General features: G+C 38.0%; 2 protein-coding genes and 1 long non-coding RNA gene across 4 annotated transcripts; 2 read left to right on the top strand and 1 right to left on the bottom strand.

Moving 5' to 3' along the window:
- Positions 1 to 15,955: 15,955 nt before the first annotated feature.
- LOC144350475 (uncharacterized) lies at positions 15,956 to 26,321 on the bottom strand. The gene is made up of 2 exons (XR_013420260.1): positions 26,237 to 26,321; positions 15,956 to 16,122 (listed from the first exon to the last, which is right to left on the bottom strand). It is a non-coding gene; the product is annotated as an uncharacterized LOC144350475 (long non-coding RNA).
- Positions 26,322 to 26,613: 292 nt separating this feature from the next.
- On the top strand, positions 26,614 to 74,815 carry LOC102802318 (transcription factor RFX4-like). Of its 2 annotated transcripts, none has more exons than XM_085501090.1 (19): positions 26,614 to 26,802; positions 44,317 to 44,418; positions 47,214 to 47,262; positions 50,392 to 50,515; positions 59,070 to 59,131; positions 62,233 to 62,310; positions 64,729 to 64,867; positions 65,121 to 65,198; positions 65,286 to 65,399; positions 65,755 to 65,905; positions 66,052 to 66,110; positions 67,403 to 67,547; positions 68,005 to 68,099; positions 68,494 to 68,611; positions 69,079 to 69,198; positions 69,726 to 69,839; positions 70,410 to 70,590; positions 71,266 to 71,377; positions 71,933 to 74,815. In XM_085501090.1, exons 1-19 carry the CDS (start codon positions 26,754 to 26,756, stop codon positions 72,401 to 72,403), a joined length of 2,361 nt encoding a protein of 786 aa, XP_085357216.1. In that variant the 5' UTR covers positions 26,614 to 26,753; the 3' UTR covers positions 72,404 to 74,815. The 2 variants fall into 2 exon arrangements, with proteins under 2 accessions (XP_085357216.1, XP_085357217.1); XM_085501091.1 differs by lacking the exon at positions 26,614 to 26,802 and adding an exon at positions 43,696 to 44,076.
- Positions 74,816 to 82,180: 7,365 nt separating this feature from the next.
- Positions 82,181 to 93,380, top strand: LOC146740244 (glutathione hydrolase 1 proenzyme-like). Its single transcript, XM_085501777.1, has 8 exons — positions 82,181 to 82,500; positions 85,009 to 85,169; positions 85,937 to 86,084; positions 91,569 to 91,641; positions 91,691 to 91,764; positions 91,926 to 92,166; positions 92,623 to 92,736; positions 93,059 to 93,380. Exons 1-8 carry the CDS (start codon positions 82,181 to 82,183, stop codon positions 93,203 to 93,205), a joined length of 1,278 nt encoding a protein of 425 aa, XP_085357903.1. The 3' UTR covers positions 93,206 to 93,380.
- Positions 93,381 to 124,157: the final 30,777 nt, after the last annotated feature.

The following is a 124,157-nucleotide window of genomic DNA, read 5'->3' as shown; positions in this document are numbered from 1 at the left end:
TGCACACGTGCACATGGTTTGTGACCAATCAGTCTTTGGTGTCAAATTGTGGTCATTTATTGTCAAAAATATAAAGATAAAAAGAAAAACGTGTGAGAACGAATTAATCAGTCTTGTACACACATTTTGATCCCTATCTAAAAAAGTCGTTTTTTTTTCGAAAAACTACAGATTCTTATAACAGAATAACAAAATATTGAACTATAGAATAGGACGACCACAGCTGTATTTGTACAATATAATTCCATAGACTAGCTATTTCTATAATGTAACTATGATGGCGCTTTCTCATTCATCGGCTTTATATCCCGGCATTGCTCCGAGTAGACTCCCACTTCACGAGTGGTATGCTTTAGTTAGGGTATCAAGTTTACGATCTCTATGTTGTTTTGTTGCTCTATTGTCAGTCAAGGCCGGCAGTCCCAACGACCACGTTTACAAGTTAACTGGAATTCCGGCCTCCCGGCCTTTTGACTAATCGCTCAGAAGTGACAAGTATTGATAATCCATCAATAATATTTTCTTTTTTTTACCAAACACACAAAGCCCCCAAATACTTGTACTATGATATCCAATATAGTGATTGATGTGCAAAGTAACTACAGTCTTGGGTGTTTTAAATCATACGGTAGTGACATGTTGGGGAGAGGAAATGATAACCAACCATACACTAGTATCGACTCTCAGATGCATACGCAGTTAGCCGTATGCGTCAAAATCCGTACGTGATGAAACCCTGAGCTGGCTCAGTTAAACCATTGACATGTTCTGTGGATAGGGTGTGTGGGTAAACACACTAACGGGGAGATGCCGCTTTTACGGGTACTAGTTTATGTTTACGACCACTGTTATCGCGATGTTCTAAGTTTAATGGTCCCCAGGTAATAGACTACAATCAATTTTGATGGTAACTGGTAGCAAAGTGTCCTATATTTTTTAACATTTCAAGTGCAATATTTGTTTTAAGATGAGTATCTACATACAAAATAAAAATAACGCTTCGTCCGATATAGGTAGTTCAGTAACACATCGGGAGCGAGCATGGCTCTCGCGTCTTTGTATTTCCTGAAATTTAAAATTTCAAGAGTGAATCGTAATACTCGCCCGATTCGTTACAAACATTGCATATTGCCGTGTGTGTAACCAGGTCGATAGCAAGATGTAACTGCTCTGAGTAAAAGTAGTAGTCGATTAATTAAATGGCGATGTTCTGAGCTCGAAGCAGAACGATAATGTCGTGTCGTTCACGATTACTGTAGCCGAGCACACCTCTACCACAATTCACCTAAACCTCATTTGGCCGCTGAAAGCAGCTCCAGTTTGAGACCTGACGAGTGGATTGCCAGTACAAGTATACGTACACAACAATAACGGGATCGGTAGTGTTATGATAACGGATATCATGAACCTGCACATCTAAAAATCCACTGAACTTGAAAGATATTTGGTACTCGTGGGTGGAGAAATCGTGATCAAAAGGCGCACCGTCTAATAAGCTGGGTGGTGTGAGTAGTTTGGCTGGTTCGTATAGTCCTACAAACAATGAATAAACTTGAAAAATAAATAAGTTTCTAAATATAATAGAGCCTCGCACTCTTGAATCAATCGTTCGGCGACATGAAAGAGTTGGAAAGAAAAAGTTGTGCGTGCTGGAAATAACACGAACAGGTTCTGATTTCATCCATGAGCAAGTACCAAGTCCAGCGCTGTCTTTTTTCCTTTCTTACTCCAATAACGGAGTACCGCACTTGCAGTGGGTCGTAAAAATTAAGATGTTGGTATATTGTCAAGTTGTCTTCAAGTTCAATGACTCGGTGATCATAAAGATGACATTTAATAATAGTCATAAGAGACACTTTTTTTTCATTTGCCGACTTGTTATATTGGGAAAGTATATCTTCTTGCTGAGTTAATCTAACTAGAAATGTTCCGTTCTATGGTATATGCGAATGCAATAACTTTCTATTCTATGCCTATGATTGGGATTTATCCGGGATTTGCTTGGCTCGACAGGCAATGTACTAAAATGACAACGAACTTAGATCTTGTTTTGTCACCAGTACGTTTAAGAGACTTTGTGACTCCGTGGACGTACAAAACGTGTTGCATGGAACTTGTTTCTAGCGCGTAATCGTACAAAGTATCCAACCGTTTTACGTTTCTATGCGGCACTACATGGGCAAATTTGCTATTGTTTAAAAATGGTTTAAATTTAGAACCGAGCATATTGATATTAGCCCTGACTTTTGTCATCAATATATATAGGGGAATCTTTTTAAGTTTGCATGTTGGTATATTCACAGTAGCGAGTAACATTGTAATCGTTCGATAAACTAATGCGATTTGAATTACTGGCATGCATTTGCGTACTTCGTTATTTTGTGTTTTACAGAAACAGTGTGTTTAATTCACGATGAATCATAATTCCGCGTATTTATATGAACACAAAACACATGGTGATAATTGTTTAATCAGATTCATTTTAATTTCATCTACGTTTGTATTTTTCATCGTATATGGGTAATACTTTTTATAATAAATTACACTAACGTGAAACAGCACAGAAATTGCCAAATTAGGAACGAGCGAACTTTGTGTGGCAGTTTGACACGTACTCACCGGGACTCCTGCTGTACAGTTGATTCGCTAAATAGAGCTGGGAGTGCGCAAACCCAATATCGTTCTATATCAGTTTAATTCCATCACTTTTTGTCCCACTTATCTATGGCAACATATAATTGTGTGAAATTTAGTATTTGTTATGGTGATTAGCCTTATTAAATTGGATGAAGTCAGCGAAGAGTGAGAAAGTCAATATATTCGTGTCTATTTTACATAAATTTAACAATTGTTAAGCCTTGGTGTATGTATTTTATGGTTCGAGCCACCGACAATGAAGGGATAGGCGCCTGGGGTGTTTGGATGTTTGCAATTTGTACACGGCGTCTTAAAACACTACTCCAAATTTCGGTGTTTTTAAATCACGTTATTGCTACCCCTGGCCTCTCATCGACGAACCCCAAACCGGTTGGGTACGGATTACAACAGTAGTAAACAAACAATTTACACTCCGTGGCGTGATTATGATAACTAAAACACGAAATGTGTTATCGTATTTTGTTTTATATGTCGGAATCGACATTTTTTACAAAATAAAACTAAAAATTTTGAACGAGATCGACACAATGCGGAGCGGTTGGTCTGGATGCTCACATATTAAATGCCCAATAACGATTACCATGGAATATTATTGATTAGATGGTTTCGCCCAGCACGAAGTCTCGCATTTGAGTGCACAGTAATTGTTTGCAATGAGTCGATATCCTACTTTGAAAACTCTTGACATTTTTCTGATTATTATGGTATCACGATGAATATCACTCTGTTTAACAGGATGTATTGACACAATAACAAATTTAATTAAAAAAACACACAGATATGTTGATTCTTTACAGAATGTATTTAGGAGTACAGTCGGGGACAACATGAGGGGGCAACCATCTATGGTTTCAGAGGAGCAGTTTCCATCCATATCTTTCGTGATAATACTATATCACTATGTATACGAATATGTCACAGTATCATTCTGTATGTAATTATACCACAGTATCAGCATGTATACGATTATATTACTGTATTATTCTATATACGAATATATATCACATTATCATTATGTATTCGAATATATCACAGTATCACTATGTATTCGAATATATCACATTATCACTATGTATTCGATTATATCACATTATCACTATGTATTCGAATATATCGCATTATCACTATGTATTCGAATATATCGCATTATCACTATGTATTCGAATATATCACAGTAACACTATGTATTCGAATATATCACAGTATCACTATGTATTCGAATATATCACAGTATCACTATGTATTCGAATATATCACAGTATCACTATGTATTCGACATATCACAGTATCACTATGTATTCGAATATATCACAGTATCACTATGTATTCGAATATATCACATTATCACTATGTATTCGATATATCACAGTATCACTATGTATTCGAATATATCACAGTATCACTATGTATTCGAATATATCACAGTATCACTATGTATTCGAATATATCACACTATCAGTATGTATTCCAATATATCACAGTATCACTATGTATTCGAATATATCACAGTATCATTATGTATACGAATGTATCACAGTATCATTATGTATTCGAATATATCACAGTATCATTATGTATTCGAATATATCACAGTATCACTATGTATTCGAATATATCACAGTATCACTATGTATTCGATATATCACAGTATCACTATGTATTCGACTATATCACAGTATCACTATGTATTCGAATATATCACAGTATCACTATGTATTCGAATATATCACAATATCACTATGTATTCGAATATATCACAGTATCACTATGTATTCGAATATATCACAGTATCACTATGTGTTCGAATATATCACAGTATCACTATGTATTCGATATATCACAGTATCACTATGTATTCGAATATATCACAGTATCACTATGTATTCGAATATATCACAGTATCACTATGTATTCGAATATATCACACTATCAGTATGTATTCCAATATATCACAGTATCACTATGTATTCGAATATATCACAGTATCACTATGTATTCGAATATATCACAGTATCATTATGTATACGAATATATCACAGTATCATTATGTATTCGAATATATCACATTATCATTATGTATTCGAATATATCACAGTATCACTATGTATTCGAATATATCACAGTATCACTATGTATTTGATATATCACAGTATCACTATGTATTCGAATATATCACACTATCAGTATGTATTCGAATATATCACAGTATCACTATGTATTCGAATATATCACAATATCACTATGTATTCGAATATATCACAGTATCACTATGTATTCGAATATATCACAGTATCACTATGTATTCGAATATATCACAGTATCACTATGTATTCGATATATCACAGTATCATTATGTATTCGAATATATCACAGTATCACTATGTATTCGAATATATCACAGTATCACTATGTATTCGAATATATCACACTATCAGTATGTATTCGAATATATCACAGTATCACTATGTATTCGAATATATCACAGTATCACTATGTATTCGAATATATTACAGTATCACTATGTATTCGAATATATTACAGTATCATTATGTATTCGAATATATTACAGTATCATTATGTATTCGAATATATCACAGTATAATTATGTATTCGAATATATCACACTATCACTATGTATTCGATATATCACAGTATCACTATGTATTCGAATATATCACAGTATCACTATGTATTCGAATACATTACAGTATCATTATGTATTCGAATATATCACAGTATCATTATGTATTCGAATATATCACAGTATGACTATGTATTCGAATATATCACAGTATGACTATGTATTCGAATATATCACAGTATCACTATGTATTCGAATATATCACAGTATCATTATGTATTCGAATATATCACAGTATGACTATGTATTCGAATATATCACAGTATGACTATGTATTCGAATATATCACAGTATCACTATGTATTCGAATATATCATAGTATCACTATGCATTCGAATATATCATAGTATCACTATGTATTCGAATATATCACAGTATCACTATGTATACGAATATATCACAGTATCAGTTGTATGCGACTATATCACAATATATCAATATATCATAGTATCACTATGTATTCGAATATATCACAGTATCACTATGTATACGAATATATCACAATATCAGTCTGTATGCGAATATATCACAGTATCATTCTGTATGCGAATATATCACAGTATCATTCTGTATTCGAATATATCACAGTATCACTATGTATTCGAATATATCACACTATCAGTATGTATTCCAATATATCACAGTATCACTATGTATTCGAATATATCACAGTATCACTATGTATTCGAATATATCACAGTATCATTATGTATACGAATATATCACAGTATCATTATGTATTCGAATATATCACATTATCATTATGTATTCGAATATATCACAGTATCACTATGTATTCGAATATATCACAGTATCACTGTGTATTTGATATATCACAGTATCACTATGTATTCGAATATTATCACACTATCAGTATGTATTCGAATATATCACAGTATCACTATGTATTCGAATATATCACAGTATCACTATGTATTCGAATATATCACAGTATCACTATGTATTCGATATATCACAGTATCACTATGTATTCGAATATATCACAGTATCACTATGTATTCGAATATATCACAGTATCACTATGTATTCGAATATATCACACTATCAGTATGTATTCGAATATATCACAGTATCACTATGTATTCGAATATATCACAGTATCACTATGTATTCGAATATATTACAGTATCATTATGTATTCGAATATATTACAGTATCATTATGTATTCGAATATATAACAGTATAATTATGTATTCGAATATATCACACTATCACTATGTATTCGATATATCACAGTATCACTATGTATTCGAATATATCACAGTATCACTATGTATTCGAATACATTACAGTATCATTATGTATTCGAATATATCACAGTATCATTATGTATTCGAATATATCACAGTATGACTATGTATTCGAATATATCACAGTATGACTATGTATTCGAATATATCACAGTATGACTATGTATTCGAATATATCACAGTATCACTATGTATTCGAATATATCATAGTATCACTATGCATTCGAATAAATCACAGTATCACTATGTATACGAATATATCACAGTATCACTATGTATACGAATGTATCACAGTATCATCCTGTATTCGAATACATCACAGTATCACTATGTATACGAATATATCACAGTATCACTATGTATTCGAATATATCATAGTATCACTATGTATTCGAATATATCACAGTATCACTATGTATACGAATATATCACAGTATCAGTTGTATGCGACTATATCACAATATCAGTCTGTATGCGAATATATCACAGTATCATTCTGTATGCGAATATATCACAGTATCATTCTGTATGCGAATATATCACAGTATCATTCTGTACGCGAATATATCACAGTGCCAGTTTGTATGTGAATATATAACAGTGCTAGTCTCTGTGTATTATAGTTGTTATCATTATTAGTGCTTCATTGTATTCGTGATGGAGATGTATTTATATTATCCGACTATACAGACTACTACACCCCGACCAACCGATCCGCTCACAGTAATAGTAAATGCGTTTGTCGGATTACCGAGTAAAAACAAAATAACGACCTTCGGCGTCTTCGGAGATTAATTTCTTCGAAAATCTTTGATTTTTGCAAACTGGTTTGTCATGACAACACTTCAAACTGATAATTTCCCAGCAAATAATGAACGCAATTAGCCCTTTATGATATTGTATCAATACGATGGTACGCACGACGAAGATATCATCGCCATGGAAACGCATCCAAGTCACCATCAATGCTACGACCAATAAAGCGACTTTGGAATTTCGAATACAAATGAACAATAATTATATCAATTTCATTTGTTTCCCTAAAGTCACTCGAGGGCCTTCTCAGTAAGGTAAAAAGTATTAAATAAAAACGAAAATAGACTTACTCACATCAAAAGGAAGGAATAGTGTATATTTAATAATTTGATTATTTTCGCATTTGTAATAGATAGTACTTAATTTGTTTTTGGTGACGTTGAAGCTATGAGGGTTGGTTAAGAATAGAAAGAAAAAAAAAAGTCCATCGGGGATGTCACACTCTCCTGGTAACAAGTTAATTAAAACACAGCAAATACACATATATTTGATACTAGTAGTTAGTCCACCAATCTAACTCTAGTAACCGGCCATAGTTAGGCTTAATTGCGACAGTAGCCCGAAGATCGTTTTCGAAAATAATCGAGTTCCCTGGCTCAATGCAAACATAGGGATATGACAGGTTTATATTTAGTAACACGCATACAAGTATTCGGCAAATGTTCCCCACAGTTAGAAGTTGATGCGAGTCGACTCGGTTTCCAATACCGGTAATTTAATTTATTGCTCCGTATAGTGCAGTGTTCGTTGTGTATGGTCATCATGAGTCGAAAGACCAGTCCGGACCTGTTCGATTTTTTTTTTAATTATCTCCCTCGCCATTCCTGGCATTGTCTTCGAATTTGGGAATATTTTCTGGTTGATGAAGCGAATGAAATAAATTTGAGACGTCAAGTTAGTGAGCGGTCACGATTTCCCTAGCATCGCCAAACACATCATGACACCGGGTTAATATAGAGAGATCGGTTCCCCTTGCCTAGATATGCTGCGCAATAAATTCCAAACAGAATGTTTAAAACCCTGGCAATATTTACCAACTCATTGGATATATTTCAAAGGTGCGCTTTCTCCTAAATGGCCATCCTGTTTTACTGCTAAATTAGCGTTAACATATCACTATGCCCGGGAGATCTGCTGACACGATGCCCTTTTAATATAAACGACGCGAAACTCATTGCCGGAGAAACAACCAGTTCGAAGAATGCGTGTCCTATCTCGTGTACAATATTGCAGTGGAAAACCAGATTGCGTTATGCGGTTTTTTTATGTTATTTGCAGATATTTCTATGTATGACTGGGGAATGGATGGCATATCAGTCCATGTTGATGAAGTAGGATATAATGTAAAGACAATACCAACATATGGCTCGATAATAGCCGCTATAAATCCGTATGTTTCTTTCTCATATCGGAGGAACTGATTTTGATGTTATCGACTTCATTTGAATAAATAGCTTCCAGCATTTTTTTCTCATTTTATGTTTGCAGCCTGTTACCGACACAAATTGAATTGTGTCAACTCAATCGGATTTTTGATTGATCGTTTTCATCTAAGGAAAGTCAATGTCGAAAAAAAGTTGTTTTTTTGTTTAATGTTATTGCTGTCTCACGTACACCGCCGTGTCTGGGTGTGTGCGTGTGAGTAGGGGTGCGTATGTCTGGTGTTCCGGGGCAGGAAAACTGCATCTGCCCCGAGGGCTTTAGAGTTTTGTTCTACTCTGTGCTCTCAATATTCCGGCCTTTCATTTAAAACGACACATATGCATATGTGAGCCATCACTCCGGTGTCTAGTAGATCTAACGCTGTAAATCTATCATCAATCATTGTTCGGTTCCAGTGATTTGTTCACAATAGTATACACAATAGGAATAGAATTTGTGATCTTAAAATACGGATAGGCAAGACAATTAGTAACTATCGATCGTCCTTGGTACAGATCTACCCACCACCACTGCCACACCGCAGTAAAACTACTTTGCTTTGATAAAACGACCCGCAAATCTTCGGTGTCCTCAAGTTCTATTACTACATTCAGGAACGAAATGTAGTAGTTATTTCCAAATGAATAGTTCATACCTTATTGACACTTTGATACACGTGACACCACGAACAGCCGATTTTAATTCCCTTTAAATTTGAAAAAAAAAAATTTCAGTTGATGTATCATATTTAAACAACTGTTTATCCCAATCTATTAAAATAAAACACAGTATTTATAGCGACACTTGGGATTTTTAATTTTGAAATTCTAGTGTATCCAATGACTAGTAGTAATATACTCAAGTTCCGATTTACGAATACAATTCTTTCGATTTTTTTTTCGCCGATTAGATCAACTGTCAATTGCCGGGTGTTTGACTTGGACAATGACGACGTGTCGATCAAGACAAGGCTCACCATCCCACGGCGTAGTATGTATTCATATCCAAGGCCTTTCTTTGTGGTCACGTGTCTACCTTGTGCATTTCTGGTATTCACTCAACAATAAATAAAAAAAAAACTATATCCAGTGACTCTCAAAATTGAACTTAAAATTTTGTAGTTTTTTAAATGTTTGTTACAAATCACCAATTAAATGTTGCATTCATAGTTAAGATATTGGGTGATTATTTCAGCCTCAGACGAATATTTATTAGTTGTCTGAGTTTCAATATATGACAGACTCGAATATTTCATCAATTCGCTTGGCGCGGAAATAACCTTGACAACACCACCACCAACAACAACAAAATAGCTTTTCCTGCTTTAATTTCTCATTAGTCCTTGTTTCGTCGTCATTAATTTTGTTTAAATATAATTGTTTCTTTTTACATTCTAGTAGTTAAAACACATATAACGATGTAATCGACATCGTGTTGTCCTGAGTGACTGTCTTTGTTGCTGGTAAAAACCATATGTATGCAGTCATTGAGCGTCGTTTTATTTCCCCTTATTTACGACCGCAACCGGAGCTGAAAAGCATTTCCACTTTTGTGAATATTTGGCAAATATAATATAGCACACAATGTAAATTGACATATATTACAAAACGAACACCTTGCTCCCAACAAACACGAAGTCCCGCAAAATGTTTTAATGGCGTGATTCTAAGAGCGTGTGTGGTCCATGGTTTGTTGCGTCATTTTTTAATGTTATCAGACTTAAGTTCATAATTTCATACCAGGTGACAACAATGATTGAAAGTCGCCGTTTTCCATTGTTGTATCAGTGTATACCCTCATCAACCCCCGACAATTTTACTTCCGCTACACCATCAAAGACCTAAAATGTGATTTACAAGTTGATTTCTTATCATCCAGTTATGAAGATATCAACCCCAAGCACGGGCGACTCAGGAGCCTTAGATAGTCGATAACTAGATCATTATTGCAACAGCAAATTAACATCACTTTAAAAAAATGTTAGTTATTTTGAAAAAGATAGAGGAATCAATCTGCGTACAGGCTGGTTATCTGATTAATTATGCGAAACAATACCAAATATCACAGAGGACACTATCTCCTAGACAATAAAGTTATATTGTATCGATTTGTTAGTGTATTCCAATTGAGATAAAGGCTTGATTCGTGTCACTTTAAAGAAGATAATCCACAAAATCTCATTCTGATCAATGCAAAAGTTTATATTAATTAAAAACTGCCCATAGCCATCTTGATTTGCATTATGTTTGTTTGTTTAAATCTAAAAATTAAAGTTGTGAGTAATTGATAGCACGGTGCTTCACAGTTGTTTAGTATAGCGTATGATACGGTGAGCTTTCACCCCACGACATGTGGCGAGAGAGTCCTAACATTGTGCATTTGAAAGACTCACTAAAAAAAAAAAAAAAAAGAACAAAAACAAAACAAAACAAGCACACCATGGTAAGGTGCAAAGTGCTTTGCAATTTTGAAAATTCTGAGCTAGTTCCACTCACCCTTGAAACAAAACAAAAAACTCGTTTTCTATTATAGCAACTTACAAATATGTCACGTTAGAACCAAAAACTATAGCGATACCAAAAAAAAAAAAAAAAAAAAAAAAAAATCAGAGATCAACACGATATCAACAATACATAGACATATCATCACTTGCCATTTTGTTACGACTTGGTCTATTTCCATTCGAAGACCGCTGAACACCAAAGAGCATTAACAGAAACATTGTTGTCCCAATTTAAAATCACTTCACGTGTTTTATAATTAAGCATGAATTTATTTCACTTAAAACCTAAAACTATGTTGTTTCAAAATAAAAGGATATATTTTTTAATAATATTTTTATATAATGTTGTATTCAAAAATACATCAGATTTAATGTGTGGTCGATTTGATTCTACGCAAGTAACACCATGTTTGTGGGAACAACGAAAAGTGGTTTGCGTTTGGCAAATTAATAGAATAAATATATGATTTGATTAAATGATCTGGATCCAACGTTTTATTTTCTCTGAATATACAAATATGAAGTAAAATATTTCAATTAGCTCGAAACTTCTCCCCAGTCGAAGGTGGTTCATTTTTACTAGTTTATCTTTTGTTAAAATACTTTTATTTAAAACTTAAAATTAATTACTTTGTCAAGTTTCTATGGTTACTTACTGACCATCGCCATGGCGAGTGATTAATATAGTATCGCGTTTTGCAAGAGTGTTTTACTTGTTGGTCTGTGTGTCAGTAAACCTTATTACAAATGCCCATCCAACCTTAGAATCCAGTTAGTTTTGTCTACTATAAACTATACATTGGCTACCCGTCATACTAATTTAAAATGTCATTTTTTGTTACAATGGAATTACTTTTTGAATATAGTGCAGCATCGTCGCAATGCGGAACAGTCTGAACACGAAAGAAATGCATGCAGCACTTTAAAAAATTATTGCATAAACTTAATTCCGATTCAAAGCTTTCCGTCAATTTTCCAACATACCAGACCAGATGTCAACGGGAGTACAGCTGTACTCCGTCTGAGTTCGGACGTGCCGCTTTGTAACTCGATTTTCAGTTTCAATTGCGCATTTGTCTGTTATTGTACTGATATTTCTGTAGTTTCCCGTCTTCTAAATATTGTATACGAATGTGATGTATCATTCATATTTCATAAATAAAAATCGGTATAATCTATCATAGAAAGAATGTACACATATATTCGTTAATTAACTAAATTCATCGCTCCAATGACTTCGTCGAAGCCTTTGGTATACTGTTTAAAGATTGTTTTGGGGCTTGATGTCCTGATGTATCGTAGATTTTTGTCAACAGCCGATGACTTGATATATATGATTTAAAAGTGAAATGAGAAATAGAATCATCATCATATTAACAAACTATATATATATATAGATTGTTAATATGATGATGATTCTATTTCTCATTTCACTTTTAAATATAAATAATTAAGACTGGGGATTCTGATTTGTTCACGGCTAGTTTAAAAACACGGCAAATATATGTTCAGTGAGAAGTTTATTGAACATAAATACTAACAAAGAACAAACTAGGCGACCATGTCAGACATCCAGTACACATTGGACAGCATGACCTACAAAGTGTTTTCGTTGTAGACACATACGCATACTAACTTTTCAATTCATCGCCACAGACAGTATTACCATGGTTACCGGTAGTTGTTTAATTGTGCAATCGAGCCTATGTATGTAAAAAATACAACTCAGTGATGTACAGCAGTCAATTGAATTCCCAACAATTTACATCACCGTGTTTTCATCCCCGCGGGTAGAGGTTCCCTAAATCACTGTCTTGTTCAATATCACGATGCATATTAGGCACCCTATTAAACAGAAGCTATCTTTGAGACGAAATCGGGTACATAATAATCTCGCCATTGTTCTTTAGATCAAATGCATTTCACAAAATAATTAATTACATTTCATATTGTAGATATTGGGTCGTCTTCGTAATGTAAATTATAGACGTTAATTTGGTATCAATGGGAGAAATCGTTGCGTTACAGGTACGTCAACGGAAACCGGAGATTATAGTATCCCTGACTGTGAATGGTGGGTGAGAACTAGGAGGTTGAGGCGGCATGTGTTTGTCCCTATCAACAAATACAATTGAGTTCTTAAGGATTTTACGTATAATTATAAGTGTATCTTGAAAACTATTGTTTGTTGTTAAAACGAGGGTATAGTTGAAATAATAGCAATATGATAAAAATGTTCAATAACCAAAGAGGCGATGTTAGTCCTGACATATCGGTAAATTGTAGCTTACACCAAACACATATATTTATATACTTGGTGCGTGATTGTTGCCTATATGTTCCAGTCTAATGGGTGTCTCAAAAATCCGTTTTTCATTTGTTATACTCAAGCGTCAAGTTATATTATTCAGTTGACAATCTTAAACAGTTCATTTCTGTATTCACTGTATGCCGAATTGTATGATAAGACCCAGAGAATAAATACACATAAATTTAGATAATAAAATACAATACAATACAACTTAAATATTGTGGTGCAGGTTTTCGCTGTCATTCTACACTTCTTAAACTGTCGAAAATCAAAAAGGGTAAATTTTTATTTTCGATCCATTATTTATTTACACATTAATGGGTAGAATTCAGCAATTCTCTGTCCGTCGAGTCTGATGAGCCTCGGGTCATCTCGTTTGCACATTGTTAGTAACAGGCTCCAGTCTTCAAACCAATATTCCATCGCTCGAATTGTTATTGTTTTCCAAATGTCATTTATGACACAATTATCGTAGCCGAAATTTCAAGAACTAGGTTCATTTCTTTCGATCTGATTACCAACATATTCAGAGAAGGCAATTAATAAGAAACTTGCACCCCGCTTAAGATAACCTCAAAATTTACCCGTGCTCTCAACAATTGGTTGAAATATTCATATTTATAGAGTCCTTCGGTAGAGACACTGACATCATTAAATAAAGTCACGTGTCTCTTTCATTAAGTGCAGTGATTTATCGATTTGGAGTTGACCTTTGACCTGGAACCGATAATTCACCGATGTCGGAGTAATCTCAGAATTGTATAGAGAGGAATGTACAATAATTACTGTTGGAGCTGAGAGTGACAGCGCGTGTAATTACTGCTTGGACACTCATCAATAGCCGACAGTAATCACTTTAATATTCCATACAATTATTGCTAGCGAAGGGGAAATACCATATCCAATGCACGGCGCTCGGTGTCTGAATTGTCTAACAACACAACTATAAATCTTCCGACTATCAATTATAGTGTCATTATCTGTCGTATCCGTGTAAGTGGAATTCGAATATATATTCCATAACCTGTCTTTTCAGAAGAAAAAAAAGTTTTATGTCGCATTTATATTAGTTTTTGACTCATAACTTCGTGTATACTCGTAGTTATATATATGTATCGCTATTAAAATCCAGGACGCACCGAACCAATACTAATGAAAAACAGGTTCGACAAAAAAGAAATAGCGTTTATGAGCTAGTGAATGTATTTTTTTTTATTAATTTATTACGATGAAAATTAATTTTAAATTATATGTAACCTGCAAAGTATATATTATCCTGTTTTATTTGTTATTGGTGATAATTGTTTAAATGTTTTAGTTTTAAGCAAAGAAAGAAGTGATAGCTTGCCCAAGAGACGGGTATACATTAATATCAGGATTGTAGTTTATATATATTATTAAAGGAACATATTTTGTGCCATGGTTGCTCCATAATTATATGACATGATGTATGATTGGTATGCTCAATGTTTTATTTTAAGCCACAAAAATATTTTGTCTGAGAGACTGGTATATATTTTTATGACGCTTGTTGCAGACATATTATGCTTTACGGTTTGACAACTTGTGCAAATATGTGAACATTATCGATATACACATCTAACCTGAGGAGTAAACTACTTATACGACCTATAATAAAAAGATATTCATGCACAAAATAATCACTTCAAGTGAAATGTCGAAAATCAAGATATTTATATTCAATTGTAAGCCGAGAGAACCATTATAGCTGCCCTGTCAAATATACCACGAAATATACTTTATGTCGCTATGCCAATGATCTATTAAATTAATCACTTATTTTTATACCAGTAAGACTTACTTGCTTGTAATATAAATAAAATAAATTTGTAAGTGGTTTACTATTGAGTTATATGAGTGGCACTGAGCATGATATCTGTTAATGTATGTACACGTTTTAGCAAACTACTGCGGATACCATTAGACACTCAAATAACAATTACGTAAATATCACCAGTATGTTATGTACTCTTTCATATGTTCGTATCTAATAATAACAGAATATGGCACATTTGTTTGTGCACATAAAAATGCCTTATAATTCCAGTTATTGGTGTACATATACATATTGTATCTGTCTAGAGATTGTAACACACGTCAGCTATTATTCGTGTATTAGTTATAAATATATATAAAATTTGAAATCAAGATCAGTAAAACTCAGTTCACTATCGTATATTTTAAGTCCAAAATTGTTCAAAATCTAGATAAATTACAAAAAAAAAAAAAAAAAACAAAAAAACAGCTACAAATCTCAATTCAGTCAGTGGTTAGTTGTTATGGTATAAGTGTGTGATTAATTTGACAAATATATTGAAGGAAAACATAATTTTATTCCAAATAAAAAAGTGCCCAAAGCAGAACATAAGAACTTACAATAATTGCCATTTGAAAACAGTGCAGTAGTATTAATCCTCAGTGTCTACGCCGAGTTCATTTGTAAATTATAACATCGTTGGGTGTTTCCTCTATTGCCACCTGAAAAGATAATGATATTCAATAGTCAGTAGTTTTAGAGGATTATCACATCGGTAAAGAATGAACATAGTCAAATGCATATTATACAACTCGCATTATCCAACTTCGACTCATGATACGTACACACAGACAGTCGAGAAATGGGGAGTACTCGGCGTCTTTATGGAGAACGGCACAGGTTTACCGTCAATTTTACCATGGAGACGCCACTATACCACATCGTCATTGCGATACAATTTTTAAACTCATAGTTGCTGTCGACATAGGAAGTAAAGTAAGCAAATAACACCGAATAAACGGCAAGGTAAAGACTATGTCTAATTATAGTAAATACGTACTGCGTGCGTGACTCGAACCGGCGCTCGCGTACGGCACCTAATCGCCTAGCTTCACGCCACTACACGTCTTCCCCTCGGCCACCGGGCATCCCCAAAAAAGGATGCTTAATAACCGAGCTTATTACGTGCAGAGAACGTGAAACCCGTCCACGCGATACGCGCCACACAGCATGGCCAGAATGCGGCAAAGGCCTTCAGATCTGGCTGTAGTAGGATGGTGAAAGTAATGGTACAGCATTTTAACAGTGAATAAGTACTGAGAAATAATTTTTAAACTCATAGTTGCTGTCGACATAGGAAGTAAAGTAAGCAAATAACACCGAATAAACGGCAAGGTAAAGACTATGTCTAATTATAGTAAATACGTACTGCGTGCGTGACTCGAACCGGCGCTCGCGTACGGCACCTAATCGCCTAGCTTCACGCCACTACACGTCTTCCCCTCGGCCACCGGGCATCCCCAAAAAAGGATGCTTAATAACCGAGCTTATTACGTGCAGAGAACGTGAAACCCGTCCACGCGATACGCGCCACACAGCATGGCCAGAATGCGGCAAAGGCCTTCAGATCTGGCTGTAGTAGGATGGTGAAAGTAATGGTACAGCATTTTAACAGTGAATAAGTACTGAGAAATAATTTTTAAACTCATAGTTGCTGTCGACATAGGAAGTAAAGTAAGCAAATAACACCGAATAAACGGCAAGGTAAAGACTATGTCTAATTATAGTAAATACGTACTGCGTGCGTGACTCGAACCGGCGCTCGCGTACGGCACCTAATCGCCTAGCTTCACGCCACTACACGTCTTCCCCTCGGCCACCGGGCATCCCCAAAAAAGGATGCTTAATAACCGAGCTTATTACGTGCAGAGAACGTGAAACCCGTCCACGCGATACGCGCCACACAGCATGGCCATGGCATGGCATGGCCATGGTAAAATGGTGGCATTTACGTGTATTTTCATTTCACCCATTTAGAGTACCGAACAGTGATTATAAGTATTTGTCCCCAAACACAAATCAGACAAATGCCCGGCGTAGTTACTCTCAAACATTCAAACCGATCAGAGTTATCGGTGTTCTTTTTGTGCATGTATGATTTAGAATTCAGAACGCATCGAAGCATTCGGTGATGATTTGATGTATAACAACGATGAATTCGATTCAGTCGCGAGTATGCATCTGTAAATCGTTGAATACTAAACACAACATAAAGCAGTTGTATATTGTACTTCAAATGTCCCCCCAACATCGACTTCCAGCACGAGTTTTGATAAACTTGTTACAAAAAGGCGTCCATCACCAATTATTTTCGGTTTTATTTTCTCACGATTACTACCTTGTCGGCGCCTTTGATTTACACCGGCTGCCCCGTTAGTTTATTGTATATATACAGTGTTCGCTTCAACGCAGTAATCTATGATTTGTCGTTTCACTGCAGCGGCGCAGCGAATCATACCCCTCGCTCACACCATGAACTTATTGACTGAACATTGCCATAATGTATGTATAATAGCTGAGAACGATACTCATGATTTGTAAGTTTAAACTGGGGGCAAAAACTATCTTTGTAACTAACACCTGAATAGAATATAACCTCACAAGTGGTTGGCATATTCGAAGATATACTCTGTGAGGGACAAAACAAATTATAAGACATAGTAAAATTCAAAGTGTTTAATACAAAATTCTATTTTGCTTGGATGTTTTTTGTTTTGCTTTGGTGCATTTGTTAACACTGAACACTCGGCGTTAAACAAATAGGAAAGTATTACTGTGGTCCAAATAAGTATTAGCAGGATAGTAAATAGTACTTCTTCGTTCGTATGATACGTGTATCCAGCGATGTATTGGTGATTTTCAAGTTAGAACGGTATTGCTAAGACAGAAAACAATTGCGCCTGAAAATCAATAATTCAGTCGTCCCGGGGTAGACTAATAGGATGCATTTCATGGCAGTACAACTATCCCACTTATAGTCACTGTTATTTCCTTTATTCGTTTATTTGTTATGAATGGCTATGTGTTGGCATTTGATATTGTATAACAGTCAAAGTGTTTTATTTTCGTTGGTGTTTCGATGGACTGATTGAGGGAGAGCACTAACCATTTCACATACACAATGTCTTTTATACTGTTTTAACTTAGAAACAATGAAACAATACTTACTTCATTTAACTATAACTTAATTAGTGTTTTACTTATTAATTGTAAGAGCAAATATAATTAGTTGGCGGATGGGAAGTATAAGAAAGTTTTATAAGTACGGTAGAACGTGTCACTTTGTATTGCGACAAAACATACACGTCCGCGTACTAGAGAAGTACGACAAGGGGACCGGTGTGAAAAGAGTTGAACGTAGCGATTTTTTTTCATGAAAATGAATTACTAAATATAACAAAAACAAGGAAACGAAATCAATATGAGGATATCGAGTGACAAATACTACCACCAATGAAGTGTCGAGACTGCCAAGCTAGCCAGTCGATAAGTCAATATATTTCATACATATATTTCATAGGACGGTGTCCATCTATTTACCGATTATCGTTTTTTTCTTAATTCGCAATATAAAAGTCGTTATTGTTGTGACATGCTATCTACATAATATATCGATTTGCCGATTATACCACTTAGTCTGAGGTAAATAACAATTAAATTAGTACAACTATACTACGTAATTGCGGCCTTCGTCGCCACGATACATATTATGTAAGATTCACAGGCGGTAATTATGTACCGAATACACGTCCTATGCTGCGACGTGCCGTGCACTGAGAGTGTGCACCGCATTACATGTACGTGCGAATATGAACATTTCGGTAACGAGCGATTTGATAAACCAGACTATAATCAAGTTATATTATTATACTATTATACGTTGTATCATCGGCCGATCCGTGTGAGATAGGAACAACCATTGCACACAATCGTGCACTGGATGATCTATCAATATCTGTCAGAGAATATGACAGCCCACTCAGAACGCAAAAAAAACCCACAGTATTCTTATATGAAGTCGGACAGAGGTTACTTTGTATTACGGCTAGACATGAGTGCGCACTCAAGTTCTGCTCTAAATATACAATATCATACCGTTGTGGCACTTGTTGAATCTTATAACAGTTTTGTTTGAATTTCTGCAACATATTAAGGAACTGTGGTATCCGGGGGAGGAAACATTGCTGTCTAGAAACCTTAAAATAACAAACCAATGATAAGGCCTGCAAAATTCATCTACGCTCGCTTTAGTCAATGGCAGCCTGAGTACAACAAATAGAGGTCCCCAACTGAACAACACATAGAGGCAGACTATATCTTGTTTTCATATGTTTTTTTTATTTGTCTGTGTTTTTCCAAAATATTACATTATCGAATTTCTTCAAAGACCCTACAAACTAATAAATTAGTATTATTATTGTTAATACATAAACAACTACTGCCTCAAACATCTTTCCACGTGTTTATAGGTACATGTACGCCTAGTCTTCGACAGTCCCCGACCCTGAGTTGAGGTGTATTACAAATAAAACTACTCGTAAAGTGCCCCTAGTTGTCGTGTCTGACATACTGGTATGTCACTACGCTTCAAAAGCTGTGGTGCCTTACATAGACTTCTTCTTTCCAAAAGGTGTCAATAGCGATATACCTCTAAGTTGCGGTGTCTTACATAAGCCGCTACTTCACCTCATATAACTCGTCACCGTCATGAACGAATAGTTGGAGGAGATTGCCGTCAATTTGAAATATTTTAGTTTTTCTAGCCACCACAAAACAATAAAAAAAAAAAATTGCAAATCGACGGATGGACGGGTTCGAAAGTATTCGTGCATTAGAAGCATGCAAATGTAATCCACGGAGATTCCCACAGTGGGATTATAACGCCAGTCACACGTGTTACACCCAAACAATTCAGTGGGTTCTTTTCTTTCTCGTTCAATCCTAACATCAACCTATTGGATTACGTACGATAGTTTGCAAGCATTCTCTAGAGAAGGAAACCACTAAAAGAGGGCGTAATTCTGACGCGCGGTCATTTTCTGACAAACCAGCACCACGGCTTAAAAAATGCCAGTACTGGTAGAGGCTTTTTTTCTCGCAAAACGTCGGGAAATCGGCCGGAATCATGATTCGCACATGTGTCTTGACTCTTCAAAACCCTCGTTATCTACACCTTTACAATCTATATAATAGAGCAGCAGTGTTTTTAAAGTAAAATACGTGTGTGAATAAACAAAACACAAAGAGCATATTAAGTGAGACATATGCTGCAGCTTAAAACGAGGCAATCGGCCTATAGGTATATCATGTAGTGTTATTTAAATGCGTTAGTCCGTTATGAACCCGAGCGACCGTTAAGCCTTGACACGTCTCTTAACTAAACAACATGCTTATTTTTATATTGCTATTAATATAATGCCTGTGAATAATGTTTTTACAAGCAATTACACTTTTCGTAGTTTCAGGTGAATTTTTGGTCATAACGTTACTCTAGAAGGAAGGGACAGTGACGTCATCAATTGGTACGCACGTTAGACATACCAAAATAAATAGATAAATTAATTTTGCGGATCAGAAAATTAATGTGTTGATAATCTTCGATAGCTTCGACATTGATGTCAGGTCAACAGGTCACAGAGCATGGAGGTAAAAATTTCTTTTTACCACCATGCACCAACAAAGTTAATACCAAAGTCATAACAAATAAACTATGTGTGTTATGGAAATGTACATTATGGCATGAAGTAAAATATTATTTTGAAATATTAACGACTCGGTAATTTCATTTCTACGAAGTTTATCACATGATTATTAAAATAGACTGGCTTCAAACACTGTTTTACTGAATAAAGTTTTTAGAATTATAGCACACTATTTGTTATATATATATATATCCTTATTACGTAAATATCATATCATTACATTACAATGGTATAACTATGACAACGTACAACTCGGATTCTCCATCGGCAATCATTACTCACACAAGGTTATGCCCATGAACGCAGAATTCAACTTCCTTCCATGAACACAGGGTTAAACCCCCTCCCACGAATACAGGGTTTAATCTCCTTTCATGAACACAGGGTTAAACCTCCCATGAACATAAGGTTAAGCCCCCTGTATGAGCACAGGGTTAAACCTCTTTCCATGAACGAAAAGATAAATCACTAGCCAAGAACACAGGGTTAAACCTCCTGCCTAGAACACAGGGTTAAACTTCCTCCCATGAACACAGGTTTAAACCTCCTCCCATGAACACAGGGTGTTGAACCTCCTGCCAAGAACACAGGGTTAAACTTCCTTCAAAGAACACAGGGTTAAACCTCTTTCCATGAACATAGGGTTGAACCCCTCCTAAGAACACAGGGTTAAACCTCCCATGAACACAGGTTTAAACCTCCTCCCATGAAAACAGGGTTAAACCTCCTTCCATGAACACAGGGTTAAACCTCCTCCCATGGACATAGGGTTGAACCTCCTGCCAAGAACACAGGATTAAACCTCCTGTCAAGAACACAGGATTAAACTTCCTGTCAAGAACACAGGATTAAACTTCCTTCAAAGAGCACAGGGTTAAACATCTTCCCATGAACACAGGGTTAAACCTCCTCCCATGAACAAAGGATGTTGAACCTCCTGCCAAGAACACAGGATTAAACCTCCTGCCAAGAACACAGGATTAAACTTCCTGCCAAGAACACAGGATTAAACTTCCTTCAAAGAGCACAGGGTTAAACATCTTCCCATGAACACAGGGTTAAACCTCCTCCCATGAACACAGGGTGTTGAACCTCCTGCCAAGAACACAGGGTGTTGAACCTCCTGCCAAGAACACAGGGTTAAACTTCCTTCAAAGAGCACAGGGTTAAACCTCCTCCCATGGACACAGGGTTGAACCTCCTTCTAAGAACACAGAGTTAAACATCCCATGAACACAGGGTTAAACTTCCTTCAAAGAGCACAGGGTTAAACATCCTCCCATGAACACAGGGTTAAACTTCCTCCCATGAACACAGGGTTAAATCTCCTCCCATGAACACAGGGTGTTGAACCTCCTTCCATGAACACTGGGTTAAACCTCCTCCCATGAACACAGGGTGTTGAACCTCCTTCCATGAACACAGGGTTAAACATCTTCCCAAGAACAAAGGGTTAAACCTTATTCCATGAACATAGGTTGAACCTTCTCCTAAAACACATAGTTAAACATCCCATGAACACAGTGTTAAACCTCCCCCACGAACAGAGGGTTATAAACCTCCTCCCATGAACACAAGATTACGCCTCCTCACCTGAACACAGGATTAAACCTCCCCTAGAAACACATCCGTAACATGTGCGTCATATATTTCTAGTAGCATCCCCACTTTGTAAGCATTATAGGGGCTATGGACTTTGTGCATGAGAAATCCTATCTACCAGAATCCTGAAATCAAAATTAGGAGTACTTCTGAAATTAAGTAAAGTAGCATTGATTTTTTACAAAAATAACAACCTTCAGTGCAGGTTGGTTTCAGGATTTGTTGCCAAACCAAATGATTTTATCATTTTATAGTGCTCACAATAATAAGTGACAGGTGTTCTGAAATATAATACAAAGTGGATATGCAAGTTCAATGTTTATATGTAAAACCGGATTTATTTGACACTGTTGATGACATTTCATTTTGTAGCGATTTGTACGTGCTAAGTTTTACGCTAATCTTATATTCAATAAAGCAGTGTCACACCTTCAATGCAATTAGGTGCTTTTTATTTACTTTACAGTGAAATATAGAAAAAAAGCTGATTAAATTTATACACCGTTCCTCTTTTCAATAAGTTTTGTATTTTGTCATTATGTGGTTTACTAAAGCCTAATCTCAAAGCAAATATTAAACGGTTTAAAATGCAATTCGAAAATAATATGTAAAACTATTATGATGTATGTGTAAATAACAAAAAGAATGTGTGTATTACGGTGCCACGGTGCAGTCCGAGGGATTAAACGACACCCCTTTACTATATTAATATATATCCAGTTCAAATGCTAATGTGGACGAATTTATTATTATATTAACTTGACTTAAATTTGTTTTTGTCGCTGATTGAGGCATTTCCAACTTGATATGAGCATTGAACCTAAATCTGAATCCGAGTGTAAATCTCATTATTTATGTTCAAAATCCACTAAACCTGAACACTAAAAAATGTAAATTGGCAGAAGTCCGATGTATGTGCATTAGTAATTCAAGCTTAAACAATGTTGCCGAGAAGGAATTTATTTATTTATTTATTTATTTATTTATTTATTTATTTATTTATTTATTTATTTATTTATTTATTTATTTATTTATTTATTTATTTATTTATTTATTTATTTATTTATTTATTTATTTATTTATTTATTTATTTATTTATTTATTTGTTGTTCTCTTTTGTCAAATTTGTGAAATCCTTTTGAAATTTGTTTTTTTACCTTCTTCATATACTCTTTTTCTCTGATCAGTGTAAAATCAGTCATGTGGTTATACTTACACGAAACATGACGGTTTTGACAGCAGGAGACGTTTCGGACAGATATAAACTTTAGGAAAAGAAATTTACTTTTCGAGACAAAGTACTAAGAAATGCATACACATTTACCAGATTACTACAGGATTCAGTTTTGTGATTATTACACCCCATTGTATGACCAGACTTTAATTTATACTAATATTTTGGTGGTGATGGTTTATGGTTTTTTATTGAAATGACATTTTGACCCAATACATTGCTGTTTGATTAGTGTTTTCCAATACCATGTTGTATGAATTGATTATTTTGGGTAGCTTAATGAGGCATTTATCTCACAATAGCTAAATAACTCGAAAGCCATCATAAGAACGTACGGAGATTGTTAATTTCAGTCTACTTGGTGATTGGAATTACGTAACCACAATGGCGCGATTGTGAAGATTTGGACCCATGTATCTTATAATAAATACGAATTGACTGCTCCTCGATTCCTCACTGATGCCAAACTAAAGATCACTGATTAAGAGTGTCAGTGTTTGTGGAGTCAACAAAAATCACACCCCTGTAACATTAATGCAAATATTAATTCAAGGTGCAAGATTGATTCGTTAAAATTCAGTGAACATTAAATAAAACATGATTACAATACCACACACCATTCAGTTTGTAAATACTGCCTTAAAAAACAAACAAATAAATGGTCATAAAAATGTTGAATCGGTAATCTTTGGATTATGATGGCCAGCTTAAGTAATCAATATAAGTGACAATCACAATAAATAAATAAATAAATAAATAAATATTGAAACCAAACTTGACAATTATCAAAAATATAAGTTATACCTCAATCATTATATGTTTTGTTTTTAAATAATCTGTAACAAAAAAAAAAACATGCTCTCGAACAACTGAATGTACCCTGTGTTTCCGAACAAAGGCAATCGTTTTAAACACGCCGTGCCCGTCTTGTACTGTATTTACGACATATCACTCATAATGCGCCTGATTTGCAATGTTGTTGTTTTTATCAACGACGGGTGAACGGCTACTACGAGTAAATGAACTCCACTTGTTGTGTGTCAGTCAAGTATGATCACAGGGTTGTCGTGCAGTTTGTAATCCCCCTTAACTGTTTATATGTTTAAACGATTAACTCCAGAAGATATGCAATGAAAGCAGGCCAGATGACGTTCAATGCTACGCTGTAAAACCAATATGGGGCGACTAAATAAAAGAGAAATACGGAAAGTAGAGAATCAAATCGGATTGCGTACAATGATAAATCAGATCAGGAGACGCCTATTGTACGTGTATTCTATCGATTTTTAACATAACTATAAATTAGTTCACTAACAATCTGGGTTAAAACTCGTTGCATGAAATCTACAGGGACTGTAATGAGCACCGCGTTGAGGGACGGTGTATTAAGGTAGCGAGAAGGGTATGGTGACGTTTTGGAATAAAGCATTCCCTGTATTCTTAATATTATTCTACCATTATTTTTATTTCGGCCATCCAACGACAATTGTCTTAGTTTTTAATGTAGATTCAAAAACAGAACATAATTATGACTATATGAAGCCAAATTAGCTAGGTGGTTTCTGAACTTGAGATGATTCAGAGGAGTAATGAGATAGTTAATTTTCGCAATTATCTACTGTTTGCAACCATTTATTAATGAAGAGTTTTTTGTTCAGACAGAAGATAATTAATTCCCCATTATGTCGGAAGAGGAAAGCATATTTGCAAGTGTTAAATGTACATGTATTGCATTATATTCAACGTATATATGCTGCCGGTAAACACCAGCGGACTTATACATTATTATTCAACAATTAGGTAGTTTTATTGTCGGAAGTTTTGCTTGTTGGTGTGGTTAAATGTTATTCAAAACAAAAATAAACACAAAGTTAATGAAACACATAAAAAAACTATGTACGATACGGTTTTTTCGCACAAGTGAAATATTAGGCACTGAAAAAAAAACAGCAAATAAAACAGACTGAACGATCTCTGTATCATTTAGGTTAAAACACAAAACTGCATAAGCACACAGCTTGCACGCCGAGTCGTATCAACCCCCGGCCTGAATCACGATACGTCTCTTGTCTCGCTTTAAAAATCACCAGGAAATTCACCCAACATTTTTGGAAACTTGAACGACATGAGATTTTTAAATTCAAATTATTGACTTATAAGTGCAAGCTAAGCAGTCCGCTATCATGTACCGTTTATGACAACCAATCTCCCGTACAAACGAAACGTGTAAGTACTAACCTGTTGCAGAATCTTCCCATTTACTTTCTCCCAATCTTCCACGGCAATAATTCATCACGTTTAACATCCAAATCATCCCGTTTGAACGCCATACTATATGCAAAATATCACCACCTTCACTGAGACTTAATGTAGTTTAATTCCTGGCGGACAGCAGGAAAAATATGAAAAATGAAAATTTTTACTGAAATGTTTGATTGTGCTAAACGATTTGTCTTGGTGAAGTCATTGTTTCCATATCTTATCCTTTTTGCCTTCAAGCCCACAAGTACACCTCATTGTACTCCTTAAATTAGCATGTTAATACCCGATGAGTTAGGGGGTCGCATCACTAATCTCCGCTTTGGGATACCAAGCCAGGGATACCGACTAAAAAGCAGCACGGAAACATTCTCTGACGCTAGTCTTCACCAAGCTACAAGGGAGAAAGTGGCACCTAACCTGGCAACCGGCACCTTCAGCACACCACTTGAAAGCGTAGCCCAGTTACCACGAGTGCTGTAACACTTGACGGCGAATGCTCATCGGCTCTCAGCTCAACACGATCGCAGCAATGGATCAGACAGGTATGCACACAGTGATTTTCATATTATTATACCATGAAAAATCAGGGTAATATTATTTGCCGCGTTTTTTTTCTCTATGGACAAACTTTAATGATTATTTGCGAGACGAATTATATTAAGACATCCGGGCAAGTTTTATCCGACAGATACGACTGAGCATAGTACCGCAACAGACTTTAGCAAATTTCCTACGTTTTCTCGTTCCTGTTATTGTTGGTAGTTATATAGTCGGTTGAGTATAAACAGTTGGTTTGAGAGACAGAAACGGTGTGTATATGCATGTGATTTGCGACACCATTGGGGCAGATGCATTGTTGTGACAGCGAAATGCAATAATACGGTAAGCGCAACCACCAACCCGTACACGGGATTTACCGCCGCGTACAAATAGAGACAACTCTTCACTCGTCATGTATTTTGTTAGCACAAATGTCAAATTTTGTGATAAGCACGTACCCGGTAGTTTCTATAATACACGGCGGTCAAACGCTCGTCTTGTATTGACTGGAGAAGTTTCGTTATGATCACATATGAAGGTCGGTGTTATTTTTACCTTGTGGATTTTCATTATTGTGAACATTCTGGTCATATTTCCACTCACTTAAATTAGCCTTTAGAATGGAAGCATACGAAAATAAAAACATTCTCCCTATATTAAGTGTGAGATATACAGTCGAATAGGGATCACCATGGAACGGTCGTAATATATAAAGAATTGATCATGAAAATGGCGTCTGGTGATGGAGTACATCCGTCGATCGAACTCGCGATTTTTATCGTAGAGTACCCGAACTCCCGCCCTTCACTGTGTTCAAAATAAACACTTTCATTTTTCTGGAATGAAGGGCAGCCACATAGTGGTAGTTGACAAGGGCGTATATTGCGAGTCAAATGAAGGATATATCAGTATTGTACTATACTTGGACAAAGTCGTGTCGATTCGCCTTAATTACCAGACTGGGCCATCTCTCCATGGAACGCTTGGAGAAATCCCTCGTGCCTTCAGCAAATTGTGAGTGGAGAGTTGTTTTGCTTCAATCAAAACCCGTTTTGTTTTCAAGTTGATTTTCATTTTAACACCTGGACTGATGTTGTTGTTGTTGTTGTTGTTCAGGACGTTAGTACTACCCCAAGTGATGTCGTGAGTCTGCTTTCACCACGCTGTTATTTTTCTGGCATTTTTTATTCACTCTATGGATCTTTTCTCCGTTTTTTCTTCAATTTTTGACATCTATTTTCGATTAATGATTGTCTCTACACCGCCCTATTTTTACTTCTGTTGTTTAAGAGTGACTTTTCTGTGCTGACTTGGCTTAACACATACTGGTTGGGTTTCTTTGCTGTAGCTGCTGCTGTAGCGCCGTGACAAATCGAGTCATCGAAGCCACTATAATAATAGTACATTTCAAATCGAACGTGCTCTCGTTACCCCACAGACTACTTGCAAATGTTGATACGTCCCACCACCCGTTCCAGTTCTATACTGCAATGATTTATTCAGTATATATGCTCTCTGATTTTATAGTTTAAATGTCCAGGATCGATGTTAAAATCCTATATGAAAACAAGAAAACAAACACCTGTTTGCACAGAATAAATCAAATTCGCCATATTAAAATGCAGTTGTCAGTAAATTACCAAAATTGTAAATGAAAAGAGTCTGTTCATTTCAATGGTTATACTGTTCCTTTACAGATATGGGTTATATTTGACTTGTTATTTTTTCATATATAAATATATATATAAGTTGTTGAGTTAATTTTATTTTTATATCTTCACAAACTTGAACGGGCAAGTAATACACATACGTTGTACCGACGGTGTTTGGCTGATTCGTAACGTATTTTCGAAACACACCCATTAACTCATTGTCATATTTAGGCTAATTAACTGTGTGGTTAATAACCGATGACACTAATTAGAAAGTATACGTCAATAATTAATGGCAGACTTTACTGGATCGGTCATGGTCATGACGGTTATATCTAGCTCGGGGCACGTTGAAGCCACCTCACTAACTACAGCAAATGAAAACGCATCCACCAAATGTGTGTAAGATTTGTTTTAAAGTTTTCGTTCTTTAAATATATATATATATATATAGAGCCATTTTTCGACCGTTCCAGTTAGATGAAAACAGATGTGTACCAGATATATCAACTGCAAATATCACTTTTAGTTTTCCAATGCCAACAAATGCATGTATGTTTATCGATATGTTTTTCAAATATCTCCTGTCGAATTTCTTTAATCTCCTTAAAAACATAGAAACTGGCAATGCGATGGGGAAGTTATGCAGAAAGAAGGGCATAACTGTATTTAGAACGAAATATATTTGTGTCTGTATGAACTACACCAAACTAACCATCCTTATTAGCTACCGTTGACAGCCATTCACAATATTTAACGTCACGGTGATTTGTCTTGTTGTGTGAAGTCTAATTGTTCTGCTTTGTTTCCTTGCGGCGTCGGCTGCTCTAGATAATTACTTCTGAATTAATCGGTCCTTTTTTTACTAGATCCCTTTCTTTCATTCTTTAGTTCTTTCCCACGTGAAATGCCCACTTGAATGTCACGTATGTCATTGTTTTACTTAATATCATCGATAGCCAAGCTATGAATACTAACAATCTTGCTTTCTGCTTTCAAACCGGATTTTCTTTTCGCCAAATTTCCGTTGCTATAGTTGATAAGTATTTTTTGTCACGATTAGAAGATTTATATTCCTGGTGTTTAGGATCGTGTCGCTATCAACACTATTAGTTGAAATTGGAATCAAATACGTTTCATTATTCCCAGTATTATTCACACGTTATAATGTCCATGTATATTGTATCTTAGAAACTGGGATTTACAAATAGTATAACACTAACAGACAGCTTAAAAATCGATACGTATTGTCCACAACGTTGTTACGTTCATCTAACCCGTAACCCGCTACGTCCAAAGGGTGACAAAACGGGACAGTTCAATAGTTGTCGAAGGTTGATATGTTTACCAAAGTAAACAAATAAACACACACGACTTGACCGATGTCTGGGCGTGGACAATAGCGGTGTTTGAATGGTGATTATATACTGTGTCTTGTCAATATGTTTAACACCGTTTGTAACATTACGGGAACTGTCATATAAAAATGAACAGTGAATGACTCAGAAAACGGTCTAAAGTATATTTCTGAGTTTTAAGAATTGCTGAGTATGGCGAGATTAATATAAATATGTTATTTGATAATGTGAAAGGTGTCCAATTAAGCAGTTTATGTGGAAGGTGATTATAAATGTTAATTATTGATTTTAAACACTCGAAAAAAAATTACATATACTCTCTGTTGTACAAAATAATACCTCAAATTTTAAAATAACCTTGCCAAATAGGTAGATTACGTAATCACCATCTTAAATTAAGAAGAAATATATTTCTATGAAAAAAACACCTCAAAGCACGAGTAAATTGGGAATCATGGTCAAAGGCGTGTCATATCGATCTTAAATGTTTGACTTATCCTAACATTGAACGTAAGTTTGAATATTTCACTAAATGGTTGTATAAATATAGCATTAAAAAGACATATTTCAGTCAGATTATTTGTTTGTTGAACTGAATCCATGCAGTGTATATCGACATGTGTTTGTCTAACATCTGTTACCTTTAACGTGCGTTACGCTATTCAGTGGCCTTAACCTGTTACCGGCATATCTATTATATACAGCCTCTAAATCAAACAGAGAAGAGTCAAATATACAAATAGCAGTATTTTATGAATCTCAACAATGGTAAACAGATTTACGCATAATACACTTTTGTGTGGGGGAATTATAGGCACGATGCTGTGTACCTAACAGCTTTAAACATGAGGTGTTGGTTCGTGATAATCTGCACATTCGCGCGCTCTCCTTTTCTTTCTCTCGCTGTCGTTTTTCCCCTCAATATTTTTCTATCTCTCCCGTAAAATTGAATGGAACAATAAAATATACGGCTAGAGAGTTGTCACCAGCGGGAACGGATAATTATGAGAGTTCGTATTCAGCAACAATGCTTACTCCTAACGGCAGCGAGAGAGGCTGGAGCATCGTTTTCCATCGACCGCTTTGTATACTTTGACCTGCTGTCAGGTCATACTGTTTGGTCTAATTCACGAAATATAAAAATGGAAACAAAACATAAAAAATCTTGCCATGGTGGTATGCATGTATTTCTGATTTAGTGACTTTACTTAGTTCCGAGTATCGCGTTCCCGAGTGAAGAGAAATGAACGATGACTTTTTGCCAGCCACACTTTTTTAACGGGAATTTCGCTGTTTCCACTGATTCGTGGGTACAGCCTCTATCGACGATTGCCTTCGTGGAAATATGTCGGCGTACTTGTTTGTGTTTATGGCGAAACACCTACCAGGTTACAAATCAGAAACAATGTATCATTTTCGATGGTGAAATGGCTAAAAGTGAATGGTCGATAATATATTTAGAGAGCGATTTGTAATATACATTTCTGTCAAGATCCGCTGTGGGTGCACCATGCCCATCGTGTTGTCTACGTATTCTACGGTACACTGCCGCTGGGTGGGACGACCCATCGCTGCAATTGAAGGAAACATGCGACCATATTTATTCATTAACCGGTTGGTCAAAATAGACACGATTTTCGTAATAACATTCGCATCATTTTTGTGGTTAAAATTTACCCTGCAATCAACACTTTAAGTGGACGGGTTTTGTCAACCATATGCTGGGCTCAGTATGAATGGTTCATATGTCTACCATTATAGCTTTCATTCCGTGCGGTTTCACAAAAACAAATTAAAACTATCTATCCAACATAAGCGTGGTTATTTCTTCCCTCGGAATATAACCAAAGTGACTAGCGTTGTGTCAATTTGAAATACCGTATTACAAGCTTCTGGTAACAGAAAACAGCATTGTAGTCAATTATTAACAAAACGTGTAACAATATTAGATTAGAATTGGTTATGACCGGGGACAGTCCTCTCAAATGAAAATATTACGAGGCTCAGGGATATTATCTTATGTTATATTTTATATTTTCAAGAAAAACAATCAAGATTTATCGACACTCTTTTTCGAGAAACGCATATAGACGTGAACCCGGCACAGGGCGTATAATCAAGGACACTAAACAAATTTATGCGATGACAAATTCGACTAGTTTAGAGTTCATTATTAATTTAAGCCGTATTGCCTCATTTTAGTCACGTACAATTCAGTCCAAAACGCCCCTCATATTATTTTAAAGAATTTACCTGATACCCAATTTGATGCATTTAAAGAAATCACATTGGGAGAAAAAAATAAACTGAAAAAAAAGTCTCTTGTATAGAGACTTGTGGAAGTTTATTGAATACCGCGTGGTATGATGAACAGTTGAACGGTTCATGGTTGTTCTGTTTACACATTTACGATGATGTATCCGTGTAATGATATGAGCACGAATGCGCCAAGGATACCATGTTTCAGTGGATTTCTAACTGTAACTAGGCCCAGACAGCTGCCACAATCTGCCATATTTGAGCTATATTGTACGATGTCCTGATTTCTCTGTGTTTTATCGCAGTATACGATATAACATAACATTAGTTGCGGTACCTGAATTCGTTGACGATACTGTTTTCTGTACTAAGATGTAGTTTATCAACGTGTTCATTATGGAGGATATTGTCTAGATTTACGGCGATGTCATAATAGTATATGGTATTACATAACATCAAAAACACTGGGACCAGACATCCAATATTTTCTAAGATAAGTCCGAGGTTGTTATTGGTAATGGGTTAATGAATTTCCGAATTTATACCGTTGTTTTCGTGAAACATGTTCGTTTTCATGTTTATTTTAGACTTTTAGATTTTCCCTTCACATTTTTGTTGTTTCCCGATTTTGAGTGAAGCGTCTTAAGGAGATATTGGTGTATATTTCTTAGTTATAGTAGTATCGGAACTGTTTTCCCGCCGTCTACGTTGCTTGTAGCACAGGAAAGAGTGGTCACCTTGGTCGCATTCGTACGTTGGTGAAACAGTTGGTAAAAGACGCAATGCGATATTGTTTATATTAAGTAATACACGTCATAACACTGGAAGTGCGGCCAATCTGTAAAAGACTCAAACTCAAACTTGATGTGACAAAAAAATATTTCCAGACGATGGCGTTTTTGTGAGTGCTCACGTTAATCGGCACACTTTTCGAAATCTCGTTGTCCGTATATTATATGGATACTCAGAAGTATACTGAATTTCGCAGTTGTCAACAGCTTCCATGATTTCTGTAACTTACCTAATATGCCTATGTTCATAAAATAAATAAGATGTTCAACTCATTCACACGTGGGCCACATCACTAGACTCAATTCAGTGTAATTTTTATAGCAACGCGTTAAAATGTAAACATTCTACGAATCACAGTCACCAAGTCGTCGTTTTAACTAAACTTATTACAAAAATAATTATTAAGACAATTTTACCACAATACACATACGCACTAAAAAGCACTAAAAACCTAATTATTTTTTGGCCTGGCCATCCTCTTAAACATGGGTGTTTGCAGAAACTTTTGTTCATTTCACTTTGGAGATTACAGTTTAGAAACAATTCCCACCATTGGCATATTATGCTACCAGCGAAAATAAAGCGCAATTCTTCTCAACAGAAACAGTTGGTTAGACTAGAAAGAACCCTGTCTGAGTAATGTAACCCGCATGATAATAGCTACATGACTGGAATTCTAAATGTAAAACATATCGTTTTGAAAAGAATTCTAATTCCTTATATGCATGCATGTATACCAATTAAAATTGACAAAACGCGCACGCCCGTTGTTTTCTCTCAACGTATTTTGTGTATTGCCGTGATCGAGTTCGAACACGGGAGTAAGGGAAAGTGAGAGAGAGCGAAGGCGATCTCCCTCCAGGGACCACTTTAATATTTGCCGCGGTCTCGCCCTTATCCAATCGACTCTCGAGTAGATTGCGGGAGTAAAGCCCCTAATCTTGCCCTTTTAATAACAATATGTCGCGTAGAATGGACAAAAGCATTCTGAGGATCGATATCCGGATAAGCCTATCCCGCAACATAAGCAAAGAAACTCTTTCTTTTTGATGGCTAAAGCGATGAAAAGAGTTATTTTCCCTATTAACAATAGTACTCACTGCTTGTATGGGTATAACGGCAAGAAGTCAAAATAGCGCACGTTAGTTGAGACGGCGACTTGGGTGTGACTTTTCAAAACAAAATGAAACTTTAAAAGATAATCTTTTCCCACAAAATAGTTTAAATGACGTCTTCATAAGCCAGAGATGCCTGACTGGGTCTAATGCGAGATTACTTCCAGCGGGCGAACCCCATAGAGTAGCACCTTTGTCGGCCCCCAGGACACACCACCAATTAGAAATCATGGACCGCATTTGATATTCCTATATTGCAAAGCGTTTCAATCAGTGTGCCGAAGCGGGAGAAATATCGCTCTGAAAAGACAACTGTTTGTGCAATAAAATAGCAGTAGATTGGAGGAGCAGTATTGCTTTCATTCGAATAGGTAATGCTTGATTAGGTAAATGCAGGTGATAGCGCGAGTTCTTTCCTCGGTTTATTAACAGCGGTCAAAGAGGCTGAGCATGGCCCACAAAGCGACATGGCCATTCCGACTACCTGTTAATGGCGGTGGTGTTAGGAAGGGTCGCTAATGGTAGGACGGAAGAGCGACGGCAACACACTGGAAAAAATAGCAGCGAGAGAAGGGAAGAATGCAGTCGGTAGTTTCATTGTTTGAATGAAACTAGAGCAAAGACTCCCTTAAATAGATCGAATCTGACATTTGAAAATATTATAATAATGATTTGATAATGATAATAATGACAATTGTTAAACTTGTAGAATTATTATAACACCAAAGAGACTTGAAATTACAAAATACTGTATCTTACAACGAATCCACTAGACCCTGACTTCTCCGGACACATCATGAAAGATAAATTAAAATTAGAAGCCTTGACCATTCCAAATGTAAAATATTGGATATATAATGAAGCGTGAATTATTTTAGAATTAAAAAATGAAACTCATCAATCCAACTGAATGTGCGAACAACGAATACTAAGCTCAGGAAAAAATAAAGGTAATTTACTCATCGCATTTATTTTATTACGAGTTTTTACAACTAAGCAATACGACTATAGCCACTCTCGGACAGACAGAAACACGGGACAACAAAATGGTGCTTGTATAATACGACCAGCCAATCCAGAGTAACGTCAGAATAAGTGTTTATTACAATAATACAGTGCAGTTTCTTGAATGTCTTAAATAATCAGTGTATATTACGTTTTAACGTAGTTTGTTCCAAATTCATAACTACTAGCAAATATTATGAGACGACTGCTCGATATCCTGCAAGAGTTGTGTGTATAAATGATTGTTTTGACGGGTTTCATAAATAAGCTTCACAAACATTACAGCGTTGTTATGTGTGCTTTCTCTGTACAGCACGACGTGACGATTTGTCGAAAATATAACTATTTGAAAGAGACCCGTAACGATATGTAAATATTTCAAGGCAAAATTAGTCTTGTTGATTTGTGGGTGGAAACAAAAAAAAACGATAACAAGGTTGGACTTGGTCAAAAAGAAGCAGGCGTTAGGAGACGATAAGGGATGAAGGTATTACAAAGGCTACTGCATCTCGTGATTTTTTTCTTTCTCTCCAAAGTTTTTGTTTTCTTTTGCTACTCGTCTAATGCGCTGTCGTGAATGTGCCTGCTGCTGTGCATCAACGTAATAGGCCACCCAGGACCACCCACCGGAATATACCAACATTGCAAACAGTTTAACAGTTTTAAACAAGTGACCTGCAAAAGAAGACGTAAAATAGAATAAAAGAGCAATTAAGCCTAGAATGTGCTCCGCTATAGATGAAGGGTCTGCACTATTCTCCGCAACGCCACACGCACAGTGTTGGGAATGAAAAGAACGTGTTATCATACAAATTAGAAGCACGGCCTCTCCGCTGAGTGATACATCAATCCATGCCTGACCATTACTTAATCAATTTCCAGTCCATCATTGATACAGCACAATTCACACCTGCCGGAGTAGTTAAGTCAACCAGCTGTGACCCTCACATACAAAACTCCTAGACATCATACAGCCATTGATTTCTACAGGGGTGGTATCTGGACTGTCATTGCATTCGAACATATGGCATAACGGTATAAGCATATTTTTTGTTGTTTACCCGAAACTGCTTCATAAAAAATGAAATGAAAACGATCTAACTTATCTATAAACACTAATATAAAAATACATCCAAACAAATGAACGAAAACTGAAAACGTTACACGTTTAGACCCATTTCTTTCGAGAAAACACATCTGGAAGTAAAAATATAACCACAATATCGCATAATGTGTAGTGGTATTTTTTAAATGATTTTAAAAAATGTTTCAGCAATGTTTCAAATCACTCTAATTTTCGTTTATAGGTCGTCATCTTGAATTATTTAACGGTGTCACGTTTTCAGTTTTCCAATTTTCCAACGGAATTTAAAATTGCGTTGATTAGGGCCGTTAGCTGTTTTAGTTAGCTACATAAAAGTACTTGTACCAGTGTCCAATAAAAAGACCAAATTGCTGATCAGTTTTGTATGATGGAGACATGTCCTAAATTTAAATTAAAATATTTAAGCGGAGCACTGTTAACTATTATTTATATAGAATAGGGCAGTTAGTTAATATAACGACGGAGAACGGAGCTTTCTCCTGGATTACGTTACAGTGTTACTTGAGGCTGGGATGGGCGGGAGCGGGTAGTCCCGTATCAACAGACTGCAAATAAAAGTAATTATTCATTATAACCATGGAGGTAATGATATAACCAAACATCACTTTGTTATCATACTGAAAAATTACCAAGGACTACGATAATCCACTATTGTTTTCTATATACTAGTCGCAAAAAAAATATAGTAAGAACGATGTGGGGTGACAGCGCCCTACCTGCTAGTGTGCTTTAAAAAAACATATCTTGTGGGAAAACGAATTTATATTGTATGTACTGTTGTAAACAATTTTGAAACTAACAAATGTGTGGAGTAAACTCTCTAAGTTCGCCAAATATTTTATATAATCTACAACGTAAAATATATTTGTTTCAGACTATATCGGTGTTCTTCGATAGCGCCACTCATGATTGGGTTCGTCAAAAGTAGACCAGGGTTATAGTCTTTTAGGAATGGTGTAAGTTCATTTTGACAGTTTGTAGATCACTCCTAAATTATAATCCCTTCCCCAAACGTCACAATTTGAGATTACGAAAAAAACTAAAAACAGAATTGTTAAGTTTTTCAATATTTGAGCATTTATTTTTATTTTTTGAATTTGTGAAATTAAAAAAATAGTTTAGCGTGTAATCAAGAAGTGACGAGACTGTACCAATCAAACTAATCGAGTTGCATCTTCGTCTTTATGAACTCTTATTTTTAAGACCTTAGACATGAAGACGTACCCCCCTCCACACACACTACAAATGTCAGCTTAAAGTGCAAATTGTAAAATAAATAGAATACAAAACAAATTTATCAAATATGATAGATTTTAATATATGTAAGATCGATTGTTTTTTAAATTAGTTATAATTCGTATACGGTTAAACATATATTAAATAAATCGTTTATGAGAAATAAATACACAATTCCTTCCAGTAAATCGGGAAAGCTCGAATGAGAATTATTTAAATCAGAGATTTACAAAAATTATTTAAATCAGAGATTTACAAAAATTATTTAAAAGACTAAGCTTGTTTTTTTCATATCAAAAACAATGAGATAATTGATTATTTGCAAACCCGGAAAGTGTTTTAAGCATTTCAGTTAAGAATTTGTTTCTTTTTAAAATCTAAAACTATAATATAATCCCTAATTCTTTCCCTCAACACACAGACCTTCAATAAGGATTATAAAATATACAAATCAGAGGATTCATAAGATAATGAATTAGATGATTTCATTCAAATCCCTAAATACATACTCAGGATGTATACAAATTGAAGGTTCAGGCACGTCACAGGTCATCCCGAACGATGCAGCGAGTATAAAATACCTTACCATCCCGAACACGTTGCAACACTTGCAGTGATATGGGACTACCCCATCCCGCCCCATTCCCACCTTCAAATAACACTTCGACGTAACCCGAGAAAAAAAATCTGTTCTCCGTCGTTGCGTTGACTCACAAACGCATGATTCTAATCAAATAAATTAATAGTAATGACTAACCAAACTATCACACATATAATTCATAAGAATTGGAAATCATACACGATGAAGGCTGGACGTGTATCGACATCGCGAGCAGCGATGGTTTAATTAATACAACGTGTGACGTCACATGTTATTCTAATAAATATAAATCTTTTGATTGGTCGGCGGCATGCATTCGCTATCGGGTGACACATAGTATATATTACTCAGTTTTTGGAGGCAGATTGCTAGCTTCAAAACAATCTTTTCAAAATCATTTAAACGCATCCAAGCTCGCCGATAACCCCCTGCCCCATTCCGTGCATCGCTTTATTGGACATCTTTATTTGTTCTTAGTCCGACAATAGTTGAGCTGCTACCTTCAACTGGTCTAATATGTCTCGGTTTAATTAGGTGAAAACCTTCCAAATCTAACCATTGTGTCGCGGTACCCTTTGATGATGTACAATACACGCTGTGACGTTCCACTATCCCGTATGATACAGACCAGCATATTGCGGAGATTGTCACGCCTACTCCGCGGCGTAGACAGAGAAATTGACCGATGTGATTGGAATAATCAAACCATAAATACACAGACATTGATCGGAAATAAGTAAAGGGCGGAAATCGTACGGACAGCTTCTAAATGACTCACAGCACGGCTTCTCTAAGAGACCCACTGAATATTAGAAGAATTTACTGGGTCACCTCTGTCCGGGACGGTTATAGGTTCGACTTACGTTTGACACCGATAGTTGGCGTAGTTACGTTAAAACTTGGCATAAAAAAGAAACTGGGACGCGTGAAAAACATAGGGATAAAACGAATGATAGTATCTTACTGTGTAAGTATGTGTGTGTGTGTGTGGCGGGGGATCCTGCGAAATATTGCCCCACATACAGTTCTACCTCATCCATATGCATGCGATGGTCAATGTATTCTGCAATGTGAATTAAAAAAACGGTGGTAGACGGTGTCTGCTAATTACACAACATATTAAAATAATTTGATAATCTGACAATGAATCTGGCCGGTCAAGAACATTTTACGATTATTATTAAATGCATGGACGTACTAACACAGTTAGTAAGCGTGGTCCATGGTAGATGAAATGCATGATTTGTTTACTGCGGTTATATTTTGTTTAATAAATCGTTTGCTCATGTGTGTTTGTTGGCCGGGGGTGATTGGCGATGGCGAGGATACAGTATGGGTGTGTACAACGACGACAGCCTCACGTAGTACTATAGTCTATCGTACTGCATACGTTTGTAGGAGAGAACTAAAAAAAAAGGTCGCTAGTTTGCAGTCACATTGAGACCCGGGTACCGAGTGGCACACTTTCCTGAGTACACGATACCACGGACCGCTTTCAGGGAACTTTTTATACACTTGTTATTTTAATTAATACCACAATATCTCGCAAAACTGGGCATCAATGACTATCTCCTGAATTTGAAGTTAATTGTTCGTCTAGTTTTATTATCCCCAAATATATACAAAGTTTGGTAATCACAAGTAATACCATATTCCCAAGAAATATATCGTCCATCATCTAAACTAGTGCTGTATATTATTAGTAATGTGAAGCTTTCGAAATTATCGCTTACATTTGCTTGATACGAGTGTTCGAAACGATTAGACATGTTAGACTTGTTGTTCGTGCGGTCATTTTCAAGCAAATATTGAAAATAAAAGCAATTTTGTCAAGATACGTGTCATCTTGGCCGATATCTTTGAAAACGGGAACCGCTTTCAACCTAATTACATACATGGGACGGTGGATATGAGCTATGGTAATTGAGAATGTGACATGGAACACAATAACTCACAGCGTGTTTCTTATTTATGTTTTGCCGTCAAACATATTCAGAATGAAAACGAATAAATGACACGTTTCATTCCCTCAGTAATGCATTTAATAAGATGGCATATGTGGCAATTGCGTGTTCCTGTTTACAATTTGGATATCTGTTCTACTTAGCGCATACATCGTCCCGTCTAAATGAGGTAAAAAAGATGCAGAACGATCTGTTCCCTGCAACGGTGTTGTCTGTATGTAAAATCAGAACAGCCGTTGTACTGGGCCAAACTCTGCTTAAACATAAGTATGTAAGTACGATGAATGAGGAAAATAGTTGACGCATTAATAACGCTAACGAAAACAGTGTCATCCATCTGAGCCACTGCCGCGTGTAGCGAAGACATTGACTTCTTTTGTGTACAAATCTGCGTATAGGTCGACTGTTATCAACGGGTGGGGCAAATAGACCAGAATGACGACTCAATTACACTCAACAATGACGACTTTTTCCACAAAACAATGCAGCTCATCTTCTGCAACTACAAGGTCACTGAGATTAGACACATTAGATAAGAAATCAAGGTGCTTTTGATTGGCGCACTTCCTACACGCGGCTCTGCACACCTCGCAAGTTGCAGGATCGCCATAGTAACAAAGTTAAAACTAGAAGTCGAAACTTTTATTAGATTTAGTGTACCTGGATTGCGTTTCTCGATATCACTGCAACTTTTATTGGTTCAACTGTTTTACTGAACGCGATGAAGCAATATCCGAGAATCATACGCCAACCACATGTTGGACTAACACTAATTATTCTAACTTGAGAAAGTTTCACATCATCATATCTGAGTGCTTCCAAGGTAACTAAAATCCCAGCGGGATAAATTATAATGGGAAAAGGTTGTGATCCCTTTTGTCCCGAGTTTAACGACACCTGATGGCAACATGAGTACGTAAGTCCAAATGTCTGTTTACAATGTGGCATGATTCTCGTAAGGGATTTTATTTTATTAGGTCATAGTTCCTCTATCACTGAGGTTTAAGTTGAAATGTCTCGGTTAAAGGTGACAACACTCCGGTTGACGTCATGCTGTGAGAAATACTACTGCACGGACTGTGATAAGGACGATATTAGAGTGCAGTGGAAAGTGTATATAAGAGCATAAGAGCTTCAATTTCACGATCATTCCAACTTCAATAGGGCTTACTAAAATGAATCATCAAGGTGAACTTAGAGGGTGGGGTTAACTGACACGGTGTTGAACAGAGCCAATCAAAGCCCGGTTTAGAGATGTCAAGATCATGTGTAGCATACCCCTCGAAGCAAAATTCATGGGCACGCAAAACACGCGGAGATGTGATAATCCAGGAGAGTTTCACTGTTTCAAAATAAAGAACAGTGATTCTATCTGATGCGCGTAAGCGAGGTCAGTGTGGTCATCTCTGATAACTCCGAATAACTACAAAAAATATGTCTGGATATTTGGATGCGTTTGATTGTACGTATTTTAGTGGAAATGCAAACGGATTAAGGAGTTAGAGATAATGAGCGAAGTCAAATCAGAGCGGAATCCATCAACAAGTGCGATAGGAACCCATTGTGAGTTTAATTGGCTCTCGGCATGGGCTCGTCTTGAATACTACTCTCAATATGATTACCGAATTCAATTTGACTTCGTCATCACCCCAGTGTTCATTCAATACAATTTAGCAAATTCCTGACGCTCTTGTTTGATCTGACTGTGTCACCGTAAAGTGATTCGATTTGCAAGTCTCATAGGCAGTTTTCGTCTGATTTTCATTATTTCACCATTATACGTGGATATTGTCACTGATATCCGCGATCGTCACTGATAACGATGCTGATGAGGTCAGCGCTTTGAATAAATTACCCATTATTGTCAATTTATTAAAAAAAATGAACAGAATTGGATGACTGGTGATTACTGGCCAATCATTGGTCTTCTATTTGGACAAGCACTGACAATCGTGCGATGTTATGCAAATTAGCCAACGCGCGCTGCTTTCTGCCAATATCGGATCCATTTCACTTGATGTGTTGTTCCTCTCACCTGTATTGCTTCAATATCCGTTAAACGTCAGTCTCGTCTCGTTTCCAATAATCCGATTTATTTCCACTCTTCAATTCACTTAATCACTGAAAGTCACTGTCCATTGAAACTAAACGGTCATATTCAATTATATCCAACTTACTGTCGTTTCCCTTCTACCTTGCAGTGTTGATTTTAGAATTAATGTCAGGTGACCAAAATATTCATGCATAAACGCGATTCGAGGTTTATATGTGACATTTGTAACTGCTTTAATATTTGTAACGTGAGGGACGGAGTTCTTTGATGACTTTGTACATCGAAGGGGCACTTTAATTTACTGGCATCACCTGACGCGCGAATGTTCAATTTAGTTCCTCCGGAAACGCCAATTCCCCTGGAACCAGACCCTATTATGTGTGATTATTGGTGTATTATATTAAGCGAAATATTTGCTTCACTGTATAGAGTAATTTTAGTTTTTTGTGATCTCTTATTTTATGTCTGCATGTGTGTAATGTCACGCGACATACGTATTCTCGGGCATGTCATAGCTGCAGTTCACGAAAAGGCAGTCAAGGTGACGAGGAAAGATATTTAAATGACCCTTTTTGTTAATTCGGTCAAAAGAAGACGAACTTCTCGAAATACGTTTCGCTAACGAGAAACCTACACTCACATTCTTAGAAATCCCTAATATAACAATCTACAATTGACAACGCGGCAAAGTTTCCACCACGCACAAACACACATAGAAATATAATTACAACAATTATTAAATTTTAATTAATTTAATTAATACGAAGTGTTACCCTATAAAGGGATAAAGTAATTTTGTTTTATTCGGGGCATTTCAAAGCTTCTTATCTGTATTCATAGGTATATTTTTGAATGTCTCAAAGAAACTACACATAACTTCTCGGACGTCACGGTCTCGCATGTCTCCGCTGCCGCTCGGCTTGGAACACTGGTTATCGGAGAGGGCGCTACTTGTGACACAAAAAATACGAACGTTCGTTTCTCGCGTTTGCGTGTATCGGAAAAAGAGCGCCCTCAATGTTCTTGTGCATATGTTGCACCCCTGCCTAACGGAGAAAAATGGCATCAGTATATTGTCATACTCTCATCTCCGTCAATTAAAATAACGCATATAGACTTCGTCTGAGTTGTTATGTGTATTTAGTTATTAAACTTTACACTTGACGGTGCCCGTCACCTCCACCCAATGGTAACCACACGGCCACGGTGTCTATCGGGATTGATTCCATCAGAACCAGTGTTGAGGTGCCACACTGCTACGGTGTCTATCACGTCTACGTTCGCCAGTTGTACCACAATTCCGGGGTGCCTACCACGTCCACTCATTGGTACCACACTGCCACGGTGTCCATCGCTGTCACCCAGGGGCACGGCACTGTCACGGGGAACTTAATAACAAATGCCAACTGGGAACAAGTGAGTTTAAACGTAGTTTGCATGAAAAAAAACAAATGCTACACATTTCGTAAATCAAAGCGCACTTGACAAGTTGTACGCATCCTGTAGAAAGAGCATAATTGATGACGTCATATCATATGATCGCGGGCATCTTTCATTATACAATGCCGATTTCCATTACCCTGACAACAGGAAAGAGGCACTAGGAATGTGTCTATTGTTGACGAAAACTGCTTGTCGATTCAGCCAGGCTTCCAACGTCAAACCAATCATACAACCAACCAGCCCTCACAATATTTTTGACTGACGTGCCTCATTCATGCATTGTTTTGTTCTATGTATGAACCATTTCTGATTTGCCAAAGAACGGTCACTTTTAATCATTTTCTCCGAGACGCATCATCCTTGAACATTCAACCTCTAAGCATCGCCCGAGTGGTTTATCACTGGCGCACTCGCACTCAGCTAGGTTTCCACGTGCGACTGTTTTATCGTTGACGTTTTCTCTGCCTAGCGGATTCCAAATAATTACTAACCTACCGGCAACAGCTCGCCCTTTATTCGCAAGGATTCAATAACTTTTTTTCCCGGCGACTTTAAACCGTTTGCCGGCGAGACGAGTTTTGTGTTATTATGCAAGCACCTAAGTAGGATTCGATGACACGGGCCGATCCAGTGTACACATAGCAGTGACGAAAAGGGTACTATTCATTTGGCAGGCTGCATTCAGAATGGCTCGTACGTACAATGAAGTGTCATACGTTTGCTCAATACAACTAGCAGGCTAATACATTGATTGCTCGTCGTTCTGTTTAAACGCGTCCGTGATTGTACGCACTCATCAAGGACTGTATATACACTTACTTACTAACAAGACGTAGCGGTGTGTGAAACGCCGTCGTGTCACCGATAGAGCACAACGGTGGGAAATAATCCATGTCACCGCCAGTAAACGTACTTTCTCTTTTGTCATGGCAGAGACGTGGATCGAGCAATGCCTGAGCGAGGCGGAGGTGAAAGACACACAACTGGACGAGAAGGAAAACTGTGAATACGAAGATTTGGATCGCCCTAAACCCGGTAAGTCCAACGAGTTATACTCGATATAAATTGTACACAACTGGAACGTTTAAGTCAACAGATGCCATTGTTTGAGAGGGATTTTATTTTGCCGCTTTTCTTGTCTCTAGTAAAAAAAAACAAGCTAAGTAGAGGTATTGTGCTGGGTAAACCATCGTGAATTCTAACCGTGCACAGTCAAGTAACCATGCAACCAAACTATTGATGCCTATACCGTTAAATTAATGTAATATTATTAATCACAGCAAAGCATGCTGTCTCTTATATTGACAATGCAGTTAACACGCTGTCCGTTTTTCAGTGACATGTCCTAAATGTTTTATATATATGTTGCACTTGTTTTTATTATTATTATTATTGTTGTTGTTGTTGTTGTTGGTGGTGGTGGTGGTGTTGCCATTCGTATCTTTTACCTATATCACATACATTAAATCCAACATGATTATGATATTGATAAATGGTCTTAGAGTTCAACTGTGTGAACAGACTGACGTTGCTAATCTTGTCCGGTGGATTCAATATGTGAAAACAAAACAGATAAAAGTGCGTTTCTTCCATTCAGCAATGGACAACGACATTAAAGTTAGATTTGTATGAATAATGTTTAGTTATGAATAGTACCTTTCATACGTATGAATTGCACTATAGAGAGGCGAACCCACTACATTTAGCCAACTAGAACCACACATCTAACGGAATCTAGCGTAGTACCGTTATGTCCTTTCACCTCTTAGCCTCCCCAGGCTCATGGCAACTTTCACGTAAATACTTCAACTTTAAGATCACGTTGACATCGGTTTGAATTTACAACTGCCGCAGCCTTGGTAGCCGTACGACCTGCGTTAGTAAGTTTCACTTACAATACAAATTTTGAGGAAAATAAATGTTGGCAATAGCCTTCGGAATTGACGAAGCAATAAAACGCACTGAATCACATCCTCAGCTTTATTTGTTTGAGTTTTTTGGCGTAAGGCCAGTAGTACATTTGCCAACTCCTAAAAAAGCTAAAACGTTGAATGGGCCCATGACGTATTGCGCTTGCTTCAAATCAATGAACACGGAGTTTAAGTACGTAAATATTTTGTCTTATGTCGGATCACTAAATAACCAGCACCGATAGCTCGCAACCCTCTACCCCGTGTACACATACAGGGTGACTGTCTATTAATACCCACTTCGAACTGACATGGTTATTTGAAAGTAGGGTCAATTATATAAGCGATTGGTGAGTAAGGGCACTTCACAACTAGATAATTCCACGACAGTGACCTGCTTTTACCATCCCCACTAAACACAGACTGATTATAACAACAACTATCCAACATTCTGTATAATTAGCATACACTAAATGGGGGATATGCGAATCCGAAGTACCACGTGAGGCTGATTGGCGCCACTGTAATTTCTGGAGTTTTATCCACATTATTCGGTAAATGATCGTAATACCGACTCAAAACAATATGGGGGATCCGCTGAGATTTTATTTTATTTTGTTTTATTTTATTTGTTATAAAAGCCTATAAAAGTATATGTTTTGGAGGCACCGCGTGGTGGTCAGCGTGTAAGTAGTCGTCGAATCCTTGGTGATTAGAACACAAAACGGTTTTTAATGAGTAGCTAATAGTATAGCATAGATGTGTTCGACTCCCAAGCGGCCACCATAGTACAATTAGACCACGCACCTAATTAAGAAAACTCACCCAGGGTTCAAAGAAAGTAAAATCGACGTAATTATCAACACCTCCGCCATGGAAACATAACAATTGGTCAGAATTATCATCCGTTTTACACAGCATTCTTTTTCCGTCGGTCTTGAAACGTGATTTATGTATTCACAGGTCCCAGTATACCGATTGCGTTCGTTTGGTCCCAAATGACGCACGTTTACCATAAATTTCACTTAATGTGAATACGTATAGCATATGGTTGTGATATGAACATAAGAAATTAACAATAGGTGACGTAGAGAAAATATAACAGATATGATACAGGTCGAATGTAACACGCGCGCATCATCGATCACTTTTCTCTCCTCCCAGTATCCATTTTGGGGAACACTATTATAGGGTTAGGGATGGATGGGCGAAGGTAAACTTACATACACATGCACTCATTGCATCTGCATATACATAATGTGAACACCATGACAATAACTCAAAATTTATTAGATGTTGAACCGTGGTATCTGTGAATTCATTATACCAACCAGAATATAGAATTTGCGAGATCTGGGTTTGTAGTTTACAACAACAGTATCTATGCTGCATGGAAACAACAACAACAACAACAACAACAACAACAACAACAACAACAACAACTTTATTGCCGCCTTGTAAAAAGAATGACATAGAATAAAACAGCAAAAAGTCTGTAAGACAAATCCCAATACGAACATTAAATGCATCTCACGATTCCTGATTCGTGACAAAACAATATAATGGTCATGGATCATCTTGGTCTATTCTTGTCTACAAGTGACCACCAATTGGCCTGGAGGCTTTCCACCGCTATACCAACACTTAAACTGTCAATGGTAATACTCGTTAAGTTATGCGGCGACTTCTATGCAATCTCCACAACCGTGACTGAATCACGTATGTCCTCCTAACGCAGTTCACATAACACATCTTGTATTCTCGAACTTGTTTTGTTGGCCTTGTGGTAACGTAATTATTATTTTTGTTTTTTTACGATTTGTAGCTTCGAAACAAGCTAGCGAGCCATAGCTCCCGGATATAGTCTCATAATCTCATTTAATCATATCGGTCTATTGTGTCCTTTCTTGTTTATTCTAGGCGCTCGAAAAGCCAGCAAACCCCACTCCACTCCGTTGACTTTGCAATGGTAAGTAAGCACACGTTCCGTAAATACATATACTACTCAACATGGCCGTTACAAAAAAAATCTTTTCACCTTCCATGGAGCTCAGAAATACGTTAAAACAAGACTATGGACGGAGTAAAGCTGGGGCTTACGGTATTGACGTACCAAACCTTTTGAGATTTGCCCCCCGGTTATGTGTACAAATCTTTTTGGTCGATGTACGCTTCACATATACACACCTATTTCTAAGCACTGTGTTCGCTCAGACTGTCATTGTTTGTCTCCATTTCAAACACACATACTATATAATACGGTTATATGTGTTCGTGTCAAGGGCATTCCACCGACTGGGCAGGCGTGTTTAATGAATACTTGTTTTTTTTTTCTCACCAACACCGTAAATATCGAAGTAGCTCGTATACGAAAGGCATTATGGATTTAAAAGAAACTGAAAAATACGGTCTCCGATTGCTCAAGCGCATTGGCCACAAACTCATCGACCGTACCCATCTATGATTTCAAATCACCAGAATTGTAATATGATTTTCTAATTCTTCCTTAGTTTAATAATAATAATAAAAAACTGTCTACAGTTGTTTTCTGTTAAAAGTAAAAAAGGCCAGGGTTGGTACCAACAACCTGTTGACGGAACGAGCTTATTTAGTTTCATGGACCAATTACCCTGGCACATTACCGTCTTCGACGATTTCAATTATCTAGGATATGGCATACTGTATTCAATATTTGCACATGGAATAAATATTAAATCAGTGAACGTATTTTGTAATGCAAAACCAACAGAGCACGACGGTCATCAGTGGCTCCTCACGTTTCACTCGAGTCCCCCCCCCCTCTTTACGTCGATGATCCACTTCATATTTGACAGACACCCTCATTGTAATAGACACCCATCTCGGTTTTCGGTGTGGTATTTTCTGGGCAATGTACAATACCGCTATCCACCTATACGCTAATTAGAAATCTGTACACGCATGCGAAATTCCGTTATAAAGAATGGGACGTTTGTGGTGGTCAAAAGTTCAGGTTGTCGATGTCTTCCGATGCCAATATAGATGGGTTCTAATAACGAAATTGGTCACATTTCCACGAAAAATATCCAAACCTAAGGTCTAATTTATAAATAATAAAGTTCATAAACAATCACTGAGTACGTCATCGTCATAATCGCAATTACATTATTTATAGCGCATGCCGGCGGCGGCCATCCAGAAAAACAATCACGGCTACCAGAGTGGAGCAAGCCAATCACATCCAAGGTTATAAACATGTTCGCGACTGTTTTTTAAAGAATAGTTCTTTTTTTCATTACCGGTGTATCACGTCTTAACAATTGCATCTTATCTGTTCAATGCATCTCACCAATGAGCGTATTATGTAACGCTTAATGCAGTCAAATTAGTTTTACAGCGACAACAAGAGGCGAGCCCGGCGAGAGTTTGAAATTGAAATTTGAACGGTTAGTACAGAACAAGATAACGGCGACTGGACGATCGCACTCTGTTGGACACTTCAACGCTGAAGAAACCGATTTACTCAACTTCCCTTTAAAAAAATCACTCTAGAATTCAATTCTAATATTAGTTCCGCATGGGCGGTGACGTGAAGCGGACAATAAAATACTGTTTACGGCCCCATTTATACGACACGAACTCACCAAACATTTCCTTTTCTCTGAAATTGTATACAACGAGCATAAAGTTTCTCACTGTTAATCGCCGTGAATACCTATTTCTCTATTGGCTGACAACGTTAAAAATAACGCCTGGCGTTGTCAGGCACAAAGACATGCAGTGTCCGTTAGTTTTAGTTGGCAAGGTTTCGAACCTTCATCATCCTTACTACATGCCACATACAATGATGATATACGCCGGGCGTGGGTTCCTTGTTTTGACGGTAAAAGTTGCGACCAAAATTAAAAAATTCGTGACGTGGGAAGAGCTTGAGAAATGGGAAATGTTTTGTTGTTGTTTTGTTTATTAACTTCTCGTTTTTATTGTAAGTGTGCGAATTATCCGGATCTTGACTAACTTTGGTTACCTCAGAGTCACATCTTTCAAGTGTGGTATATCATAGAAGTCCAAGCCATACATCAATGAGAACGGATATCGCATGCCAAGTCGTAGAACTGTTGCACAACGTCACAGCGCCGAAGACTGACAAACGCGCCCTGAAATTAATCACCCTTCGGCGCTACAATACCCATGTCGTATTTTATCTACATCGAAATGACATTAAATAGAGGCCTACTGAATTCGTCCTTTATGAATTTAATGAAAATTCTTTGACAGAAATCAGCGGATAATATGCGAATGCTAGTTCAGATCGTAACTTGATTGCCATTACATTATACCCCGTCTCATCATTTCATTAGCCGCAATTTTTTACTTATAAGAAAATGATGAAAAACTGCTTATCTCACCTGAGAATGAGATTAAAGACGATTATAACCCGAAGGGAACCATTATTCGCTACACGGATCATAGCTCTCGTATCATTTTCTCCACTCCTTTGCTCTCTATTCATTCAGACTACCACCTGGGCACTACTTTAAAACCGGTGCTCAACTCGTGTACGTCACGTTGCCAAAATATAGCGTTTCATGTTTGGAACTTATAGTCACTTCCGGGTGTCACTCGTAGTTAATTTTATAATAGAAACCTCTCGTTTCAGTTTGAATTTTGAAAGTTATAAATATTTATAAAAATGAAGCGCATGGGTTTGTATGGTTTATAGTACAAGTGAAATAAAATGAAACGACTCCAAATGACGAAATAGTGGAATCCCACAATACAGTTCGGTAGCTTGAGAGAATGACCTTTGCACTCTGGTGGTAATAAAAAGGCAGACTTGCTGCCGGACAGATGAGCGATACCATTTTTTTTTGTAAATTTCTATAGCTTCTGCGATGATTTTTCTAATTGTTTTATGCTACAATTATACTTTCAACGAACGCGAGTAGTTAGATGGTTCGTGGAGGTAAAAAAAAAAGAATTTAACTCCATGGATGGTTTTAAAACGACTGCCACTTTATGACTGGCAGTGTTTTGATTCACCCGGGGTTTTTAAAACATCGCATCGGTGTTCTGCTTGCCAGCTGCTTGATCGTTCTTTTTTTGTTCTACTTCGTAGGTTGGAAGAAAACTACGAGATCGCCGAAGGTGTATGCATACCACGGAGTGCCTTGTATATGCACTACCTGGATTATTGTGAAAAACACGACACTCAACCCGTGAACGCCGCAAGTTTTGGAAAGGTAAAGTTCACATAATACTAGTAGCTCAAATTGCGCCTTCTTTGCTCGCATCGTTCTGTATAAGACGCCACCTTTTCATACTAGTAAGGAAGCACTTGCATTTTATAATCCTTAAATTGGTATTTAATTTAGTTACAGATAATGTGATAACATCTCTCTATTTCCTTCCCATACTGCATTGCACTAATGCGCAGTATTGTAAAATTTAAATCTGACTTGACAGAGTCTGATGATGAAAGTGAAAGTTTATAAATAATCATCACCATGGTTACCAGATACTGCTCTTCATCATGCTACTTTACGTATGATAATGATGTAAGTTTTGAAACAAAGCACACAGAAGCAGTTCTATAAGCCGCTAACAGCTTTAATAATTCCCTCCTTCCCTCCGATTCATGCTAACTTATACCATTAATAAAATATTGGGGGCGAGTGTTTTCCAAAATATCTTTAGTATCGTTTTTTTCTCTATTTATTCCAGTGGAATATATTCTGTAATTGCTCCCAAGGCCAAACAAAACAAAAAATGATATCAAAAATATCAAAGAAACTTGATTAAGATCATATGGGAGATAAAATCGTTTTTAGGTCTTTTTTTAAATTAGTCAACTTTTGTTTGTTCACATTAGTGCAACAGAAAAGCTATTCCTATGAGGTTGGTTGTACTCTTTGAGATAAAATTTTAATTTAAAAGAGGCTGTACTTCAGTAGTCATTGTTTGAGAGTTTCATACCTAACGACTTTTGCCTAGTAAGCTCATTTTCTGGTCTGCCCCCTACATCACACACAATGTTGAATTTTTTGTAGGGAAAAAATCATTTTTTGTTATGTTTCTTGCAATTATATTATACGTCTGAGATTAGCAGGCTTCCTCCAATGGAACAAATGAAAATAGCAGGGTGGCGCAACCTCTACTTTTGGTTAATTGGCATCCCTGGAGACAGAGATAACCCCCCTCCTAGTACCTGCTTGTTCCCCCTTAATAGAGACACAAGACACATATAATTATGTTTTTTCCTAATGATCTCCTGCTGTTTATAAACGAACATGCTAAAAATCACTAAAAAAAAGACAACAAGGAAATGTTATAAATGTTATCACATTTCTAATGAGGCATGTAGAAATCGTGAAAACTGAAGTTGCTACCTCAAATGAGATTTACTAAATTTTACTTTGAAGTCTTCAAATGAAAATACTTTTATCTGTCACACATTATTTGTGACTGGAAATGTACATTCTAGTTGCATGACCTGATAAAATAAATATTATTGAAATCAGTAAAAAAGGAATGAAATAAGAGTGAGAAAACAAACATAATCTCAAAAGTCAAGTCAAAAGTAAAATTTTTCTGCCAGTACAAAACAAAAATATTCATAATATGTGAATTCTCAGATAATTGCTACAAGTGCTACAGTAATTAGCTGTGGTTATCATCCTCCTCATCACAATAACATACCACATTTGAAAGTTAATGTAACAGTTTTTCATAAAATTTATAAATATGCCAATTCAAGTTGTTCATATCAAAACCTCTGTGATACAAAACTAGATACTGGCGACAATAGTTGATAGCGTATCTATTCAGAAAGCTTAACGACATCGTTTATTGTAACTGAGATGTACCCACAGGCTATTCTATTGTTCGCGTATAACTCCATTGTTATGAAACATTGATTGGTACACATTAATCATGCATATACTCGCTAATGATAGGGGGAGGGAGGTTGAGACGGTGAGATGTACGTGCCCCTTAGCGATTTCCAAAGTGATAGAAGTGCAGCCTTTATCTCAATATTTCTTTTATGGACAATGTAATCATATGAAGTATTATTTTGATAAAAAAAAGTTGCTTTTTTTCATTTTTTCAATAATAATATAGCACTGAGTTTATATATTTTTTTATCACACACATATTCAAATTTGATGGTCTGCTCTGTCTGAGTCTCTGTTTCTTGTCACCTGACTTTTACTGCATAAATTGCATAAAATATGTGCAGGTTTACCGCTGCGTCTTTCATTTTTATTTCTATTTAAAAGCAATAAAAATCTTACTTTTGAGTGTTAAAAATTTAAAGCAACTTGGTCAATTCTCTAGAGATTCTGAAAAGCGTTGACGTTCTCGGCTCCCGGGGTCAGTTATAATACCCACTCATCAGCTGCCTATTCACTGCGTTGCATGTATTACAAGCAGAGCTAACTGTTATAACATTCATATCAGATTTCCTGAACACCATTCCTTGTGGTAGGTATCCTAAGAAACCATCTTTTAACATAGCAGTTGACAACCTACTGGCCTACTGGACTACTTTTGAGAGTTTACAACCATCAGGGTATTGATTTAATTTGTAAAGGTTTCCAAGTACCCAGCCTCAAAGCAATGATAAAATCATTTGTTCTTTACTTGTCCACTTCCTTCATATTTTCTATCCACTCATGCCTGCTAAGCTGTTTCCTAGCAACCCATCGTCATGCCAACTCCAGGCATTTTCCCCCAATGCTGGGTGCATCTTTGATGTATTGTCTGTGAATACTACATACCTGATAGATGTTTCATGTCAACGGGGTGGTTCTTTGCAATCTTGGTTTGGAAGTTCTGTGGTTTGTATTATATCTTGACCTTCATGACCATTAAACTGCATTAAACATGATATATTGTATTGGAGCCGAATACTACAATCAGAAGCCTCCCCTGCTGTTTGTACAACACACACTGCTTGCTTCACATTGTACTGAGCTGTGAGCACTCTAACTAGTGAACTGCTCACTGTGCCAGTACATCTGATTTGTGTATGGGATATTTCACGCTGTCACTGCCAAATTATGTAATAATAATCTTTATTGCGTTCATATCCTTATTCTGATTTGGAATGAAATGTCATACAGATGTAAAATACACAAAAAAAGATTTCACCACAAGTTCCCTCTTTTCATCACAAAATAGTCCTGTTTATAGTCTGCACTTTCCTTCAAAAGATTGGGACAAAAAAGGAACAATTATTTTTTAGTAAAAACTTAAAATTTACACAAATTTTGTTAGTTGGCCCCAAAATTAGGGTTAATTTTCAGAAATATTGACGAATATAAAAAAAAAAGTGCAGACAAATTTGGGCAATAAAGTCTGGTGGTGAAAAGGTATGTATGGAATTTATTTTCACTGATTTTTGATGAGTTGAATGCGAAATATAGGAAAAAAAGTATATTCGCTGGATTTTATTTTCACGGAATCATCCTTTCAGCGAAAATAGCGAAAATAAATTCCAAGCGAATAAATAAAGTATTCTACAGTATGCCTCACTTTCTGTTTACAAACAAATTATTTTTTTTATTTTCTAAACTATTCAAATAAAGATTGGAATATTTAAATTTTTACTCACAGAATGTTATTTCACACCTCCCTCTTGTAAGATATTTAGTTTTGTGCAATTGACTGTATGTGCATTTCAGAACAATTTTATGAAGGATTTAAACAAGAATACATGCATGTGTTCGCTTGAGATCTTTTTTGACAATGATGCAAATAGAACTGATTCCATTTGAGCAATCGTACAAAAAGTTGATTCGCATTTATGTTTTGACCTCATTTGTGCTGTGTTTCGTTTACTTTTTAAAGGGTGGTTTGTCATATAATTTCCCTTGGGTTGCTGTAAGATTCCTGTAGTACGTTTCATAGCCATTGGGGTGTTGGTGCTTAGTAGAGTATTATACAAGCAAACAGTGTATTTGTATAATAGTGTTTGTGTCTCTGTCACTCCGATGTCCTGTAACCATGACATATCTAACACCGCCCAATGGTATTTATTTATTTCCATTGTTACTGAGTTGAAGAACAAAGCGATCAGACGTGGCTTTATCCGTCTCTTGAAAACAGCTCATAGACTATGAATAGAGATGTGCAGAGAAAGAACCTCTCACCTTATATTATCAGCACCTATCTCATTGTCTTTAGTTTCCAATCAAACATTGAGACCGGGAGTGAAGCAGCAACAAAGACAGATTGTGGGATGACCTCGACAAAATTTCAAATCAGTCAAAAGTCACAAATAGCGCATCAAAAGGTTGAGTTTTAAAATGCAATTAATTGTTAAGTTTCTAGCTATTAAAAACCCATGTGAAAGGAATCAGGTTTTTTTTTGAGATGCAAAATGGGGTCCACCTATAATTCTTTACCTCACAAACGGTTAAGCCATATACACAGAACTGGTTTACCATTATTAGACGTTTCTTTTAGGACAACGCAATTTGTCTTTCTCAAGAGTGCACTGTCACCTTTAATTATATAAAAAAAGAGGTTTCCTTTGGTTAGCATACTGAATGAAGAAGACAATTAATCACAAGTAACTGTCGGTGATTTGTTCCAATTCTCAGGGCCATTTGGGAAAGTGAAATGAATAGTCGAACCATGGACACTCCTTACCTTCTTTCATTGTCTGCGGTTATTACACTCAGACTGTAATTAGCTATCCAATATCACAACAAGTCACAGCAATTTTTTTTTTTTCATTTTGCATACTCGGCTCAGTGTATCATTCAAAACAACAGGCGATGTATGTCCCGTTTCAATAACAATGAAATAGTAATCTTCACCTGCAGCACGCATTCACTTTGACCTTACCCTTACATTTGGCCATCAGAGTTTATTATGTGCAATGAAATGCTAGGCTGTTACACATTTTTGACACCTATAAAAACCCCAAATTGTCCCCCAAGTTGAGGACATTTTTCTATATTTAATTGGCACTCTGTGGCTGAATAGCGGGGTCATCAGTATAACAATGCCTAATACAGTGGAGTAGATAGAACCATAAATATCCTACTGAAGCCTTGATGTATAGAGTACATGTAACAATCAGTAGCCCTGTCCACACTAAAAATGAACACTTCTCAATCTGACCATTGTCAGCCCAATACTATGAGGTTGTTCATATTGCTAGCTTTCTACTCTTTAGTGTTAAAGACATCATAATTTTACAAATCGTAAGCTCATTTATGCTAATTAGGCATTTTTCAAAATAAAATTTCAGTCAGCATTTTTATGTGTTAATGTGTTATTGTCATTTCACCATTTAAGTAATTGTTGTTACTCGGTCTGCTATTCTCAAGTTGCTGTGATAAAAGACGATAGTGTTGCATAGATTGTTTTTCTTTGTGTACTGTTCAAATGATAACATGTATTATGAATATTGTGATGTTTACTATACCACATCAGCAGTGATATTTCACTCTAAACTGTGATTTGATAATGGCTCCATGGCCGTGTGATAAAGAATAAACTAAAATTGATTCATTTTGCTTGAACCACAGAGAGTAAAATGCGTTCTTGTGTGAACTTGCCTTTCATATTTGAGTGTGAGAAATGGACACGTGTAGCAAGACTGTGAATAATAAAATGATGCTTGGTTTGAGTCAGTGCCCCCTGACAGTAATGATGATAAATCGGCAAGTGAATGTCAAACAGCACTGAAAGAACTTGAGACATCGAGCCATTGTGAGCTTGTGATTGGTCAGCCATTGCATATGTACTTTGGTGAGGAAGGGAGAGGCATACATGGCCAGTCAGCCATACATGCCTTCTAGCGATTCTTTTATATACAATTCATCATTAGGCAATGCCTGTGTTTTTATGGTTTTTTTTTAGAAAGGTGATTTGATAGTTAGTATATTAATCAAAGCTTAGATATAATTCGTTCAGTTTAAAAATCAAATTCTCAAGATTGTGATGTGTGGCATCTGGTGGTAATAACATTTTTTTGAATTTTCTTTAAATCAAAGGTTATTGTTCAAAATGAAAGAGAGATAGTAGTTGTAATACACTTTTCCTATAAGTTGTAGACCCCTTGTGACTAAGCACTTTTAGGTCTTTGTAAATTAGTCAACTTCTGTTTGTTCACATTAGTGCAACAGAAAAGCTATTCATATGAGGTTGGTTGTACTCTTTGAGATCAAATTTTAATTTAAAAGAGGCTGTATTTCAGTAGTCGGCACAGTGACGTAAAAATGACGTAAATGAGCAAGAGAAATGTATCGTATCATGACTGTGTATGCCGAGTTGTCGTTTAGTAAATGTCTGAAAATGTTGTTATTGCACTAGAAGTTCCGACGTATTGGCCATAATGCTTTTAATGATTTGTGATATCTGTTCTGATTTTTATTCCTCAAATTTTGTGGCACTTCTTCTGATTAGTCGCATCTGTATGGACGACTCATATGGGCAAGTAGTTACTGATTTCCTGTTCTATGATAAAACTCCTAATTAAACCTTACTCCATAAATGAATTGTGTCGTCCCATATGGTCATTTTGATTCATTCAGTTTGGAGGATACTTCAACTGTTGGCTGTTCACTCATAAATATAACAATGACTTTGTGGGATAATAAAATAAGTGTCAGGATCTACCATTAAATGATGGGGAGTGAAGCGTGATAAAATGATGAAAAAAATGTGTACGTCAACAAACCAAAACTATAATAAAAAACAAAACAAACCTCAAATATTTAGAAAGCCATGAGAATGATTGATAATGTGAAAAATCCCCCTAATACTTCCAACTACTTCCCCCTTGCTCCTTTTGATGACATTTCTAGAAAATGAAATTATAAGCCTCCATCCCTTGCGAAAAGAATTGGTGCTTGCCTGCCAAATACTTAGTATTGCACAGTTTATAGATGATCACTTAGATTTGTGGTGGCTTTGCGTGAGATACTTCACTCATTGTGCACACTTTACCCAGTGATTAGGCTTGGAGTAGTATTATATTGGAGTTGGCCAATTTATCATGATGGTGTGGAATGAAATAATGTGGTACTTGAAAACATCGTCTGATACAATGGTGGATTTCCCAGGGTTGTGATGCTCTATTCTATCCAGCAGTCATAATATAATTGGTCAGAAAATAATGTTAAACTTGATCAAAGTGATAGAGATAATGCCAGTCAGTCATACCATCACAACACACACACATACACAAATTACTAGATATTATACGAACTACTAAATACATTTTATTTTAGACTATAAGCACAATCAGGCTGTAGCGAGGGACAAAGGATGTTTTTAAAGATCACCGCCAGTTAAGAAAACACTGGGAAACTAAAGCCAAATTGTGACTATTTAAAAAAGAAGGAAAGAATTGATAATGGAAGCCGACATATGCTGCCTAGGGCACGTAATTACACTAATGGGATTAAAATGCACTGTCAATGAAACATTTTTGTAGCCAGTTGCAGATGTCATAGCCGTCTAGCTACCCAACACCTCAAGTCGCGTAATAAAGTACATCAAATAATGCCCACGCTAAGAGCCTCGAATCCCACTCCATTGAAGTACGTAAAATGACACTTTAGCAGCTTCAATTAATGTGCGTGCAACACATGTTGGAAAGCGTTGACATCTGAAATGGACACTTAAGGGGAAATATTCTAATCTGCGTGTGCTTGGGATGAATTATACTTCTGGCTCATAAAAGTCTCCTCGTTTTTTGAAGACTGTTAAGTCTCTAAGATCACCTCGCATAGTGTATCTGTGTTAATTCGCCCGAAACGTTTCAAGAGCATAATACTTCAATGAAATGTCTGGTCAGAGATTTAGTATTGTCTGTGGATTTTATTTTCTGTATTTTCATATCAACCACGAAGCATGATAATCACGTTGGAGAACATAAGAATTAGGCAGTTTGGTGAACTGGAAAACCTAAAGGCTATTGAGGAGGCTGGACAATAGCTGGCACAGTGCTTCCGTTAAAAGCTCTATATGACATACACAGTGAGGGCAGGTGATAAGGTTTTAAATTAGCCTGCTTTAGTGCAAGTAACTTGAGACTTGTGCTGTAGTACATGTATCTCTTGTGACAGTTTATTAAAACCATCTTCCTATTAGATTCTCCCCCTTCTATCTCTCTTGAATACATAGTCTCAAGTTCTAAGGCGTGCACTGCTGATTCACATGATGGGATTAATATGCTTTATGATGTATGGGTAACAGCGATGATGAATTTATATTTTTCCCCTCCTTCTCTGGAATTGTTTCTTTGAGAAATCTACAGTTTTTTTAGTGAGAGAATTCAAAATTTCTTCTGATATCCTATTTTTTCTAAGATATGTTGATATAATTCACATACTAATTTAAATATTCTGGAGTTTCATTTCTGATAGCATTTTAAGAAATGATATGTTTATTTCAGCAAGCGTATTTCTCATTAAGAAAATAATTTAATCTCGATAATCACAGTCTGGGGCTGGAGGGCTATACTATAACAGATGTACTGTATTGTTTTCAAGTACTAATAGTTATTTTATGTTAGATTGTAAAATTAAAATGAAAATTTAATTAAAATTTTCAGATTATCATTAAGGTTTTTTATTTAGAATTAGTGAAAATATAAACATGATGAAATGGTTTTACAGTTGCTGATATGGCGGACTTTACTATTATTTGTTTAAAAACTCAAATGGGAATTGTAATTCCCTCCCCAAAACAAGATAACTAGCAAAAGAAATGAATGACATGAGAGGAAATTACACTAGATGTATTTGTAATTTTACTCTTATTTGCTTGTAGATAATACGACAGCAGTTTCCACAGCTGACCACCAGAAGACTTGGAACAAGAGGGCAATCCAAGTAAGTTCATTTCACACTTATTACTATTAAATCATCTGGTAGCTCTCGAAAATGTCCAGTTTTGCTAAAATATTCAGTTTTGTCTATCAGTTAATTGTAATTTGCTAAGGTAATTGAAATACAATAGAGAATAAAATAAATCGCCAGCAAATCCATGAATTATAATTTTTGTGATTTAAAAATGGTTGAAAAATAAATTAATAATACTTGATAGCTGCCCATCTGCAACATATAATTACTGATAATAGTTTGAAAGAAACTGTGGTTGCACATACATATAATAATAATGTGTATTCGTACATACTGTGTAACTGTGTCATATCTCAAATACACTAGATTCAGAAGATATTTTTCCAAATTTAGAAACCAGAATGCGTTAAACCTGAAAATAGAACCAAAATTAAATTTCTAGACTAAAAAATTAAATTTTTGTCATTATTAACCAAATTTCCTCACATCATTTCCAATTTATTCTGGCATACTCTGTGACCATATTTTTTCCATTACAGCAGCATGTGAGGAAGATTAAATCACGGGTCCCACCATTAGATTCACTATAACTTGTAATAGTTTTAACAAAAGGAGAATTACAACCGCTAATGGATGTGCAACCATGTGCTCATCTTGTAGTAACCTTATTCATAAGCTGGAAGTAAATATTCGGTGGATAAATTTTTGAGCCGCTGAGATACAGATAAAATGATTTACAACAAAATTATTAATGCCAGTAAAGTATACAAAATCTGTGCAATATACAAAAATAGAATATATTTACTTTTTTCCGGGTGTCTCCATTTTTGGGACTTTTATTCTGGAGATCTCGTCTGTGCATCATTTTATTGGTCACTAACAGATTTTAATTTTGGGTAATAGAAAAATCATGTCCATTTTGTCCAAAAATAATCAACAAATTACCTAAAAATACATAAAAATTTACAAAATGTTGAAACCAAATTTTGGCGGGAAAAATTATTAGAATTTGTTAACCTAAAAAATTCTTGATTTTGGTATAGTGGAAAATCAAGTGTCGTCAAATGTCAACTTTATATTTGGAACCCAAAAACATTTTTTTTTTCTGTACCAAATATCAATATATATATTTAAATGCGTTTGAGCGACTTTTATTCTGGAGATCTTGTCTTTGCATAATTTTTTTGGTCACTAATAGATTTTAATCCTGGGTAATAGAAAAATCATGTCCATTTTGTCCAAAATTAACCAACAAATTACCTAAAAATACATAAAAATGTTAAAATATATTTTGTTCTGTACCAAATACATGTATCAATATATATATTTAAATGTGTTTGAGCCATTTGTGTCTGTGTCTCTTACTTTATTGTTTCATAATCACTCTCGCTGTGTGAGCAGATTGGGTAACCTTTATACACTGTATTAGCTTGATTACAATACTTCACTTTCAGGAACTAGACCCCCCTGGTATCAAATCTACATGCTATCCATTCCCTATGCTTATATAAAACCTGTCCTTTGGGCTTCCTGACTAACGATCCACCATAGGGGTTGATCTCTCTCATTAACTCTGTGTCATTTGTAACTGTAGCATACGTACAATGATGGCTCTTAACAATAGTCCACAAAGCAACAACATAAAAATAATTACGGAAGCTGTGTTATATATTTGCATAAGTAGGCTTTGATATTGAATGATTTGTTGATAATGATAATTATTGTAATTAATGATGCTTTTCAAATACATTTTTTAACTTTCATTTCAACAAAATTACTTATTTCCGTCTGACCGAAATAGAAGTGTATTTTGTTGGCTATTGTTTGAAAAATAAATAAAAGTATAAAAATAAAAGTACTGACAATCAAGTTGGTATGACTATCTGACTTTTCCGGTTGATGTTCATTCCAACTGTATTCATCGTTTGTTTTTTTTTGTAGCTGTTCGAAATAAGTTATATTCTAAATGAGAATGAGTATTTTCTCTACTGTGACTTGTGAAGTTATGTACCATAGAATACTTTATTTCAGCTGGAATTAATTTTCACTGAAAATACATTTTGGCTGTCATGTATGGAATTTATTTTCGCTGATATTTGATGAGTTGAATATAAAATATATATAAAAAAAAAAAAATATATTCCTAGATTGTATTTTCACTAATTCATCCATCCATTTCAAGTGAAAATAAAATATTTTTTTACAGTTTATTTCGGAAATAGTATCTTGTGTGATACAAGAACCACTGTTTTAAGTTTATGATTGTTATATTCTAGTGTGTGCATTCGGCATTTCAACCTAAAATACTCAAGTTATCCCTCTGTAAAATCAACAAGATATATGGTATATGCATGGAGGATAGAAAACCAAATATCCACCAACATTGTCCTTTTGTCACAGTAGAGGGCGCCCATTGTGTGCTTTGCCAAGTGTTGTTATTGACAGGCAAGACGATTGTATTCACTAATCCCAGGAGGTATTACCAGATCAAAAAATCAGTGAACCCTTTAAAATTTCCACTTTGAGATATTGTTAAGTTCTGCCTGACTTTTTTCAGGCCCTTTCTTCTGTGTTTATGAATCAAACCCAGATATTTTCACCTCTTTTGTCCAGACTTTCTTGATCAAAGGATCACAGACACACAGACAGACGCATACACAATTGAGGTAAATTCACAAAGTTAAGGCTAGATGTTAAACTGCTTCGAATATCACATTGAACAAAGCAAAGTGTAAAAATCAAATCAAATTTAACTTTAATCAAACTTTCACGCGATATAATATAGACAGGCATCATTACGACAGAATTAACAAATAATAACAATAAATCCTCTTGCTGTGAAAGGTTGTTCCTAAGTTTTTTTACATGATGAAACATGATCCCTTTTGTATGATCAATCCGTCCACCCATTCCATTCAGGTACAAATTGTTGAACAAAAACCCAACATGTAACAGCCTTGCGGTATTACCGGGTAATGCAGGCTTCTGTTTCCCCTCATCTAGTATCTGAGATATCGTATTACAAAATCATGAATGACAGTCACAAGAGAACAAAAAAAACATGATGTATTTCACCCGTAGGCTTGTTATAATCCACAATTACAAATATACTTATGATTGTTATTTTGTAGGTACCATTATTATGGGATCGCAGTCAAAGAAGTTTCACAGTACTTTGATGTTATGTACTCAAAGCAAGGAGTACAGGGGTAAGATTATTTAATATTAATTAATAATAAATGTATACTACATGAACATCTATGGGCCATATATTAAACAGGTTATGCAAAACAAAAATTTCAAATTGATTTTAGATTTGGCTACAAATAGTTATTTCACTTTCGCTGCCAATAGTTAAGAGTAATTACAGCCCGCTAATTTTTATGTGAAAATCATCGTTTAAAAATAGCATCTGCTGAAAAGTAAGTTAAACCATTAAGAAAACATTGTTTAAGTCTTTCGATACAGAAGCATATTTCAGTTTTTTGCAGGAAAATTCATTTAAATAAATTTTCTCAAATAGACTAGTGGATTTGTAATTCATTCAAATAAATAGACTAGTCCACAAATTCACTCAAATAAATAGACTAGTCCACAAATTCACTCAAATAAATAGACTAGTCCACAAATTCACTCAAATAAATAGACTAGTCCACAAATTCACTCAAATAAATAGACTAGTACACAAATTCACCCAAATAAATAGACTAGTCCACAAATTCATTCAAATAAATAGACTAGTCCACAAATTTACTCAAATAGACTAGTCCACAAATTCACCCAAATAAATAGACTAGTCCACAAATTCACCCAAATAAATAGACTAGTCCACAAATTCACCCAAATAAATAGACTAGTCCACAAATTCACTCAAATAGACTAGTCCACAAATTTACTCAAATAGACTAGTCCACAAATTTACTCAAATAGACTAGTCCACAAATTTACTCAAATAGACTAGTCCACAAATTTACTCAAATAGACTAGTACACAAATTTACTCAAATAGACTAGTCCACAAATTCACTCAAATAGACTAGTCCACAAATTTACTCAAATAGACTAGTCCACAAATTTACTCAAATAGACTAGTCCACAAATTTACTCAAATAGACTAGTACACAAATTTACTCAAATAGACTAGTACACAAATTCACTCAAATAGACTAGTCCACAAATTCACTCAAATAGACTAGTCCACAAATTTACTCAAATAGACTAGTCCACAAATTTACTCAAATAGACTAGTCCACAAATTCACTCAAATAGACTAGTCCACAAATTCATTCAAATAAATAGACTAGTCCACAAATTTACTCAAATAGACTAGTACACAAATTCACTCAAATAGACTAGTCCACAAATTCACTCAAATAGACTAGTCCACAAATTTACTCAAATAGACTAGTCCACAAATTTACTCAAATAGACTAGTCCACAAATTCACTCAAATAGACTAGTCCACAAATTCATTCAAATAAATAGACTAGTCCACAAATTCATTCAAATAAATAGACTAGTCCACAAATTCATTCAAATAAATAGACTAGTCCACAAATTTACTCAAATAGACTAGTCCACAAATTCACTCAAATAGACTAGTCCACAAATTTACTCAAATAGACTAGTCCACAAATTTACTCAAATAAATAGACTACTCTCCTCCCTATCATTAATTGTCAGTTGTACACCTGATTTGACCTTTGTGACTTGTGTTACAAAAACTTGCACTGTCTTGTCACCATATATATAATTTATGAATTCATGTTATAACTTGTTGTATTTTTGTAAGCTCAGTTAAGTTTCTAGAATGGGCATAAAAGCTTAGACAGTTTTAATAGAATGTTTAAATTTATGAGGGAGCTTCATACGTTGCATATGGTTTGGGGCGTAACATGTCTCGGACAGTTAACAATTAGATGCTAAAATCTATCACCCCAGGGGCTGGTTTAAGGTTCTTTTCAAGGTTTTATAGCGTTCTTTTTAATATCGTTTATGGGCGACTTTTAAAGTTTACTTTGCAAGTCACCTCTTGGGGGCTCACTTGTCAGTACTATAAGAGCGGGTTACAACATTTTATTGTTTTTTTAACTGCCAGTGTTACATTTAGAAACATTTTCACCTCTCTCACTTCTAGTCATGCCGTGTTGTATTTGTCCAAATTTAGGCATATTTCTTGATTGGTGGTTGTTATGACAACTGAATACAGTAACATAATTACTGTAAATGCATTCACTTGGTTTTAAATTTGCTATTTTTGTTGATATGTAAAATAAAATGCATGTAAACATGTGAAACATTGTTTTACTGGCAAAATTGGGAACATAAAACACAGTATATATGCTCACAATATAGAAATAGTGAAATTAAATACCAGTGAAAATAAATGATTTTACAGTAATGTTTCTTGGCTTATCAAATTCAGCTGATCTACAGGCTTGAAATTGAGAAAAATATCTTTAGTCAACTGAATATTGTGGAATATTGCAATAAATATATAAGCAAGTACTTCATCAAAAATTTTTAATTCTCCACTCATCAGTAACAAAATCTCATCATGAAATCAGATTTGTCATGGTAGTATCTGTTTGAAACTTTTTGTGACAAATTATGTTATTTTGTCAATAGGACACCAGGTGATGTCACTAAGAAAGACCCTGCAAGACAGACAGTGGCATACTCACCTCGCTCGAAATTGGGGACTCTACTTCCTGAATTCCCTAGTGTCAAAGATATCAAATTGCCTGCGAGTGTACAAGAAGATAAGGTGAGAGGAATTTGATTAACATTTAAGAGGCCTGAGGTACCTATTTTCTTGTAGCTATTAGTATTAGGCTACTATTATACCATTTGATCAAATACCACAGCGATTGAATGGGCTTGTAACCTGGGTGAGTGCACCTCAAGCCCTGGCTCATGGAAGAAGTCTTTGTTTGCATGCAAATCATATTATTAGTATCTGGACTAAAACACTGAAAATCTTTGTATTGACACCAATCTATGTGTTGTTTGTCTTTCAGGTTTCTACGTTTATTATGATGTACAGAACTCATTGCCAGAGAATATTGGACACAGTGATTCGTGCCAACTTTGATGAGGTAAACAAACGAAAAAGATGTTATGTACTCTAGGTGGCGCTGTTGTATAATGCCACAATTTTCTAATTTCTTCTTATTTCTTCTCAGGTTCAAAGCTATTTGCTACACTTTTGGCAAGGAATGCCCCCACACATGTTACCTATCCTGGGCTCCACACCTGTAATTAACATTGTTGGAGTGTGTGACTCAATCCTTTATAAGGTAATTTCATCCAAGTATTTAAAACAAATTATTTCTTTTTAAAATGGACGCACCATGCTTTTTAAATTAAGTTGAAATAAATAAATAAACATAAATAATGTCATTTTTTTCATCATCATCATCATCATCATCATCATCATCATCATCATCATCATCATCATCATTTTCCAGACAATTTTCTTCATCTCTTTAGCACTTCTCCTTAACGTCTTTCATTTTAGTGATTTGATATTGGTTGAATTTCTCCAAAGTAATATTAATTACTTTTCTTTACTTTTTAAAACTTGACATGTTTATTATGTTACAATATTATTTTAATTTATTTGAAAATACACTACATATTTTCAACTTGCAGGCCATATCTGGAGTGTTGATGCCCAGCGTACTACAAGCTTTACCTGACAGTCTGACACAGGTCATTCGAAAATTTGCCAAGCAGTTAGATGAATGGCTTCGTGTTGCCCTTGACGACTTGCCAGAAGCCTTACAAAACATTAAATTTGATCGTAAGTAAAAACAAACTATATAGAGAACATGGCTAATAGCCCTACCCCAGCTCATTCAGAATAGATGTATGAATGACAACAAAACTGATTTGATCAAAGTTGAAGCAAGCAGCATTAATGATTTAAATTTTTTTTTTTATTCAAAGTGGCTAGACGGTTTTCACAGATGCTGAAAAGACAAACTTCATTGAATCACCTTTGCCAGGTAGGTAATACATTATGTAGATTATATGTTCATGAATATTCATGACAAATTCAATGTACCCAAACTGTATGTATATAGCTCATGAATATTCATGATAAATTCAATGTACCCAAACTCTGTATGTATTATGGCTTATGAATATTCATGATAAATTCAATGTACCCAAACTCTGTATGTATATGGCTCATGAATATTCATGATAAATTCAATGTACCCAAACTCTGTATGTATATGGCTCATGAATATTCATGATAAATTCAATGTACCCAAACTCTGTATGTATTATGGCTCATGAATATTCATGATAAATTCAATGTACCCAAACTCTGTATGTATATAGCTCATGAATATTCATGATAAATTCAATGTACCCAAACTCTGTATGTATATGGCTCATGAATATTCATGATAAATTCAATGTACCCAAACTCTGTATGTATATGGCTCATGAATATTCATGATAAATTCAATGTACCCAAACTCTGTATGTATATGGCTCATGAATATTCATGATAAATTCAATGTACCCAAACTCTGTATGTATATGGCTTATGAATATTCATGATAAATTCAATGTACCAAAACTCTGCATGTATATGGCTCATGAATATTCATGATAAATTCAATGTACCCAAACTCTGTATGTATATGGCTCATGAATATTCATGATAAATTCAATGTACCCAAACTCTGCATGTATATGGCTCATGAATATTCATGATAAATTCAATGTACCCAAACTCTGTATGTATATGGCTCATGAATATTCATGATAAATTCAATGTACCCAAACTCTGTATGTATATGGCTCATGATAAATTCAATGTACCCAAACTCTGTATGTATATGGCTTATGAATATTTATGATAAATTCAATGTACCAAAACTCTGCATGTATATGGCTCATGAATATTCATGATAAATTCAATGTACCCAAACTCTGTATGTATATGGCTCATGAATATTCATGATAAATTCAATGTTTCCAAACTCTGTATGTATATGGCTCATGAATATTCATGATAAATTCAATGTACCAAAACTCTGCATGTATATTGCTCATGAATATTCATAATAAATTTAATGTACCAAAATTTATGTATATGACTCATGAATATTCATGATAAATTCAATGTACCCAAACTCTGTATGTATATAGCTCATGAATATTCATGATAAATTCAATGTACCCAAACTCTGTATGTATATGGCTCATGAATATTCATGATAAATTCAATGTACCAAAAGCCCTATATTTGGTCATGTATATTCATAATGTAATTATTTGACAGGCCTCCAGAACAGTGATTCACAGTAATGATATAACATCTCAGATGTTGGAAGATTGGAGAACGATTGACTTGAGTAGCATTTCAAGACAAACCCTGTATACTGTGGATAATGTCAGAGAGGACGACCATCAAGTCATTGTCAAATGTAAGTCTTTTTTTCACCTTCAAGTTATATTCACACTTTGTATTATATGCAGGATGCCCCATGGTCAGTGAGAGGTGTTCTGTAGGTCATGCAAAGTGGGAATGCTTACAGGGGCCAGGGGTCAGTGAGAAGTGTTCTATAGATCATGCAAAGTGGGAATGCTTACAGGGGTCAGTGAGAAGTGTTCTATAGATCATGCAAAGTGGGAATTTTTAAAGGGGTCAGGGGTCAGTGAGTTTCTGTATGATCTTTTAAGCATAATATACAATCTCACAAAGCTTGTGAAAGGTTTATGGTGCTGAAAATGTGATTTCTATTATTTTTCTTTAGATATATAGATGATTTTTGTTTGTCTGATACTTTTTCCCTAATATTGTACAATGCTCCTTCTCCTCGCACATGATTTTATGTCATATTGATGATGTCATACAATTAACTATTCGTGTCTTGATCACAGTGTATACCGAGTTTACTCATTTGTTGGAAGACCAGTCACCAATTGAAGCATACACAGATTGGTTGGATAGTATGGTAGACAGATGTGTTATTAAGGTATGTGTGCCAATCTTGTGGGTTTAGTTGCATATCAGACAATATATCCTTTAAAATGAATCAGACAAGACAATATGCTCTATATTGCATATTAAAGGAATAAATTCACAAATTGTCAAATACATTGGATGGTCATAACAATACTATATTTAATGTCAGAAGCACATCTCTCAATAATTTAAAGGCCAGTGTAAATCAATAGTTTGTATTGTAAACTGGATCATTAAAGTATGACTTTTTTTGGCCATAGACAAACCTCTGTAATTTTTGTAGCAAATACGGTATTTATAATATTAAATTGCAACAAATTCTGTATCATCTCTGAATATAGCCAGAAACCAGCGCTTTGCACACAAGATGAATAAAAAATTGATTTCTTTTCTTTTTTTTTTAGCTTGCTTCTCGAAAAATCGGTTCATTAAAGAAAGTTGCTCGACAATTTTTATTGATGTGGTCATGTTTTGGTACAAGGGTTATTAGGGATATGACTCTTCATAGTTCACCCAGCTTTGGTAAGTAACTGTTAATAGTATCATATGTTATTTAGCGATGGCTTCCCAGTACCATGACTAAATGCCATCTATAATATTTTAAGCTTTGATAAATCTATGAATAATATATAAGTGAAATGGTCTGAAGTGGGTTGGCCTCAGCTACTGGTCAGTCTGTGCGTATGTTAAAACCAATGTGGATACTACCAATCCATTATTACACAGAATTCTGTGCCGACTACGTGGTTGCACAGAAATTCACCAAGCCATTTATTCAGGATTGCTGGATTCCAGGAAACCTAGTACCATGTGTGTGATTGCAATCAAACATTGCAAAAAATTAGCTAAAGACACAGAAACTGTAATTTTATCACTATCACAAGTATCTGTATCACTGTGCATTGAAAAGAGTGCCCTCTTGTGACAATTAATAGAATTATCTGTTGTAAATGATTTTAAATAAAGAATGTGACATTTGTCGTTTACAGGTTCCTTTCACCTAATTCACCTCATGTTTGATGAGTACGTACTATATTTGGTCGAATCTCTTCATGTACAGGAGCGGGCCAATGAGTTGATGCGACAGATGAAAGGAGAACAGCCAACAGGTTAGTTTTACTCCGACCAATATCGTTACAGCTGCTCATTTCTAGCAATGTTGATAACACGTTTTAATAATTTAACTAGACTAGCAATGGTAACTAGTGAACATTGTCAGACTAGCAATGGTAACTAGTGAACATTGTCAGAATAGCAATAGTAACTAGTGAACATTGTCAGACTAGCAATAGTAACTAGTGAACATTGTCAGACTAGCAATGGTAACTAGTGAACATTGTCAGACTAGCAATGGTAACTAGTGAACATTGTCAGACTAGCAATGGTGACTAGTGAACTTGTCAGACTAGCAATAGTAACTATTGAACATTGTAAGACTAGCAATGGTGATTAGCAATAGTAATAGTGAGCATTGTATTTTATTTATTTCTTCATGTTATATTCTGGTTATCCTTCTGGATCAGAGTTTGTGACAAAGCAGTGCATTTAGATCCCATTTGGTTACTTGGAAGTAATTTTGTATTTGTATTCACATTTGGTGAGTTAATGTAATTGATCATATATTCTAATCTTTCAGATACTGGTGACGATATCATTTTACCGAACCCCATATTCACGCCAGTGTCTATTTCAACTGGAGATAATAGTTTAAGAAACAACGCTTCAGCTTTATCAGCAACATCCCCAACAGGTAAATCTTTTCACAATATTTATGAGGTATCCACAAATGAGCAATAATTTTGCTAGTGTTTTTAAGTGGTTGTCGTTTTTGAAAATAGCATTTGTCACAATTATTAAATTTTACTAAAATTAGAATATTCTTTGGTGTGTGAAACAGATCAAATGTTGACAATGTGCACAGATGATAATGACATTTTTAATCAATAACTGTGTTACTTTGCTACACATACGAACTGCTTAATTTCCTCTTATGTTTTCAAAAATGTTGATCAACACTAATAGAAAATAAGGTGTTACAACCATTTGGTTCAAAATTATCAAAATAAATTATAGAAAAGCGAGAAAAAAAAAGAATTTTGGCAAAAAAATATGGCACTCAAAGCGTAAATGTAAATGACTTGTTGAAAGGTAGTATGAATGAAACAACAAACTGTTTTTAGATCACATTCATTGGAGATGTACTTCTAATAGAGCAAATACGGTATTGTACTTGATGGAGAGAATCAGAGCTTTTCATTTTCCTCCCACCTGAACCCGGATTCATATTGCATCTCACATACATTCTTCATTTGTTTTCTAGACTCCAATGCATCATACCAGAGTCCTCATTCATATAACCCCCTGGCATCAACAACCCCTAGTTCCCATGACAACATGTCTTCATCCCGATCTACCTCATCAGCAGGCCATCTCAACATGACTAATAACCACATGGTCTCCCTGTATTCAACACCAGCCGAGGAGGTTAATCCATCTGTTGGGTAAGTGTCTCATATTCACTGAATTCATAGAAAAATTTGCATAATTTTCCCATGAATCATCATTGCATGAAACGTAAACATATTTTCGACTATAACTAATTGTAAGAGATTTATGCTTATTGTTGTTGTATCCCCACATGCTATGTACTGTAAAATACCTCAGCTGGAATTAATTTTTGCTGAAAAAACATTTTGGGTGTTTTGAATGGAATTTATTTTCACTGATTTTTGACGAGTTGAATGTAAAATATAGGAAAAAAAGTATATTTGCTGGATTTTATTTTAACTGAATCATTCTTTCAGCAAAAATAGGTAAAAATAAAGTATTTTATAGTATTCAATATATATAACTAATTTGCACAATTATCTCATGTTATGTCCATTTCATCACATTGTCGTTTTTCAATTCGTAACACCAATTTTTTCTCACTGAATTCCACCATGCTTATTCTGAATAGAAATATTTTAAACTTTGAATCTGTTCAGCGCAAGGAATTCTATAACTTCAGTCAGTGCCTACGGTACTTACGAGAGATAATGCTTTAATTCATACTTGTGTCAATTCTGACAATTTTTTCTTAACCAAGTTTTGGACTAATCTTAGACGTTGTATTTATTAGTGTTGATGTTTGTTAAAAATAAAGGATTAATAATAATAATAATTTTCTTCTACAGTTTCCATTATCCGAGTGGTTATCCGAGCCATGGCATGAGTAATCAGTATTCCCAATCTCCACATGACAGTAATGCATACAGATATGGACATTACTCATCGTCTGTCACTCAGGTAAAGACTAAATGATTGTGTTATAATAGTTATTGAGTATCTTAGTCCAAGTCAAGCATCGAAATGTTTTATCTCTCTGTACGTATAGTGGCGCTGGTGGTGGCGGCAGCGATGTCTTCTCAAAAAACGCACTATATACAAGTGCTAAATTGTTTGTACCGCACATTTTGATTGTGCTTTGTGCCGCTGCACACTGGGGATGCAATAGACTCAAATGTGTTTACTGGGTGATGGGTAGCAATAAAATAACACATGACCCTAATGCCATGTATAATGTGTATAATTAGATTACACAAAAGACCTACTATACAATTTAAAGCGAGAGGGTCGTCACCTGCACGGGAATTGAGTCCTAAGCGATGATAACAACACACGCTAAAAATGCAAAGGCTCATGGGTAGACGCTTGTTTGTAAACAATGACACGCTATGGCCATCTGAGGCATGCGCTGGTGACGACTCCCTCGCTTTAATGTGTAGTAAATCTGGACTGTTCTTTGTTCTCTGCATTTCCAATGTATCAATAATTAATTATGATGTCTCATTTCTACCCCAGTACTCATTCAACGGTCGTGTTAACAATATGGACCAGGGTATTATTGGAAGCACACCAACTGCAGTGAACGGATGGTCAGGCGACAGCAGCAGTAGGTACGGAACAGGATGTAACACTTCGTCTACAAACCCAGCATTGCATTACCATGACAACATGTACTCGCCAGGATTTATGAACTTTTCACACCGAGGCACTGAGTATGATTCGCAGCACTATGGTCGCTATGCCAACAATGACAATATGCAAATGGGTTCAGCAATGAATGGCTACACCCATGGATATGACGCATACAGTTCACCACCCGGGAGTTACTATAGCAACAAAAACAAGGACACTAGTAGCAGCGGAAAGCGAAAAAGCGGCATGGACGATCTATTGGTGGAAGGCGATAACATGCATAAGCGAGCCAAAGCGCCAAATGATATGTCAACGTACAGTCAACATTTCCAGAGACTGCAGACTGCAAACTGAATTGCAAACGACTTTGACTAAACTTGACTCGAAACAGAGGGGTGATATCACCACAAACTCTTTCCTCATTCATACATTTTGTACATCCTTGTATGTTACCATCTTGTATCTAGATGGCTTGCTCAGTTTTTATTTGAAAAATCTACAAGACAATATTTGAGTCACATAAAGCATGTGACTAAATAACGGTAGTATTTGTGTGACTAAATAAGTAGTGGAATTGGTTCTATCCTGTGATGATCTGTATTTCCAAATACATAGGAATACTCGTCGGTTGTTGAGACAATTTTTGTTTCACTTTTGAAAAACTGTGTTGTTAGAAACACAAGAGTTATGAACTCTATTGTAGTTAAGGAGAACCACACTGTTACTTACTCTTAAAAGGATCATGAATATGCAGACCACTTTTGACCATATTTTTCTTAGTAAATTATATTTTTTATTGCACTTCTGGCAAATGAGAAGTAACGAGACTTCATGAATGTCCAGGATAAATGAATATTCTAAAGATAAAGAACATCAACAAACCAAGCTGTGGCATACTGTAAATATAAGAAACCCAAAAATGTAGTATCTGTACTATGTAGCCACATGCAAGGCTTTGATCCACCCCTATAGTTATAAATGTTTTATTCCTTTGTTTTTAAGATTGTTCTCCTCAAAAATCCCACCTAAAATTGTGTGTTCTCAGTGCCATCGAGAGGAGAAAATGTAAATATATTAAAATACAAACAATTTTCAATTATAAGACTTACTTTTATGGCTTTAAGTTTTTATGCATTTCTCTAATTTATGACGTCTTAGAATTGTAGGACGTAACAATGTCAGCAGTGATGCCTGGAATCCCACTTGTCAGTTTCCATAGTGTCTTTCCTAAGTCTTCTATCTACTGTACATATATTTTCATAACTAGCCATGTGACATATTCAATATTAATACATCATGGACAGAAAAAAAATTATGAGGACAGTCAGTCTAAAGTTAATTTTATATATTTCGGTGATAGGAAAGACATTATTCAACAAACAAGTCAAGACGATTCCCATTAGTTCTGGAACAGTACATAGCTTCTCAATATTTGAATAGTTTTAGATATTCAAATGAAACAATTAATTTATTCTTGCCAAATACCAGAACTACACTTATAATTAAGTTAATTATTGTTGTTTGGAATTGTTTTTATGCTATGACAGTAAAGCTATATGGAGGAAGACCAAAATTGTTCTGGTCTCATAGTAAAAATTTAGATATTACAAATGCTTGTGGTCCAGTGCTAATCAAAGCATCATCTCAATATTGGAAATTTTAAATAAAATAAGAACCATCATTGATGACCTCTTGTTGCCTAGCAATCAGCAATCGTCCAATTGATATGTACAATTTCCCTCATTGTTTTCACAAGATGAATCTAGAGGGCTCTTGTGATATTAGTCAGCAGGTGCATTGTACTTTTGAGTATGTGAATTATTAATATTTTAGTTTTTATGACAATGTAGCCTTAGACTATGACAATGGCACAGCATTATTTAAAAAATGAATACATTAAAACTGCTTCAGAAATTTTGAGATTTTTTTTCTTTGTATTTTGTCTATGAAACTGTGGCCATGCATATTTGATTCTTTGCTGAAGCTCACTGCATATAATATTTATATTTTATTATACTCAGATAAGTCTGTCCCAACTGCAAATAATGTTTGTTTCTATGGAAACATTAATGCCTGTTTTGCAATCTTATTCGAGGGATAGTGGCATATTTAAAGTGCCGCATTGCGCATAACTTTGATTGGCCATCGTAGATAAAATGACAGTGTTATCCATGCTCTCCATACAAACCATAACGCTTTTATTGTAGTCCTTTCTGTCAATCTGATAATCATTTCTATATCAATGAGATGATGAAATCATCCTGATTAGACTTTAAAATGCAGTTGAATTGTAGTTCTTTATCAATCAAAATCAATGTAAAACATTGATTATCAGCTTTTTTCCCTCAACTAATGGTGTAATGAAACGGTCGTTAGCTGTGGAGGCTGAAGAGAAAAATACTAATCCGGGCATAATGTACGTTTGGGACCAATTTTCATACTGCTGTTTGCATTCAAATTTGTAGTCATTTTCTATTTGAAATTGAATATCGTTTCCATGGTTACTATACAGTGCATAGTCTCATGATGATTGCAGTGTTTGAAGGGTAATTTAGACTCTGACTTGTATTAATATACCAAGTGCACTTACTACATGCGATATATGTTGTTGTCATGGTAAATTTAGACCTGTTCATATGTAATAGTAATTTATTTATTATCCTCTATATGTTTTCTTGAAGCATTCCTTGATCTAGAGATTCAATGTTATATATTGTATGTGTTGATCATGAGCAAATAAATAAATAAACGAATGATTAAGTATAATGAACTGGAGTGTTATTTTATATTTTTTGAAATAACATGCAAGTGGATATTGATCAATTTTGTTTTGCTACAAATTGTAAATGTATTCTGTTTTAAATTGGGGGAGTCGACGCATGCGTCAGGTGGCCATATCGTGTCATTGTTTACAAACAAGCATTTTCCCATAAGCCTTTGCATTCTTAGCATGTGTTCAATTCTCAATTCTTGTGTGTGCTCAGGTGACAACCCTCCCGCTTTAACTTAAGCACAATTATGATTATAATCATTAGGATATTTTTTTTTAAATTTTACTTCTTTTCCATTAAAATGCCAGTAACAACACAAGGTCAAGCATTTCAGAACACAATCAATTTTAGATCACGCAAAGAAATAAAAAATCTTTGGTCAAATTTTTCAAAAAAATGGCGATGATGCGATTTGTTTTTTACTAAAATATTTGACTGCGCAACCATTTAGAGGGTTTAATCAATTCGTCAATAGAGGGCGCTGTGCATGGCTAAATTTTGTTTGGTGGTTCGTTGTTCAGACCTTACCGTTATTGAGTGTATGAGTTTGCGCCCTCTAACGGGTAGTGATGTAATATTTATTGTTTATACAAACTTAGGAAAAGCAAAAGTTCAGTTAAAATAAACATCTTACCTGGTAGCATCATGGAGTAAATGCGAAGATATTTACAAGATTGTACCTGATTGGCTCACCAACCCTAGCACAAAATAGTCAGACCAATCAGAGAGCGGCTTGTTTGTTTGTCTTGTATGGATGCTTCCACTCAACTGACATCATGCAGCAAAAACAATCAGATAGTTATGAGAAAAAAAAACTGGCATATAGCTAAAACTCAGATGTCCCACATTATATGGAGAGGTCTAGGAAAACCAGTTATACTTGAAATGTATCTTTAACAATGCAAAAAGCATCGCCAGGCGATGGACGCGGGGCTTTTTGGCAACGACCGCAAACGTATCCGTGTCCAGCCATTGGTTGGCATGGCCACTTAGAGGTCAAAATACGCGTTCTATTTTTACGCGTTAAGTTTGGCTCTTCCGTTTCACCCCCTCCGGAATGTTCTACTTTCGCAGCCTAATCGCAGGTTTTTTAAAAAACGTCGAAAAAACACAATAATTAGTTAAAATATTCCTGTTTTTGGCGGATTATTGATAGAGAATAATTTCTTTAATACAAAAATGCTGAAAAACCGTAAGTTTTTGACTTAGTTATTTTTTTATTGGCGAAAAACTGCGAACTCGGCAAATTTGGTTGCACAACTTCCCTTTATCATATACACCTAGCGACACCGATGCCAGCTGACTGTGGTCCCTTTAAATACACGGTTCCAAAAGTTTCTAGCTTACACAAACGATTAACAAATGTGAACTCTAGGTGGCGCTCACAATAAATCTGCAAAAACAGTAAAATATAAATTGGCGACTTTACATCATGTATGGCAACTTATCACAGATTATCGTGTTTATAAGCTAAGCTATACACATCATAAACATAAGACAAAGACGTTAGATAAATTTGGATCAAAATTTTGCTCAACAAATCAGGATCCTTATAAACAGTGAGCAAAATTTGCTCTTGAAACAGAATAAAGGTTGACCATAGAAATCGAGAAGGGAACCTATTGTTTATTGTTTTTAATTTAGCGTGTATAAGTATTACCATACAATGTTTTAATTAAGTCTCTGACTTTTAAATATAAATATGTGTTTGAAAAGGAAATGTTGCTCACGGTTTACGACAGGGATTCGCTACCTGGTCTGGTTGGAAAATGTTGCTGATTTGCAGAATTTTGCAAACCATTTACCTGCTGCAGAATTATAGAATTATCGGGATGACCTTAGTGTCACATGAACAAATAAATAAGTCGGCGTACTACCAACATTCAACAGGTGTCTCCATGATGAAAATTACAGTGAATCTAAGGCAGAAACGTTTCGGGGTTGGCGGTTGTATACTACTGAATTATTCACAGACTCATTGTAAATATAAGCAGCAACGTTTAAGAAATCACTGTTACTGTGTTTTTATTTTCATTTATCAGTCGTCTGAATTGATACAGGGACTATGCATTTATATAGCCTTCGGTTACCTTTCGTTCGAGACATCCAAGACTTGAAATTGAAGCAGATTCCGAAGACTCCTCCTAGTTGTGGATTTTCCCAAAGACTTCAACGGCATAGGAGAGGACGTTTTCAGTGCTGGCGTCAGCCGTCTGAGCCGAGAATTTACTAAGCATGGTATCGTTGTGAACACTAGCTTTGTGTTCGGGGAACTTTATCTCGCTTGGCTGATTAGTTCATTACAGATAGTCAAGATTTATTCACCCAAACGATCAGCTGGGGTAACGCCTCGCTGTACAGTTCTCTCTTTCCTCTCACAAATCTTATAAACTTTGTCATAAAATTCTAAGGCGTGGTAGTGTAAACATGCGATCAGCCAATCGCTGCAGTCGTCGGCACGATCACGTGATTACCAGGGATGCGTGCGTCTCACGGTTAAAAAATTGCGAAATTGCTACTACTAAATACAATTAGTACACAATCTATTTATAAAATTCCTGTAGTACTAGTATATATTTATAATGTCTACCCTAAACATGCAAACTGTTGTTCCTAAATAATAATGTAACGTCGTGTGAACCAAATGTGCGTACTGGGTGCCATTGTGATAACGTTATAATACTTTTGTAACTTTAAATGGAGTGTCTGTTATCTCAATAAACAAGTCTACTGGGCCCAATTGTATATGAAGATAACGTCGTGACTGACCCGGCATTGGTGTGGGTTCATGGTACGAAGAAATAACGTGATAAATAAAAGTATCCACGTACTAGTTCTAATATAATTCATACCAGTCATATCCTGGTTCACAGCACCGAATAATTGGGGTCACCGTACATCGTGACTCCAATGTTTTCTTCTATTTTGAAATACGATTGCGAATCCTTGATACGTTTTTTTACAGCAGTGGCTGAAATTGTGCATGATATGAGCAACAGACTCGATTTAGACCGACTGACGCTGGATGCTTTTCGGCCATAGTAAAATCTCAACGGTAGTGTTTAAGCAAGGTAGCTGCGTAGATATTTATACAATACGTGGAAATTCGACGACTACCGCTCTTTATTAACTGTTGCGCTTTTGACTTGAGAATCGGTTAGTTCGAGTTCTGTATTAGGGAATTATCTTCACGTTTTCTCAAATAACAGATGTATTATGGACGAGAAAATGTGATCTTTAGTATTGTCGTTTGATACCTTCTATTGGCAGATGCATTGAACTATGCTTTATTATGATCTGAAAATGCACACATCAGTCACGTTATTGCATTGTTTTTTTTACGGTACATACAAGATTAATCACTGCACATGCGATGGTTTTGATATTTCAACTTGCGAATACTGTTACGCAACAAATACAAATCCTACTTAGTCTAAAGTGTCAGTGATGTAACGAAAAATATTAGAAAATTTAAGTTTACTATATCAAATCATAGGAAATAAACATATTAATTTAACTGGTGAAATATTGGTTGACATTTTTTCCAGTTTTTAATTTCCCATTAGGATCGCACCTAACCCTGTGTCGGGGGTCAAGCAATTCCGTGAAATACTCCGTGTGTTTACACTCAACGTAATCATAGAATAATCATAGAGGTATTTTGCTGTGACTGTTTAAGACACTGATTTGCTAATAATATTGCTCACAATGTAGCCATTGTGGGGTTATGTGGCAACACTTTGTGTAATGTGGCCATTTCGTTGGCGAAACAGTGTCTTATACTGCAATATTAACGTTCCATTCTTTCTTGTGGTCACAGAAAGTAAAGATATTTCCTGACAGATTGTTTTACTTGTCTCTATTCATTCGTGCATAGTGGCCAAGCGCTGGATACGCAATACTTTGATTCAGAGTTCGATTAAAAAAACGCCGTAAACATACATGCAAGTATACCATTTAAAGTAAATTTTGAGCACGTCACGATTTGCGACGTAGCTAACTGGTACGGATTATATAGTATTATCAGAAATATCAATTTGATTGATGGAATGTTTTCAATTCGGAGACCACTCCTTGCTTTGGTAACCTATGGAACTCTTGGTGTGCAGTCAATTACGTCACCAATTATGCAAATTAGTCTCTACTTGTACATACTTCGCGACAAATCAAACTGTCCACATTTGCGAACATCGTCATCGACAGCTGCGTATAGCTCATACATCTACTTCTTCTGCCCGAGTGCAATTATCTACCGTTTCCTCACTAATCGTTATCCTAAGAAAGTTGTTGGAATGAATGATAGCAATGATTTTCCTTTGAAAGATGATGAAAAGAACAAAAAACGGTGAGAATAGTTTTACCTAATATAACACATTTTAATTGATCAGCTTATGCGCTCATGAGTTTTGAAAATCAAACTTTGCGAATATTTTGCAAAATCGAAAGTTAAACCCAATCATATCAATAACGAACTAGTACTGCCGAACCGCACACCGCCTGAGGTGTACACACCACAGACACAGAGAGTAAATGGTTATATTATGCGAGAAATTATTGAAATTACAAGTACATCTATACTGAAGCTAAATATCCCGACTTTGAAACGTCACGTGGGTATCATGTTTATGGGTATCGACAAAAGCTATACATGGAAATCGAGATTTTCCGACTGACCAACCTTGTGACGTTTGAATATTCCCGAAAACATTCAAATTGGTAACAGTGTTTGTTTGGACACGTTGAACGTTCAGCAGAGAACGTAGGCCCTCCTGGGCATATACTGGTTTCACGACGAGTACGAACGGCTTTGATGGGCAGAGAAACCTACAACTGATGCCGATAATCAACCCAGTGAAACGTTGTTCGCTTCATTTGAATGTTTTATACATTTATACATTGATCAAGTAGCTAAATGGTGTTTTTTCCAACAGTTGATATGTTCTTAGAAATATTACATTCTTGCTATAACCATTTTAGGTTCATCCTGGAAATTAACCTCACTATTCAACGTGTCTTTTTTACTGCAAACAAATTTGACTATTGTGTTGCTCATCGCTACATTAGGTAATTCAACATTCCATGACGCAGTTGCTATTAACACAACCCATGTACATGCTCACAAATGAGTATGCGTTTTCTTTCTACTTTAATAATCTGTACATTCAAATTTGACGCAGTGAAATTTCTGTTGTTACTAAACGTACATATATACAGTAGATTAGGGCAACACATATACGAAAATGACGAAGCTGCTGTTTTAGGGGTACGATTGACACGAATGTGTTGAACTATATACGAGTTCATCACGGTATAATGTCCTATATACGAGTACATCATATCCTATATACTGATGTATGACCTTGATTAACTAAGAAGACATTATACATTTCTGTGTAGATTATCAATTGAATTAATCTATGATGTAGGTAGAGGTTCAGATCGATTTTAATATATGGCGGACGGCGAATTCACAACGCCTACAGCGGCGGCCATATGTAGATAATATTACCACAACGCTAGACGGGAATACTACCAAAGAGATTGTGACAGACAGAATATTTTGATGACCATATAGCCAATAGCTGTGTACATGTGCGTAAGTTGATGACATTGTTTGACGTACTAGTATATGTCGTCAGCAGATTTTATCTGAAAACGAATAGTTGAGCCCACGCTAACCTAACCAAGTGTAACTAACCCTGCGCCTGCCTGCCATTAATAACTGTAGTTTTAACATATGGTAAGTGATCTCCTGAGATCGCCTTTGATAGATACAAACCACCCCAGAGGTGACTTTATGTATTAATAATAATGTTAACGAGAGAGTCTATGATTGGCTTAAAGTTCGAATATGAGGAGTCATTGCCATGTGATTGGATAATGCAACTTTAGAGGGCGGAGTTTATGTCAGAATCTTCTATATATAATTTTGCAAAGTAATCGAATGAAGTTTGAGTTTCCAACGGTAGCTTCGGTGACTGCCTTGCTTGTTGTTGTAAACTGGACCGTGGTGTGTGTATTTATCAGAGTGAACGAACTATACCCGAGAAAAATCCCCAGTATTAACAAGATGGTGACCTAGATGACAAAAAATAACGAATTGTCACTAGATCACCGCGGTCGAAACGAAGTCGACGCCATCGCATACTGTCTGTCACCTGAATACTTCATTCGATATTATCGAAATAGTCTAATACGCTTCATGAATAGATCCCAGGTAGTGGGACCTTTCCCTCATATATTGTAAATATATTTCATACTATTTAAACTGCATTTGGATTGCTACACGTAAGATACACATGGTACTAACACTATAGTAACTACACGTTATTTGGGTTGGTGAGGATGACTTTGGGCGGGCTAATTTAGAATTATGTATACAAATTTCATTATCTTGTGCATATGGGTATTTTTCGAGAATCGTTTTTACCAACCTACAGAAACTTTTTATCTTCGATTCATATGACAAATGTGTGGTTGTGACACAAGGTGAACATTTCTTAAAGATGGAACAATGATTTACCATTGTGTTCTGTAAAAACTGTAAACAGTATTTTTTCATGATGTTTGGCCCACTTTTTTAGGAATGTGAATTTATACCGTGGTTGCATATTGATATTCACAGTAATCAACGGATGCTCCTACTCGGGACTATACTGGTGGTGGTAGCCGTGATAGTTGGTTTGGTATGTATCATATTATACGGGATTAGCGAGGGCGATGACAACGACACTGTATTTCGTATTAGTGATGACAGCGCAAGTTATCAGATATTCGACAATGCAGCAGTCGCGAGCGATGCACCACAGTGTTCGGAAGTCGGAGTGTAAGTATCAGAAAACAGTTACAGTGGATTTTAAAGTTAAACACGTATTTCTTTACTTACGAAAATTTTGAAGGAAAATTCGCATGCAACATAAATAATTTTAGATGTCGTCACTTTGTGTTTGCTTACAGTGCAATACTGAAGCGAAATGGTAGTGCGGTAGATGCGACCATAGCTACGTTAGTCTGTATTGGCGTGATCAATTGCCACAGTGCAGGCATCGGAGGAGGCCATTTTATGGTTGTTCATGACAAACAATTAGGGGTAACTGAGGTATTCGACGCCAGAGAGGTAGCACCGGCAGCAGCAACAGCGGATATGTTTACAAACCACCCAGACGAAGATGCTTCAACTATAGGGAAGGGCTTGTTTTCTTGTTCGTTATTATCTAGATAAACCTTGCCCAAGTTGGCATCTCCTCTGAGTGGTGTAATTATGTGTAATCGTCAGCATTGATAACTTGTTTTGACGTCGACAACACTCATACTTCATTATCCACGATCGACCGATTATTCATTCATTTTGAGATAAAACATGGATGAGTTTTATTTTCTCTTTAATGGTGTCATTTCTCTGTATGTGATAACAAAGTCCATTCATTCAATTAATCATTTACTTCTACTCGATTTATCTGTAATCGACGCTTATCATCATTATTTAGGTGGTCTAGCCATCGCTGTTCCCGGCGAAGTGCATGGAATGTGGTTAGAACACCAAAAATGGGGGCGGCTCCCGTGGAATGAACTTTTTCTGCCTGGCATAAGTCTAGCGGCCAATGGTTTTGAGGTGGGACCATCACTAGCACATGCAATACAAGACAGCGGAGATCTGATTATAAATGACCCGCAGTTGAGGTAAAGTGATTACCATCATTATCACCGGTTTTTGGACAGTTCATTATTACTCCAGGGGTGGTTATACTGGTTTTGGACAATTCATTATTACTACAGGGGTGGTTAGGTTAGGTTTTGGTAATTTGATTAACATTGTAACGGGCAGTTCATTATTACTACGGGGTGGTTAGGTTAGGTTTTGGTAATTTGATCAACATTGTAACGGGCAGTTCATTATTACTACGGGGGTGGTTAGGTTAGGTTTTGGTAATTTGATTAACATTGTAACGGGCAGTTCACTATTACTACAGGGGTGGTTATACTGGTTTTGGACAGCTCATTATTACTACAGGGGTGGTTAGGTTAGGTTTTGCTAATTTGATTAACATTGTAACGGGCAGTTCATTATTACTACGGGGGTGGTTAGGTTAGGTTTTGGTAATTTGATTAACATTGTAACGGGCAGTTCATTATTACTACAGGGGTGGTTAGGTTAGGTTTTGCTAATTTGATTAACATTGTAACGGGCAGTTCATTATTACTACAGGGGTGGTTAGGTTAGGTTTTGGTAATTTGATTAACATTGTAACGGGCAGTTCATTATTACTACGGGGGTGGTTAGGTTAGGTTTTGGTATTTTGATTAACATTGTAACGGGCAGTTCATTATTACTACAGGGGTGGTTATACTGGTTTTGGACAGCTCATTATTACTACAGGGCTGGTTAGGTTAGGTTTTACTAATTTGATTAACATTGTAACGGGCAGTTCATTATTACTAAGGGGGTGGTTAGGTTAGGTTTTGGTAATTTGATTAACATTGTAACGGGCAGTTCATTATTACTACAGGGGTGGTTATACTGGTTTGGGTATTGGTAATTTGATTAACATTGTAACGGGCAGTTCATTATTACTACAGGGGTGGTTATACTGGTTTTGGACAGCTCATTATTACTACAGGGGTGGTTAGGTTAGGTTTTGCTAATTTGATTAACATTGTAACGGGCAGTTCATTATTACTACAGGGGTGGTTAGGTTAGGTTTTGCTAATTTGATTAACATTGTAACGGGCAGTTCATTATTACTACGGGGTGGTTAGGTTAGGTTTTGGTAATTTGATTAACATTGTAACGGGCAGTTCATTATTACTACAGGGATGGTTAGGTTAGGTTTTGCTAATTTGATTAACATTGTAACGGGCAGTTCATTATTACTACAGGGGTGGTTAGGTTAGGTTTTGGTAATTTGATTAACATTGTAACGGGCAGTTCATTATTACTACAGGGGTGGTTAGGTTAGGTTTTGCTAATTTGATTAACATTGTAACGAGCAGTTCATTATTACTACAGGGGTGGTTAGGTTAGGTTTTGCTAATTTGATTAACATTGTAACGGGCAGTTCATTATTACTACAGGGGTGGTTAGGTTAGGTTTTGCTAATTTGATTAACATTGTAACGGGCAGTTCATTATTACTACAGGGGTGGTTAGGTTAGGTTTTGCTAATTTGATTAACATTGTAACGGGCAGTTCATTATTACTACAGGGGTGGTTAGCTTAGGTTTTAGTAATTTGATTAGCATTGTAACGGGGCCATATAGCGCGGAATAAAGAAATAAAAATAACATTGTAACGGTCAGTCTATTATTACCTCATGGTTGGTTATGTTATATTTTCGTAATTTCATTATCATGTAACGGACAGTCAAATATTATTCCAGGGGTGGTTTAGTTATTTTTTAAATTGCTTTAAAGCGGGAGGGTCGTTACCTGCGCACGCGCGGGAATTGAGTCCCAAGCAACGATAACAACACACGCTAAAAACGCAATGGCTCATGGGTAGACACCTGTTTGTAAACAGTGACACGCTTTCGCTGGTTACCGGCGTCCTTTGCGAATAACAAATAGGACGCAGGTAACTAGTAATCGCCATATTGTTCCATTTAGGCCGGTTCTCCGGCCGGAAGGAACGTGACTGAGTGACGCAATTTGAAAACATTCCAAGTAACGTTCTGCGTAAACGTGACTGTAATACTATTATATTGCATTGTAATTGAGTTTAATTAAACATCAATTAAAACGCAACCATATATAGGAACGTGTGAACCTTTTTATTACGGGGATGGTTATTTTAGATTTTGGTAATTATTATTCACAAAAATATTGCACTTAGTACAGTTTGCAAAATGTTCATATAAGCAGTGGACTTGTTCATATTTCACACTCACTGGACAAAGGTGATTGATTGGTTCCTCAAGCGTCGCCTGAACACGCTCAATCAACTGCAGCCCCAAACACGCCGCAAGCAGCAATAAGAAGCCTATCCCAAGATATAAGGGCGCGGTTTGCGGCGATTAACGACGTAGATAGACATACATTCATTTTGCAGGGAAACAGTACTCATTCGCGACGTTCGTACAGGGAAATTCAGAATCAGTCATATTACACTCTATAGCAACAAGTATCCATATTTATCCATTAAATACCCGATGCTTCTTAGTTTTCTAAAATATATATGTTTGATATTTTCCAGCGAATTATTTGTGGGAGATGATGGAGAGCTATTGCAAGAAGGCGATATCTGTGTATTGACACAGTTATCTATAACTTTACAGTTAATTGCCGACCAGGGACCACAAGTGTATTACACAGGAGAATTAGCAGATGATATTGTGGCAGATATTCAGGAAAGGGGCAAGTACTATAACGACAATTAACCTTAGAGAAAAATTGCCTCCTAGATCTCGTTGAGAGAGAAAGAATCACGCGACTTTAATGTCTTGTCTCTGAAATAGTGTGTCCTGTCACCCATCCACTGATTAAAATACTGGTTACACGGGTCAGAGAAAGCTAGATACCGATTTAGAGAAGAAAGTATTGTATGCAAAGCGCTGTAAAAAAGAAATCTTGCTTATTCAATAAAAAAAAAAAAATGGTCAGATACGTACTGCGAAAAATTTTGAATGATTTCAACAGGGCGACCCCCGCAAATACCATCTATTAGGTATATGTTCAACCCACATTCACATGACCGGTATTTCAACGTTTTAAAAGTTGCCTGCCTATACTCAGATCACACAACTACGCTTTTTGTTTGTCTAGGGGGAATCATCACTGCCGAAGATCTAGAAATGTACGCAACGAAATTGAAAACCCCACTAAAGCTGACGCGGGTGGCGCTGTTCTTTCCTTCATTATAAATATCTTGCAAGGTGAGCCACCAACTAAAGTTGCGTCCTAGTGAATCCGTCGGTGACAGTTCCAACTATCACAGAGACCCAGGAATGGTTCATATTCCGACACAAACATATCTTCAGTTATGTCAAGCTGGGTTATATTCGAATTTCAGTTATATTCGTATTACGTAACTCTGCTCTAATACTAATACTATCCAATACAGTAACTCTGCTCTAATACTAATACTATCCAATACACATGTCACATTTACGATTGTGTTACAGGATATAATTTCACCAGAGAGAGTCTCATAGACGTACCAAATGCTGTTACCACGTATCACCGAATCACAGAGGCATTCAAACATGCGTTTGCTCACAGAACAGAACTTGGCGACGAAGACTTCGTTGAGACTGTCGATGAGGTGAACACGTAATTTCGATAATAATGCAAACTAACACGAATTTCCCAAACAATTGACTATACAGATACCCACTCTCAATCGTCCTCCATATTTTGCGAAAATCACACGACTTGCGCCCTCTAACGATTGCTGCGGACCAAGTATTTTGGTTAACGTTACGTTTATTCAAATTAGATTCTCGTATAATCCAAACTTAGTGAGTCAGTTGAGCGTGAAAATGAAACAAATCAGATTGACGGTACAGCAAAGCACGAGAACGCAGTGTGTCAACTGGTCAGTAATCGTGTCAATATGGCGGTCACCGTATCAATAACCTGGTCACCATGTCAATATTAGATTCTTCATGCCAATGTGGGAGGGAGAGGGCAGCATGCTAGCTGTGGAATCATAGCCCTTTGTTGCCGACCGCATTATTTACGTGACTGACTTTGGCCGGCCCATAGGGCTATGGGGCCTTGTGCGACTGAATACAGGTTAAAATCCACATGCCAAATTTGGTCGTCGCGAAAATCACATTTTAAGACCTTCGAAAGTACTCACTATGTTTATTTACTTCCAAACAATGACCAGAACCTATTTGCGCTGTGAAATGATGACGGTGGTCATAAAAAAATGACTTTATTTACCGTACACCGAGTCGCAGAAAAATAACAAGACGAAAGACGCCATTTTGGACTACAGAGTTACGCGAGACCTATAGCAAATTACGCGAGACCTATAATTTTGTACCACGTGACCGAAATCAGTAGATAAATTGCGTTTATGCAACTAGTTTCTATTATTAAACAAAAATCATACAATTATAAATACTGTATGTGATTGCTTTGTTGGAACAATTAGAATAACGGGAAGAATGAGTTTTATTCTTCCACCACTGTATCACATGACCGCCAAACGAGATTACATTTATTCTGCGCTAGGGAGTGTGGGATGTCAATGGCTGTCGTTTTCTCGTAATTTGCTTGGTTTCCGCGGTAATTGTAAAATATCACAAATTATTGCTTATTTATAAACACAAATTGCAAACAAAAGTTTGTATGTTATTCATCCAGCTATCAATTCACAATAAAGGTATGTCACACCATCGTAATCGAAAGCAAACGCGATTTAATTTACGCATGCCAGATTTCTGTTTTTAAACGGTGATAGATCCCGTAGCTCTATGTTCGACGTACAACAACAAAATTAAAAAAAAGACGTCCAAATGAAATTGTTAGGGCGAAATTCAATTGTAGGTCGCACCAAAGAGCTACGGAACCGCAGCTAGGCAGCATGCCAGCATGACCGCAATCGTACCAACATGGCAGTCAATCTGTCAGACATATTGCTTTGTCAGTTATAGACCATCTACTACTGTTTTGTTGGTTATAGACCATCTACTATTGTTTTGTCGGTTATAGACTATCTACTATTGTTTTGTCGGTTATAGGCCATCTACTATTGTTTTGTCGGCTATAGAACATCTACTATTGTTTTGTCGGTTATAGGCCATCTACTATTGTTTTGTCGGCTATAGAACATCTACAATTGTTTTGTCGGCTATAGAACATCTACTATTGTTTTCTTAGTTATAGACCATCTACTATTATTTTTTGGTTATAGGCCATCTACTATTGTTTTGTCGGTTATAGACCATCTACTATTGTTTTGTCGGCTATAGACCATCTACTATTGTTCCATCGGTTATAGAACATCTAATATTGTTTTCTTGGTTATATACCATCTACTATTGTTTTGTTGGTTATAGAACATCTACTATTGTTCTGTCGGTTATAGACCATTTACTATTGTTTTGTCGGTTATAGGCCATCTACTATTGTTTTGTCAGCTATAGAACATCTACTATTGTTTTCTTAGTTATAGACCATCTACTATTATTTTTTGGTTATAGGCCATCTACTATTGTTCTGTCGGTTATAGACCATCTAGTATTGTTTTGTTGGTTATAGAACATCTACTATTATTTTGTCGGTTATAGGCCATCTACTACTGTTTCGTCAGTTATAGGCCATCTACTATTGTTTTGTCGGCTATAGACCATCTACTATTCTGTTGTCGGTTATAGACCATCTACTATTGTTCTCTTGGTTATAGATTATCTACTATTGTTTTGTTGGTTATAGAACATCTATTGTTTCGTCGGTTATAGACCATCTACTATTGTTTTGTCGGCTATAGACCATCTACTATTGTTTTCTTGGTTATAGACCATCTACTATTGTTTTGTCGGCTATAGACCATCTACTATTGTTCTCTTGGTTATAGATTATGTACTATTTTGTTGGTTATATAACTTCTACTATTGTTTCGTCGGTTATAGACCATCCACTATTGTTTTGTCGGCTATAGACCATCTACTATTGTTTTCTTGGTTATAGACCATCTACTATTATTTTTTTGGTTATAGGCCATCTACTATTGTTCTGTCAGTTATAGACCATCTACTATTGTTTTGTCGACTATAGAACATCTACTATTGTTTTCTTAGTTATAGACCATCTACTATTATTTTTTTGGTTATAGGTCATCTACTATTGTTCTGTCGGTTATAGACCATCTACTATTGTTTTGTCGGCTATAGACCATCTACTATTGTTCTGTCGGTTATAGAACATCTAATATTGTTTTCTTGGTTACAGACCATCTACTATTGTTTTGTTGGTTATAGAACATCTACTATTGTTTTGTTGGTTATAGAACATCTACTATTGTTCTGTCGGTTATAGACCATCTACTATTGTTTTGTCTGTTATAGGCCATCTACTATTGTTTTGTCGGCTATAGAACATGTACTATTGTTTTCTTAGTTATAGACCATCTACTATAATTTTTTGGTTATAGGCCATCTACTATTGTTCTGTCGGTTATAGACCATCTAGTATTGTTTTGTCGGCTGAAGACCATCTACTATTGTTTTGTTGGTTATAGAACATCTACTATTATTTTGTCGGTTATAGGCCATCTACTACTGTTTCGTCAGTTATAGGCCATCTACTATTGTTTTGTCGGCTATAGACCATCTACTATTGTGTTGTCGGTTATAGACCATCTACTATTGTTTCGTCGGCTATAGACCATCTACTATTGTTTTGTCGGCTATATACCATCTACTATTGTTTTTGTTGGTTATAGACCATCTACTATTGTTTTGTCGGCTATAGACCATCTACTATTGTTTTGTCGGCTATAGATTATCTACTATTGTTTTGTCGGTTATAGACAATCTACTATTGTTCCGCCGGTTATAGGCCATCTGCTATTGTTTTGTCGGCTATAGATCATCTACTATTGTTCTCTTGGTTATAGATTATCTACTATTGTTTTGTTGATTATACAACATCTACTATTGTTTCGTCGGTTATAGACCATCTACTATTGTTTTGTCGGCTATAGACCATCTACTATTGTTTTCTTGGTTATAGACCATCTACTATTGTTTTGTCGGCTATAGAACATCTACTATTGTTTTGTCGGTTATAGGCCATCTACTATTGTTTTGTCGGCTATAGAACATCTACTATTGTTCTGTCGGTTATAGAACATCTATTGCTTTGTCGGCTATAGAACATCAACTATTGTTTTCTTAGTTATAGATCATCTACTATTATTTTTTGGTTATAGGCCATCTACTATTGTTCTGTCGGTTATAGACCATCTACTATTGTTTTGTCGGCTATAGAACATCTACTATTGTTTTCTTAGTTATAGACCATCTACTATTATTTTTTGGTTATAGGCCATCTACTATTGTTCTGTCGGTTATAGACCATCTACTATTGTTTTGACGGCTATAGACCATCTACTATTGTTCTGTCGGTTATAGAACATCTAATATTGTTTTCTTGGTTATAGACCATCTACTATTGTTTTGTTGGTTATAGAACATCTACTATTGTTCTGTCGGTTATAGACCATCTACTATTGTTTTGTCGGTTATAGGCCATCTACTATTGTTTTGTCGGCTATAGAACATCTACTATTGTTTTCTTAGTTATAGACCATCTACTATTATTTTTTGGTTATAGGCCATCTACTATTGTTCTGTCGGTTATAGACCATCTAGTATTGTTTTGTCGGCTGAAGACCATTTACTATTGTTTTGTTGGTTACAGAACATCTACTGTTATTTTGTCGGTTATAGGCCATCTACTACTGTTTCGTCAGTTATAGGCCATCTACTATTGTTTTGAAGGCTATAGACCATCTACTATTGTGTTGTCGGTTATAGACCATCTACTATTGTTTCGTCAGTTATAGGCCATCTACTATTGTTTTGAAGGCTATAGACCATCTACTATTGTGTTGTCGGTTATAGACCATCTACTATTGTTTCGTCGGCTATAGACCATCTACTATTGTTTTGTCGGCTATATACCATCTACTATTGTTTTCGTTGGTTATAGACCATCTACTATTGTTTTGTCGGCTATAGACCATCTACTATTGTTTTGTCGGTTATAGATTATCTACTATTGTTTTGTCGGTTATAGACCATCTACTATTGTTCCGCCGGTTATAGGCCATCTACTATTGTTTTGTCGGCTATAGACCACCTACTATTGTTCTGTCGGTTATAGAACATCCACTATTGTTTTGTCGGCTATAGAACATCAACTATTGTTTTCTTAGTTATAGACCATCTACTATTATTTTTGGTTATAGGCCATCTACTATTGTTCTGTCGGTTATAGACCATCTACTATTGTTTTGTCGGCTATAGACCATCTACTATTATTCTGTCGGTATAGAACATCTAATATTGTTTTCTTGGTTATAGACCATCTACTATTGTTTTGTCGGTTATAGGCCATCTACTACTGTTTTGTCGGTTATAGACCATCTACTATTGTTTTGTTAGTTATAGACCATCTACTATTGTTTTGTTTGTCATTGACCATCTACTATTGTTCTGTCAGTTATAGACCATCTACTATTGTTTTCTTCGTTATGACCATCTACTTGTGTTTTGTCGGTTATAGGCCATCTACTACTGTTTTGTCGGTTATAGACCATCTACTATTGTTTTGTTAGTTATAGACCATCTACTATTGTTTTGTTAGTTATAGACTATCTACTACTGTTTTGTTGATTATAGACCATCTACTATTGTTTTGTCGGTTATAGGCCATCTACTACAGTAACTGTTTCGTTGCTTAAAGACTATCTACTATTCTTCTGTTCTTTATATGCCATCCACTATTGTTTGTTGGTTATAGGCCATCTACTATTGTGTTGCTCAAAGACTTTACATGTTCTCTCAATCACACCGGATGGGCAAACAATATATTTTATGAATATTATGGCATATGAATATACCACAGAGAGATAAAAAACATGGGATCAACTTTTTTTTAAAGAAAAATGTATTTGTGTCATTTAGGTTGTAGACGACATGATGTCTAAGGATTATGCTGCTAAAATTCGAGAAATGATACATGACAATACAACACATGGAATTGGCTACTATGGCGCAATATTGTCAATTGGTGAAGATCATGGACGTCACATCTGTCCGTGGTAGACCAGTATGGAAACTCCGTGTCCGTCACGAGTACGATTAACACTGTAAGTCTAACACAATTTATTTTTTAAAGAATATTTGTTTTGTAATTAGGTTACCAATGTAAGACAACAAAAGTTACGATGTTGGAATCTGTCTTCAGTGTGCACTGTGCTATCACTTGTACCGTAGAAAGTAGCGTAATTCACTACTTGTACTTTCAATAATTGTCCGATGCAATGTACCAACACTAATATCATAACTGGATTTCTAGAATTGTTCTTTTTGTCTGCAGAGAACAATTAATACAAACCTGTAAAAAAAAGATCATTAAACTTTCTTGTTTCAGATTTGGTTCAACCGTCGTCGGGTCTAGGACAGGAATCATTTTTAACAATGAGATGGATGACTTCTCATCACCAAACATAACGAATTTCTTTGGGCTACCTCCCTCGCCGGCCAATTTCATTGAACCAGGTAAACGCCCTCTATCGTCGATGAATCCGTCTATTGTTGTTGATAAAAATGGTAATGTGGTTCTGTCTATTGGAGGGTCTGGGGGTACGAAAATACCCACTTCCGTGTCGCAGGTGAGGTCACATTTCGATTGTTTCCGATTATAACAATGTCTTCATTATAATATCTTCAACTTTACCTTGAACTTTAAAGGACAGTAGTCGTCGCGCTATGCTTGTGCGAGATATGAAGATGGCGACTTTGACTGTTGAGCAGATACAAACTGAGACATTACCAACCTTTAGTTAGGTGATTGGAAGATATCGAAGCAATCACTGGTGGTTATTAGTGCAAGTCGCGCTCAGGTCAAACCTCATACTTGAGATTTCCATTAGAAGAGCGCATTGGGCTGTGGGTAAATCAATGTTTATCAACACAAATGTTGCACATGCGCAACGCGACGACCACCACCTTTTAATTATGACTGCATTGAATAAAAGTAATGACTACATTGAATATGAGTTTTGGATGCGAGTAATGACTCATTAGATATGAAAGATGACCCCATTGTATTAATAATTTCATTCCAGTCTGCAATGAACCTGTTATGGTTTGGAGAGAATTTGGGTGATTCAATAAGCAAACTCCGAATTCATCACCAACTGAGTCCAAATGAACTACTTTATGAAGAGAACTTCCCTGCTGTGAGTATTACTCTACACACGATTATTGTATGTGCTATATTTTCACAAGATCAAATCATGGCTTCCTGAATTTCAAGCGGGAGGGTTGTCACCTGCGCACGCGCGGGAATTGAAGCGACGATAGCGCAAAGGCTCATGGGTAGACGCTTGTTTGTAAACAATGACAAGCTATGACCATTTGACGCATGCGCAGGTGACGACTCTCCCGCTTTGAATATGAACAACAGCATTACGTCATTATCGTATCACACATGCTGTGATGTGTGATCTTAATAAATATACATTTAGCATTGTCCTTTATCATCTCCACTTTTTACTGCAGGCGATTATTGAGGGACTTAAAGAAAAGAATCACAATACATCATCGGACTATGGGACAAATTCCGCGGTGCAAGCTATATACAGTCTCGACGAACAACTCCACGCATGCTCAGATGCGAGAAAGGGTGGAATTCCAGCTGGATTTTAATTAACTTTGCAAGTCTCACCTCGTGCCAACCAGAGCGAGTTCAAGTAGGCTCGACGTGATTAATATATTTAACCATCAACTCATACAACAAATCGTTACATTTTATCTCAGGCAATGTGTACTAAAGTAAACAATCTATTTTTGATATGATAAATCAAAGAAATTATAATAATAAGCTAGTTGTTGCTCCGATTTATGAGATACAATAAAAAAGCGTTTGTTTGTTGTTTGCTTACACGAAATTCGAGCGCTTTTTGGCGCGTTTTGTGGTTGAATGTTCCCACATCGTATGTTAATTGAATTTCTTCCAAAGCTTCAGAAGGGTGTATACAAAACGAAGACCGAAGACCGAAGATGAGAGACCGGATCCGGAAGACGGAAGATGGCCAATGACGCATATTTTAACAGTTTAATTTCCCACAGAAAATCTATTTGAGTAAACAATGAATACTTATATAAATGTGCGATATGTCACTACATTGTGTTAAATAATGAACAAACATTGCAGCATTGACAAATGCCGATTCAACACTCAGAAATTCCACAAATTGAAATGTAGGAATTTGCACACAGCCAAGATTTATTTATTCGGCTGTCGCAGAATTCCTAATATAAACCTTTATTCACCGTCGATAGCGCGTGCCCCTGGTGCGTTTCTATGGTAAATTGGTCATAGGGCATCAAACGCGAAGTCACGTGATTTTGTCATTCAAAGGCCTGTGGTCGTCGCGCAGCGCATGCTCGAATTTCATGTCAACAAACAATATTTTACACGCGTTGTATACGTCGCTATGAGTCTCATATCGAACAGATCGCGACGCCACCACCGTCTGTTAAGCTAAGACATGACGGCTAAATATATTTGTTTAAATCTGACATCGATGCGAGTTACCTGAGATCAGTATCACTGATTGATGATTGATCCAAAAGTTGTCGTTTTGTCGAATAATACCACATTTTTCTCAAAACAAAAAAGACTCGAAGTTAAATACCGATTTTACACACATGATATATATTGCATTTTAGATACAAAGCTTACGTTTGAAATTTTGATGTAAATTTTGCAAGGCTCGAACGGGCGGTGTGAAAAGTTTGTCATCCTGGACGTAGGCGTTACGTTTTAACTTTAGCATTGGCGGCAAGCATGTGAAACATACCAAGGCTTTTACAGCGGAGAACAAGTTCACAATTTTGACTAAACACACAATGTATGCATACAACGTTTGTTATGAGCGGCCACGATTAAAACAAGCAATTCGCTGTGTGATGAAAAAGGAAAAAAATACCAAAGCTGTTTTCGAGGTATCACGCGTATTTCCGCGAATATCTTCTAATTATGAATGCATAAACTTAATAAAACAGATTAAAATTATTGGTTTTCCACCAAGACATAAAAATGCAACAAAGAGAACGCGCTGTTCGTTGTCAAATCATTGTACACGAGCACGTATCCACATAAGTTCATAAGCCCAAATTTGGTTTACGTTTGGGTTGTCGTTTTGCAGAAAACATGGTAGTATTCTGCCAAACGAATACCTTTAGATAAATGTCGCTAAAGGCATTCGTATTACGTCGAAACAGTTAGTGTATAGATTAAAAATATGTGTACATTCATACTAAATATTTCTTTTTTTTACATTTATAATAAATGTAAAACAGTGATTTACGTTTGGGTCTTCGTTTAGTAGAAAACGTGGTAGTATTTTTGCAGAACAAAATCCCACGAATAAATGTTGCTAAATAGTTCGCAGACACGTGCAAATCCGTACTAAAACATTTCTATTCGTGGCATTTGTGTGTTTGCAATGGACATTCCTAATACCGCAGTATTTGAATGTACATTTATATGTATGTAATATCTACTTACACATATATACTGTTAGACATCAATTTCTTAATGCACGTCACCTTTTCTCTTCAGTCTTTCATCTTTAGTATTCGTTTTGTACACACCCTCTTCGACCTGACAGCAAATGTATATCTAAATCTCAAAATGTGTACTACTTGAGTAATATGTATAGTTATAGAAACTACAGCGATTCAATTTTCAGTCATGTTTTGCAATTGTCTTTTGTAATATACTGCCCTCAACGATATTTGTTTAAACACACATAGGTATTCTTATGCTAAAGGAGTGTCAATATTAAAGCGGGGGAAGTCGACAACTGCGCATGCGTCAGATGTAAATAGCGTGTCATTGTTTACAAACAAGCGTCTGCCCACGAGTCTTTGCGTTTCGAGCATGTGTTGTTATCGTCGCTTGGGACTCAATTCCCGCGCGTGCGCAAGTGACAACCCCTTCGCTTTAATGTACATATTAGGAGATGTAACAAATCCATATTTTCTTTTTGTAGGCCACCAAAATCTATCTTAAATCATGATGACACTTTTCAAACATTACCTTTATATATAGTACTCAAAATTGGCTTACTGCCCTCTACAGAACCCAAGATATACGAATGATCTTGATGACCATTAATGAACATATGACCCCAGTACTTGAAACAACCTCCCAGGCATTTAGCATTGTGTTTTGTGTTAATAGTTGCTGTCACAGTTGAGTGAATTATTGTGCGTTTCCTTTATTCTACCGAGTAGATTTCTCAACAGCCAAATAGCTACTGTAGTGAGTATTTTAAAGCGCGGTGGTCGTCGCGTAGCGGGTGTTCGAATTTCATGTACTAAATAAACAATGTATTTTACACGCGTTGTATACGTCGCTATGAGTCCCACATCGAACAGGACGCGTCACGACGACTGTCGCCCTTTAATATGGTATTCATCCAACAGTATGTTTTCGACTGATGTTGAAAACACACACCTGATGTTTATGCACTAATCATATGCAGTCCCGTCGTGCCCCACTCCTTATAGTTATGCTATGATGTTACGAATATGTAAATGAAAATGTTGCCAGGCATAGCGGGACACTTCTGTAATGAGTACATGGACGAGGCTTGAAAATGGAAATAAGAACGGGAGCAAATTACATAATTTGTTTGCTTATTTCCCGCCTCAGGGCTCTTTAGCAACTATGTGCATGTTTTTCAGTCTACAGAGAGCGGTGTGTTGAAGGGATTGTGTTTGTGGCAGCTTGGAGTTCTATCCCCACATAGCGGAGGTGCAACCGACTAGCGCGTTACCTGAAATCTGATTCGTTCACTAACTATCAGCGAACTTAAAATAACGCGCGAACAAAACAACATATACAAGAGAACTGGTGATGGTTGTAGAACCATAACTGCCTCAGCTCAAAGATTGTTATGTAGTACAGGGGAATGTGAAGGGAAATGTATTGTAATGTTACCTCTGTGTAATTTACAATATATCTGCATTAACCTTCACTGTGAAGGAAAATATGGGAGTTGACTTAAATGACTGGTAAAAGCAAGGCTGGTCAAATTCTGCGAAATAGTAGTTAGAATTTCCAGATACGCAATCGACACATTGTGAGATATCAAAATATGGATGATAAACAGCAAGTGATATTCCAGAGATGTAGTTGGAATTGAAGCAAAGGAGTGACCTATTAATCCATGAAACATACTCACACATATCCGTACATATCATCCTGTCTTATTGTGTGTGGGCAAAGCTGTCATGCACACAATCGGAAAATTATGTTATTACTGTAAATAATTATGAACAATAAAACTATGAACAATTAATTGGGAAAATATGTGATTTGCTATGCAGTTTCCAGAAAATTATTACAAGTCCCAGAAGTGCATACGAGTCGTCAAAACGTACAGTTTGGTGACAGAACCCAAATGAGAAGTCTGGAGTCACGGCGAATACTCTCTAGCGAGTCACCCCTCTAAAACGTCATTACTGTGCCAATGACATTGAACTTTGCTCTTCCATAAATCAACAGTTTCCATCTTCAAATAATCAAAATAAACTTGATACCCTGGCGAAGCATGTCTATTGTTTCACAACAACTGTTCCAGGGGATTTTTGTCTTCCCAATTTCTCAAGATAAACGTCCCAGGGTTGTTTTGTGTACTAGAAGGACATTTTTATTGGCAGCATTTCTTGTATTAATTTCCATTGCACAAAAAAAAGAAGAAGCAAATACTGTTACTGAAGCACAGAATTTGCATGAATTTTTCTCCCCGGCCATTCACGCAAACTGCAAACGAAGTCTTTTACCTCAGCCATAGTTGTTGACACTTTGCAACCGCCTTGATGGGTGTATTGTATCTACAAATAACCTCGCTCTCAGGAGCTGAGAAATCAGAGTCACGCGCCAAGTAGCGCTTGTTTTTTATTATCGGTTATATGTTCATTTCAGAAATGTACACGCTCTCTTTACACGCTCCCATCTGATATTACTCATCTGATTACTCAGAACAATAACAAATGACGTAAACAACATAAGACAATTTATGATTGACGCGATCAGTATATAAACTAAATATATATATTACCAATTGAAAAATTAAGATACCAAAAATACCCTCAGAGCAAAGATTTTGCACACTGTGTTCTGATCAGTATGTTGGTAATGAAATGCATGCTCTTTTTGACTGCAAACTGGATGAAGGCACGTAGCAACTTTTGGAATACTCTATCATTGTACAATGATAATATCTTGACGTATTTTGACCCCGGATTCTGACCTTGCGTTCCGGCTACATGTACTGCCCTTTCATACCAGTTCAATTTCCTTTCACTATTACATCCAAATGTCATGATATTTAATATTGATAACCAACCTTTATTTCACAGTCGCTTTAGTTTTCACTTTTCTAAAATTATTTTACTGATCAAAATACTTTTCACTCCCATCATGCAATCCCCCATAGTACTTCCGGAAACACAGAGGCGATCGCTAGCATATCTACAAATAACCTCGCTCTCAGGAGCTGAGGAATCAACAACTAAAGTCGGAGGTACCTTGATCCAGGCCAGTCAATCGTATATTTGCATACTAAATCGAAAGAGCAGGTTTTCTACGCTACACTGTATTTTCGACGAAGTGTTTGTCACGCCGTTGGGAAATTCTCAGAATGAAAACAATATAAAGACAGGGTGCGGTTACGAAGAAAACCACGACAAACAACTTTCAGAATGTTATTCGGTTTCAATTCACTCTACTGATATGGAATACTACCGTGACGCTGACCTCTGGATTGAAAAATAGTACACACACGTACACACAAAAAGGGAACTGTTCTCTATAGTCAAGTGATATTTATGAAACTATTAACTTTCTAAAACGTCATGTCACCATTATATGTTCATATTCACTTATCTAAATAAAAGCCACAACTTTACACTATTTATCGAGTTGCCCCGTCATGCTCTGGTAGATTGTATCTCCCTATCTGATTACAAATGAAAAAACGATGCAATTCCAGTTGTTTCTACACAATATTAAGCTAGGTTAAGGTTTGCACCTACTTTGCAGTCAGCCAGGCAGGTGAATGTTTGCACTTATTTTAACGCCAGGCCTGTGTACTTGTAACGTCGTGTAGGTGAATTGCAGTCAGGTAGATAAAAGAATGTGTGCACTGTCCTCGTTGTCTTACTGTCAGTGTATAATTGTATATCTCTAATATCAATTATGTTTGTATACTGTAGACAGTATCTTTTCATCCGATAAAATAGATGTTATATGCGCCAGTAATTTTCAACCCTGACGCACGCCCAGGGACTGTTTTTTAGTCATGTGGTATAGTTACGATGATGCAATCGAAAAGGCGGCGTCACTCTTACATAATAAAGCGGGGGACAATTATTAAAACAAAATTAGAAAAACAAAATATTTTATTTTCTCAAAAATTACAGATTTGAGATTTAAGCTCTTTATACAGACAAATTTGCTGATTTATATTTTCGAATTTTGATAAGCTATGTGGTGATGCTTGTGTATAGATCACAGTTCTGTCCATATATGGAAGCATATTACAGGCAAGCTCACAGAGTTTTTTACTCCTTTGTAATTATGACAAAGTTTAATATTTACATGAACTTTTTTGTGTTGGCAGGTAAATTGTTCTTTCACACATTAATTATTTCCATGTTCTAAATTTTATTTGGATAAATTCCAAACATGTTTTTGACAGTATGTGACGTTGTCAGCGGTATGACTATCTATCTATAATCATTCGCAACATTTCATGGTAACACGCATTGCTGTGGTAAGGGATGTTTTTTTTTATTCCATTTAGAGAGCTGTCTGTGGCCTTTAGTCAAGTTGTTAAAATCAGTGTTGGATAGTCTGTTATCTTGTTGCCATGGGAACAACACTTTTTTTTATTCATTTTGGCAAGTCGAAATTAACCAATATATATTTGTTGAGACTGTGAGATAGCTGTGTGTGTTGGAGCCTGAATTTATTCAAAACATGTAAGGGAGGACTTAAAAATTCTACATCTGGTTTGAGGGGGGGGGTAACATTTTTAATGTAAGCAGCCAAAAGAAACTTACAATAACCAACAAACATGTTTAAGTCGAACATGATTACAAAGGATGGAGTTTGTGTACAGACCCCTGGATCCAGGCCAGTCGATCGCATGGCACATTTGCATAAAAATCGAAAGAGCCAGCTTTGTTTGATATGCTAGATTTCGCCGAAATTGTTATCAGTTGTCAGTTCACTCAACTAATATATGGAATACTCTAACCTCTTGGTTGACCACCGGGAACGCTTTTTAATGGTCCAGAACAAGAATAAAGAAAGAAAAAAAACTTTACAAAGAGAAGTTCTAACTTAATTCATAGGAAGTGTATTCAATTTCTACGTTACAAAAGATTTCGACGAATTGTTTTTTACACCGTTTGGAAATTCTCAGAATGAAAACAATACCGAGTCACACAAACAACTTTCAGGATATTATTTGTTTTTCAATTGCTGACCGCTGGATTGATTTTCAAAAAGGTTTTACAAAGTGACAGAGTTTGTTATTTCTCACCTGCTGTTTTTAAAAAAAATCACACACACACACAAACACAGAAAAAAAAAGGTAACTTATTTCTATAGGCAAGTGATATTTATGAAACTAATAACTTTCTAAAACGTGGTTCCGTCCGCTCAGCGTTATTTAAAATTAGGAAATACGCATCATGTTTTAACCATTAGATGCTCATCTATCTAAATACAATCTATTCACTATTAATCAAGTTGTTCCCTCATGCCCTGGCAGGTTCGAATCAAACTTCACTTGATGACTGGTAGATTATATTTTTCTCTCTAATTTACAAATGGAACAATCGACCTTGCAGTCGGTAGACTTCCGCTGTAATTTAACAAGTGCAGAGACACGTGGTCGTTCTTTGGTTGACAGGAGAAGTGGAATCTATGACAGTTTAGTAATTGTGGCAATGGTAACTGGAAGGGCAAAATGTATTTGTCTATGTAAGGCATGAGAAGTTTTGTCACTCTTACCAGAATGTATTATTTGGTTACTGTACATGAGACTGAATTGAAAATGACAAAGTGACATGCGATTTTGAGATGACCTTGAACTTTTCTTGAAAGGGTGACCTCCTGACCCCAATACATATGTAATCAACATGTGACCTTGAGATGACCCTGACTTGGGGCCTTGAAGATGACACTGACCCGGCCTTGACGATTTTAAGGAGGTGTTTTGGTCCCTCACACCTTCACTGTTCAGTATCATCTATATAAAAACAGCAAATATACAAACCTTGAAATGACCTTGACCTGAACTTGAGTATTTCTGGAAAACATTGGCCCATCCAGCTCCCAGATGACACAGCTGTCTACTGGTGCTCATACATTATACATAGCCAAAACATCCAAAACAAATCACACAAAAAATCACAACTTCCACAAAAATGATATCTTCACCAAATAAACAAACTTGAGAGGGCACTAGTTCATGCGTCTACATTATAAATTTCAATGTGGCAGGCGGTTTGGGAAAAGAAGTCGAAAATGAGCAAAAGAATACACTAAAAATACTTCCGTATGGTGCCATGAAAATAATAGGTCTGAGTGTAATCCATGTCAAAAACATTCATGCAAAATTTCAAAGCAATCTGACGAGCAGTTGTGGAAAAAAATAATGTTTAATCATAAATGACAAAAATATTCTCAAAAAGGTGAATGTGTACACTTGCTTTGCTGCTAGGCAGGTGAATGTGTACACTTGCTTTGCTGATAGGCAGGTGAATGTGTACACTGGCTTTGCTGCTAGGCAGGTGAATGCGTACACTTGCTTTGCTGATAGGCAGGTGAATATTTACACTTGCTTTGCTGCTAGGCAGGTGAATATTTACACTTGCTTTGCTGCTAGGCAGGTGAATGTGTACACTTGCTTTGCTGCCATGCAGGTGAATGCGTACACTTGTTTTGCTGATAGGCAGGTGAATATTTACACTTGCTTTGCTGCCAGGCAGGTGAATATTTACACTTGCTTTGCTGCTAGGCAGGTGAATGTGTACACTTGCTTTGCTGCTAGGCAGGTGAATGCGTACACTTGCTTTGCTGATAGGCAGGTGAATATTTACACTTGCTTTGCTGCTAGGCAGGTGAATATTTACACTTGCTTTGCTGCTAGGCAGGTGAATGTGTACACTTGCTTTGCTGCCATGCAGGTGAATGCGTACACGTGCTTTGCTGATAGGCAGGTGAATATTTACACTTGCTTTGCTGCTAGGCAGGTGAATATTTACACTTGCTTTGCTGCTAGGCAGGTGAATGTGTACACTTGCTTTGCTGATAGGCAGGTGAATGTGTACACTTGCTTTGCTGATAGGCAGGTGAATGCGTACACTTGCTTTGCTGCTAGGCAGGTGAATGTGTGCACTTGCTTTACTGCTAGGCAGGTGAATGTGTGCACTTGCTATGCTGCTAGGCAGGTGAATGCGTACACTTGCTTTGCTGATAGGCAGGTGAATGCGTACACTTGCTTTGCTGCTAGGCAGGTGAATGTGTGCACTTGCTTTGCTGCTAAGCAGGTGAATGCGTACACTTGCTTTGCTGATAGGCAGGTGAATATTTACACTTGCTTTGCTGCTAGGCAGGTGAATATTTACACTTGCTTTGCTGATAGTAGGCAGGTGAATATTTACACTTGCTTTGCTGATAGGCAGGTGAATGTGTACACTTGCTTTGATGATAGGCAGGTGAATATTTACACTTGCTTTGCTGCTAGGCAGGTGAATATTTACACTTGCTTTGCTGCTAGGCAGGTGAATGCGTACACTTGCTTTGCTGATAGGCAGGTGAATGTGTACACTTGCTTTGCTGATAGGCAGGTGAATATTTACACTTGCTTTGCTGATAGGCAGGTGAATATTTACACTTGCTTTGCTGCTAGGCAGGTGAATGTGTACACTTGCTTTGCTGATAGGCAGGTGAATGTGTACACTTGCTTTGCTGCTAGGCAGGTGAATGTGTACACTTGCTTTGCTGCCATACAGGTGAATGTGTACATTTGCTTTTCTGCTAGGCAGGTGAATATGTACACTTGCTTTGCTGCTAGGCAGGTGAATGTGTACACATGCTTTGCTGCCATACAGGTGAATGTGTGCACTTGCTTTGCTGTTAGGCAGGTGAATGTGTACACTTGTTTCGCTGATAGGCAGGTGAATGTGTACATATGCTTTGCTGCTAGGCAGGTGAATGTGTACACTTGTTTTCTGCTAGGCAGGTGAATGTGTTCACTTGCTTTGCTGCTAGGCAGGTGAATGTGTACACATGCTTTGCTGATAGGCAGGTGAATGTGTACACTTGCTTTGCTGCCATACAGGTGAATGTGTACACTTGCTTTGCTGCCATACAGGTGAATGTGTACACTTGCTTTGCTGCTAGGCAGGTAAATGTGTACAGTTGTTTTGCGGCTAGGCAGGTGATTGTGTACACACTTGCTTTTCTGCTAGGCAGGTAAATGTGTACAGTTGTTTTGCGGCTTGGCAGGTGATTATGTACACACTTGCTTTTCTGCTAGGCAGGTGAATGTGTACACTTGCTTTGCTGCTAGGCAGGTGAATGTATACACTTGCTTTGGTGCCATACAGGTGATTGTGTACACTTGCTTTGCTGATAGGCAGGTGAAAGCGTACACTTGCTTTGCTGATAGGCAGGTGAATATTTACACTTGCGTTGCTGCTAGGCAGGTGAATATTTACACTTGCTTTGCTGATAGTAGGCAGGTGAATATTTACACTTGCTTTGCTGATAGGCTGGTGAATATTTACACTCTATTTGCTGATAGGCAGGTGAATGTGTACACTTGCTTTGCTGATAGGCAGGTGAATGTGTACACTTGCTTTGCTGCTAGGCAGGTGAATGTGTACACTTGCTTTGCTGCCATACCGGTGAATGTGTACATTTGCTTTTCTGCTAGGCAGGTGAATGTGTACACTTGCTTTGCTGCTAGGCAGGTGAATGTGTGCAGGTGCTTTGCTGCCATACAGGTGAATGTGTGCACTTGCTTTGCTGTTAGGCAGGTGAATGTGTACAATTGTTTCGCTGCTAGGCAGGTGAATGTGTACATATGCTTTGCTGCTAGGCAGGTGAATGTGTACACTTGCTTTTCTGCTAGGCAGGTGAATGTGTACACTTGCTTTGCTGCTAGGCAGGTGAATGTATACACTTGCATTGGTGCCATACAGGTGATTGTGTACACTTGCTTTGCTGCCATACAGGTGAATGTGTACAGTTGCTTTTCTGCTAGTCAGGTGAATGTGTACACTTGCTTTGCTGCTAGGCAGGTGAATGCGTACACATGCTTTGCTGCCATACAGCTGAATGTGTACACTTGCTTTGCTGCTAGGCACGTGAATGTGTACACTTGCTTTGCTGCTAGGCAGGGGAATGCGTACACTGGATTAGCTGATAGGCAGGTGAATGTTTACACTTGCTTTGCTGCCATGCAGGTGAATGTGTACACTTGCTTTGCTGCTAGGCAGGTGAATGTGTACACTTGCTTTGCTGCCATACAGGTGAATGTGTACACTTGCTTTGCTGCTAGGCTGGTGAATGTGTGCACTTGCTTTGCTGCCATACGGGTGAATGTGTGCTCTTGCTTTGCTGCTAGGCTGGTGAATGTGTACACTTGCTTTGCTGCCATACAGGTGAATGTGCACACTTGCTTTGCTGCTGGGCTGGTGAATGTGTACACTTGCTTTGCTGCCATACAGGTGAATGTGTACACTTGCTTTTCTGCTAGGCAGGTGAATGTGTGCACTTGCTTTGCTGTCATACAGGTGAATGTGTACTCTTGCTTTGCTGCCATACAGGTGAATGTGTACACTGGCTTTGCTGCTAGGCAGGTGAATGTGTGCACTTGCTTTGCTGCCATGCAGGTGAATGTGTGCACTTGCTTTGCTGCTAGGCAGGTGAATGTGTACACTTGCTTTGCTGCTAGGCAGGTGAATGTGTGCACTTGCTTTGCTGCCATGCAGGTGAATGTGTGCACTTGCTTTGCTGCTAGGCAGGTGAATGTGTACACTTGCTTTGCTGCTCGGCAGGTGAATGTGTACACTTGCTTTGCTGCTAGGAAGGTGAATGTGTACACTTGCTTTGCTGCTAGGCAGGTGAATGTGTGCACTTGCTTTGCTACCATACAGGTGAATGTGTACACTTGCTTTGCTGCCATACAGGTGAATGTGTACACTTGCTTTGCTGCTAGGCACGTGAATGTGTGCACTTGCTTTGCTGCCATACAGGTGAATGTGTACACTGGCTTTGCTGCTAGGCAGGTGAATGTGTGCACTTGCTTTGCTGCCATGCAGGTGAATGTGTGCACTTGCTTTGCTGCTAGGCAGGTGAATGTGTACACTTGGTTTGCTGCTAGGCAGGTGAATGTGTACACTTGCTTTGCTGCTAGGCAGGTGTATGCGTACACTTGCTTTGCTACCATACAGGTGAATGTGTACACTTGCTTTGCTGCCATACCGGTGAATGTGTACATTTGCTTTTCTGCTAGGCAGGTGAATGTGTACACTTGATATGCTGCTAGGCAGGTGAATGTGTACACTTGCTTTGCTGCTAGGCAGGTGAATGTGTACACATGCTTTGCTGCCATACAGGTGAATTTGTGCACTTGCTTTGCTGTTAGGCAGGTGAATGTGTACAATTGTTTCGCTGATAGGCAGGTGAATGTGTACATATGCTTTGCTGCTAGGCAGGTGAATGTGTACACTTGCTTTTCTGCTAGGCAGGTGAATGTGTACACTTGCTTTGCTGCCATACAGGTGAATGTGTACAGTTGCTTTTCTGCTAGACAGGTGAATGTGTACACTTGCTTTGCTGCTAGGCAGGTGAATGCGTACACTTGCTTTGCTGCCATACAGCTGAATGTGTACACTTGCTTTGCTGCTAGGCACGTGAATGTGTACACTTGCTTTGCTGCTAGGCAGGTGAATGTGTACACTTGATTTGCTGATAGGCAGGTGAATGTTTACACTTGCTTTGCTGCCATGCAGGTGAATGTGTACACTTGCTTTGCTGCTAGGCAGGTGAATGTGTACACTTGCTTTGCTGCCATACAGGTGAATGTGTACACTTGCTTTGCTGCTAGGCTGGTGAATGTGTGCACTTGCTTTGCTGCCATACGGGTGAATGTGTGCTCTTGCTTTGCTGCTAGGCTGGTGAATGTGTACACTTGCTTTGCTGCCATACAGGTGAATGTGCACACTTGCTTTGCTGCTGGGCAGGTGAATGTGTACACTTGCTTTTCTGCTAGGCAGGTGAATGTGTACACTGGCTTTGCTGTCATACAGGTGAATGTGTACTCTTGCTTTGCTGCCATACAGGTGAATGTGTACACTGGCTTTGCTGCTAGGCAGGTGAATGTGTGCACTTGCTTTGCTGCCATGCAGGTGAATGTGTGCACTTGCTTTGCTGCTAGGCAGGTGAATGTGTACACTTGCTTTGCTGCTAGGCAGGTGAATGTGTGCACTTGCTTTGCTGCCATGCAGGTGAATGTGTGCACTTGCTTTGCTGCTAGGCAGGTGAATGTGTACACTTGCTTTGCTGCTCGGCAGGTGAATGTGTACACTTGCTTTGCTGCTAGGAAGGTGAATGTGTACACTTGCTTTGCTGCTAGGCAGGTGAATGTGTGCACTTGCTTTGCTACCATACAGGTGAATGTGTACACTTGCTTTGCTGCCATACAGGTGAATGTGTACACTTGCTTTGCTGCTAGGCACGTGAATGTGTGCACTTGCTTTGCTGCCATACAGGTGAATGTGTACACTGGCTTTGCTGCTAGGCAGGTGAATGTGTGCACTTGCTTTGCTGCCATGCAGGTGAATGTGTGCACTTGCTTTGCTGCTAGGCAGGTGAATGTGTACACTTGGTTTGCTGCTAGGCAGGTGAATGTGTACACTTGCTTTGCTGCTAGGCAGGTGTATGCGTACACTTGCTTTGCTACCATACAGGTGAATGTGTACACTTGCTTTGCTGCCATACAGGTGAATCTGTACACTTGCTTTGCTGCTAGGTAGGTGGGTGTGTACACTTGATTTGCTGTTAGGCAGTTGAATGTGTACACTTGCTTTGCTGCTAGGCAGGTGAATGTGTGCACTTGTTTCGCTGCTAGGCAGGTGAATGTGTGCAGGTGCTTTGCTGCCATACAGGTGAATTTGTACACTTCCTTTGCTGCTAGGCAGGTGAATGTGTACACTTGCTTTGCTGCTAGGCAGGTGAATGTGTACACTTGTTTTGTTGCTAGGCACGTGAATGTGTACACTTGCCTTGCTGCTAGACAGTTGAATGTGTACACTTGCTTTGCTGCTAGGCAGGTGAATGTGTACACTTGCTTTGCTGCTAGGCACGTGAATGTGTGCACTTGCTTTGCTGCCATACAGGTGAATGTGTACACTGGCTTTGCTGCTAGGCAGGTGAATGTGTGCACTTGCTTTGCTGCCATGCAGGTGAATGTGTGCACTTGCTTTGCTGCTAGGCAGGTGAATGTGTACACTTGGTTTGCTGCTAGGCAGGTGAATGTGTACACTTGCTTTGCTGCTAGGGAGGTGTATGCGTACACTTGCTTTGCTACCATACAGGTGAATGTGTACACTTGCTTTGCTGCCATACAGGTGAATCTGTACACTTGCTTTGCTGCTAGGTAGGTGGGTGTGTACACTTGATTTGCTGTTTGGCAGTTGAATGTGTACACTTGCTTTGCTGCCATACAGGTGAATGTGTACACTTGCTTTGCTGCTAGGCAGGTGAATATGCATACTTGCTTTGCTGCTTAGCAGGTGAATGTGTGCACTTGTTTTTCTGCTAGGCAGGTGAATGTGTACACTTGCTTTGCTAATAGGCAGGTGAATATTTACACTTGCTTTGCTGCTAGGCAGGTGAATATTTACACTTGCTTTTCTGCTAGGCAGGTGAATGTGTACACTTGCTTTGCTGATAGGCAGGTGAATGTGTACACTTGCTTTGCTGATAGGCAGGTAAATGCGTACATTTGCTTTGCTGCTAGGCAGGTGAATGTGTGCACTTGCTTTGCTACCATACAGGTGAATGTGTACACTTGCTTTGCTGCCATACAGGTGAATCTGTACACTTGCTTTGCTGCCATACAGGTGAATCTGTACACTTGCTTTGCTGCTAGGTAGGTGGGTGTGTACACTTGATTTGCTGTTTGGCAGTTGAATGTGTACACTTGCTTTGCTGCCATACAGGTGAATGTGTACACTTGCTTTGCTGCTAGGCAGGTGAATATGCATACTTGCTTTGCTGCTTAGCAGGTGAATGTGTGCACTTGTTTTTCTGCTAGGCAGGTGAATGTGTACACTTGCTTTGCTAATAGGCAGGTGAATATTTACACTTGCTTTGCTGCTAGGCAGGTGAATATTTACACTTGCTTTTCTGCTAGGCAGGTGAATGTGTACACTTGCTTTGCTGATAGGCAGGTGAATGTGTACACTTGCTTTGCTGATAGGCAGGTAAATGCGTACATTTGCTTTGCTGCTAGGCAGGTGAATGTGTGCACTTGCTTTGCTACCATACAGGTGAATGTGTACACTTGCTTTGCTGCCATACAGGTGAATGTGTACACTTGCTTGGCTGCTAGGCACGTGAATGTGTGCACTTGCTTTGCTGCCATACATGTGAATGTGTACACTTGCTTTGCTGCCATGCAGGTGAATGTGTACACTTGCTTTGCTGCTAGGCAGGTGAATGTGTACACTTGCTTTGCTGCTAGGCTGGTGAATGTGTACACTTGCTTTGCTGCCATACAGGTGAATGTGTACACTTGCTTTTCTGCTAGGCAGGTGAATGTGTACACTTGCTTTGCTGCCATACAGGTGAATGTGCACACTTGCTTTGCTGCTTGGCAGGTGAATGTGTACACTGGCTTTTCTGCTAGGCTGGTGAATGTGTACACTTGCTTTGCTGCCATACAGGTGAATGTGTACACTGGCTTTGCTGCTAGGCAGGTGAATGTGTACACTTGCTTTGCTGCCATACATGTGAATGTGTGCACTTGCTTTGCTGCTAGGCAGGTGAATATGTACACTTGCTTTGCTGCTAGGCACGTGAATGTGTACACTTGCTTTGCTGCTGGGCAGGTGAATGTGTACACTTGCTTTGCAGCTAGGCAGGTGAATGTGTACTCTTGCTTTGCTTCTAGGCAGGTGAATGTGTACACTTGATTTGCTGCCATACAGGTGAATGTGCACACTTGCTTTGCTGCTCGGCAGGTGAATGTGTTCACTTGCTTTTTTGCTAGGCTGGTGAATGCGTACACTTGCTTTGCTGCCATACAGGTGAATGTGTTCACTTGCTTTTTTGCTAGGCTGGTGAATGTGTACACTTGCTTTGCTGCCATACAGGTGAATGTGTACACTGGCTTTGCTGCTAGGCAGGTGAATGTGTGCACTTGCTTTGCTGCCATGCAGGTGAATGTGTGCACTTGCTTTGCTGCTAGGAAGGTGAATGTGTACACTTGCTTTGCTGCAAGGCAGGTGAATGTGTGCACTTGTTTCGCTGCTAGGCAGGTGAATGTGTTCAGGTGCTTTGCTGCCATACAGGTGAATGTGTACACTTCCTTTGCTGCTAGGCAGGTGAATGTGTACACTTGCTTTGCTGCTAGGCAGGTGAATGTGTACACTTGTTTTGCTGCTAGGCACGTGAATGTGTACACTTGCCGTGCTGCTAGACAGGTGAATGTGTGCACTTGCTTTGCTGCTAGGTAGGTGAATGCGTACACTTGCTTTGCTGCCATACAGGTGAATGTGTACACTTGCTTTTCTGCTAGGCAGGTGAATGTGTACACTTGCTTTGCTGCTAGGCAGGTGAATGTATACACTTGCTTTGGTGCCATACAGGTGATTGTGTACACCTGCTTTGCTGATAGGCAGGTGAATGTGTACACTTGCTTTGCTGATAGGCAGGTGAATGCGTACACTTGTTTTGCTGCTAGGCAGGTGAATGCGTACACTTGCTTTGCTGATAGGCAGGTGAATGCGTACACTTGCTTTGCTGATAGGTAGGTGAATATTTACACTTGCTTTGCTGCTAGGCAGGTGAATATTTACACTTGCTTTGCTGATAGTAGGCAGGTGAATATTTACTCTTGCTTTGCTAATAGGCAGGTGAATATTTACACTTGTTTTGCTGATAGGCAGGTGAATGTGTACTCTTGCTTTGCTGCCATACAGGTGAATGTGTACACTTGCTTTGCTGCTAGGCAGGTGAATGTGTACACTTGCTTTGCTGCCATACAGGTGAATGTGTACATTTGCTTTTCTGCTAGGCAGGTGAATGTGTACACTTGCTTTGCTGCTAGGCACGTGAATGTGTGCACTTGCTTTGCTGCCATACAGGTGAATGTGTACACTGGCTTTGCTGCTAGGCAGGTGAATGTGTGCACTTGCTTTGCTGCCATGCAGGTGAATGTGTGCACTTGCTTTGCTGCTAGGCAGGTGAATGTGTACACTTGGTTTGCTGCTAGGCAGGTGAATGTGTACACTTGCTTTGCTGCTAGGCAGGTGTATGCGTACACTTGCTTTGCTACAATACAGGTGAATGTGTACACTTGCTTTGCTGCCATACAGGTGAATCTGTACACTTGCTTTGCTGCTAGGTAGGTGGGTGTGTACACTTGATTTGCTGTTAGGCAGTTGAATGTGTACACTTGCTTTGCTGCCATACAGGTGAATGTGTACACTTGCTTTGCTGCTAGGCAGGTGAATATGCATACTTGCTTTGCTGCTTAGCAGGTGAATGTGTGCACTTGTTTTTCTGCTAGGCAGGTGAATGTGTACACTTGCTTTGCTGATAGGCAGGTGAATATTTACACTTGCTTTGCTGCTAGGCAGGTGAATATTTACACTTGCTTTTCTGCTAGGCAGGTGAATGTGTACACTTGCTTTGCTGATAGGCAGGTGAATGTGTACACTTGCTTTGCTGATAGGCAGGTGAATGCTTACATTTGCTTTGCTGCTAGGCAGGTGAATGTGTGCACTTGCTTTGCTACCGTACAGGTGAATGTGTACACTTGCTTTGCTGCCATACAGGTGAATGTGTACACTTGCTTGGCTGCTAGGCACGTGAATGTGTGCACTTGCTTTGCTGCCATACAGGTGAATGTGTACACTTGCTTTGCTGCCATGCAGGTGAATGTGTACACTTGCTTTGCTGCTAGGCAGGTGAATGTGTACACTTGCTTTGCTGCTAGGCAGGTGAATGTGTACACTTGCTTTGCTGCCATACAGGTGAATGTGTACATTTGCTTTGCTGCTAGGCAGGTGAATGTGTACACTTGCTTTGCTGCCATACAGGTGAATGTGTACACTGGCTTTGCTGCTGGCAGGTGAATGTGTACACTTGCTTTGCTGCTGGCAGGTGAATATGTACACTTGCTTTGCTGCTAGGCTGGTGAATGTGTGCACTTGCTTTGCTGCCATACAGGTGAATGTGTACACTTGCTTTTCTGCTAGGCAGGTGAATGTGTACACTTGCTTTGCTGCCATGCAGGTGAATGTGCACACTTGCTTTGCTGCTTGGCAGGTGAATGTGTACACTGGCTTTTCTGCTAGGCTGGTGAATGTGTACACTTGCTTTGCTGCCATACAGGTGAATGTGTACACTGGCTTTGCTGCTAGGCAGGTGAATGTGTGCTCTTGCTTTGCTTCTAGGCAGGTGAATGTGTACACTTGATTTGCTGCCATGCAGGTGAATGTGTTCACTTGCTTTTTTGCTAGGCAGGTGAATGTGTACACTTGCTTTGCTGCCATACAGGTGAATGTGTACACTGGCTTTGCTGCTAGGCAGGTGAATGTGTGCACTTGCTTTGCTGCCATACAGGTGAATGTGTACACTGGCTTTGCTGCTAGGCAGGTGAATGTGTGCACTTGCTTTGCTGCCATGCAGGTGAATGTGTGCACTTGCTTTGCTGCTAGGAAGGTGAATGTGTACACTGGCTTTGCTGCTAGGCAGGTGAATGTGTGCACTTGCTTTGCTGCCATGCAGGTGAATGTGTGCACTTGCTTTGCTGCTAGGAAGGTGAATGTGTACACTTGCTTTGCTGCAAGGCAGGTGAATGTGTGCACTTGTTTCGCTGCTAGGCAGGTGAATGTGTTCAGGTGCTTTGCTGCCATACAGGTGAATGTGTACACTTCCTTTGCTGCTAGGCAGGTGAATGTGTACACTTGCTTTGCTGCTAGGCAGGTGAATGTGTACACTTGTTTTGCTGCTAGGCACGTGAATGTGTACACTTGCCGTGCTGCTAGACAGGTGAATGTGTGCACTTGCTTTGCTGCTAGGTAGGTGAATGCGTACACTTGCTTTGCTGCCATACAGGTGAATGTGTACACTTGCTTTTCTGCTAGGCAGGTGAATGTGTACACTTGCTTTGCTGCTAGGCAGGTGAATGTATACACTTGCTTTGGTGCCATACAGGTGATTGTGTACACCTGCTTTGCTGATAGGCAGGTGAATGTGTACACTTGCTTTGCTGATAGGCAGGTGAATGCGTACACTTGTTTTGCTGCTAGGCAGGTGAATGCGTACACTTGCTTTGCTGATAGGCAGGTGAATGCGTACACTTGCTTTGCTGATAGGTAGGTGAATATTTACACTTGCTTTGCTGCTAGGCAGGTGAATATTTACACTTGCTTTGCTGATAGTAGGGAGGTGAATATTTACACTTGCTTTGCTAATAGGCAGGTGAATATTTACACTTGTTTTGCTGATAGGCAGGTGAATGTGTACTCTTGCTTTGCTGCCATACAGGTGAATGTGTACACTTGCTTTGCTGCTAGGCAGGTGAATGTGTACACTTGCTTTGCTGCCATACAGGTGAATGTGTACATTTGCTTTTCTGCTAGGCAGGTGAATGTGTACACTTGCTTTGCTGCTAGGCACGTGAATGTGTGCACTTGCTTTGCTGCCATACAGGTGAATGTGTACACTGGCTTTGCTGCTAGGCAGGTGAATGTGTGCACTTGCTTTGCTGCCATGCAGGTGAATGTGTGCACTTGCTTTGCTGCTAGGCAGGTGAATGTGTACACTTGGTTTGCTGCTAGGCAGGTGAATGTGTACACTTGCTTTGCTGCTAGGCAGGTGTATGCGTACACTTGCTTTGCTACCATACAGGTGAATGTGTACACTTGCTTTGCTGCCATACAGGTGAATCTGTACACTTGCTTTGCTGCTAGGTAGGTGGGTGTGTACACTTGATTTGCTGTTAGGCAGTTGAATGTGTACACTTGCTTTGCTGCCATACAGGTGAATGTGTACACTTGCTTTGCTGCTAGGCAGGTGAATATGCATACTTGCTTTGCTGCTTAGCAGGTGAATGTGTGCACTTGTTTTTCTGCTAGGCAGGTGAATGTGTACACTTGCTTTGCTGATAGGCAGGTGAATATTTACACTTGCTTTGCTGCTAGGCAGGTGAATATTTACACTTGCTTTTCTGCTAGGCAGGTGAATGTGTACACTTGCTTTGCTGATAGGCAGGTGAATGTGTACACTTGCTTTGCTGATAGGCAGGTGAATGCTTACATTTGCTTTGCTGCTAGGCAGGTGAATGTGTGCACTTGCTTTGCTACCGTACAGGTGAATGTGTACACTTGCTTTGCTGCCATACAGGTGAATGTGTACACTTGCTTGGCTGCTAGGCACGTGAATGTGTGCACTTGCTTTGCTGCCATACAGGTGAATGTGTACACTTGCTTTGCTGCCATGCAGGTGAATGTGTACACTTGCTTTGCTGCTAGGCAGGTGAATGTGTACACTTGCTTTGCTGCTAGGCAGGTGAATGTGTACACTTGCTTTGCTGCCATACAGGTGAATGTGTACATTTGCTTTGCTGCTAGGCAGGTGAATGTGTACACTTGCTTTGCTGCCATACAGGTGAATGTGTACACTGGCTTTGCTGCTGGCAGGTGAATGTGTACACTTGCTTTGCTGCTGGCAGGTGAATGTGTACACTTGCTTTGCTGCTAGGCTGGTGAATGTGTGCACTTGCTTTGCTGCCATACAGGTGAATGTGTACACTTGCTTTTCTGCTAGGCAGGTGAATGTGTACACTTGCTTTGCTGCCATACAGGTGAATGTGCACACTTGCTTTGCTGCTTGGCAGGTGAATGTGTACACTGGCTTTTCTGCTAGGCTGGTGAATGTGTACACTTGCTTTGCTGCCATACAGGTGAATGTGTACACTGGCTTTGCTGCTAGGCAGGTGAATGTGTGCTCTTGCTTTGCTTCTAGGCAGGTGAATGTGTACACTTGATTTGCTGCCATGCAGGTGAATGTGTTCACTTGCTTTTTTGCTAGGCAGGTGAATGTGTACACTTGCTTTGCTGCCATACAGGTGAATGTGTACACTGGCTTTGCTGCTAGGCAGGTGAATGTGTGCACTTGCTTTGCTGCCATACAGGTGAATGTGTACACTGGCTTTGCTGCTAGGCAGGTGAATGTGTGCACTTGCTTTGCTGCCATGCAGGTGAATGTGTGCACTTGCTTTGCTGCTAGGAAGGTGAATGTGTACACTTGCTTTGCTGCTAGGCTGGTGAATGTGTGCACTTGTTTCGCTGCTAGGCAGGTGAATGTGTGCAGGTGCTTTGCTGCCATACAGGTGAATGTGTACACTTCCTTTGCTGCTAGGCAGGTGAATGTGTACACTTGCTTTGCTGCTAGGCAGGTGAATGTGTACACTTGTTTTGCTGCTAGGCACGTGAATGTGTACACTTGCCTTGCTGCTAGACAGGTGAATGTGTACACTTGCTTTGCTGCTAGGTAGGTGAATGCGTACACTTGCTTTGCTGCCATACAGGTGAATGTGTACACTTGCTTTGCTGCTCGGCAGGTGAATGTGTACACTTGATTTGCTGCTAGGCAGGTGAATGTATACACTTGCTTTGGTGCCATACAGGTGATTGTGTACACCTGCTTTGCTGATAGGCAGGTGAATGTGTACACTTGCTTTGCTGATAGGCAGGTGAATGCGTACACTTGCTTTGCTGATAGGCAGGTGAATATTTACACTTGCTTTGCTGCTAGGCAGGTGAATATTTACACTTGCTTTGCTGATAGTGGGCAGGTGAATATTTACACTTGCTTTGCTGATAGGCAGGTGAATATTTACACTTGTTTTGCTGATAGGCAGGTGAATGTGTACACTTGCTTTGCTGCCATACAGGTGAATGTGTACACTTGCTTTGCTGCTAGGCAGGTGAATGTGTACACTTGCTTTGCTGCCATACAGGTGAATGTGTACATTTGCTTTTCTGCTAGGCAGGTGAATGTGTACACTTGCTTTGCTGCTTGGCAGGTGAATGTGTACACTTGCTTTGCTGCTAGGCAGGTGAATGTGTACACATGCTTTGCTGCCATACAGGTGAATGTGTGCACTTGCTTTGCTGTTAGGCAGGTGAATGTGTACACTTGTTTCGCTGATAGGCAGGTGAATGTGTACATATGCTTTGCTGCCATGCATGTGAATGTGTACAGTTGCTTTTCTGCTAGACAGGTGAATGTGTACAGTTGCTTTTCTGCTAGACAGGTGAATGCGTACACTTGCTTTGCTGCCATACAGGTGAATGTGTACACTTGCTTTGCTGCTAGGCACGTGAATGTGTACACTTGCTTTGCTGCTAGGCAGGTGAATGTGTACACTTGATTTGCTGATAGGCAGGTGAATGTTTACACTTGCTTTGCTGCCATGCAGGTGAATGTGTACACTTGCTTTGCTGCTAGGCAGGTGAATGTGTACACTTGCTTTGCTGCCATACAGGTGAATGTGTACACTTGCTTTGCTGCCATACAGGTGAATGTGTGCTCTTGCTTTGCTGCTAGGCTGGTGAATGTGTACACTTGCTTTGCTGCTTGGCAGTTGAATGTGTGCACTTGCTTTGCTGCCATACAGGTGAATGTTTACACTTGCTTTGCTGCTTGGCAGTTGAATGTGTACACTTGCTTTGCTGCCATACAGGTGAATGTGTACTCTTGCTTTGCTGCTGGGCAGGTGAATGTGTACACTTGCTTTGCTGCCATACAGGTGAATGTGCACACTTGCTTTGCTGCCATACAGGTGAATCTGTACACTTGCTTTGCTGCTAGGTAGGTGGGTGTGTACACTTGATTTGCTGTTAGGCAGTTGAATGTGTACACTTGCTTTGCTGCCATACAGGTGAATGTGTACACTTGCTTTGCTGCTAGGCAGGTGAATATGCATACTTGCTTTGCTGCTTAGCAGGTGAATGTGTGCACTTGTTTTTCTGCTAGGCAGGTGAATGTGTACACTTGCTTTGCTGATAGGCAGGTGAATATTTACACTTGCTTTGCTGCTAGGCAGGTGAATATTTACACTTGCTTTTCTGCTAGGCAGGTGAATGTGTACACTTGCTTTGCTGATAGGCAGGTGAATGTGTACACTTGCTTTGCTGATAGGCAGGTGAATGCGTACATTTGCTTTGCTGCTAGGCAGGTGAATGTGTGCACTTGCTTTGCTACCATACAGGTGAATGTGTACACTTGCTTTGCTGCCATACAGGTGAATGTGTACACTTGCTTGGCTGCTAGGCACGTGAATGTGTGCACTTGCTTTGCTGCCATACAGGTGAATGTGTACACTTGCTTTGCTGCCATGCAGGTGAATGTGTACACTTGCTTTGCTGCTAGGCAGGTGAATGTGTACACTTGCTTTGCTGCTAGGCAGGTGAATGTGTACACTTGCTTTGCTGCCATACAGGTGAATGTGTACATTTGCTTTGCTGCTAGGCAGGTGAATGTGTACACTGGCTTTGCTGCTGGCAGGTGAATGTGTACACTTGCTTTGCTGCTAGGTTGGTGAATGTGTGCACTTGCTTTGCTGCCATACAGGTGAATGTGTGCTCTTGCTTTGCTGCTAGGCTGGTGAATGTGTACACTTGCTTTGCTGCCATACAGGTGAATGTGTACACTTGCTTTTCTGCTAGGCAGGTGAATGTGTACACTTGCTTTGCTGCCATACAGGTGAATGTGCACACTTGCTTTGCTGCTTGGCAGGTGAATGTGTACACTGGCTTTTCTGCTAGGCTGGTGAATGTGTACACTTGCTTTGCTGCCATACAGGTGAATGTGTACACTTGCTTTGCTGCTAGGCAGGTGAATATTTACACTTGCTTTTCTGCTAGGCAGGTGAATGTGTACACTTGCTTTGCTGCCATACAGGTGAATGTGCACACTTGCTTTGCTGCCATGCAGGTGAATGTGTTCACTTGCTTTTTTGCTAGGCTGGTGAATGTGTACACTTGCTTTGCTGCCATACAGGTGAATGTGTACACTGGCTTTGCTGCTAGGCAGGTGAATATTTACACTTGCTTTGCTGCTAGGCAGGTGAATATTTACACTTGCTTTGCTGATAGTGGGCAGGTGAATATGTACACTTGCTTTGCTGCCATGCAGGTGAATGTGTGCACTTGCTTTGCTGCTAGGAAGGTGAATGTGTACACTTGCTTTGCTGCTAGGCAGGTGAATGTGTGCACTTGTTTCGCTGCTAGGCAGGTGAATGTGTGCAGGTGCTTTGCTGCCATACAGGTGAATGTGTACACTTCCTTTGCTGCTAGGCAGGTGAATGTGTACACTTGCTTTGCTGCTAGGCAGGTGAATGTGTACACTTGTTTTGCTGCTAGGCACGTGAATGTGTACACTTGCCTTGCTGCTAGACAGGTGAATGTGTACGCTTGCTTTGCTGCTGGGTAAGTGAATGCGTACACTTGCTTTGCTGCCATACAGGTGAATGTGTACAGTTGCTTTTCTGCTAGGCAGGTGAATGTGTACACTTGCTTTGCTGCTAGGCAGGTGAATGTATACACTTGCTTTGGTGCCATACAGGTGATTGTGTACACCTGCTTTGCTGATAGGCAGGTGAATGTGTACACTTGCTTTGCTGATAGGCAGGTGAATGTGTACACTTGTTTTGCTGCTAGGCAGGTGAATGCGTACACTTGCTTTGCTGATAGGCAGGTGAATGCGTACACTTGCTTTGCTGATAGGCAGGTGAATATTTACACTTGCTTTGCTGCTAGGCAGGTGAATATTTACACTTGCTTTGCTGATAGTAGGCAGGTGAATATTTACACTTGCTTTGCTGATAGGCAGGTGAATATTTACACTTGTTTTGCTGATAGGCAGGTGAATGTGTACACTTGCTTTGCTGCCATACAGGTGAATGTGTACATTTGCTTTTCTGCTAGGCAGGTGAATGTGTACACTTGCTTTGCTGCTTGGCAGGTGAATGTGTACACTTGCTTTGCTGCCATACAGGTGAATGTGTGCACTTGCTTTGCTGTTAGGCAGGTGAATGTGTACACTTGTTTCGCTGATAGGCAGGTGAATGTGTACATATGCTTTGCTGCCATGCAGGTGAATGTGTACAGTTGCTTTTCTGCTAGACAGGTGAATGTGTACACTTGCTTTTTTGCTAGGCAGGTGAATGTGTACACTTGCTTTGCTGCCATACAGGTGAATGTGTACACTGGCTTTGCTGCTAGGCAGGTGAATGTGTGCACTTGCTTTGCTGCCATACAGGTGAATGTGTACACTGGCTTTGCTGCTAGGCAGGTGAATGTGTGCACTTGCTTTGCTGCCATGCAGGTGAATGTGTGCACTTGCTTTGCTGCTAGGAAGGTGAATGTGTACACTTGCTTTGCTGCTAGGCTGGTGAATGTGTGCACTTGTTTCGCTGCTAGGCAGGTGAATGTGTGCAGGTGCTTTGCTGCCATACAGGTGAATGTGTACACTTCCTTTGCTGCTAGGCAGGTGAATGTGTACACTTGCTTTGCTGCTAGGCAGGTGAATGTGTACACTTGTTTTGCTGCTAGGCACGTGAATGTGTACACTTGCCTTGCTGCTAGACAGGTGAATGTGTACACTTGCTTTGCTGCTAGGTAGGTGAATGCGTACACTTGTTTTGCTGCCATACAGGTGAATGTGTACACTTGCTTTGCTGCTCGGCAGGTGAATGTGTACACTTGATTTGCTGCTAGGCAGGTGAATGTATACACTTGCTTTGGTGCCATACAGGTGATTGTGTACACCTGCTTTGCTGATAGGCAGGTGAATGTGTACACTTGCTTTGCTGATAGGCAGGTGAATGCGTACACTTGCTTTGCTGATAGGCAGGTGAATATTTACACTTGCTTTGCTGCTAGGCAGGTGAATATTTACACTTGCTTTGCTGATAGTGGGCAGGTGAATATTTACACTTGCTTTGCTGATAGGCAGGTGAATATTTACACTTGTTTTGCTGATAGGCAGGTGAATGTGTACACTTGCTTTGCTGCCATACAGGTGAATGTGTACACTTGCTTTGCTGCTAGGCAGGTGAATGTGTACACTTGCTTTGCTGCCATACAGGTGAATGTGTACATTTGCTTTTCTGCTAGGCAGGTGAATGTGTACACTTGCTTTGCTGCTTGGCAGGTGAATGTGTACACTTGCTTTGCTGCTAGGCAGGTGAATGTGTACACATGCTTTGCTGCCATACAGGTGAATGTGTGCACTTGCTTTGCTGTTAGGCAGGTGAATGTGTACACTTGTTTCGCTGATAGGCAGGTGAATGTGTACATATGCTTTGCTGCCATGCATGTGAATGTGTACAGTTGCTTTTCTGCTAGACAGGTGAATGTGTACAGTTGCTTTTCTGCTAGACAGGTGAATGCGTACACTTGCTTTGCTGCCATACAGGTGAATGTGTACACTTGCTTTGCTGCTAGGCACGTGAATGTGTACACTTGCTTTGCTGCTAGGCAGGTGAATGTGTACACTTGATTTGCTGATAGGCAGGTGAATGTTTACACTTGCTTTGCTGCCATGCAGGTGAATGTGTACACTTGCTTTGCTGCTAGGCAGGTGAATGTGTACACTTGCTTTGCTGCCATACAGGTGAATGTGTACACTTGCTTTGCTGCCATACAGGTGAATGTGTGCTCTTGCTTTGCTGCTAGGCTGGTGAATGTGTACACTTGCTTTGCTGCTTGGCAGTTGAATGTGTGCACTTGCTTTGCTGCCATACAGGTGAATGTTTACACTTGCTTTGCTGCTTGGCAGTTGAATGTGTACACTTGCTTTGCTGCCATACAGGTGAATGTGTACTCTTGCTTTGCTGCTGGGCAGGTGAATGTGTACACTTGCTTTGCTGCCATACAGGTGAATGTGCACACTTGCTTTGCTGCCATACAGGTGAATCTGTACACTTGCTTTGCTGCTAGGTAGGTGGGTGTGTACACTTGATTTGCTGTTAGGCAGTTGAATGTGTACACTTGCTTTGCTGCCATACAGGTGAATGTGTACACTTGCTTTGCTGCTAGGCAGGTGAATATGCATACTTGCTTTGCTGCTTAGCAGGTGAATGTGTGCACTTGTTTTTCTGCTAGGCAGGTGAATGTGTACACTTGCTTTGCTGATAGGCAGGTGAATATTTACACTTGCTTTGCTGCTAGGCAGGTGAATATTTACACTTGCTTTTCTGCTAGGCAGGTGAATGTGTACACTTGCTTTGCTGATAGGCAGGTGAATGTGTACACTTGCTTTGCTGATAGGCAGGTGAATGCGTACATTTGCTTTGCTGCTAGGCAGGTGAATGTGTGCACTTGCTTTGCTACCATACAGGTGAATGTGTACACTTGCTTTGCTGCCATACAGCTGAATGTGTACACTTGCTTGGCTGCTAGGCACGTGAATGTGTGCACTTGCTTTGCTGCCATACAGGTGAATGTGTACACTTGCTTTGCTGCCATGCAGGTGAATGTGTACACTTGCTTTGCTGCTAGGCAGGTGAATGTGTACACTTGCTTTGCTGCTAGGCAGGTGAATGTGTACACTTGCTTTGCTGCCATACAGGTGAATGTGTACATTTGCTTTGCTGCTAGGCAGGTGAATGTGTACACTGGCTTTGCTGCTGGCAGGTGAATGTGTACACTTGCTTTGCTGCTAGGCTGGTGAATGTGTGCACTTGCTTTGCTGCCATACAGGTGAATGTGTGCTCTTGCTTTGCTGCTAGGCTGGTGAATGTGTACACTTGCTTTGCTGCCATACAGGTGAATGTGTACACTTGCTTTTCTGCTAGGCAGGTGAATGTGTACACTTGCTTTGCTGCCATACAGGTGAATGTGCACACTTGCTTTGCTGCTTGGCAGGTGAATGTGTACACTGGCTTTTCTGCTAGGCTGGTGAATGTGTACACTTGCTTTGCTGCCATACAGGTGAATGTGTACACTTGCTTTGCTGCTAGGCAGGTGAATATTTACACTTGCTTTTCTGCTAGGCAGGTGAATGTGTACACTTGCTTTGCTGCCATACAGGTGAATGTGCACACTTGCTTTGCTGCCATGCAGGTGAATGTGTTCACTTGCTTTTTTGCTAGGCTGGTGAATGTGTACACTTGCTTTGCTGCCATACAGGTGAATGTGTACACTGGCTTTGCTGCTAGGCAGGTGAATATTTACACTTGCTTTGCTGCTAGGCAGGTGAATATTTACACTTGCTTTGCTGATAGTGGGCAGGTGAATATGTACACTTGCTTTGCTGCCATGCAGGTGAATGTGTGCACTTGCTTTGCTGCTAGGAAGGTGAATGTGTACACTTGCTTTGCTGCTAGGCAGGTGAATGTGTGCACTTGTTTCGCTGCTAGGCAGGTGAATGTGTGCAGGTGCTTTGCTGCCATACAGGTGAATGTGTACACTTCCTTTGCTGCTAGGCAGGTGAATGTGTACACTTGCTTTGCTGCTAGGCAGGTGAATGTGTACACTTGTTTTGCTGCTAGGCACGTGAATGTGTACACTTGCCTTGCTGCTAGACAGGTGAATGTGTACGCTTGCTTTGCTGCTGGGTAAGTGAATGCGTACACTTGCTTTGCTGCCATACAGGTGAATGTGTACAGTTGCTTTTCTGCTAGGCAGGTGAATGTGTACACTTGCTTTGCTGCTAGGCAGGTGAATGTATACACTTGCTTTGGTGCCATACAGGTGATTGTGTACACCTGCTTTGCTGATAGGCAGGTGAATGTGTACACTTGCTTTGCTGATAGGCAGGTGAATGCGTACACTTGTTTTGCTGCTAGGCAGGTGAATGCGTACACTTGCTTTGCTGATAGGCAGGTGAATGCGTACACTTGCTTTGCTGATAGGCAGGTGAATATTTACACTTGCTTTGCTGCTAGGCAGGTGAATATTTACACTTGCTTTGCTGATAGTAGGCAGGTGAATATTTACACTTGCTTTGCTGATAGGCAGGTGAATATTTACACTTGTTTTGCTGATAGGCAGGTGAATGTGTACACTTGCTTTGCTGCCATACAGGTGAATGTGTACACTTGCTTTGCTGCTAGGCAGGTGAATGTGTACACTTGCTTTGCTGCCATACAGGTGAATGTGTACATTTGCTTTTCTGCTAGGCAGGTGAATGTGTACACTTGCTTTGCTGCTTGGCAGGTGAATGTGTACACTTGCTTTGCTGCCATACAGGTGAATGTGTGCACTTGCTTTGCTGTTAGGCAGGTGAATGTGTACACTTGTTTCGCTGATAGGCAGGTGAATGTGTACATATGCTTTGCTGCCATGCAGGTGAATGTGTACAGTTGCTTTTCTGCTAGACAGGTGAATGTGTACACTTGCTTTGCTGCTAGGCAGGTGAATGCGTACACTTGCTTTGCTGCCATACAGGTGAATGTGTACACTTGCTTTGCTGCTAGGCACGTGAATGTGTACACTTGCTTTGCTGATAGGCAGGTGAATATTTACACTTGTTTTGCTGATAGGCAGGTGAATGTGTACACTTGCTTTGCTGCCATACAGGTGAATGTGTACACTTGCTTTGCTGCTAGGCAGGTGAATGTGTACACTTGCTTTGCTGCCATACAGGTGAATGTGTACATTTGCTTTTCTGCTAGGCAGGTGAATGTGTACACTTGCTTTGCTGTTAGGCAGGTGAATGTGTACACATGCTTTCCTGCCATACAGGTGAATGTGTGCACTTGCTTTGCTGTTAGGCAGGTGAATGTGTACACTTGTTTCGCTGATAGGCAGGTGAATGTGTACATATGCTTTGCTGCCATGCAGGTGAATGTGTACAGTTGCTTTTCTGCTAGACAGGTGAATGTGTACACTTGCTTTGCTGCTAGGCAGGTGAATGCGTACACTTGCTTTGCTGCCATACAGGTGAATGTGTACACTTGCTTTGCTGCTAGGCACGTGAATGTGTACACTTGCTTTGCTGCTAGGCAGGTGAATGTGTACACTTGATTTGCTGATAGGCAGGTGAATGTTTACACTTGCTTTGCTGCCATGCAGGTGAATGTGTACACTTGCTTTGCTGCTAGGCAGGTGAATGTGTACACTTGCTTTGCTGCCATACAGGTGAATGTGTACACTTGCTTTGCTGCTAGGCTGGTGAATGTGTGCACTTGCTTTGCTGCCATACGGGTGAATGTGTGCTCTTGCTTTGCTGCTAGGCTGGTGAATGTGTACACTTGCTTTGCTGCCATACAGGTGAATGTGTACTCTTGCTTTGCTGCTGGGCAGGTGAATGTGTACACTTGCTTTGCTGCCATACAGGTGAATGTGCACACTTGCTTTGCTGCTGGGCAGGTGAATGTGTACACTTGCTTTTCTGCTAGGCAGGTGAATGTGAACACTTACTTTGCTGCCATACAGGTGAATGTGCACACTTGCTTTGCTGCTGGGCAGGTGAATGTGTACACTTGCTTTTCTGCTAGGCAGGTGAATGTGTACACTGGCTTTGCTGTCATACAGGTGAATGTGTACTCTTGCTTTGCTGCCATACAGGTGAATGTGTACACTGGCTTTGCTGCTAGGCAGGTGAATGTGTGCACTTGCTTTGCTGCCATGCAGGTGAATGTGTGCACTTGCTTTGCTGCTAGGCAGGTGAATGTGTACAGTTGCTTTGCTGCTAGGCAGGTGAATGTGTGCACTTGCTTTGCTGCCATGCAGGTGAATGTGTGCACTTGCTTTGCTGCTAGGCAGGTGAATGTGTACACTTGCTTTGCTGCTAGGCAGGTGAATGTGTACACTTGCTTTGCTGCTAGGAAGGTGAATGTGTACACTTGCTTTGCTGCTAGGCAGGTGAATGTGTGCACTTGCTTTGCTACCATACAGGTGAATGTGTACACTTGCTTTGCTGCCATACAGGTGAATGTGTACACTTGCTTTGCTGCTAGGCACGTGAATGTGTGCACTTGCTTTGCTGCCATACAGGTGAATGTGTACACTGGCTTTGCTGCTAGGCAGGTGAATGTGTGCACTTGCTTTGCTGCCATGCAGGTGAATGTGTGCACTTGCTTTGCTGCTAGGCAGGTGAATGTGTACACTTGGTTTGCTGCTAGGCAGGTGAATGTGTACACTTGCTTTGCTGCTAGGCAGGTGTATGCGTACACTTGCTTTGCTACCATACAGGTGAATGTGTACACTTGCTTTGCTGCCATACAGGTGAATCTGTACACTTGCTTTGCTGCTAGGTAGGTGGGTGTGTACACTTGATTTGCTGTTAGGCAGTTGAATGTGTACA

This window comes from Saccoglossus kowalevskii, chromosome 7 (assembly GCF_978046115.1).
Source record: "Saccoglossus kowalevskii chromosome 7, keSacKowa6.1, whole genome shotgun sequence".
Lineage (NCBI taxonomy): Eukaryota > Metazoa > Hemichordata > Enteropneusta > Harrimaniidae > Saccoglossus > Saccoglossus kowalevskii.
Note: the sequence above shows the minus strand (reverse complement) of the source record. Positions and strands in the feature narration are given on the sequence as shown.

Coding starts and splice junctions, on each gene's coding strand:
- LOC102802318 (XM_085501090.1), top strand. CDS start 26,754: ATGCTCATCGGCTCTCAGCTCAACACGATCGCAGCAATGGATCAGACA. Junction 26,803..44,316: donor CGCAGCAATGGATCAGACAG/GTATGCACACAG, acceptor TTGTCATGGCAG/AGACGTGGATCGAGCAATGC. Junction 65,199..65,285: donor TTCGTGCCAACTTTGATGAG/GTAAACAAACGA, acceptor ATTTCTTCTCAG/GTTCAAAGCTATTTGCTACA.
- LOC146740244 (XM_085501777.1), top strand. CDS start 82,181: ATGGATGAGTTTTATTTTCTCTTTAATGGTGTCATTTCTCTGTATGTG. Junction 85,170..85,936: donor GGCAGATATTCAGGAAAGGG/GCAAGTACTATA, acceptor ATTGTGTTACAG/GATATAATTTCACCAGAGAG. Junction 86,085..91,568: donor ACTGTCGATGAGGTGAACAC/GTAATTTCGATA, acceptor CAATTGGTGAAG/ATCATGGACGTCACATCTGT.